The 144,179-nt window shown below is 32.6% G+C and overlaps 6 protein-coding genes across 8 annotated transcripts; 4 read left to right on the forward strand and 2 right to left on the reverse strand.

Annotated features, from left to right (window-relative positions):
• The first annotated feature begins 10,948 nt into the window (after positions 1–10,948).
• On the forward strand, positions 10,949–14,839 carry LOC134718512 (uncharacterized). Its single transcript, XM_063581083.1, has 3 exons — positions 10,949–11,352; positions 12,033–12,096; positions 13,471–14,839. Exons 2-3 carry the CDS (start codon positions 12,073–12,075, stop codon positions 14,710–14,712), a joined length of 1,266 nt encoding a protein of 421 aa, XP_063437153.1. The 5' UTR covers positions 10,949–11,352; positions 12,033–12,072; the 3' UTR covers positions 14,713–14,839.
• A 25,879-nt stretch (positions 14,840–40,718) lies between these two features.
• On the forward strand, positions 40,719–63,541 carry LOC134719404 (SE-cephalotoxin-like). The gene is made up of 2 exons (XM_063582402.1): positions 40,719–40,879; positions 62,039–63,541. The coding sequence occupies exons 1-2, from the start codon at positions 40,861–40,863 to the stop codon at positions 63,331–63,333; spliced, it is 1,314 nt and encodes a 437-aa protein (XP_063438472.1). The 5' UTR covers positions 40,719–40,860; the 3' UTR covers positions 63,334–63,541.
• Positions 63,542–73,129: 9,588 nt separating this feature from the next.
• Positions 73,130–75,266, forward strand: LOC134719406 (uncharacterized). Of its 2 annotated transcripts, XM_063582404.1 has the most exons (3): positions 73,130–73,448; positions 74,032–74,136; positions 74,491–75,266. In XM_063582404.1, the coding sequence occupies exons 1-3, from the start codon at positions 73,224–73,226 to the stop codon at positions 74,713–74,715; spliced, it is 555 nt and encodes a 184-aa protein (XP_063438474.1). In that variant the 5' UTR covers positions 73,130–73,223; the 3' UTR covers positions 74,716–75,266. The 2 variants fall into 2 exon arrangements, with proteins under 2 accessions (XP_063438474.1, XP_063438475.1); XM_063582405.1 differs by lacking the exon at positions 74,032–74,136 and having other exon boundaries at positions 73,133–73,448.
• On the reverse strand, positions 74,914–77,007 carry LOC134719405 (uncharacterized). The gene is made up of 3 exons (XM_063582403.1): positions 76,850–77,007; positions 76,529–76,690; positions 74,914–75,254 (listed from the first exon to the last, which is right to left on the reverse strand). Exons 1-3 carry the CDS (start codon positions 76,920–76,922, stop codon positions 74,914–74,916), a joined length of 576 nt encoding a protein of 191 aa, XP_063438473.1. The 5' UTR covers positions 76,923–77,007.
• A 2,200-nt stretch (positions 77,008–79,207) lies between these two features.
• LOC134719407 (uncharacterized) lies at positions 79,208–81,161 on the forward strand. The gene is made up of 3 exons (XM_063582406.1): positions 79,208–79,506; positions 79,666–79,827; positions 80,821–81,161. Exons 1-3 carry the CDS (start codon positions 79,227–79,229, stop codon positions 81,159–81,161), a joined length of 783 nt encoding a protein of 260 aa, XP_063438476.1. The 5' UTR covers positions 79,208–79,226.
• Positions 81,162–81,343: 182 nt separating this feature from the next.
• LOC134719409 (uncharacterized) lies at positions 81,344–83,434 on the reverse strand. 2 transcript variants are annotated; one of them, XM_063582407.1, is made up of 3 exons: positions 82,626–83,434; positions 81,939–82,043; positions 81,360–81,584 (listed from the first exon to the last, which is right to left on the reverse strand). In XM_063582407.1, exons 1-3 carry the CDS (start codon positions 82,848–82,850, stop codon positions 81,360–81,362), a joined length of 555 nt encoding a protein of 184 aa, XP_063438477.1. In that variant the 5' UTR covers positions 82,851–83,434. The 2 variants fall into 2 exon arrangements, with proteins under 2 accessions (XP_063438478.1, XP_063438477.1); XM_063582408.1 differs by lacking the exon at positions 81,939–82,043 and having other exon boundaries at positions 81,344–81,584.
• Positions 83,435–144,179: the final 60,745 nt, after the last annotated feature.

The raw sequence follows: 144,179 nt of genomic DNA on the forward strand, positions 1-144,179 counted from the left end.
AATAGTCAACATCAACTTTCCATACTAGGATATAATTTTTCACGAATCTTCATAGTCAAACTGTTAGAATAGTTTTAGCCGCAAATAGAGGTCCTATGGAAAATCAGCTAGATTTTTTTGCTTTTGGAAAGGATTTGATGTAACACTCGGAACATATGTTTACTCTCTTTGGCTTCTCATGTAACTGTAACAGGAAATTCGTAATAAATTTTATTGGATGTGATAAAAAGAAAGAAGTTGAACGCCATTTCAGAAAATATCTTCTGTATTATCAAATACAGTTTACGTATGATGAATTTGTTTTTGCAAACCATTATTTATCTATTTTAGCACCGGCAATATCATGTATTCAGATGGTTATTTGACGTCTTGATCGTATTGGTGTTAATAATGTATATAGAAAGAGATCCAAACAAGCCTATATTTTGATTTAGATTCTTATGACGTTCTATTACAGATCATGCTTAAGAGCCTTTTATTTCTTTGGAAGTAAACCTGAAGGCATATGTACATTCGGTAACATAATAAGTAATTGTAATATAAGGATATAGTTATAAAAAGATGTGGTATGAGCGCCAATGAGACAACTCTACATCCAAATAACAGTTTATATGTTTGATTCACTTTCTAATAACACTACAGACACCAGATAACGGAAACATATCCATCGTAATGCTGTTTTCTATCGATTTCACAGCAACTTAATACATATGGAAAAAGTCATTCCTCACTTCAGTTCAAGATGTCCCTATGAATGTTAGCATCCAAGGGACTGCATAAACCTTAATATAAACAAAACCCAAATAGATATACAAGTAATACGGCACAATCAGTTATTTTGTTTGGTTCTTTTTCTTCTCTAAAAAATAAAACAATATTCAATTCCATTGTATTCTTGATATACGTAATCAAATTCGTTCTTTAGAAATCAAAATATGACTAAAGTGACCGATTTACCTTTTGAGATCCTAATCTTAAGATAATACAGTCACAAGACAATAACAATCAAAACCAAGAAGTAAACTCATAAAACCAAAATTAACATCAACAGTTATAAATAATTATTAAGAAACAACACGAACTCCACTAAAAAACGTGAGTGAAACCAGGTGCTCCAGAAGGGTAAGCATTTCCTGCACCGTATACGGCAACCGTCGTGTTATTTCTTTTTTTCAGTTCGGTAATGATGGAAGGTTATTATGACTGAGGAAGAAAATCAGATATGATTTCTGACACACTTTTGTCATAATGGCCAATCAGCTCGTGATGGCGACCGTAAAATTTCTTGAGTTATGACCTTAATTTGATTGGTTCATAGCACTGTCTGAGCAACTTTTGAGAAGCAGTATTCCTCGTTCAACAAAATCAACGTACTTTGAGCTAGCTCTAGAGTAACGTATCAATTGAGACACATATACTCCATATGCTGTTGCCGCTGGGATGTTGCTACACAGAAATGGAAAGTTGACTATAGGAAAATTAAAATCATCGCCTTTTGGTAATCAGCCTACCATCAGTAGTCATTTCGAGAAACAGTTCTAAATATGAAGCAGATTTATCTGTGTCGGTAGTATCTTTAATTTCAAGTTCACTTGGATATATTAAATGTAAGTGACCACTGAATCTATTATTATTAAGAGACAGCACATCAGCAATATACCGAAAGGTGAAATTAAAAGACTGGGCTAGTTTCTTTTCTCCTCTCTGTACAAGTCTTTGGAAAAATTCTGCTTCATGGGAATATAAAATCAAATCTGGAAGTAGAAGACCGCAATTGGTACCCATTGGGATTTCAATAGTCTGTTGGAAGACCAAACCTCCAAATTCAACAAATATGTTGTCAATTAAAAAGTCCGGCATGGCAGTGATATCCTCGTCGGTATATTTTTTCCTTGACTCTGTATGATTTTTAACAAAGTAAGCTGAATTCCAGCCCAAAACTAGATATCTTAAACGTCTAGTGCCCTTTTTGTTAACGAAACATAAGCTGACGAGTTCTTTCAGTCGAGCTTTAAGTTTAGTATGCGGAATAGTGGTATAAAGAGTTGAAAAATTAAAGATTTTAGTGTTGGTACAATGGTTTTAATGATTGAGATTGTACATTCACCAATAACTCGTTTACATTTTTCAGTTTCCACGTCTGATTAACACCACGTCTTGAATATGCCGTTTCGGAATATTTCTGAAGTCTTTCTTTGACTGCAGTGAGTATAGCAGTAAGAACTTTAGAATGGGGGTTAGTGGAACACATGGAAGAACCTGCAATATACCTTTCCTAATAAGGATTCTTGTGAAGCTTAGGAATCCAATATAAGGATGGAAGATCATGTTCTTCATCCTTTGGATTAACACCAATAGAGATTAGAACCGATTTGTGGTTTTCCAGGATCTCCTGCTTCGTAAGCGTACTTAGTGTATCCGTAGGATTTCCAAGTGTTTTATTTATTCCTAGTTCCTTAATCAGGCAGTCAATGTAGTGTTTCTTGCAAACAAAAACAATCTTGTTTGAGGCTTTGTCAGCTCGAACGACAACATATTTGTCATGGAGGTAAAACAACTCCTCTATGACCTGAGCATGCTGAGGGTCTTTAAAGATGTAAGGAGCTTTGATGCTCATTGAGCCTTTACGCTTACTTAATCTTATCTGAATCAATGACCTCACTGATTTTTCCCACTCCGAAAGACTGTCAACCTCAACCTTTTCTCTTTTTGCCCAGTCTTTTGCATAACCCTCAACAGAATCCATGAGTATTTTAAAGTTCTGCTTCCAATTGATTGACTTTAGCTCTCTGTATTTCGGACCCTTGGACAAAAGTTGTCTTAACTTGTAGTTATTGACTATGTATAAGAATCCAGAAATAACATGGCCAGCAGGATTATACACGAAATGGGAATGTGAACAGGCACAATCAGGTGGTTTAGCTTTGAGGTCATCAATATTTAGATTCTGCAACACTTTTCTGTGATTAAATTTTTTAGATGCATCAGGGTTGGTATAAGAATACGATACTATAGGAGAAGATTGGTAAAGTAAGAAGGAATGTTGCTTTTTACTCTTTTATGGTGAAGAATATTACTTAGATTTATAGCATCAATACCCTTGTTTGTGAACTTCAAATTGAAGAATGAACGTTTTTGCAGTTCCTGCGAATGTTCAAAAACGGGTCTGAATAATCTATGGTTAGCAATATCCATCATCATGGCAACTATTTTATGCTTCGTAGATCGACTATCTGTAGTGTGGCATTCTTCACACGCTTTCAATAGAGAGTTCAGTCTAGAAAGCGGAAGTGAGTACAGTTTAGAGCAAATGAATTCCACGAGGTTTATTGATATGTTCGGCAAGGCCATCTATAGAAACATCATTCATATCAGATGGATTATAGCGACGATGCCCATGGCTCCTCGGCCGACAAAGAGACCTATTAAATAAATCCATCACATTCACTGAACTACAGATACAACTGTAGTGCTACTTAAGTTACCTACAGTATCTATTTTATCGTTACATCCATAAGGTGTTGCAGTACACAAAACATATTAAACCTAGGGTATCAAGATATATAATGGTCAATCAAATTATCAAATTTAGACCAATTTCAATTTTAACCAAAGATTAATGAACATGTCTTTCTCACCTATTCTGGTCAGCCAAGGTCACAAGAAACATAAATAAAGGCAACAGTAGTATACCGCTGTTCGAAATTCATAAATCGATAGAGAAATAACAAATCCGAGTTACACACTAAAACTGAGGGAAACGTATCAAATATAAGAGAACTACGATACAACAGAAACACAACATCAAAATGTAACACACACAGAAACGAACCAAATATAACAATTGGCGTCCTATAACGCTTTTGAACAAGGATTATAAAATTATTTCAAAAGTACTCGCGGAAAGGTTAAAAAATGTATTACCGCAAATAATTGATTTCGATCAAAAAGGGTTTGTCAAAGGGCGCAACATTTTTCAAGGCAATAGATTATTACAAGATGTTATAGATTTTTGTGAGTTAGAAGATGAGGAGGGTGCGATATTATTTTTAGATCAACAAAAAGCATTTGATAGGGCGGAATGGGAATGGATCGATTTTTGCTTATTAAAATTTGGGTTTGGGGAAAAATTCAGGAGTTGGGTAAAAATGCTTTTCATTAACGCTAAGACGTGCATTCATACGAATGGGTTTACGTCTAGATTCGTAGGCATAACCCGTTCAATTCGTCAAGGATGCCCAATAGCCCCAATGTTATATATCCTGCAAGCAGAACCACTTGCAGCATCAATTAGAAACAACCCTAATATAAAAGGAATAAAACTTCCTACTAGAACTGGGGACTTTATTGAAACAAAGCTAAATATGTTTGCTGACGATACTCAACTTTTTAATAAAAGCGAGGAGTCTATCGAAGAAACATTTAAAACTTTTTAAACTGTACGAAAATGCTTCGGGGGCTAAAATGAATATGGATAAGACAGTTGGCATGTACTTAGGCAAGTGGCGAAATAAAAAACCAAAATTTAACAAAATTAAATGGTATAAGCGTCCTGTGAAAGCACTAGGGGTACTACATGGATACGGGGTGGACTTAGATCAAATTTGGTTAGAAAAAATAAATAAAATAAAAAGCTGTATGGAAGTTTGGAAATCAAGAGATCTCACATTTACGGGAAAAGTTCTAATTATTAAATCCTTTGTACTGTCCGTCATTGGATACGAAATTGAAATGAGAGGTATCCCGGATATATACGAAAAACAAATAAATAATATTATATGGTCCTTTATATGGGATGGGAAAACAAACCAAATCGCGAACAGTGTGCTGTTTACCGAAAGAAAAAGGGGGGATAGGAATGATAAACTTAAGAGACTTTATTAAATCAAAACAATGAAAAGTATGTACAGTATTGTCAACTCAAAAACACAAAAATGGAATGCAATAGGAAAATACTGGTTAACGTCACTAGACGAAAAATATGATACAGATTTTTTTATATGTTCTTGTTCGGACACTACATGTTTTAGGCAAATAAAAATGTCCAAATATTATAAAGAACTCTTAATTTCCTGGACCGACTTACAGAAAATCCAAAAATCGGTCACGAAAGAGGACCTTTTAGAAGAAAATATTTTCGGCAATTGTAAATTTAAGTTCAAGGGACATGCATTATATTATGCAAACTTTGCCTCCATTGGAATAAAAAAAATTAAAGATATATGGGACTTAAACAATAAATCCTTTAAAACTTCTTTTGATATTTTTAAAAGTCTTAAAGATAAAAGGAATTGGATTGCACAATATAGTCGCATTAAATCTTCGTTAACACCTCAACAAATTGACGTTTTAAAAACAGATTCTAGCATACAAAGTCATTCTGATAGACCTATAAACATAATAAATTCTTGTCAATCTATAAAAAATGGAGTTGTCGTTGATGCCAAAAAACTATGCCTTAAAGATATTAGATACTTTTATGAGAATAAAACAGCTCCAAATAGTCAGTTGAAGTGGAATTTACATTTTGGGAAGGAACTACCATGGGATTACATTTGGGAAACTTTGAATAACAATTTAGCTAACAGGAAAATTAAACAATTTCAATGGAAGTTACTATATAGTATAATTTACACTGAAGAAAAATTACAAAAAATGAATCGCTCAAACGGGAAGTGTCACTTTTGCAATGAAAAAGAATCACTATTTCATCTTTTTATTTATTGTAAACTGGTGGAACACGTTTGGCGGGAAATTTTTGAGAAAATAAGGGAATTTTGTTCAAAATTAAATATCCAAAAATTACAAAAATCGGAAATAAGTATAATTTTTGGGGTCATTAATGCAGATGCATCCTATACCCAAATTTTAGATACGGTGCTTATAATCACGAAATGGGTTATCTGGAAAACTAGAAATATCGCAAAATATCAAAAGAAAGGGATAAGTAAAGCGATGATTTTAAATATGATAAAACATGAAATGCAGTTTTTGCACAAATATCTTAAAACGAATACGAAGATAGAAGCCTTTTCCACTATGTGTGACATTTTTTGTATATAAATATATATTTTGCGTGGTCAGGTCAGTGTAAATTAATGACCTCTTTGATACTGATTGAACAATAATATGTACACTGCTCTCAACTCCCTACATGTAATTTTTTCTGTTGTGTATGTATTCATGTATATCATCTAATTGTAACAAGACATGATGTATCATATTATAAACAAATATTTACTCACCATATCTTTGAAATTAATCCTTATTGGGAATCAAAATCATTTATCCATTTTATTTATGAATGAACTACACATGTATCCCTTTAACAAATCGCACGTGGTAAATGATCACTCGACCAGAAATTTAATGTAATTGAAATTAACATAACAAAAGACGTGATGTACGATAAAATTGAAACTGCTTAATAAATACAGGTAGCCTTTGTGAGAAATAAATAATGATAAAAACATACTTTATTCAAATAATTATATATGGTGAGAGGTATAGATATATAGATCGATAAGGACTACATGTACAGGTACATTTGTACAAGGATAGATAATATTTATAAAGGTGGATGTTAATAATTCATAGTGGGAGGTTTTTTTCTCATTTGCTTTTTCCCCGACAAATGAGTCTGTAAAAATGGGGCCCCCTTAGTTGTTCCCTGGGCAACTGAGGGTTGATGTAACAGGTGATTATTAATAAAATATGTTAAATATTAAAAAAAAAAAAAAAAAAAAAAAAAAAAAATATAACAATGGCCATTTGTTGCATGCCAATCCTCCCGCTTTAATGGCAATGTTAATTATAACATTAAAATGACAACATTACATGACAGGACTTCAATACAAATAAATGGGAGAAAATATAGGACAGAGAAACAAACGAATAAAAGTTTGATCAGCAATCAATATCCACTTCATCATGTTCATAATTAAAAGAACTGCCTAGTCTACAAGAATTAATGAAATCATAATGTACCTCGACAGTGCGACTAGCTAATATGAATATCATGCAAGAGGGAAAGAGATCACATAGAGTTGTTGGTGTGATAAATCTTGCAAAGTTTTACGACATTCGCTATATCTTGTTTTATTAAATTTTCTTGTCTTTTTGTCACCCTTTGGTCTTTGTCATGACGTCGTCAGTATCTGTTCGACTTTTTTAATACGGTTTATCGCTTTTATAAGATAAACCAATTTAATTAAAGAGAAATGATTATTGCCTCATTCGGATCCGGTTCTTGTTTCCCGCCAATCAACGTCACATGACTCGTCAGCATTACATTGCACTAGCCAATCTTGTAGATATGAAAAAGTTTCAAAAAATGCAATCGTAAAATATCTTTGACATCCGCATATCATATTCTAATATTTTGAAATGAAACTATCGTAGAGACAAGACAATTCTCCAAGAAAGGATTTTCATTTGCAAGGGTCAGCAAACGACGATATTAAAAGGTAAACCGAACTGTCACCACGTACACGATCCGATGCCATCAACACGAGGAACACATCCAGCTTCTTTCGACATGTTTATGTTTGTGAGATTATTAGAACAATTTAATAATGTAACTTCGCCATAAAAGTTATTTAATGCTCGAATGACAGGGACAGCTTCCAATTTGTCAGTGGCTCATTGACCGGTGATCAATTTAATGGCAGAACAAAATCTTCACACCAGGAGCCCCCGTTTAGAATTCCATACAGCACAAGATGCACTTGTAAGGAAAACACGATTTAAAAGAAGGAAAACCACTGATCCAAAGAATTCACTACCTGGTTTCAGCGGTTTGCAGATTTCGTCAAGCTTTAACCTCGGTATGTTGAATTTATATATAAAAAAAAAGTTGATGTTTTGTGGTGTATATAATTATTCTAATTGATATTTATCTCATTAGGAATAAGATAATCTGATGGTGATAAGATAAGATTACTGAAAGGATTATTTATTATTATAATTTGATGTCATATATTTAATTCGTGGCCTTTTTTACATGTTTGCTTTAATGTACATAAATTATATAGCCATGCAGTCGTTTTGAAGACTCACCTAGCGCTATTACACACAAGATACACACGAGGGCAATACGTGCAAATTCCTCATCTTTATTTACTTAATAGATTCTACCACTATTATACACAATTTTACACTATGTGTCAGATGGCCCAGCTGACGTGTAATAGATGAAATACACTTTATGAGAGTTAGAAGAGAAATTTTGTGGCGGATGACGCGATAGCTTTAGATTAAATCAATCAGAGTCGATGGCTTAGATTAAAATATTTACAAGTGGAAATCCTTTGAACATGTACATTCTTAAATATTTCCTAAACTGTTTGATACACTTAAATCGGCATTACTATATATATAAAAAAAGAAAAAAAATGTACATAAATTATGCCTACTGTTTTCTCGTTTGACTTGTTTAACATTTTTAAAGCAATTGCTTTCATGCCGTCGCGTATGGCCATCTTTGTGACCCAGATCAGAGACTCCGCCCAGATCAAGCCATAGTATTTTGTTAAACAGGCTCCTGCTCTGTCATTCTTAAACACCTATGTATGTTTTCTAATGCAATACATAGCTTGAAACTTTTGAAAAACGTTAGTGGATTTAAGAAAGTTCAGCATACGTTCTTGTAGATGTATTTTTGTATTTAGGGGGACAACCGTTTGACTATCAAAAAAACATAGACGTCCGAGTGAAAAAATGCATTTTTATACCTGCGATTCCGTTTTCCGTTCGTACGATGTTTCAACAAAATATGAAATCATTTCAGTTGTTGATTTAGTATTGAAAATTTGACTGAATTATCTTTTATAATATACGGTTTCATATGTTTAATTGGTGTTTTTTTAAGAAAGAGGTCATAAAATTGTCGTTCATTCATAAATTTATCGTAAAATCAAAATCACTAGACAGGTTATCAGGTTATACGACATACGTAGTGTCAAATGATTACCTGTAATCTAAAAATAGACAAAGTTAACTGACCTATTTTGTTGATTTGTTTGCGCAAATAATTTGGAGGAACGAAACCCTTGTTGAAACACATAACAATAAGTTTGTTTTCCTTTTTTGTAATAACTCCGTAAGATTTATCGATCACCTTACTAATGAAATGGACCCGTCCAAAAGTGATAGATGCCAAGTCCAGATGAAGAGATATTTACAATTTGGAATTTTCTAGTTTCAAAGATTAAAAAAAGTACATCCTTTTTGGATATCATATTCAAAACTGGGTATGCATGACAAATGATGAAACCATTATCCTTGTCTTTCCAATGGACGAGTCTACTACGTTTGTTGACCCTCGACGGTCCACCGTGTTTGCAATTTTATTTCACATGTTTTCGAAATATTGAAGATCATTTTCACAATGTTTCCTGAAAATTGGATAAATATCAAAGCAACTTAGAGCTGTTTGTTCTTGTTCGTATAATGACGATTTAATGTCATGTTTGTCTGTGATGGCCCGGCCCCTCTTTTCGGGATTGCATGAGTATTATAGTTATCTCGTACCGCATGAGGATGACACATATCAACTGAGCAATAATGTTTGGGACTTAGTTTTTAAGAAATGATGACAAAGTAACATTATGAAAATATTTTTAGTCAGCTGAAATATATATTTATTTTTTACATGTTTATGTCTTGTAAAATATTTTGTTTCTTTCCCGTTTTTCAACATTTGCGTCTAGAAAGTTGAAATGTTTTAACTGAAGTGTTAAATTTAAATTAATTATGAAAATTAAATCAATAAAGGAAATTATTGCCCAGTTACAAACACTACTAGGGGATAATCCACAATAATTTCTCTTGGAGTTTATATGTTTCAGCACATGTATATTTGACCCCAACTTTAGCCTGGTAAACGTGTTGTCTCCTTGTGAAATATAAAACATATTAAAAATGACTTTCTGCTAAAGTCTTTAATTGATATAAAGTTAAAACCTTCTTAATTCTCACTAGACAACACTCCTGTCATGTTTAATTCTTAAATATATGTGGATGAAAAAAAAGTCCCCAAAACATAAACATGGCAGCAATTGCTTTTACAGCCTTTCAGGCTTTGATTCTTTTTTGTTTTTAATTACTCTTTAATGCAGTATAATGGGCTCTGCTCATTGTTGAATGCAGTACAATGACTTCGTTTAATGCAGTATGGGCACTGCTCATTGTTGTAGGCAGAAAATTGACTACATGTTATTAATGCGACTTGGGCTCTGCTCATTGTTGACGGCAGTACACTGACTTATTGATATTAATGCAGTATGGGCCCTGCTCATAAATGAAGGCAGAAAAGTGGTTTATTATAGTTAATGTGGCATGGGCTCTGCTCATAAATGAAGGCAGAAAAGTGACTACTAATAATTATAGTTAATGTGGCATGGGCTCTGCTCATTGCTGAAGGCAGTAACATGACTTTTTGTTATTATTTTATTTGCCGTTTGTTCTACTGTGAAGAGTTGTCTAATTGAATCATACCAATTCTATTTACACGAGGGAGCTTCTCAGTTACATGTATATATTTATACTTTTCAATTTGCGTTTATTTTCTTGTTAGCTTGCTTGTTTTAATTTTTGCATGTTTGCCTAGCTATTTACATTATGTATGTGTTCCTGTTGTAAAATATGCTTATATTAAATTTGATATTTGATTTTGATATGAAATATCTCGTCAGTTGAACTTGTGAGAGATTTGCAGAGCTCATGTTTACGTTGTTGAATCCTACATACCAAGCCCGACCCTAAATTTATGACTTGCGTAAATATAGTTCATATAGTGTGTACAAGTGCAAATATAGTTATACAAGCAATAGTCTGTATAGTATGGAAGCGCATATGGTACACCCCTTGTAAAGTTATTTTGTTGCTAATAAGTCGGAATTATTAGTTAAGTTGTGTGTTAAAAGCTGGAATCTTATCATCAAGTTGAAGTCAAGTTGTCGGAATGATGTAGAAAAATTGTTTTACAATGTCGACTTGCTGATATAAATATAATGGCATAGTAATAAGAAGTCGACACGTTGAATTCAACTTGTTAATTGATTAAGTCGACAACTTGTTTATTTGATATTAAATCATCATATTGAAGTCAACTTGTCGGAATGATAAAGAAAAAGTTTTTGATTACGATGTCGACTTGTTAATATAAATGTAAATGACATAAAATAAGAAGTCGACTTGTTTATTAATTAAGTCAACTTGCTTATTTGATGTTAACTTTATTCGTTCTCACGGTCAGATTCCCACGGTCCGTATTTTACTTCCTGTGCTGACACATTAAAGATGGAGATCGACAGCAACAACATCAGCGGGAGCAGTGGAAACGAGTCATAAGTAAGTTTATATTTGTTTTCTTTGGAGACTTAGCGTTATATTTTAATATGAAGCAATACTGAACACAAAATGAAAAAGATCATAGGGAGAAAAAACGTTATTGTTTGAATGAAAGGGCATTGAAAAGTTACAGTTTAACGTGACCTGTGATAAGATCTAGAGTAAGACGTCTGCTATTATTAAAGATATATTCTACTTAAAGGGTTTCACCCCTCTCCCCAACATCCCATCACAAGTACACTACCCGCTCTGTACGACTGTCAATGAAAAATGGAAAAAAACTGAATGGTCCCTCTCTTTCGCCTTTCAGAGTCCTTTGTAGATCAATCTCCATGACTCATTTAATTCATAACAGCTAAGCAAAAAAAAATTAGTAATCTAAACAAATAATTTGATTCACAACTAGCAGGGTGGATCTTGTCATTTATAAGGGTTGGGTATGGGGATCCTAGCCCACGATAAAGGGGAGTTCCAACTATATGTCCCCATTCAATTGCATTGATCTTCCAAATAAATGTAAAAGAGGGTTCCAACCCCGGACCCCCTGCTTTCGCCACTAATGCCAGGTAGAAAAGCATGATGCGAAACGAAATATGTGTTCACTTTATTTTGATATTGACCGATTAGAAGATTTTGCTATTCATTAAACATTTCAATTGAAAGAATATCGTCTATTTCAGCTGCTTGGTCACCTGCCCGTCTAATAAATGGTCAAAGACTATGGAAGCAAGCAATATTTTAAAGGTAATGTTGAAAGTAAAACAAAGAAATATGTTGCTGACATCGAACATCAAATCAACACACTTTGGCTTAAAAACAAACAAAATTTGTCAAAACTTTCTTGTATGGTTTTTATAATGTTTTTCTTCATTTAGACTAATCAGCTCCATCTTCGTGGAAAGTATGAAAAAGGTTTAATACTGTATTATGATTTATTTTGTAAAAACTGCACCTTAAACGGCCAAAAATTACAAAAAATAAAGGATTACCAAAATAGGAAAAATGAGCACACATTTACACGGCTCTAGCGAAAAATATAGTGAACCATGATATAAAGTTTTCTTCATATTTTGTCTAGCATGCGCAGTAAAAGCGAGACATGTAGGTACGGTTTTACAGGCGACGGTGAATATATGGCGTTAACATTGCAACCAAGTTTGCTGCTCATGTCTTTATCTCGTGAAGCATAACGAGTAAGGTTCTTATATTTAGGATGCAGATTTCCTACATATTGTTCTTGCCAGTCAGTCATGCGCCATTTATCTTTGACCTATTTTAAATGCTTGAATGACCCTGAAGAAATTTAATAGTCAATTTTGCAACCGAGTTTACTGCTTAAGTCCATATCTCAAGAAATAGAAGTATAAGGTTGATAATATTTGGCATTAACGTCTCCAACTACAAGGGGATGATATATATAGTCTGAAGTGTAATTTTAGCTTTGACTTAGGTTGATGATATTAGACAAGGAGGTTCCCCACTACCAGGGGATGTCATTTTGATACCTGTAATTTGATCTTGGCCTTGTTTTTATGGTTGATTGACTTTGACAATATGCGACCAAATTTTATAAATTAGTCAATGATTGATAAAGAACTAGATATCATGTTTAAGGAGGCATGATGTTACAACAAATTTAGCAAAAATTGAAACATATTTTTTTCATAACAAATTTTATTCATTAGGTACACTATTCGTTGTTTCTTTAAGATATGGTACAAAAATCAACCAAACAAAATAAATTCGTTTAGGCATCAGATGACTTTTAAAATGTTTATTCGATTGCAATATGCTGGAAGAAGATATGTCCTCTTGTTTGAAAATGAAAACATGTTCAAATGTAAAAATATCATATGCTTATACCTGATACCTATAACGTGTAAATTTAAAAATGAAATATGTTATAAATATCGCCATGAAGATTTATTTTGGATTGTCAAAACTTACTGTGTATTTTTCCATTTCGTATTCCATTAAATGTGAAGGCGCAGCGCATTTCCTAGTAGTTTTATAGTAAGCTGATGACGTCACAGTGAACACCCTATTTAGATATCAAGCCAATCGGATTTTTCATTTTATCATTACATTATACGTGTAATTTCTATCTTTATGTTTCAGTTACTCTGTTGTCTCCTTTGTGTTGCTGATCATGACGTTACAGGAATACCTTACCCAGGCGATGATGCTTCTGTGCCTGAACTAGTCCAATACTATCATCAATTATGCTACACGTCCCTTCAAATATGTGGATTTCTTTTGTTTGTTCACGGAACATTCATGAGTTGTTCCATGTTAAAAAGACTTAAGAGAAGATTAAATATCAGACGGCGTAACAACCAGTCGCCATTACCTACAGTTGTAAGGACAATCCTGGCTTTACACCGTAATGGCCTGTCTAATGTTGGATACAGGTATATGTGGAGGACTCTGAACATAGGCTTTGGACTTTGCGTCACACAATCAAGAGCAAGGCTTTGCTTAAGAACAATAGACCAACAGGGTGTACTCAACAGATCGCGTCGAGTTCTTCGAAGGAGAGTGTACTACAATAGAGGACCAAACTATCTGATTCATGTCGATGGTTACGATAAATTAAAACCCTACGGCATAGCTATACATGGGGCAATCGATGGATACTCTCGTAAACTTTTATGGTTGATAGCAAGTCCCTCCAACAATAACCCCAGATATGTCGGTTACTGGTATCTTAATTGGACCAAACAAAGAAAGATGCTTCCAAGGGTTGTTCGATCGGATGCAGGAACAGAAAACGTCATAATGAGGGATTTACAAAGATCGTTGCGACATAATCAAAACGATGAAATGTCGGGACAAAATTCTTTTCTCGTCGGCAGATCTGTTGCAAATCAAAGAATAGAAAGGCTTTGGGGTACACTAAAAACGAGTTTCACCCAGTTTTGGAGAAACCGTTTCCAGGATTTCCAAGACACTGGACTTCTTAATGTATCGTGTCCAGTACATAAAGAATGTGTTCGATTTTGTTTCCTCTCCGTTATCCAACATCAATTGGACATGTTTGCTGAGAACTGGAACTCACATAGAATAAGAAGACAACGTGCTGAAGTTGTAACACCAAGTGGTATTCCAAATATGTTATACTATCAGCCAGAGATCTTTGGTGGAAGAGACTGTTCATTTCCTTTACCATGTAACTTACAAACAATTGACAATCTCATAGAGGAATATACAGAGAACTTTCCAGAGCATGGCTGCAGCAATGAATTTATTAACATTGTCGAGTTGCTTACTGGAAACAGACGAGATCAGTTTCCCATCATCACATCATACGATGACGCAGAGCTATTGTTTCGGACATTGATTGCTGCCTTACCGAATTGAACATTTGCTATACATTTTTTATACAATAATGATTTTTCAAACATATTTTTAGAAATTAATTAAATATATAATATAAGTAGGTTTGATATTTGGTTTTACCATACAAGAATTAAATCAAACAAAATTACTATGAGTTACTATATACTGTTTCTTGGTCCAGATTTTTTGTTGTTGATTATGGTAAATATAAAAGAAAATACTCTCTACGCCTAGTGCAGCATGATACGATCACATTTATCAAGGGAACAAACAGTAGGGCAAGTGTTGACACAAAGCTCATGCCTGATTTGTAACGCCTGGTCTCGGCACAAAAAAGTTTGCCAATGAGATATGATATTCATATGTTGATCGCATTCGTTTGAATGGTTTTGTTTCTACTTTCTTGTACTCAAGGATCTAGTTTAATGACAAACTTTTTGTGCCAATACTTTAGGATATGAAACAAAAGACTTTTAAGAGGCTGTATCGCTCACATCAACCGTGGCTACATAAGCCAGCCCAATTTAGACCCCGATATTATAGGTATGTTCCCCGTTATTGCCCATCAAGGATGGATATAGCACTGCTTGAAAAGTGTTCATACAAAAACAAATGTTATCAAGTTTGGTCTCAGTAGTTTTGTTTAAGATCTTTGATCCCCCTGGCCCTCAGCTCAGGGTCCAATGTTAAACTATGTTGTTAGTAATTCCTGCAATCTTGGGTTATAGTCTTGAACCTACCAGAAATAGTTTGCCTGTGCATTTTAAAAGATCATTGTGACCAAGTTTCATTGTAATTTGCACGGTACTTTTAGAAAATATCTTTCAATAAATTTCGCCATATGGTATAATCTCAACTACGTTCGTCACTGGCAATCAAGTTGGATTGTACCCTGTCCTGCCGAACACAATTTTGCTAGAAGGTCATCCAATGATAAGTTTTGCTTCAATTTGCTGAGTAGTTTCTAAGTAGAAGATCTTTCTATGCATTTCCAAATAAGATGCACTTACACTACGTTTTCCGCGGGCGGCCATCTACGATTGGAGACATACCTGACAGATATATTTATTGTAAGAATTTACTAGTAGTTTGTTTGCAATTAGTTCTATAAATTCTGTGTAAAAATGTGCTCCGTAGAGCGTAGCAAGTAACGACCGTATAAAGGGTACATTCGGGTAAGTGTTGACACAAAGTAAATGTAGACATATTAAATTGCTAGACTCCATCCAATTCAATCGCCCCGAAAGGGCCAATCACATCTCTAGACCCGATTTGGGCCTCTTGTTTGTTGGAAACGATAAACAAAAAACTTAAAAAATTAAGTAAAACACAATGTATGAAATCTACAAAATAAAAATATAAATCTATAAAGTATACACATGTCGAACAACATTTTTCGTTTCATCAAGTTGAAGCATTTTCAGTCTAGATCCTTTTTGGTACTCTTCTCAGTTTTCAAAACCGCCAACAAATTACATAATCCATTAAAATACCTTCATATGATTTCTGTTCCAAACATCTTCATCAAAATCGGACAAAATAAAATTGATTTCCAATTTGTTCTTGGTTCACCCCTTTTGGCCTTGTGTTTCTCAAAAACGGTAATTTCAACATCAAATATTTAAAACTATCTCCTACAGGGTCCAATGTGAAATCGTTGTTCCCCTCGGAGGCCTTGGATCAAACCAAAACCGGCCGGAAACAATTTGCAAAGGGAACTAGGTTTTGTTCCAATTGGTTGTTTTGAGCAACTGTTTAACTATGTTCCCGCTATGCCAGATCGTTTAAAAAGAATCAATACAAGAACCAATGTAAACAAGTTTGGTTCCTATAATTGTTAATGTTTGTGTCATTTTGGTCTTTTGTGGATAGTTGTCTCATTGGCAATCATACCACATCTTCTTTTTTATAAGTAAGTTCAGAGAAGATATTTGAATGCATTTCATACAAGTGTGGCAGTTAGGATTATTATTTCATCATTATTTCCCTTGTTTAAAACTATAAATTTCATATTTCTTTATTTGATAATTTAGATGAAGCTTATTCGCTATATATTTGTTAAATAGCATAGCTTTTGCTATTTGAATTCATTGGTAAAGGATATCTATTTATATTGTAAAGTTTAATATTTGCACCGTCGCAAAACCTTTGACAAACTTATATATTTTAAAGAACTCGTTAACCGGATTTTAGGGACAAAAATGTCGGTTATTGATTGGGGATGTACGGCGACAGGGCGGGCGGCAATCAAATGTTGTCCGTGCATTAACTCATGAACCGTTCAACCAAAGCTTTTTTTAAAAATACTGATAACTAAATGGGGGTCAAGTTCAATAATGGCGAATTTGACTTTTACCGTTCAGGAGTTATGGTTCTTAAATGATGGAAAAATGGAGTTTCCAGTCGTGTCCTTGCATTTACTCATGAACAGTTCAACCAAAGCTTTTAAAATTTTAATATGTTGTTACTGACAACTAAATGAAGGTCAAGTTCAATAATGGCGATTTTGACTTTTACTGTTCAGGAGTTATGGTTCTTGAAAGATACAATATTGAAGTTTCCAGTCGTGTCCATGCATTTACACATGAACTGTTCTACCAAATCTTCCCAAATTTTAATATGTTATTATTGATGACAAAATGAAGGTCAAGTTCAATAATGACGATTTTGACTTTTTCCGTTTAGGAGTTATGGTTCTTGAAAGAATGTGAAATGGCATTTCCATTCAAGTGGTTGCATTTACTCATGAACCATTCCATCTAAGCTTTTCAAATTTAAATATGTTGATACTGATGACAAAGTGAAGGTCAAATTTGATACTGACAATTTTCACTTTCACCGTCCATCAGTTATGGTTCTTCTGATATTGGCAGGACAAAAATAAATGATAATAAATCCGGTTTGCTGTCGTTGTGACAGCCAGCCTCTTGTTTTAGATTATTATCTTGAATTCTCTAAGGATTGATATTCAGTCCAACCAAGGAAAGCCAAGCTCTCAAAACAGAATTTAGGTTAGTGCATTTGCTACATGCCTCCATAGTACATTAGTGCATTTGCTACATGCCTCCATAGTACATTAGTGCATTTGCTACATGCTTTCTAAGTACGAGTTTGAAGATATTGAATGCTCCATTTCTGATTACCTTTGGCATGTGATAATAAAAGTTGTACTTTGTTAATTAAATTATATATTGTTTTCAGTTTTTGGTTTTCATTCACTTAGATATATTTTAGCGCATCACATTTGGCATCAGTCATTTCTATTACATCAGTTTACAAACTAGAACTAGTATCTCAATTGTTTGTAAAACAATTGAAAGGTCTTTCCTGTTAAAGTATGTTTTCGTAATGTACTTTGTACGACCTTTCGTTTGATATACGACAAGCATACCTTCTAAAACTTTTCGCTTATAACACTTAATGGTCTCATCCGCCTAATTGTTTTTAGATCGGAAGTATGATATATGTAACATAGAGTATATGAGCTTTCATTTGATATGCGACAACTCCATGTTCTAGAAAGTTTGATTTTTGCACTTAATAACCCTATTCAACTTATTTTTGGAGGTTGGGAATTTGATATTTCATATGTTCATATCATGACCTTTCATTTGATATACAACAACCCTATCTTTAAAGAAAATGTATTGTTTGCACTCAATAACCCCATTGGCCAAGTAATTTCAGAGGAAAAGATTCTTCAATGTTAAGGTCCTGTTATGTTTTGATATGTTACATGTATGTTGTCAACAATTTTTGTTTAGAAACGAACTTACTGGACTAACATTTTAAAGCAAGTGATCCAATGACCATTGTGGATTAGTTTCAGAAAAGATCTTTGAAGTATTTTTCCTTATTAAAGGTCCATTGTTAAACTAAGTTCCATGATATATGATATGTACTGGAACGGACGTTGACCTGTCGAACACAATTGTCAAAGGGTACCATTTAAGAGTCGTTGAGACCAAGTATGGTTCTAATTGACCATTTAGTTCCAGAGGGAAACAATTGTGAAAGTTTTACCATAGGTTTAAATGTTAAACTCTGTTAACAGCTGTTGGTCATCTTGGAAAATATCTTTGAATGTTTCCTATAGTGTCGAATGTTTTAATGTTTCCCTCTTGCGGTAATCTTGGATGGTACCATAAACTGCTGACATAATTTAATCAAAGCACTGTAAGCGCTGTAGGCAGTTAACCAAAAACCAAGCCAAACATAATTATAAAAACTGTGGCAATGTTGCTTCAATTTTTTTAAAGATTTTTTTAAAATGAACAAACATTAGACAGTCATATATTGTACATTTATGTTCATTTAATGAATTAATCATTAAGGCAAATAATTAATATTTTGTCAAAGTTTTAAAAGCATCGCATATATCAAGTATATTTTTTTCATGGTAATGAGTCTGCAGTGGTACAAGTTTGCAATGATTGTAGTTCTTCTAGTTGATAGTTAACGTTGGTATAAGTTGACTGTTAGTAGTTCAAGTTGCCTTCAGTAAGAGCTTGTAAAAGTAGGAATGGACTTGCTTCCCTGGAAAGAAAACTGAGTGTGTGTTCAACAGTACAAAAGTTATGAGACACAAATTAGACAAATGTTTACTACTACAAGGATCAAAGGTGAGGTCTGACTAACCTCTCCATAGTAAATGTTAATGTCCCCCACCTTCACCCCAAGTTTATGATGTCTGAGTTTGGAATAAAATGGCAGGTAATTATAAAAACAGTTGGTCAAACATTCTTGGGCTTGAAAGATATGTTTTCTTAATAATGAGCCATATGAAAATGCAAATTTTTATAGGACCAGTAATAATTCAAATTATAATTAAGGGAAATTCTTTAAACCTACTAATTATTTTCCATCAATAAAATTTTACAATTATCAAAAAAAATATTGTTACATAATGCTGTTATGAAGTCTTCCAAACAAAACTTCAATAATTATTCATTCCTATGGTCACCGAAAATTGGGCAAGATCTAGTACACGTTGGTTAGGTCTATCAAAGTGACATAGATATAGGACGATATGGTGTGACTGCTAATGAGACAACGCTCCATCCAAATAACAATTTCAGTATAGGTCAATGTACGGCCTTCAACACGGATCCTTGGCTCACACCAAACAACAAGCTATAAAGGGCCCCAAAATTACTAGTGTTAAACCATTCAAACGGGAAAACCAACGGTCTAACCTATAAAAAAAAAACGAGAAACGAGAAACACGTATGAATTACATAAACAAACGGCAACTACTGTACATCAGATTCCTGACTTAGGACAGGTGCAAACATTTGCAGCGGGAATAAACGTTTTAATGGATCCAAACCTTCTCCCTTTTTCAGAAACAATAGCATAACATCACAACATAGAAATACATGCATATGTGACGCCTATGAGATTGACATTGTATGTCATTCAATCTTTTTGAAATGACAAACAGGAATGAATATGATTTAGTTTAGGAGTTGGTTTTTCAATCTTTTACAAGTTCTCAAAACACACACAAGAGGGGATGGGGTGACCCTAGGGACTGCCCTTATATTTCATTTAATGTTTTTGTATCTTGTCCCATACATGCATATATATGGTTTGGGGTGGGGATCTCAATCGTTATCAAGTTTTCAAACAGGAGGGGTGGGATGATCCTAGTATATTTCATTTGATTTGTTATGTTGTCCAATACATGGATATATATGGTTGAGGAAGCATTATTTGAAACATCAGTGACTAGCAGACTTATAATCCACTCACACCACATCTTCCTATATCTATTATAATCCAGATGAAATAAAGTGGAAAATTTTGGATATAAATTTCTGTTTCTAAGTTATCAAACAGGAGTTTGTAGGGTGACCCTAAGGACTCTCCCTATATTTCATTTGATTAGTTCTCAATCATGAATATATATGGTTTAATTTAAAGGTGGGGATCTCGACTGTTTCGATTCGGGGGATAATAAACAACATAAGGAATCCTAATGTGCTCTACTTCCTATGTGCAACTTCAAAACTTTTGGGAAAATCGATCATTTAAGTTTTTTCTGGTCATATCTTTTGTAATTCAGAACGAAAAGTATGAAAAAACTATCCTTTAAGTTATAAATAGCATAGTTACCAGCTAGATAAGAACAATGGCAAGTATTTCAGCATTTATTGGGTAGAACACAAATCCAGGGTGCTTGCATAAAGCAGCTTAACTGCATAAAAAGGTTACATTCCAAGGACCACCATGATCAATTTTGATCCTTATTGGCCAAATACTTTCAGCTATCTTAGCTTGTGTTTCCCTTTTAAGTTCAAATGTTCAATTAAGATCTGTGGCATGTTGTTAACCATCTTGGATCGGACCCGAACCTTCTGGATACCCATTTTGACCATGTTTGGTTACAATTTGGCAAGTAGTTTCATAGACTTTCCTTATGGTCCAATGTTTAACTATGTTCCATGCTGGCAGTAATCTTATAGATTGAACCTACCAGACACAATTTTTAAAGGGCGCCATCCGTAAATAGTTGTGATAGAGTTTGGTTCTAATTGGCATAGGAAGGAACAGATCTCACAATTCATGCCATACCAATATGCAACCACAAAAACTGTTTGAGGCCATATAAAATGAAGTCCACGATAAAGAGGAAGTGAATGTTTAATTGCTCTCTGATTGCACCCAGGGTATGGCATTAATACATAATGAATTGTCCATCAGGATTCAAAGATGGGTAGTTGCTGAGAACAATGTGATCAATATTTGGTGAAGTCATCACTTTATTAATTCCACCCAAACTATGAATTTACCAAGTCAAACTGAACTGCCGCATCGTTAGCTAATAGCTGTTATTTACCAGTTCTTCATATTTTTGGCATTATTTTAGCTGTTCTTAGCATTCCATATAATACCAGTTTGAAAAAACTGCCTAATTTGACCATTTCTTAGCAGTCATGGTACCTTTTAGAGTGTTGTCAATTGGACAACAGTTATGACAGCAGTTCCATGGCAGTTAGATAGCTGATTGGATTTTAATCTTTGTTATAAAAATGCTTGGACCTGACTTGTGTTTTCAGCTTGAAAGTAAACCTTCATTTGAATGATCAAATGTGCATTTTTGGCTCCAAACTGTGTGTAAATTCTTGCTAGTGAAAAACTATTTTTGTCAATTATAAATTATAATTTAGGCTAAATGGAATGCATTCACAAACCCAAAGTACAGTAAGTTGAAGTTACAGTTAATGCATGTGTATATTCTGACATAAATTTGTAGGGGAAAACAGAAATCACACAGACAGCCCAAAAAGGGGGGATAGTGGTTTATTCAAATAGAATAGTTGATGTTGACAGGAATGTAATAAACTAATATCATATACTTGCAGTGCAAGATGTTATTTGAAAATGAAGATACGACTATTTTAATATGATTTTGTTAAAAAACAAAAATACATCATATTCATTATTCAAGACTTGAAAAACGGGGAGGGAGTATTAGGTAAACATAGGCTGCAAATAGCCGATTGGTTATGGTTAATATTGACCAAACAATCCATTTTATGAGTTTGACTGTCCTTCTGGTATCTTTCGTCCCTCTTTTAATGAAGTTGATGTATGTTACTGAAGTTTGTTTCCAAAATTGGAAACATAATTGTGGAAACATAATACAATGTTTTACATATTACATAACATTATTATTACGTGTATTAATTTTATTTTTTTTTAAATCCAAAAGAGAAAGAGAATTAATATAGTTTCACCACTGCAACAAGTGTGTTGCAATATTTCTCCACTGGAGATATTTTAAGTACTAGGCTTTCTTAGTTTTTTTTAAATTTTACTGTGGAGAATGGAGAAATATTGTAATACACGAGTTATTAGTGTTGATCATGAAATCTGTTTCTCTGATGTACAGCTTAGAAAATCAACTTAGCACTTTGTATGAATATGCATTATTGATAGCTGTTAGTATACCAGTTCTCATGAATATTCAGTGCTGACATCAGTTTTTTGGGGTACATGTATCTCATTTAAAATTTTCGTCACAAAAACCTGCTAATAATTGTGAAGGCTAAATAAACTGCTATGAAATGCCTATTATGCAAACTAGCCATTGCCTTGAATTTGTCAACTGTGAATGCTAATGAACTGCTGTCATTAGTTAGAACTGTGAATGCTAATAAACTGCTGTCCACTTTGACTTGAGTTATCAAAACATTCAAGTATTCATTTTAAAAAGTTGAATATACTTGACTTTATACTTCATCTGGGCACTGATTGAGTCAAAATTAACAATGAAACAGATGTTATTAGTATCTGTTATTCTTGTATCTTTCTTTGTAAACGCATTTTGAATGTTCAGTTATGTATTGGTTTATTAGGACCCAGCTACAAAATGTGGCTGATGCCTTATAGTGATCAGGTCGTCCAGACATAACACAGTGTCCAGGCTGTGCCTCTTTATATAATTGGCATTACAGTACTGCAACTGATCTCAAAAGAGACGCTTAGTTAAAAGTTTAATATTCATTTTTTTTTTACATAAATAAGGCCGTTAGTTTTCTCGTTTGAATTGTTTTACCGGTCTTATCGTGGCCTTTTATAGCTGACTATGCGGTATGGGCTTTGCTCATTGTTGAAGGCCGTACGATGACCTATAGTTGTTAATGTTTGGGTCATTTTTGTGGATATTTATAGTTGCCTCATTGGCAATCATACCACATCTTCTTTTTTATAATATAACAGTTCCGGAATAAAACACGGCTGCAAATTGTTTTAAATGATAGACTAGTATATAGATTTAAATTTCTTTCTGTTCATAAAAAGTTTTGTGGTCACATTTTTGTATTTTAGCACTTTTAATTGGGTATACACCTCAATTTACGGTGTTAGTAGTCACCTTTAAATCCCAAAACCAAAATCATTTTGTTATTTATTGACTCTTTTTATTGAAATTTTCGATGCACATATAATCAAGGATCATTGGACTGATGAAGACATAAATTTAATACCATCCTCGAGTAAAACTCTCAAACTTAAAGTTGGCAGTTTCTAAGATGGAAATTTAACGCATTTGTTTTTGGAAAACAAGAAAATATATGATTCAAAAGTAATATTTGACGTTTCAGAGGACAAATCATTATTATTGTGATACTGCATGCAAAATTTGTTGGGCAAGTTCCAAAGTTTTGTAAAAAAAATAAAAAAAAATAAAATAAATTAAAACATCATTTAAAGGGAAACCGGTACTACAATATATTACATTTCCCCAACATTAGGTTGGCCTTTTGTGTACCCAAGGCAGATGAAGGAAGTCAACTTAGAAACGCCGTGATTGGATGCAAGAGTACAATATATTTTTTTTACTGATCTATGAATATTAAACTGCAGTGTGTATATTTACAATTAAAATTTAAAAACCCATTGAAGATTTTCTAGAGAATATTCGAAAAGACTTCCAAAATTTCATAAATTTGGTGTAAAATGAGGGCGAGCATGGATAACACTCAGCAATGATGATCTAGTCTTAAAAAATTTTTCATCCTACTTTCCAGATATGCCAGACCTAAATCAGAAACTCGCTGCAAATGTTTGCACCTGTCCTAAGACAGGAATCTGATTTACAGTAGTTGTCGTTTGTTTATGTAATATATACGTGTTTCTCGTTTTGTTTATATAGATTAGACCGTTGGTTTTCCCGTTTGAATGGTTTTACACTAGTAATTTTGGGGCCCTTTATAGCTTGTGATTCGGTGAGCCAAGGCTCCGTGTTGAAGGCCGTACTTTAACCTATAATGGTTTACTTTTTAAATTGTTATTTGGATGGAGAGTTGTCTCATTGGCACACACACCACATCTTCCTATATCTATTGATGTCTTGGTACCTTAGACCATACTGTCTATTGATTACAGCTTATTTTTGGTGCAGCTTTATATAAAAAGTATGTATAGGCTGAACATTGGTCTCAAAATGGAAGCAAAACAAAACAGTACTATACATATGATATTAAATTTTATTGCAATCAAATTATTCCTGAGTAAAACAAAAAGTAAATATCACAGTACTGCCTGTACAAATCTTGTATTATAACTAAGTTACAGTGTTCAATGGGCATACAAAAACCCACACCTGTATCAAAACAAAGATACGTAAAATGCCTTTCTGAGGCTAGCGTACCAAAATCCACATCTGTATCAAAAACAACGATACTGAAAGGCCTTTCTGAGGCTAGCATAATCAAATTTGTATCTAGATAACATGTATAAACTTCAAAACCTTTCTTTTGGCTGTTTGCAATGAACAAGGCAACGGCCTGCCTATCGGTACATCCCCTTAAACAGAATTCAATAAAAAATAAAGTCAAAACAAGTGAGAACACTAAATGATTGACAGAAATGGTACAAATACAGAAAATGCATACTTCATGTACTTGATGGTCATGAAGTAGGTAAAATCCATTTAGCAAAAATCAATAGGTTTCCAATTCTCCACAAGGAAAGTACATATTTCATGATGTTTAAAGGAATGGAGAAAAAATACAGTTTATAAAGCGTTTATAAGAATTAAATCAGAATTATTAAGAAAATGTAAAATGATCTTGACCTAAACCAGAAGACAGATAAGGCATAAAGGCCTACATAAATTAATGAGTGTATGTACCATCTAAATTAAAAATCAAAACATTTCAGCAATCAGTCGTATAAAAGAACAATTCATCGAAAACTTTTCTTTAATGTGTAAGAGTTTATACATATGGAGAAAAAATAAACACACAATATACAATGCTAAAAATTAATCATGCAATTAAATTCTCCTGACAGGTAAAAATTAAACTAGATGTTTCAATGACATGAATGGCCCCTTCTTTAAAAGTTGTAAACTATGCAATTTCACACAAACATGATGGTAGTCTCACATATCAATTTTTTTTGTCTATGGTTACATCATGTTATTGTTTGTAGTATTGTAGATTTGTTTGTCTGTCAGTTGTATATAAATAGACAATCTTAAAAAAGCAAGGAAATTTCATGTATTTAGAGATATACAACAAAATATTTATATTCAATTGATATAAACAGTACAGCGAGTGGTCCATTTATTTTTTAAGATTGGCAATTTCTACATATATGTATCAAAACAAGCACTTTCAACTGAAAAAACCCCATTGTCACACTTCTATCAAACAAAGTTGAAGCCTGTTGTGGAACTAAATAGTTAAAGGTACACTGGCAATATCTTTTTTAATTCAGATTTACTTTAGATAAAAACTTACACTAATACACAGTGTAGATGCAATTTTTTCAATGAAGGTTTCTGACTGACAAAAAAAATCCTTTCTATCTACTAACATGACCTTTACATTTGGAAAGTGAAAGGGGTAGAAATCGCAGAAATTTCAGACGTGTTGTCAAATCCAAAACCCCATATTTATCTTCTGTCCAAAGAAAAGGTAAGTAGATTTAAATTTACTTGTATTTGCCAAATACAAAACATTTGGTAAGGGAGAGACCAACTTAAATATTTATGAATTGTAACAAAAGGGCAGGCCCTGGTATCATTTTCAATATATCTTTTTTGTGACAATGTAAATTATACAATAATAATTTTGATACGCCCGTCAAAAATTTTGATGGAAAGTATTATGGTATACAAATGTTTGCCCTGGCATCCGTCTGTCTGTCAGGCGTAAACATGTCACACCGTAACTTGAAAATTTCCAAATTTCATGAAACTTAATATAGTTGCTTTTTATGATGGTGAAACTATCAATATACTTTTTGGTGAAAATAAGATCACAACTTTTTGAGTTACAGGACATTGTAACTAAAACGGGAGTGTATTTTTATACAAATGCAAACATTTCAATTTTTTGGTCGTATATTGGTATCACGTTGGCGTCGTCGTCATCGTCTTAATACTTTTAGTTTTCGTACTCTAACTTTAGTAAAAGGGAATAGATATCTATGAAATTTTAACACAAGGTTTATGACCACAAAAGGAAGGTTGGGATTGATTTTGGGAGTTTTGGTCCCTGGACCCAACAGTTGAGGAATTAGGGGCCAAAAAGGGCCTAAATAAGCATTTTCTTGGTTTTCGCACTATAACTTTAGTTTCAGTAAATAGAAATCTATGAAATTTTGACACAAGGTTTTATGACTACAAAAGACAGGTTGGGATTGATTTTGGGAGTTAAGGTCTGAACAGTTTAGGAATAAGAGGCCCAAAGGGTCCAACATTAAACTTTGCTTGATTTCATAAAATTGAATAATTGGGGTTCTTTGATATGCCGAATCTAACTGTGTATGTAGATACTTAATTTTTGGTCCCATTTTGAAATTGGTCTACATTAAGGTTCAAAGGGTCCAAAATTAAACTTAGTTTGATTTTAACAAAAGTTGAATCCTTGGGTTTCTTTGATATGCCTAATCCAAAACTGTACTTTAGATTTTTTATTATTGGCCCAGTTTTCAAGTTGGTCCAAATCAGGGTCTAAAATTAAACTTTGTTTGATTTCATCAAAAATTGAATAATTCGGGTTCTTTGATATGCCAAATCTAAATGTGTATGAAGATTCTTAATTTTTGGTCCCGTTCAAATTGGTCTACATTAAAGTCCAAAGGGTCCAAAATTAAACTAAGTTTGATTTTAACAAAAATTGACTTCATCAAAAACTACCTTGACCAAAAACTTGAACCTGAACTTCACACTATCATTTTCTATGTTCAGTGGACCATAAAATTGGGGTCAAAACTATAATTTGGCATTAAAATCAGAAAGATCATATCATGGGGAACATGTGTACTAAGTTTCAAGTTGATTGGACTTCAACTTCTTTAAAAACTACCTTGACCAAAAACTTTAACCTGAAGCGAACGGACGCACAGAAGGAAAGACCAGAAAACATAATGCCCCTCTACTTTCGTAGGTGGGGCATAAAAATGCATTTTTAAGTAACATGTATGTTCTATTTTTATCCATCTCTGCCATGTGAGTTGGCAGGAAGGGTTATCAGACACTTGTTTTAAACTAGATACCCTCATGATCTGATGGTTGTGGCAAAGTTTTGTTAAATTTGGCACATTAGTTTTAGAGAAGATTTCTGTAAATTGCAAGTTAAGGATGATGACAGAGCCAATCGATGAGAAAAATTTATACAAACAAATGTCTGAGGGGCTCTAAATCATGTTAAAAACATCTCCATTTAGGTCACACTAGTGCAAATGGCCCTTTTTAGGATTATGAAAATGAAATCAGATAAGGAGTAATCATGAATTTAACCGAGATACATCAGCTGTCAAAAATAAATAAATAAAATGGAATGGCGAACCACCGACTCTATTTTTTAAAGTGAGGTAGCAGGAAACACATTTTTTTGGACATGCAACGATACAAAACATACAATATCAATTTTAATGAAAACGTGTATGACATCCTTTCATACAAGACAATCATTATTATTGTTACTCTTCACTGCTTACTAATGATGCCACCAAGTGAGCTTAAGACGATATCAATTCCTCATGAAAACATGTATGGCATCCTACCATACACAATCCTACAACAGTAAACTATCATCATTTTTACATGTCACTGCTTACTAGTGATCCCACATTTGTAATGTCAGTTCTGCATATTGGGCAGGGCTGTCCTGTAGTCTTGACTCTTGTGGCACAAGGAAAACAAAACTTATGAGCACAAGGAACTAAAAATGCATTTATGTCCATATCATAGCATACGCAACATTTATTCCTTGAATTTCAGCATACCTGAAAGTGGAAAAAATAGTGTCAATATACAATTTTTTTTTTTTTTAAGTATCTTCTTTTGTTTTAATGTCATGTTATTCAACACACAGAAATTTGGATGAGTTTGTTTACATTTTCTGATTGTTGATTTTTTTGGTGTAATAGTTGGATGTGAAAACCAACCTGGGCATGTTTCACTGGAAACTTTTTTGTGCTTTATTGTGAATTATGTGTTTGCATTAAGAAGTTGGGTGCTCATTGATATTGGCTTTGGTGCCGTTTCTATAGGACATCAAATTAGTACACATGTAAAGCAAAATATTGTCCTATGAAACAATAACGTTTTTTCTCCCTATGATCTTTTTCATTTTGTGTTCAGTATTGCTTCATATTAAAATATAACGCTAAGTCTCCAAAGAAAACAAATATAAACTTACTTATGACTCGTTTCCACTGCTCCCGCTGATGTTGTTGCTGTCGATCTCCATCTTTAATGTGTCAGCACAGGAAGTAAAATACGGACCGTGGGAATCTGACCGTGAGAACGAATAAAGTTAACATCAAATAAGCAAGTTGACTTAATTAATAAACAAGTCGACTTCTTATTTTATGTCATTTACATTTATATTAACAAGTCGACATCGTAATCAAAAACTTTTTCTTTATCATTCCGACAAGTTGACTTCAATATGATGATTTAATATCAAATAAACAAGTTGTCGACTTAATCAATTAACAAGTTGAATTCAACGTGTCGACTTCTTATTACTATGCCATTATATTTATATCAGCAAGTCGACATTGTAAAACAATTTTTCTACATCATTCCGACAACTTGACTTCAACTTGATGATAAGATTCCAGCTTATAACACACAACTTAACTAATAATTCCGACTTATTAGCAACAAAATAACTTTACAAGGGGTGTACCATATGCGCTTCCATAGTATAGGTTTCAAATAGCTTACTTATGATCATGGACAGGACAATTAGCTTACCAACAAGTCAACTTAGAGCAAATAAGAGATTTATTTGCACTATTCACACAATTATCAAATTACTTTATAACTCACGAAGCAGCAGACAGAGCATGGTACACAACATCCTCTATACTTTGAAGTGCGATAATGTTATTGTATATATACACATGATACATGTACATGTTTTGTTAAGATTATTTTTGAATGTCTTATCTAACTCAGATATGTGAACATTGATGTTTAAATACGTTTATATTTTACTATCATATTTGTTTTACATGTCGGCACGAACTATTGGCTTCCCCACATCTATTTTTAGAAACAAAACAAATATGCGGTATATAAGTTACTGTTAAGGACTTTTACAAACGAACACGCATATTATCCAGATGGGAAACTCGATGAATTTTTAAATTTATTTCAAATACTCTTGATCTATTTCCTTCTGTCAAAGGGAACATTTAGCATTCTTACCTAGAAGCTGATGGACACAATCTTTTTAATTCTAGTCGGAATAAATCAACTATCCATTACTTGAAGTAATACCATGGAATTTTACTCTAGCACCTCGTTCTTTTAGGTCACTAAATATATTCGACGCAAAACTATTCAAGATAGAACTTTCCAAAAACATGTATTCGAATTTTTAAGTACTACTAGGAATGCATGGGGTAGCCAATTTAGTACAGGAAACGCCTAGTTCTTTTAGGTCACAAAATATATTCGACGTAAAACTATTCAAGTTTGAACTTTCCAAAAAAGCGGCACATACTGCTTAGCTGTATCCGAATTTTAAGTACTACTAGGAATGCATGTGATTGCCAATTTAGTCATGTTAGTACAGGATATGTGGTACTTTCTATGTATTGATTGATATGATTTTTTTTGTGTACGTTCTACTCCCTTGGTTTTTAAAATATTGGTCACGTTACTTGTTTAAAATTAATATATAGATTAGCCTATACAAATGTACACGACTTTGAAGGAGTGCCTAGGATAGCACTTATTATATATACAGGTAATGTATTTTCGTAAACTTTGTAGAGGATAATAAAATTGAAAATGGAAAACTAATATTAGTGCATATTACAGATTAACAAAGCAATTGAGTAGATTCATGGCATACCACCATCTTGCATTGTACTTTTGCAGTGACCAATCAATCTAGTTATTACCCAAATCTCCGAATGTGTACACAGATGTTCAGTTTTATTAGGTCTTTCCACTTTTCTGTGGAAAGACCTATTGTTTTTCTTCTGATTATTTTTTTTTTTTTTTTTCTTCCGCCTAATTTTCTTCTTGCGATAAACATTTGTTTCGCAATATGTCGCTTAGATATTTGGTATGTGATATCGAACAGTTTATGCGCTTTTGAAATTTACCCTGCGTAAACGAATACTTTTCTTTGTAGGAGTTATCTCCCCAAACACTGTTTTCCTTGTTAGCGCATCTCCTTCGCAACTGTAAAATATTATGACAAATTTATTTTACAAAATTGCTCGTTATATCCTTCGCATGATTTGTCCTATTTTGACCGAAGTGATATGAACGCTCCATATGAGAGTTATTTCCCCTCATGCATTTGATATAAGTGATATGCATTTCTATCTTGAAAACCATAAGTGTTAGAGACCAAGGATCTTTTGATTTGAGGTCCTTGGTCCAAAAAAATAAAAATTAGGTCAAGGTCAAAGGTCAAGGTCATATTCTAATTTTTGAATTTGGCTTATTTCCACTAATTTCCAGAAACCGTATAGGATATCGACATATTATTTTTTCTAAATTGTTATTTGCGACATGTCGTAACACATAAATTTTGATTGCAAGAGTACGTTAAACGTAAAAGTGAGTTTTCTCCCCTCTTGTATCTAAAAATACGCGTTTGGTGATATAACTGATTAACCAAATATTATTAAGACCTATGGTCTTTTGATTTGAGGTCCTTGGTTTATGACCTTGAAATTGATCTCAAGGTCATAGATTAATTTGACGTTCTAGTTTTTGACCTTTGCTTTCAGCTCATATGTATACATGATATAGCCATGAGACTTTTGGCAAAAGGTATCAAACCATTTAACCTTGAAAAAAAATACCGGAAGTGACCTTGTGTAAACCGGAAGTAGCTATTTTTTGTACTTTATTAATAAAAAAAGTATATAGAACCAGATCATTTTGGAATCAGTGTCAATTAAATATTCAAATATTATCGGAAGTAACATTTTTCAAACCGGAAGTAACAAATTATCTCCCTTATTTAAAAAAATATTGTATAGAAACCATATATTTCTGGAATCAGCGTACAATAACCTATCAGTTGACGATTGAAATGACAATTTAAACTTAATTTTACAACTTTCATATTAAAATACATTGTTTTCAATGGAAAGACCTTCAATTGTTCTCTGAACAATTGGTTTTTAATTGATTATACTGTTTATTTTTATGAAGAAACTTCCTGATTTATCGCATTATATCTCTTAGAAATATTTAACAAGTTCCAAACATATGTGCTTTAGAATACATTTTGTTTAACTAAGCCGGTTAAGGCGAGATAACTCTTTTGGTAAACCCATTGGTAATTCATGATCGGTTTATCAGTGGATGTATTACTGCTAAAATAATGCGTTTAACATGTTTAATGATGATCTAAATATATATATATAACATGGATAATACAACGAAAGAAGTGATATCTTCAAAAACAGCACCTTTATAACAAAGCTATTACAAAAGGAAAAATATGATTGTCTAAGATTCAAACATATTAACAAAGAATAATGCCTTCTTAGCTAGTTCACCTAAATGGATCTTTAGGTTGTAGGTAAAAGGGGGGGGGGATTCTGGTGAGTGTGTATAGACACACTCAAGTGGCAAGATTAAGGGGTTATGATCGTTTCCCGTAATTGTACGTCGGATCATATTAGGTTTTTACTTTCCTGCGGTACCGCAGGAATATCTGTTGAGACCATCTCATGTCTACCCTGAGTGGCCGGTTCTGAATTGGTACCAGTTCGAGCTTGACTGTTAATGATACATAGTATGGCCTATGTATTCAGTGTTTTATAATATAAAAAATGTTAATCTTTACTCCCCTGAAACCAGGGGTTGATGCGAATAAGACCCGACGTATTTGGGGATCATAACCCTCGTTCTCTTTAGAATTTAACCTGGAGGAACTTGAGCATTGCTACCAATGGTGCACAGATTTGTCAGTTAAAACTAGCATGTCGGCATTCTGTAATCATGTCAGACCTCGTCATTCTAAGTGAACTGTGGCCGTTATTTCCACAATAGTTATTTGTTTGTAATGTTTTTTGCCTAAAAATGGATTCTGTGATTAATACGGTTTATCGCTTTTATAAGATAAACCAATTTAATTAAAGAGAAATGATTATTGCCTCATTCGGATCCGGTTCTTGTTTCCCGCCAATCAACGTCACATGACTCGTCAGCATTACATTGCACTAGCCAATCTTGTAGATATGTAAAAGTTTCAAAAACCCACCAACCTCCCCTTGCAATCTGCCATCTAATAACAATTCTTGTGTCTGCTGCTGTTTAATTTATCTTTTCAGAATGACCAGAACATGCCGGATTCATAACTTTTTGGACAAAACAGAGGAGACAATCAAGCCGATGGATTTGCTAGCTGAATCATACGTTCGAGATTTATAATTATTATGTCAATGCTAATTTTCATGAATGGCTACACCCTTTATCTAAATATTTAGACACATTCAGTGTAAAAATGAAATTACCAATACCTGGTATTAGTTCTTCGCCTAGATGCATTTAACTGTTGACTTTATTTGGATAAAAATCATGCAGCACTTATTTTAATTACTCGATTCTAATTGTTCATTGTTTTGTAATACAATCATTCGTCACAGTCAAAAAGGATGTCGGGATCTGGCAAGATTAAGGGGTTATGATCGTTTCCCGTAATTGTACGTCGGATCATATTAGGTTTTTACTTTCCTGCGGTACCGCAGGAAGTTCTGTTGAGACCATCTCATGTCTACCCTGAGTGGCCGGTTCTGAATTGGTACCAGTTCGAGCTTGACTGTTAATGATACATAGTATGGCCTATGTATTCAGTGTTTTATAATATAAAAAATGTTAATCTTTACTCCCCTGAAACCAGGGGGTGATGCGAATAAGACCCGACGTATTAGGGCATCATAACCCTCGTTCTCTTTAGAATTTAACCTGGAGGAACTTGAGCATCCATTGCTACCAATGGTGCACAGATTTGTCAGTTAAAACTAGCATGTCGGCATTCTGTAATCATGTCAGACCTCGTCATTCTAAGTGAACTGTGGCCGTTATTTCCACAATAGTTATTTGTTTGTAATGTTTTTGCCTAAAAATGGATTCTGTGATTAATGCCCCTCTGTATAATCCGCTTACTTTTCTTCTTCCTGTAAAAGTAATTTACAATACTTAAAGACACGGGGTCTATTTGCAATGTGTCATATTGTTTGGATTATTTTCGATTGTTAACGACTTTGTGCTCAAGTAACTATTTAATAAATTTATCACAGGCTCAAACTTAATTGCGACAGGCACCGTGTGTTGTCTGCAGAAGACGCATCAATAACGCTCAAATCAAAACCGGTAAAAAATGCAAAATAATTATCCTTTTCCGTCTTATACATTGTTGTGTTGCTGTCTCCTTGACGTTTATCCTCGTTTTCCTTTTAACATATCAAAATATCCGGATGTACATCCTAAAATAATGAGGCTCTAACGGGTTTAGGTCATTTCGATTTGTCCACCTACCTTAGAAATGTAGTCTTCTGTTACAAATAAATAATGCATAAAGAATGAAGGATTTGAAGAGGGAGTACATGTACAACAAACAACAAAGAAAAAACTAATAAAGAGCTGCACCATACGCTCATTTACCTAAATAAAATGCCATTTCTCATAAAGGTAAAAACTAATAAAGAGCTGCACCATACGCTCATATAAAGAGCTGCACCATACGCTCATTTTACTAAATAAAATGCCATTTCTCATAAAGGTAAAAACTAATAAAGAGCTGCACCATACGCTCATATAAAGAGCTGCACCATACGCTCATATAAAGAGCTGCACCATACGCTCATTTTCCAAAATAAAATGCCATTTCTCATAAAGGTAAAAACTAATAAAGAGCTGCACCATACGCTCATTTTCCTAAATAAAATGCCATTTCTCATAAAGGTAAAAACTAATAAAGAGCTGCACCATACGCTCATTTTCCTAAATAAAATGCCATTTCTCATAAAGGTAAAAACTAATAAAGAGCTGCACCATACGCTCATTTTCCTAAATAAAATGCCATTTCTCATAAAGGTAAAAACTAATAAAGAGCTGCACCATACGCTCATTTTCCTAAATAAAATGCCATTTCTCATAAAGGTAAAAACTAATAAAGAGCTGCACCATACGCTCATTTTCCTAAATAAAATGCCAGTTCTCATAAAGGTAAAAACTAAAATGTAAACAAATCAAAAAGTCAGAATACTTCAATAGATGTAAACAATACATGAACGTTTCATGTAATTTGGTAAACCCGTTTTTGAATTTTATCCCCACATGTTGCAATCGACGGCGGACATACGTACGGGCTTACGGAAAGACGGACATACCGACGCGTTCTCGTCAACCATCAATATAAATGTATTAAGTTTAATCAGTTAAGCAGAAAACGTGAGGTCCTGATAAAAAAACATTTTGCGTAACATACAATAATATAAATCTAACGGACAGGACAAGAACCCAACATCCAAATTCTAATAAGGTCATAATCATAATCATAATCATAAATTTACATACCACAAAACCCTGAAAGTTTTGAATAAGCTAATAGGGATACTTTAAACAGGGGAATGATAACTTAAGTTTCGGGTACTCAACGCTCTTTAAATTGATACTTTCTATGGTGTGTTTTTTCGAGCTTTTTGTAGATACATATGGCATGTGTGTCAAACCAATGTAAAGCAAGTTCAAATGTTCATATGATGGATTTCTTGGCCTGCATTGTAAAATGGGCGAAAAGAGTGATGTATTTTAGTTTTAGACAGTACTTTATATATGTCACAGAAAGAGTAGAGATGTATTTAGACAATAACAATCAAAACCCAGGAGTAAACAAAGACTCACAAAACCAAAAGACATTTACATCAACAGTTATAAATGATAAATAAGAAACAACACGAACTCCACTTAAAACCGGGAGTGATACATGTATCAGGTGCTCCGGAAGGCTATAAACACTGGATGTTATGTTTTTGTTTGTTTACAGATCAGCAAAGTGATCATGATGCCATTGAATGTGACGAAAGCATTCCTGTCGTTGAAGACTTACCTTAAGCTGATAAATACGATTTTTCGTTTTTAATTATGAGGGAAGAGGAAATACCAGCTGGATAGGCCAAACTACAACTAGAGAAGGACGGTGTGCCTTGTACATCTGAACACTGGCCTATCTTATGTAACATTGTCAGAAAGGGTATATTTAGAACAGATAGATTTGGACGAATAGTTTTATCTGAAACACCGATAGAAGACGGTTTCTTTTTATTTTCAAAGTTGAAGAATAAACCTGCGTTTAACTCTGTACGCGCTTGTTTTGAAATAAAAAAAATCGGAATGGAGAATATCTTTGTCTCTTCAGGAACGGAAATTAATGTTCAGTCTAACAAATGTCCAGCATAATTGTCACTTTGTTCTTCAAATGCTTAATCAAGATATAATAAAATTGGACTACATTACTTCATACCTTTGGAAGACATGTCTATTATATGTTATTTAAGGAATTAACACGAATATTGGGGAAAATACATGTATATAAGTCATGGTATCTATGATGAGTTTATTTAAATCTAGGTTTTGCCCGAACTATTTTATTCCTCGCGACAATTTGTTTGATGGAAAATAAATAAACTCATCATAGATACCAGGACTAAATTTTGTATATACGCCAGACGCGCGTTTTGTCTACAAAAGACTCGTCAGTGACGCTCGAATCCAAAAAAGTTAAAAGGCCAAATAAAGTACGAAGTTGAAGAGCATTGAGGACCAAAATTCCTAAAAGTTTTGCCAAATACAGCTAATGTAATCTATGCCTGAGGTAGAAAAGCCTTAGTATTTACAAAATTCAAAATTTTGTAAACAGTTAATTTATAAATATAACCATTTTAACGATAATTCATGTCAGCACAAAAGTGCTGACTACTGGGCTGGTGATACCTTCCGGGAAATAAATCTCCACCAGAAGTGGCATCGACCCAGTGGTTGTAAATAAACTCATCATAGATACCAGGACTAGATTTTGTATATACACCAGACGCGCGTTTCGTCTACAAAAGACTCCTCAGTGACGCTCGAATCCAAAAAGGTTATTAAACGATAATCGGAGCTTAATATTAGAAAAGGTATTACAGGAACTTTTTTATGTCGGATTTGAATGTTAATAAAACGTAATATCAGACAATATTTGTGACTTTATAAAATCACGGAAATCAAGAAAATGTTCTAAATGGCTCAAATCACAAAGTAACATTACATATAGTGAAGACCTATACAAAATAGACGTATTTGTTATCCAAAATACATGTTTTCATTTTAATCTCACAATACTTGAACATTATTATCACCTAGAGAATGCAAACACTTTTAGTTTCATTAATTTTTTGTGATTAACTTAAGATCAGCTGTCGTTTTTGCCATCTGAGCTTCTTATTATCCCGGATGCCATGAAGTATAAATTGTTAAGATATGTTGGTATTTGTACAACTAAGAACAAAAAGCTGAACGTATTTTGTCGCTGGCAGTACAGGGCTGTCGTTGCAATGTTTACTTTTTTTTTGCTCAAATATCTTATAAAAAAGAAACTCAAATGGGTCCACGATTCTGACGACGCTAAGTACAGCATTAATGACTTGCTGGTGAGAAAAAATATCAGGCATGGTGTGTGAAGTAGCTTGTAACGTGATAGCTTGGATGCTAAACTCATGTTTCTGACACATATTAAGCGCTAATATACGTGACATTGTCATTTAGGATAATGTATCATTTTAGAATTGAATGCTTCTTATTGTAACTTCATTAGTGTGTAAAAGCGTTGACCGAAGTACATTTTGTATTTCCGCGCTTCATTCTAAAAAAGGGCGCACGGTCAACGCTTTTACAACCCTATGCAATTACAAAAAGAAGCATTCAATATTTATAATTTCATTTTTAGCTTTGATCATGAAAACACGAATTTTATAATTGTTTTATTTAATTCACATGTGCACTTCATTGTGGGACCACGTGTTATCGTGAATGATAAGTTTTATTGAGTAATGCAATTGCTTAGGAATAACATGTGATGTGCAGTTAGCTAATCAGAATAAAGTATGATAATGAAACATACATCTTATATAATTATTCGGATTTACCTTTCACATTGTTAACAGATGAATTGACGCGGAAACGAAACAAATCCAATGCAGCAAAACTTCATGCATTAGTACTTTTATACAACACATGGTTTGTGAGAAAGCCGGCCATCGTACTTTTCTACTTCCAGTGCTTTTGTGATATTCAAAATGAATATATTTTATATATATAACAAGCAGAGCCCCTAGCCTGTGCAATAAGGGCAAAAAAAAAAGACATTCAAAGCATTATGTTGCCCGAGGAAGAAAATGGGGGGCTAATAGAAACCAAATTGAATATGTGTGCAGATGACTAGCAATTATTTAATAAAAATGAAAGACACAAAAAAAAAGAGAAAAAAAATTAACTTCAAACATGTAGCAGATGTAAAATACCTATTGTTCAAACCATTGTCAAAGAAAAGACGGGAAGCTTCACAAAGCAGTCTGTGAAATTGTTAGAAGCTATACGTCAACATAACATTTGAAAAAATATATGGAATGAAAATTATCAATAAACAAAAGTGCAATGAATTATCAGTACATCCAATATGATTCAGCGTATAATTATTATACACAAAGGATTCTTAACAATTACAACTAGCTTTTGGTCATACACAATTCTTCATAGATTTAGCGTGTATAGGCATTGTATTTCCTGAGGTTCTAAAGATGGCGAGAATTATATGTCTATACTAAAAAACATTAAAATATCTCTTAAAGTACACATGCTATATATAATCTAACACTTGTTCATCTTAGAATAGTAGTAACACATTTAACTTATCTACACTTTACACAAATATTCCCCTTTCCAAACTAAAAGACAAATTGAAAAATTGATATATGGTCTTGTTTTGTTTTATTAAAGTAATGGCCAACGTATATACAAGTATTCTATAATAGGGAATGTTAAGTCTTATTTTGAAAACTTGTAACCAATCACTCTCATTCATAAATATAAGGCTGGCCTCATACAGAAAGAAAAGAAGTAAGCAATGTTCTTTGCTTTCCGCATAATATATGCTCTTCTCTGACTGAATAGTTCAAAATTTGGTGACTTTGATAAACGCATCTATCCCATCGAACTGGACAAAAATGATAATACAGATACAGTTAAGTCTGTCTCATATCTTGACTTATCTCTAGAAATGGTCAATGAGGGTAAGTTGAAAGCAGAACTTAAAGACAAAAGGGATAATTGTAACTTCCCAGTCGCGCCATTTCTATAAAGCATTATCCACCAGTGAATAGGCGTTGCGGAACATATTGACTATATACATGTTGTTCCTCTCTGTTAAAATAAGCTTTCGAAGTTATAGTTATTGACCAAGCTAGTCGGTATATTGGATTTAATCTGCACGACTTGGTGACCCTGATTAACCCGAACGATGTAGGAGTTCGGGTTAAAGGGTCACACGAGCCGTGCAGATTAAATCCAATATACCGATTTGATTGGCCAATGACTGTTTTAACACATGACGCCATCAATTTACGTGAACGTTTTAGAAATAGGCAGACGATATTCTGCATGCAATCCACGGCTCCTAGGAAAAGTTCTTGTAGAGCAAAGAAAGGGGGAAATGAGCCTTTATGTAGTAAGAGGTTGGACTTTTTTTTTCTTTTCGATTCTTCACTTTTCTCTTTAACCCTCCACCTTTCCCCGGCCGAACCAAAATTTAAATTCGATACCCAATTAGTCCCTTTATAGGAATAAAAATGCCAAAAATCGTAATGATTTTCATTGAGTCTAAAACTTATTTATATCAGATTTTATTTATTTGAATATTCTTAAATACATGATTTCTGTTTTGAATCGTTATTATCTGTTCTTATTTAAAACACTGATTTAAGAATTATATTGTGTACACAAAATAAAATAAATATTTTATGTCCCAGTTTAGATAAGAAAAAAGGAAGAAGACACTTTTCTTTTTTATCAGAGACCTCGTTTGCCAAGACGTCTAAGTAGTTATTCTATTGTAATCACTTGACAGTCAACACTGAGGATTTTAGGATTAACTCCGCCCGTGTGGGTTTTTTCGACTCCAATATCAATTGATCAGGACTGCCAGTTTTCCTATCAAAGGTGTGTGGTTTTCTCCGGGCACTCTAGCTCCCTTTACAAATAAAAACTGGGCGCCACGAAATAGCCGAAATGTGGCGCTAATGACGTTATTAATAAAACACTAACAATCAATCCATCATCTTTTTTCCCCTTATTTTCAAACTACTATGTTTGTACTAAGTAATTTAATTAATCCACTTTTTGTAACTTCAAGTCAGAGGGCGGATTTGTTTGGGTTTTTTTGGGCGGGGGGGGGGGGGGGGGGGGGGGAGAGGGGGGGAGATTAATAGGTTGTTCATCCTTGAATCTGACAACGTTACGTTACAATCGTTAATATTTTTTAATTTTATAGAAACATGTAACACCCCTTTCAGAATCCAGGAAACAAGGGAACGCCCCTAAAGGTAAAAATATATTTGAACTGTGCAGTATATCTGAGGTACATGTAGTTAATGCACATTGTAGCTATGCATTATTCAGATTATAACACAGAAAGAACAAAGAGATGTTACCCATGTCATGTGTAAATGATGTATAACGTATGTCTATAATTAGGGGTTGAAGGGTAGCAGAATTCGATTCCATTATTCAAAATTGTCTATTTCTTAATTTTCACGCGAATTTTGGCATTTAGGTCCTCCGTAACACCTCTAATGGTCATTGCGGGACAATCTAATTTGGACGATAACCGTCAGCCAGTTTGTAAAATGAATTGTCTAGTACAAAACATGTGTTCATGCACGTGCATAATTTGTTTAAGTTTAACAATAAACATTAATCACCATTATTTCAAATTGAACCTTAAACTTAATATGCTAACTAATGAGTTTAAAGGTATCTTGCACGAGATTTAAAAGCGGGAAAATAGTTCTCTGTTTATTTATAATCAATTTTGATTTTGTTCGCACATATTTAAGGTTGTTTGGTATGTGGATGTGTCGTATTGACATTTATTAGTAGTGTAGCAAACAGGCAACAGAATGTTCAATATACTAGTGGGTAAGTAGAATTATCAAAGGATCATTTAACGACCATGTTACTTCAAAAGGGGGGGGGGGTACTTTTTTTTGTAGTATTGAATTTGACGAAAACAATATTTGATTGATAACGTCGAGAAACTAAAAAAAAATGCGCTTTGCAAATCGGACTACTAGAAGCATAAAAAGAACACGTTTGGTGTTGTGCTTTTGATCTTTGCTTCAAATTGCTATACTTCTATATCGGTATAGGATATTTTTCTTGTTAATTGTGATAGGACAACTTGTTTTATTAGGTTTTTGTGTGCCGGACACACCAATAGTCATACACAAAATAATTGAACAATATTTCAAATAATGAATTCCGAACTCCAAGTGAAGTTCAAAACGGAAAGTTCGTACTTTAAGAACCCTTGCAACAACTCTTTGAGGGATCCGTATGTGGCCAGTTGCAAGGCAACACTTCTTTCGCTATTCTCATTTTCCTGTAGCATTTCAAATTTCGCCGACCATCACCCCGGATGGCCTCTATTATTACTAGACATACTTATTGTATTTATTTTTAAATTGTTCTCGTCCTGAACATACATGAAATATTTGCCACTGAACGTTTAGCAATCAAACAATCAATCGTAGACAAACGGCAAACTGAAGAGCTCATCAAACACATACAACGAATGGACAACACAAACAAACATTATAGGTCAAAAATAAAAATGTACAAATTGAGTGTATAGCAGTCAACATTGTGTTATTATCTTATTCACTTTACCAATAAACAAATATGTAACAAAGCAATACAAAAAGGCATATAGACAAAGCACATGAACAAAATGAAAAACAAGAATAATGATCTATAATTCAAGATGAAAATCCCATTAGTTAAAACTAAGTATTCCGCCTGAAAGTCCTCAGAATAATAAGAACATATTCATAAGGAACTTGCAATATCATAATTTTGCTTAATGTCCAGTGGCAAATAGTACATGTATGTTCAAGACGAGAACAATTTAACAATTATTTTGAGAAAAATACTTCAGTTTAGTTTGTCTTTATTCAACACTGTTATTACTTATTGAAGATTGAATTGAACTCTTAAGACAGAGGTGAACCAAAATAAAGTTAAGTTTGATGCGATTTCTGTAAGGATTGGGACACGAGTTTACATCAGCAATGTGGTTGGTAAATAAGTAGAAATAATGACAACAGGTAAAATGTACATTCCTGTGACAGTGTCAATGTCAATACAAGTGGTGCTAGAGTTATTTGCATGACGCATCTTTGCTTCTGTTATCCAAAAGATAGCCGATAAGTTGTGTTTTTATACTTTTTAAAAGATGAAACATAGAACACAAATGAAAATAACTATTAAATAGATAAAGGATGATGTGGTACGAGTACAAATGAGACAACTCTCCATCCAAGTCACAATTTATAAAAGTAAACCATTATAGGTCAAGGTATGGTCTTCAACACGGAGCTTTTGCTCACAGCGAACAACAGTTAGCTTTAAAGGGCCCCCAAAAATTACTAGTGTAAAACCATTCAAACGGGTAAAACAACGGTCTAATCTATTTAAAAACAAGAAACAAGAAACACTTACGAACCAAGTAAACAAATGACAACTAATGAACATCTGATTCCAGAAACATGTATTAGCTTCTTATTATCATGCTTATTCTCTATTCTTTATTTCTTTTTAGCTCACCTGGCCCGAAGGGCCAAGTGAGCTTTTCCAATTACTTTGCGTCCGTCGTCGTCCGTCGTCGTTGTTAACTTTTACAAAAAGTTTTAATTATTAAATCCTTTGTACTGTCCGTCATTGGATACGAAATTGAAATGAGAGGTATCCCGGATATATACGAAAAACAAATAAATAATATTATATGGTCCTTTATATGGGATGGGAAAACAAACCAAATCGCTAGAACAGTGTGCTGTTTACCGAAAGAAAAAGGGGGGATAGGAATGATAAACTTAAAGAGACTTTATTAAATCAAAACAAGTGAAAAGTATGTACAGTATTGTCAACTCAAAAACACAAAAATGGAATGCAATAGGAACATACTGGTTAACGTCACTAGACGAAAAATATGATACAGATTTTTTTATATGTTCTTGTTCGGACACTACATGTTTAAGGCAAATACAGATATCCAAATATTATAAAGAACTCTTAATTTCCTGGACCGACTTACAGAAAATCCAAAAATCGGTCACGAAAGAGGACCTTTTAGAAGAAAATATTTTCGGCAATTGTAAATTTAAGTTCAAGGGACATGCATTATATTATGCAAACTTTGCCTCCAGTTGAATAAAAAAAATTAAAGATATATGGGATTTAAACAATAAATCCTTTAAAACTTCTTTTGATATTTTTAATATAGTCGCATTAAATCTTCGTTAACACCTCACCAAATTGACGTTTTAAAAACAGATTCTAGCATACAAAGTCATTCTGATAGACCGATAAAAATAATAAATTTTTGTCAATTTATAAAAAATGGAGTTGTCGTTGATGCCAAAAAAGTATGCCTTAAAGATATTAGATACTTTTATGAGAATAAAACAGCTCCAAATAGTCAGTTGAAGTGAAATTTACATTTTGGGAAGGAACTACCATGGGATTACATTTGGGAAACTTTGAATAACAATTTAGCTAACAGGAAAATTAAACAATTTCAATGGAAGTTACTACATAATATAATTTATACTGAAGAAAAATTACAAAAAATGAATCGCTCAAACGGGAAGTGTCACTTTTGCAATGAAAAAGAATCACTATTTCATCTTTTTATTTATTGTAAACTGGTGGAACACGTTTGGCTGGAAATTTTTGAGAAAATAAGCGAATTTTAAATTAAATATCCAAAAATTACAAAAATCGGAAATAAGTATAATTTTTGTGGTCATTAATGCAGATGCATCTTATACCCAAATTTTAGATACGGTGCTTATAATCACGAAATGGGTTATCTGGAAAACTAGAAATATCGCAAAATATCAAAAGAAAGGGATAAGTAAAGCGATGACTTTAAATATGATAAAACATGAAATGCAGTTTTTGCACAAATATCTTAAAACGAATACGAAGATAGAAGCCTTTTCCACTATGTGTGACATTTTTTGTATATAAATATATAGTTTGCGTGGTCAGGTCAGTGCAATGACCTCTTTGATACTGATTGAACAATAATATGTACACTGCTCTCAACTCCCTACATGTAATTTCTGTTGTGTATGTATTCATGTATATCATCTAATTGTAACAAGACATGATGTATTATATTATAAACAAATATTTACTCACCATATCTTTGAAATTAATCCTCATTGGGAATCAAAATCATTAATCCATTTTATTTATGAATGAACTACACATCCCTTTAACAAATCGCACATGGTAAATGATCACTCGACCAGAAATTTATTGTAATTGAAATTAACATAACAAAAGACGTGATGTACGATAAAATTGAAACTGCTTAATAAATACAGGTAGCCTTTGTGAAAAATAAATAATGATAAAAACATACTTTATTCAAATAATTATATATGGTGAGAGGTATAGATATATAGATCGATAAGGACTACATGTACAGGTACATTTGTACAAGGATAGATAATAACTTTAACAAAAATCTTCTCCTCTGAAACTACTGAGCCAAATTGAACCAAACTTGGCCACAATCATCATTGGGGTATCAAGTTTAAAAATGTGTCCGGTGACCCGGCCAACCGACCAAGATGGCCGCCATGGCTAAAAATAGAACATAGGGGTAAAATGCAGTTTTTGGCTTATAACTCAAAAACAAAGCATTTAGAGCAAATCTGACATGGGGTAAAATTGTTTATCAGGTCAAGATCTATCTGCCCTGAAATTTGCAGATGAATCGGACAACCCGTTGTTGGGTTGCTGCCCCTGAATCGGTAATTTTAAGGAATTTTGCAGTTTTGGGTTATTATCTTGAATATTATTATAGATAGAGATAAACTGTAAAAAGCTATAATGTTCAGCAAAGTAAGATTAACAAATAAGTCAACGTGACCGAAATGGTCAGTTGACCCCATTAGGAGTTATTGCCCTTTATAGTCAATTTTAAACCATTTTTCGTTAATCTTAGTTATCTTTTACAAAAATCTTCTCCTCTGACACTACTTGGCCAAATTAATCCAAACTTGGCCACAATCATCTTTAGGGTATTTAGTTTAAAAAATGTGTCCGGTGACCCGGCCATCAACTCAAGATGGCCGCCACGGCTAAAAATAGAACATAGGGGTAAACTGCAGTTTTTGGCTTATAACTCAAAAACCAAAGCATTTAGAGCAAATCTGACTAGGTTAAATTGTTCATCAGGTGAAGATCTATCTGCCCTGAAATTTTCAGTTGAATCAGACAACCCGTTGTTGGGTTGCTGCCCCTGAATTGGTAATTTTAAGGAAATTTTGCTGTTTTTGGTTATTATCTTGAATATTATTATAGATAGCTAGATAAACCGTAAACAGCAATAATGTTCAGCAAAGTAAGATTTACAAATAAGTCAAGTGACCGAAATGGTTAGTTGACCCCTTTAGGAGTTATTGCCCTTTATTGTCAATTTTTAACCATTTTTCGTAAATCTTGGTTATCATTTACAAAAATCTTCTCCTCTGAAACTACTGGGCCAAATTAATCCAAACTTGGCCACAATCATCTTTGCGATATCTTATTTAAAAAAATGTGTCCGGTGACCCAGCCATCACATCAAGATGGCCGCCACAGCTAAAAATAGAACATAAGGGTAAAATGCAGTTTTTGGCTTATAACTCAAAAACCAAAGCATTTAGAGCAAATCTGACATGGGGTTAATTTGATTATCAGGTCAAGATCTATCTGCCCTGAAATTTTCAGTTGAATCAGACAACCCGTTGTTGGGTTGCTGCCCCTGAATTGGTAATTTTAAGGAAATTTTGCTGTTTTTGGTTATTATCTTGAATATTATTATAGATAGCTAGATAAACCGTAAACAGCAATAATGTTCAGCAAAGTAAGATTTACAAATAAGTCAAGTGACCGAAATGGTTAGTTGACCCCTTTAGGAGTTATTGCCCTTTATTGTCAATTTTTAACCATTTTTCGTAAATCTTGGTTATCATTTACAAAAATCTTCTCCTCTGAAACTAATGGGCCAAATTAATCCAAACTTGGCCACAATCATCTTTAGGGTATTTAGTTTAAAAAATGTGTCCGGTGACCCGGCCATCAACTCAAGATGGCCGCCACGGCTAAAAATAGAACATAGGGGTAAACTGCAGTTTTTGGCTTATAACTCAAAAACCAAAGCATTTAGAGCAAATCTGACTAGGTTAAATTGTTCATCAGGTGAAGATCTATCTGCCCTGAAATTTTCAGTTGAATCAGACAACCCGTTGTTGGGTTGCTGCCCCTGAATTGGTAATTTTAAGGAAATTTTGCTGTTTTTGGTTATTATCTTGAATATTATTATAGATAGCTAGATAAACCGTAAACAGCAATAATGTTCAGCAAAGTAAGATTTACAAATAAGTCAAGTGACCGAAATGGTTAGTTGACCCCTTTAGGAGTTATTGCCCTTTATTGTCAATTTTTAACCATTTTTCGTAAATCTTGGTTATCATTTACAAAAATCTTCTCCTCTGAAACTACTGGGCCAAATTAATCCAAACTTGGCCACAATCATCTTTGCGATATCTTATTTAAAAAAATGTGTCCGGTGACCCAGCCATCACATCAAGATGGCCGCCACAGCTAAAAATAGAACATAAGGGTAAAATGCAGTTTTTGGCTTATAACTCAAAAACCAAAGCATTTAGAGCAAATCTGACATGGGGTTAATTTGATTATCAGGTCAAGATCTATCTGCCCTGAAATTTTCAGTTGAATCAGACAACCCGTTGTTGGGTTGCTGCCCCTGAATTGGTAATTTTAAGGAAATTTTGCTGTTTTTGGTTATTATCTTGAATATTATTATAGATAGCTAGATAAACCGTAAACAGCAATAATGTTCAGCAAAGTAAGATTTACAAATAAGTCAAGTGACCGAAATGGTTAGTTGACCCCTTTAGGAGTTATTGCCCTTTATTGTCAATTTTAAACCATTTTTCGTAAATCTTGGTTATCATTTACAAAAATCTTCTCCTCTGAAACTAATGGGCCAAATTAATCCAAACTTGGCCACAATCATCTTTGCGATATCTTATTTAAAAAAATGTGTCCGGTGACCCAGCCATCACATCAAGATGGCCGCCACAGCTAAAAATAGAACATAAGGGTAAAATGCAGTTTTTGGCTTATAACTCAAAAACCAAAGCATTTAGAGCAAATCTGACATGGGGTTAATTTGATTATCAGGTCAAGATCTATCTGCCCTGAAATTTTCAGATGAATCAGACAACTTGTTGTTGGGTTGCTGCCCCTGAATCGGTAATTTTAAGGAAATTTTGCTATTTTTGGTTATTATCTTGAATATTATTATAGATAGAGATAAACTGTAAACAGCAAATTGTTCAGTCAGCAAATTAAGATTTACAAATAAGTCAACATGACCGAAATGGTCAATTGACCCCCTAAGGAGTTATTGTCCTTTATAGTCAATTTTTAACAATTTTCATAAAATTTGTAAATTTTTATAAACATTTTCCACTGAAACTACTGGGCCAAGTTCATTATAGATAGAGATAATTGTAAGCAGCAAGACTGTTTAGTAAAGTAAGATGTACAAACACATCACCATCACCAAAAACACAATTTTGTCATGAATCCATCTGCTTCCTTTGTTTAATATTCACATAGACCAAGGTGAGCGACACAGGCTCTTTAGAGCCTCTAGTTTCATTTTCTCTAATCTTTATATTTTTCCGAATATTTTCTGTTTTGTAAACCCCCATCCATACTCTCAAAAAGTAGACTTTCTATGTCGACAGTTTTTAGGCTCAGTGAAGAAATTGGGGCGTCGGATGCAATAATTTTATTTTTATGAAATGCACATTTATACCCCTGGGGGTTGAAGGCATATACAAACAATACAATACAATATACACAATGGAAAAATTAACATATTAAACATCATATATAAAGTGGTAAAACAGTAATATTTATGCAGGCGTTGTGTCCACTCCCCTCAGTGCAAATGACTTTTTAATGAACGGAACAGTAAGCTGCATAATATCAAATGAAGATAGAAATAATTGTAATCTATCTGTTTCAGACAATTTAAAGTATTCTGGACATATATTATTTATATCTTTTTCAAGCTGATTACGTAAAGATTTATTAATTTTACATTTTAAGAAAAAGTGGGTGTCATCTTCAACCGCATTTATATTACAATGTTTACATATTCTATTTTCTCTTTGAATTCTTTTATATCTACCCCTCTCTATTTCCAAGAAATGGTCACTTACTCGCATTTTACATAATAATTTTCTATTTTCAAAACTTTTTTTTAGAAATGTACAATGTATTTGTCTATTTCATATTTTGTTTTAATTTTACTGCACAAGAATATTTTACTGGTTTCATTACTTAATTTTAATTTTTCAAAGAAAATATTTTCAAAGCTATCTTTTAGTTCTTTTTTAATATTTTTTGAGAATGAACTCTTCTCGTGTTTATAGTTTACATCCTGTATTTTATTTATGTCTAATTTATTTACATTGGCTATATTTTCTACATATGAGAACCATGAAAATATACCGTTAGTGCTAAGCCATTTAGATAAACAGAAAGCATCATATAATGAAGGGTTATTTTCATCACTAGAAATTCCTGCTAAGTACTTCAACGATTGTACTTTAATAAAGACATCTATGGGATACTGAGCTAGTTCTGCTCTTGCAGCTATATTGACAGATTGTTTACTAAGCCCCAGTATATATTTGCAAAATTTTAAATGTGTCTTCTCTACTTGGCTACTATCAATCATTGCTAGAATATCAAATTTACTCTTCTCTTTAATTTGTGCTAGTCTTTCAGCTCTTATTATTTTTTCATAAAAATCTATATACCAAATTTCAGAGTTATACATGAGAATAGGTTTAACTAGTGATTCGAACAATTTTTTGTATAGTTTTATAGACACATTTTCTAAAGGAGAAAGATACTTAAAAATAGAAAACAAAACTTTAGTACCTTTCTTAGCCAATTCAGTGTCTGATGAAGTCAATTTTCCAGATGCTTCAATTATATTTTCAAGATATTTATATTTTAAAACTTTTCTAGTTTGTCACCATTTAACAGGTTGGGAACTCTAGATTTTCTGACGTCAGAATATATTTGCATAGTAATTTCCAAAATACAAGACCAATACGGCCTTGAAAAACTGACCAATCGACTCAATGAACTACAATGCATTGTGGGCTACTACGAGTAAACTACTACTTAAAACACCAATCTCCCATGCAGAGTTGTCGGTCCTTGCTCTCTCTCTCTTGCATGGGAGATTGGAGAAAACAGTCAACTTATATATTGTCTGGGACTCTCATTACCAAAGTTTTTATTCTGCAAATATATTTAAAGTAAAATATATAACGTAATCTTCAATTTGCATGCTCAGATTAAAAAAATATTGTTTATTGGCTTCACGATTCGACTTTCTTTTTGCCTTGCAAAAGTAGTTGAACCGGTTTTGTGCATTGTTATGAATTGAACCTGCATTAATTTCACGACATGACACAGTGAAATATCCAATGAAGTGACCACTGTCTGTCCAGTAAGAAAATCATTTGAGCTCTTTTAAACCTGTTTAATGTCATTCCAAAATCATTTCTGCCTAGAAAAACACGATAACTTTCATTGAAAGACTTCTTTCTGTACTGAATGTGTATTTTTTTTTATCAGCACCTGAACTAATAGTAAGAACATCATAATATTCAGTATGCTAAAAATAAGTGTTATGAAAGCGACAGGGGCGGATCCAGCCATTTTAAAAAAAGGGGGTCCTAACCCTGAACAAAAATGGGAGGGGGTTCCAACTACATGTCCCTATACAAATGCACTGATCGTCCAAATCGCCCCCACCCCACCCTGGGTCCGCCACTGAGTGGGTACGGTATATAGCTCAATACATTTTTTTATAGTTTCATCCATCGATAATATCCGTTTGTTGCTAATTTTATCACAAAATATACCTCAGAGGTTTTTTTATCTTTCGGCTGCTGTCCTGTTGACATGTAAGATATCTCCAATATTAAAAGTCTCTGGATCATAGTGCGTGCCATATTACCTTTTTTCTTTCTTTCTAAAACGTGCTTTGTATGTAGAAATAAGAAGATGAGGTATGAGTGCCAAATGAGACATCTTTCCAGCAAAGACATAATTTAGTAAAGTAAGCAGTCATAGGTTCAATGCTGAAAAGTAAGGTATTAATGACCCAAAAATTACTTGTGTAAAGTAATAAAAAAAAAAAACCCGGCCCAATTAGATATATAAAAGGACAAGAAATCTATCCCATAAAAAAAATATATTCAATAGGAGCCTGTATATCAGTGGTTGTTGTTTGTTTATGTGTTATATATTTGTTTTTCGTTCATTTTCTTTTTATTAGTTAAGGCCATTATTTTTCTCGTTTGAATTGTTTACATTGTCATATCGAGGCCTTTTATAGCTGACTATGCGGTATGGGCTCTGCTCATTGTTGAAGGCCGTACAGTGACCTGTAGTCGTACGGTGGTCTATAAATGTTGATTTCAGTGTCATTTTGGTCACTTGTGGACAGCTGTCTCATTGGCAATGAAACCACGTCTTTTTTTATTATAGATCCAACGCTGCAATTTTCACAAAACATATCAAATTTTCCACCTTGTCGCACATACATATGGATAAAATCATTACAGCATATTTTCTAATGCATGTAGAGCAAAACTGTGGTTAGCTTGCTTGCTTTGTTTATATATTGTACAAAATTTGAAATATACAACTTAAACTATGCCTCATATGATAGATATATAGATATATTGTTTAAAGATGTCAATTTTGTTTTCAAAGCTTGTATAAACAACTATACAAACAAAGCAAGCAAGCCAACCAAAGTTTTACTGTGCAGGTATAAGAAATGTAATGATTTTATCCATTTTGGCAAATGTCCGATCCCGTTAAAAAACGACCAAATTAAACTGAAACTACAGTTGCTGACCTTGCTACCTTCAAAAAAGAGGGAACAGTTTGGAAGTCCCATATACTGAAATGTGAATAAAAAAATACTTATAGATTTTGTTAACCCTGCCATGTATGTGAATATTTCTTCGCCTTTTTTACGAACACAAAATTCAAGGATCCCACATTATCTATACGACCATTGATGTACTCGTGAATATCAGCACCGGCTGTCATCGACGGCTTACTTTACACTAGTTAGTTTGTCTCATGGGTAATTGTGTTTTTTCGCTGTTGTTTCGTTGCTGTCTGGTGGACAAATACATGAAATCTCTGTGCCATCATCAAACATGTTAATGGCTTTATATCGAGTAATTCAAACCCATTTTTCTTCGCATAGAAACAAATCTTCGTTAATCTGAGCATGGAAGTAATACTTTATATCGCGAACTATAAATAAGGCTACACAAAATGAAAAACTAAGCGAAATTGTGAATCCCGCATTGCACGAAAAAATGTGTTATATTTCAGTAAATAACACGTGTTCTTGGTTGATTGTAAACACGTAGTAGTCCATCATGCATTGTGACTCATTTAGTGGATTGGTCAAAAACCTAGGTAAAAATAAATAGACCACTTTCGAGTTCATCCGTCACCGGCAAAAACTCGTCAATTATACACGCCTTTATGACGTCATTTTCCAGATAGAGGGGCTCGCCTGTTTCCCTGCACTATTTACGTTCATCAAGCGTCTTAGTGATCGTCTTTGTGCAGGATAAACTAGAAATAATGGTTGCTCTGTAGGTACTTACTGACATTTCCCTAATGACAGCAGTGTTGATTGTCAATTTTGAGAATTCAATTTGCCGAATAATTCGTACAATATAGAATTATAGTTTTCCAACCACTCGCTCAACATTGGAAGGAAGTGACGACGCCCCTAAACGCACAAATGACGATGATAAAGGCGCGTACAATTGACGAGTTTTTTCCGGTGACGGATGAACTCGAAAGTGGTCTATTGCGTCACATGTAAATAAACAATTACATGTGCGAGAACATAAGTATGTTAATTTATGCATTTCCATATAAGGTAGTGGTCCTGACCTGTTTAAGTAAAAATCATATTTATTATATAAAATATTTTTCTGTTGAAAGACCATATAATTTATATATTTATTAAACAGAGTCTTTACAATAAAGACACCATCTGAAGTCATACTATTCTTCTTAAAGCCTAGTTGATGGTGACATATATATTATTTTCAAATAAAGTAAGTAACCTACAATTTATAACCATATTAAATGATTTACTCAGACAGCTCATCAGAGAAATTCCTCTGTAGTTTGAAGGATTAAGATGATCCCCACTTTTAAATAAAGGAATTATAAATGATTTATTCCAATTTTCAGGATATAGAGAGGTAGATAATATAAGGTTAAAATATTTAGCTATGGCTGTTAACATTACGCAATGATTTTTATTTTCTATTAAAAAAATAAGGTTGTTTTATGGCTTATAATTTACTGACCCCAGATTTTTTTGTTTGTTGTATTACGTCACTAGCACACTATGTAACCAATAATAGATCTATATTCAGTTTGACTTTGTATTCAAGTTCTTATGTTCTAAAACTGAAACAACTTTTAACAAAGAAATTAAATGAAAATTACAATATATTTGGATAACGGTTTGTAAAGATTATTCCACTAATTGATAATAAATAAAAACTTTCCTAAAGTTCAACTAAATTTCTAAGAGTACAAAATGTATCAGCGTCATATATTTTTTTTTTTTTATTTCTTCCTATGTTTGCGTTAAACGCAAACCTTTGAGAAATAACGCGAACCTTCACTGTGCTTAAACGGCTGTGGGTAACTTAACAGCCCAAGATGGCGGACTCTAAACTTGTTGAGATGATAGTTGATACGAAATCTACTTTTTGCAACGTTTTTCATGATCTATGTAAATATTGATAGGACATTTGAACAAAGAAATCACTTACCATCACTTCGAATTTGTTAATTTTGACTTCATTTTAGCGCAAGGCCAACTTTTGAAAAATGCATAAGATGTCCGTAACTTATAAGTAAAAAATAATCAGACTGTCCGTAACTTTATTTTCGGATGTGGGTAACTTTTTTTCAAAGTTGTAAAAAATAACAATTTCAACACTTAAAGGACAATAAACACTATCAAACCCCTTATATTATTAAATATATTTATACAATAACAATATGCTTCAAACTAAACAAGAGAAAAAGCAAACCAGAGTGTCGCGGATTTTCCATTAAATTAAAAAAAAAATATTCCCGGGATAAAACGGGATCTTACGGTACGGCGAAATTTATCTAACATTCTTCTAGCTTTATAGATTGTTCACTGATGAGTCCTTGGTCGGTATAGCCTCGGAAAAATTGATATCCTTTCCTTTAAATAATTTCTGAATTGTTGGCCAAAAAAGTATGATCTCTTCACTATATATTGTGTGATGTGTTGTTGATTGTGAGAAAAAGAGTGCCAATATCTAGGAATAGATGGAAAGCTATATTGTTGAACAGGATTCAGTTTATTATAGCAATAAAAGTAGATTTAAAATATTCGGAAAGTTGCATTGACCTCAGGGATTTAATAAGATCGGGTATCAAATCATACACATATTCTTGAGAGGTTTGGACTGATTCATATATGTATTTCTGCTAAGGATTGACCTCCAAACTTGTTCTCCGAAGGTCATTTTCGTATGTTCACTATTAATGTAATTTCTACAGTTGGAAATGGTGAGATTTATAACCTGCATGTCATGATTTATCATCTAAAACTTAAGCAGTTAACAATCTATAAAGCCAGTAGAATGTAAGATGCATTAATTTTGCCGTACAATTTTCTACATAAGAAAATGCCTGTACCAAGTCAGGAAAATGGCAGTTGTTATCCATTCGGTTGAGCTTTGCATTTTTCCATTTTATAAGGGACCTTATCGCTAATTCCGGCTGACCCTGCCGCTTGAACTTTTGACGTCAACAACAATCACTTTTCCATTGTGGCGTCAGATATTTTGTTTTATGACGTCAACATTTTACGGGAACCTGTGTGAAATCCAGCAATGGCGGATAAATAGCGATAAGGTGTATGCCTGTACCAAGGAAGGAATATGACCGTTGTTTTCCATTCGTTTGGTGTGTTAACTTGAGCTTTTGGCTTTGCCATTCTATAAAGGACTTCCCGTTTGAATATTCCTAGGAGTTCAATATTTTTTTTATTAATTATTTCTTTTTTTTATAATTACATCTACGAATAAAGATTCTTTGAAAGTTACCGACATCATGCTAAAGTTACGGACATCCCTATTGGTACAAGGAAAAAAGTTACGGACAAGTTGTTTTGAAGTTACGGACATCATTAGTGTTTTGGAAAATCTTGCTGTAATCGTTTATTTTGTAGTAACAAACCAAGTTTTACATTGCAAAGTTTCCCTTAAAGATTTATATAACTTTTTAATTACTGAAGATTTCTTTTGTATGCATGGTATTGTAATTATGTAGGAGCAAACTTCCTAACCGAAGCCAGGCGGCTCCATCTTGGGCTGTGGGTAACTTAAGTTACCCACGGCCGTTTAAGCACAGTGAACCTTTGCGTTGTAACGCAAACATTTGTATTATTTTATTTCTTATTTAAGGATGTACTTAGGTGAGGTTTTGGAATTTGTGTCAAATTTTCGGACTCCTTGGTATTTTTCCATACAAAACAAGGTAAAATATTTTGCCCCATAACACCCATTTTTTTTTTTATATATAAGACTAAATAGCTCATGAAAGGTCATTTACCAAAATTTTAGAAGATTGTTAATTTTCTTTCTTTTGTTTTGGAACACAAATAATACCAATGCAAATATAGGGTAAACGTCCGAGTCAGCCTTTTCCCGACATATTTAAAATCTCAAATATCTCGAAAAGGAAGTTCATGACCTGTCAAATTTTTTAGGTTATTTTGATCCTTAAAGAATGCTCTACCAGCTTATAGTATCAATTTTAAATTCTTGATTTATTAATTTTCAGCTAACTTCACCTAAGTACATCCTTAAGATGTAAAGGTAGCAGCAGTAATTATTTGAGGAGAACGCACAAATTAAAAATTAAGACCTTTGTACTCATTGCAAAGTAAAATGCTTGAATATTTAGAACATAGTATCATTGACTTATTATGAGCAGGATAATAGTTTTAAAATGTTGTACAAGTGCCAATAAGAAAACTTATCTAAATCACAATTCGTAAAGTAAACCATTATTGGTCAAAGTACGGTCTTCAACACGGAGCTCTGGTTCACACCTTACAACAAACTATAAAGGCCCCCAAAAATGATATCAATAATAATACAGGTATATTATATATCACAAAGAAAATTTAGTAAATTGAAGTTATACCGAAGAAAATAAAAAAAATCCACCCTGGTAATATAGCTATAGCCGAATATAAATATACTTCCAAAGTAAGCTCTCGTTTGAGGACTAAGGTTGGTTAGATATAAATAAGTTACTCTTTGATAATAACTATATAGAATGAAGATGTTTTGTTAATAAAATTATATTATATCTATTCAAATGGCTACCCAAGCATCTTAATGTAGTCTCACTAGATTGAAATGAAAATTTTGAAATGAAAATTTCATGATTTTTTATCAAAGAATCTTTATCATTTTCTGAGATTTAAAAAAAAAGATTTCTTACAACAAAATTTAAAAAAATGTTTTTTCTTAATATTTCATTTTACAGCTGAAAGATCCCCCTGACTTTTTGACTTGACAGTTTCAGAATTGTATGACATATTTTTGCTCTTATCTACTACATCAAAAAATTTCAAAATGTTGGCCTTTACAGCTCTTCTATAAAAGCATGCAAAGCAAACCATCGATCAACTTGCTTGCTATGTTTGTTTGGATGTTTGTAAACAACAGGAAGGTACAAATGTAGTTTGTTTACTATAAACTCGAATTTGATTGGACAATAAACACTAACTTCAATTCATGTCTAATTAAATCCCAGTATATATTGAAACTCCGCCTACCTATTGTTTGTAAACATCCAAGCAAACATAGCAAGCAAGTCGACCAAAGTTTTGTTTTGTATGCTTTTATAGAAGAGTTGTAAAATAAAAGTTCATCATATTCTTTTCTGACCCCTAGCTACTATGCATATTTATTATAATGTTTTTGCCTTGTATTTTATGGTTCTTTTCTAAACTTAATCACGACCGCAATTTAAGGACAGCAGTACCACAGTGTAGATACTATTCTGTACGCTTTCCGGAAGTCGCGATTTTCGAAGCGAGAACTTTTTGGATCACATTTTAAATTTGTTGGATATACTATATTAAACGGTAAGATGTTCATCTGTACATTGCTTAATGATTAATTCAGCTGACATCGATATTCACAAATGGTTTATAATTAAATTTAGCACATTCATTATTCGTATCTTTGCTTTAATCAAGAGATTTTCAAGTGCATCACTAAGGAAAAGCAGTCGGTGAACCTAAAAACAATCTTTTTGCACCCTTACTGTACAAATTAACGTAAAATCCAGACTTAATTTACTAAATAAAGTATATTCTAAGTGGTGGTAAAAGTTTCAGCCAGATCTTTGAAGCCAGAAATAAGAAAATTACACTTGTTTGGATTTATCACTGTACGATCAGTCTCGCTTGTATATTTTGAAACTGTATGATCAGTCTTTATTTCACTGTATTCTAGTAGTGATTTCAAATTATTTACGATACATTAGAAAATGGCATTTTTCTAAAGAACACACATGTATTTTAATAAATTCACATCCTGTAAACTTTTCAAACATTTTTTAGCTTGATAGGGTGTACTCGACATACTACATTAAGTATAATGATGTTTGAATGTGACTGATATAGAAGAAGGTTTGTTTTTTTATAGAAGTTTCAGAAATGTCATCCGTTATACTTACAATTGTACAAACACACTGATTTAATTGTTATATAAAAATGCACGAATTTACAAACATTCGAGGCCGAACTGTAGCCTATAATTGATCACAGTTCCTTCACTTTGTTTTGGATGTAGATCTGCCTCTTTCACACTCAATTGTACACCACTTTGTAAAGCGATGGTTTATAGTGATAATGAAGTCCGTCTTTCCGTTCGTCCGTTGGACCGGTACAACATGTTTCGCCGGTTTTGCAAGCGCATCTTCTCATAAACCACTTAATATACATAGGGGTTTCCAGACATTTTTAAATGGAGAGGGGGTCCAATCCAGGAGAAAAGAGGATTCCAAATATATGTTCCCATACAAATGCATTGAAAGTTAAAAAAGAGTTTCAAACCGCCGGATCCCAATTTTCCTGAATCCGTCACTGGTATAACTATTAATTATTTTTTCTCGGATTCCGTATCATAAATTATAATATAAAAAAGAAGATGTGGTATGATTGCCAATGAGACAACTGTCCACAAGAGATCAAAATAACACAGACATTAACAAATATAGGTCACCGTATGGCCTTCAACAATAAGCAAAGCCAATATCACAAAGTAAGCTATAAAATGCCCCGAAATGACAATGTAAAACAATTCAAACGAAAAAATTAGCGGCCTTATTTATATAAAAAAGGAATGTTTTTCGAATTTTATCAAAAATCTTTTATGGGGTTTCTTTATATAAGATATGGACTTGAACATTGCATTAAATGGGGGCACCCATCAGGTTTTTCCAACTGTGACTTCCAAAACCAATTGTTAAACTTTTCTAAAATTGCTCCATTTTTACTCTATTAATGTATTATGGACCTTCTATTTCGAATTTTTGGTGAGAATATTTTTGATGTTTCTATATCTAAAATACGGACTTTGTCATAACCTTATATTGGGCGTACCTATTTTATATCCACAACTTCCTTCAGACACTTGTCATAACTCAATGAATCTTTTTCAGATTCCTGATCATTCAATTCAATTGTGTACCTCTTATTTTGGTTTTTCGAAAAATCATCATTTTTTTATTTCCATGATAAGGACTTTTCCATTACCTTATTGGGTGGTACCCGTTTACTATATGCAACTTTCAAAAACTTACCATATACTAGTATTTATAAAACTTCATCATATTCGTTATTAAATGATGCCATTGTGCACCTATGATTTAGTTTTTCTGGTGGTTTATTTTTTTCCAAAACATGGACTATAAAAGTGGCGGGGTATAATTTCGTTAATTCTTTCCTCAATACCTTAATTTTTAAAGCAAAGCTTTCTCTGTCTATTTTTTGTCATTTTAAAAGAGACAGGCTTGATGTATGTTATCACTAATTGGTCAACGGCAGATGGTGTAAATAGTCTTTAAAAATGTTATAGTTAAACAGATAGCTGCAACGACACTCTAATACAAAGTCCCCAAGCGGATCATGTATTGCTTTTTAGGCATTTGATTTTAAGTAAGACTGACGGAACAAAAATATAATTATTTTGCCGTCTATTAAAATCATCAGAAATATATTTGTATTGTCTGATGAAAGAAATCACACGTTATAGTTCCATGGACACAATCATAATATCACATAGACACGTATATACCTTCAAATTGCCTTTGTTTTTCAGTCAAGGTCGTTAAAAACTTCCATTTATTGTTGTTTTTTTCTTCAAAATCACGACTGATCCTACAGTCAAAAAATCTGAAATCTCTACTAGAATACAGTCAGTTTTAGACTGATCGTACAGTAATTTATTTTGGGATCCTCAAGGAAAACATATTTTTTATTTGAAATACGAACATTCTACTTAAATACGGTAGGAATACTGAAACAGTATATATTTTACTGTTAACTGATGCAAATATTTGCAATAAAAGATTATTTGCTTTTTACTACGAGAGCAAAATTGTCAATCGATTTCACTTTTTTCTACGAAGTTGGTGTGATGCACACGTATATTTTATATTCTACTGCATGTTTTTGTTACAGTTACTCATATTTATGATGTTATACATACATTTAAGATGTGCAAAGCACTTTATAGATATAGGAGTAAAAAGATTATGAGAAAAGGCACCAAAACCGTTCTGTTGACCAGTTTGAAATCCTCGCTTCGAAAATCGCGACTTCCGGATAGCGTACAGAATAGTATCTACACTGTGAGTACATGTATGGACATATACATACAAAAACTTAATGTCAATTTAAATCCAGATGTTTGCGTTATAACGCAAAGATTGGACGAACAAATTAAAAAAAAAAAATGTGTTGCGCTAATCCGCCTCCGTAGAACGGAAATAACCCTAAAATTTGAAAAGTAGTTATATTGAATATAATTGAAAATGTTGACAAGTATCAGCATGGTAGTAATTGAACTTGATCGATATGGAAAACAGAGTGTCCCCTATTTAATATAGAGGTATTGATCCATGCTTTGTGATTCAATGAGAAATAAAAACAACCATAATAATGTATTGTTCTCGTGAGAAATACTAATGGCAAAAGCGATATATCTTATTGTAGAAATGAAACATCATTTACAATTATGTATGAAATATGTATTTTACAACCATTATAGATGTAAACTGATAGTTTACGAGAAAACTCTTCAGCAGAGAACAAATGACATATATATACAGTCCGACAAAAGTTAAGCACCACCTATTTTTATTGCATCATTTTTTTTCAAATTTAAAAAATCAATTATTCCTCGAAAAAAGAAAACAATCATAACGCAATTTTTTATGTAAACCATAAACAAACCACAAGTATAATTTTGGTTACTTATGAAGGTTATATGCATGTAGGTTTTTCGTTCATAGAAATAGTGCAAATGACACAGAAATTAATTCAGAAACGGAATTTAAGTTTCACTATGATTTTATTTTTAACAACAATTTATCACAATGAGGGAATACAATGTTTTAAGGAAACAAACCTCTGTCTGTCTGTCCGTTTATGTTAACATGCAGAATATGCATACCCAGATTATAACGGTATTAAAAGCAACCCCGTACTGGAACGCCACCAGCACGGAATGCAGTCCTTGTGCAAACATTTTTTGGTCATAGTCCGTTTTTTTTCCCCGCGAAATTCGTATTATGGCGTCTTCTGGCAGTAAAACAAACTGACTCCCATCTGATCAATGAGTGTTTTGTCAGCTTCTTATGTTCAAGCATAGATAGTCATTATCCCATTGAAACCTGACGGTAGAGTGCCTGTAAGTACAGGTCTCTATACACCACGACTTGCTTTGCGGTTGCATCTATGAAGTCGACGGACCAATCTACGAACCCGAACACGACCACCTGGAGAAACAGTGTATTTGTAAACGCGCGCAGATAACCCTTGATAAAAGGTTGCTTGACTGCCTTATCGGAGTCCAATCTTTTTGGTCATAATGAATTTTCTTAGTGTATGTTAAAGGTAATTCATAACACCAAACATTAATATTTTTTTCGCAATAGTTAAAAAAATATTGCCAGTTGTATTTCGGTGGTGCTTAACTTTTGGCGGACTGTATACATCAACCGTGAAATGAGCTGAACCGGGTAGAAATCGACATGATGCAAGTGCATGTATACATGAACACGTGACCAACGCACTGTGGACCAACGAGGCTTTGGTTGATTTTTGTAACATTTAAAACACGAAATAAAAGATCAATTTTGGTCTGTTTTGTAGGAGTCTAGAGTCAACTTAAATTTCAAACTGTTAAATATTTTGCATAGCGATTATTTAAACAACACGAACATTTAATATACGTTTAACTCGAACAATTTCAAATCAAATAATAAAGGAACAACATAACAGTGTGAACAGACTTCACTCACACCTTCATATATAATTTTTTTTACCTAAAAGCTTCCCCGTCAAATTACCAGACGAATTTCAGTCGAGTATCAACTGGTTTTTGTCGAGCCTGCAACTTTTGTTGCAGAGAGCTCGATATAGGGATAGCGTTCCGGCCGGCGGCGGCGTTAACTTATTTCTTAAAAGCTTTATATTCTAGAAGGTGGAAGACCTGGATGCTTCATACGTATACTTTGTATATAGATGTCCATGTTACCAAGTTTCCGTCAGTCACATGTCCAATGTCCTTGACCTCATTTTCATGGTTCAGTGACTACTTGAAAAAAAGTTAAGAGTTTTTGTAATGTGAAATTCTCTCTTATTATAAGTAATATGATAACTATATTTGATATGTGCGTACCTTGCAAGGTCCTCATGTCCGTCATATAGTGTTCACTTGACCTCGACCTCATTTCATGGATCAGTGCACAAGGTTAAGTTTTGGTGGTCAAGTCCCATGTCTTAGATACTATAAGCAATAGGTCTAGTATATTCGGTGTACGGAAGGACTATAAGGTGTACATGTCCAACTGGAAGGTGTCATCTGACCTTGACCTCATTTTCATGGTTCAGTGGTTATAGTTGAGTTTTTGTGGTTTTTTTCTGTTTTTCATATTATACTATATGCAATAGGTTTGCATATTTGGTGAATGGAATGATTGTAAGGTGTTCATGTCTAGCTCAGCTGCTGGTGTGTGTCATCTGACCTTGACCTTATTTTCATGGTTCAGCGGTCAAAGTTAAGTTTTTGAGTTTTGGTCTTTTTATCTTGTACTATATACAATAAGTCAACTATATTTGGTGTATGAAAATATTTTATGATCTATATGTCAGTCGATCAGATTGAATTTGACCTTGACCTCATTTTCATGGTGCATTGCTCAGTGTTTAAATTTTGTGTTTTGGTCCGGTTTTTTTTAAACTTGAAGCAATAGGTCAACTATATTTGTTGAATGGAAGAATTGTTAGCTGTTCATTTGTGTCTGGCATGGTTCATCTCACCTTGACCTCATTTTTATGGTTCAGCGGTCATTTTTTTTGTTTTCTGGGTTAATATTAAGTTTAAAACTTAATGTTTAAATTGTAATAAAGCTTTATATTTAGGACTATCAACATCATACCAATGATTAGTAAAGAAGTAGAGACAATTCGGCGTGTTCACTCTTGATTTATTATAAATAAAACAAACCTTTTAGTGATCCTTTAACTTTTAATTATCATTACAGGGTTGACATCAAAATGGTCCTTCATGGTGATACTATTGTTGATGGTTTTATCCCTTGATAGCAGCAGGTGTCAGGATGACGAAGAAGTTGTAAGTGCTGGCCTTGAATTAGGAAAGGAGATCACGGAACTGCTAGGAAAGAAAGAATTTACAACGACTTTATCACGGATCGCAAAAAATATTGGTCCTTTTCTTGGTGCATTAGGTCCATTCGTAGGATTCGTTTTGGCGTTCTTTCCATCCGAATCCATTGAATCTGAAGAGTTGGCTTACATGAAAAATATGATGAAGATTATCGACCAACGTTTGGATAATATCGATAATCGATTTAACGATATCGAACGATTGATTCAATGGAATGTTGTACAGGTGAACTTTGGCCAACTAGAACAAAGGATAAGGGCAGTTTCACTAGAGTTTGAATATATTTATGACGTTCCAGAGCCTGCTGTGCAAAACAGGAAGGAGTTATTTATATCGAGTTATGATAATGATTATCAGAATAGTGGAAATAAATTGTATCAAGCGATTGTCCAACGACAAGGTGTTTTTCAAGAAGATCTTGGTACTTCCGTCTTGCGTTATACCGGATATGACCGCAAAATGACGCAGCTGTTTCTTCTAGGAGTTATGCAACTTCTTTTGCAAGCTGTAAAAGTAGAATTAGGTTACCTTCTAGTTAATCAATATAATCACAATGCAGATTATATGAAGTTGAAGTGGGAACAAAGAATAAAAGAAGTGAGTAACAAATTCGAACAAATTGACGATCAGTGCGTACAAAATTATCACAAATATTCAGGAAAGGATATTGACGATTTTTCTTCTAAAAATAATGGTATAGACAGAAATTTTTCCGATAAACTTTACGAATTGTTACAAAAGAAATACTATTGGAGAACCTGGATTGTTGTCTCAATGGACCCAATTGGCGGTGACAAATTTTGGGTTGAGGTTAGTGGAGGACACATCAGATTTAAGAAAAATGGGAGGAACATAGCTGTGGCGAGTTATGACGAGAACAACCAAATCCTAGATTATAAAAGAGCTATTCGAGACATGAAAAATGTACAATTGACAACTCGTGTTGGAAGTTGGTGGACAGGATATAAGAACGTCCCTCGTCCGGCACGAAATATCGGTCGTGATTTATATAAAACAAGTGCCTCATTGGTTATGGTTGTAAGTTGTTACTCATATTATTCTGTCAACTTCGTTTACCAATATCGCAATTGGAGAGGCAAGGTCGACAGATGCCCCTATTATGATTTCTTGATGTGGGGTAGGATGGAGTAAAAGTTCGTACACAGAGCGGTTTTGTTACTCGTATGATCAAATGAAATTGTACAATATAAACAATTCAATGTACAAAATGTATGTGTCATTATCATACCATTTTGTTTAAAGAACATACTATGTTTTTGACGCTTTCATATGGTAAATTTACTGTTGAAAAATATTTTGTATGATAGCATTATTTATATAAATATTCATTACTTATCGATACACCGTTTTCAAATTATTATTGGGAAAAAAAAAATATCGGTTTAGGGTGAAGAGTGACGCCTCTTTAAACGTTTAAACCCGCTGCATGGTATGCATCTGTTATAAGCCTGTTGTATAGTGGTTATCGTTTGTTAGTGTGGTTCACATGATTGTGTTTCTCGTTTTTGGTATAGATTATAGTCGCCGTCAGCTGAAATTCGTAGCGGTTATCGGTAAAAATAATCTAAACTATCAACCACGTTCACACGTGATATAGTTTTTCACTATCCATTCAAAAATCGCAAAAAGAAAAACCACTACTGACCTACCTTTTAACAGGTCGGGACCACTACCTTATATGGAAATGCATAAATTAGCATACTTATGTTCTCGCACATGAAATTGTTTATTTACGCAATTTATTTTTTCCTAGGTTTTTGACCAATCCACTCAATGAGTAACAATGCATGATGGACTACTACGTGTTTACAATCAACCGAGAACACGTGTTATTTACTGAAATACAACACATTTGTTCGTGCAATGCGGGATTCACAATTTCGCTTAGTTTTTCATTTTGTGTATCCTCATTTATAGTTCGTGATACAAAGTATTCCTTCCATGCTCAGATTAACGAAGAGTTGTTTCTATGCGAAGAAAAAAGGGTTTGAATTACCCGATATATAGCCGTTAATGTGTTTGATGATGGCACGAAGATTTCATGTATTCGTCCACCAGACAGCAACGAAACGACAGCGAAAAACACAATTACCCATAAGACAATCTTACTTGTGTAAAGTAAGCCGTCGATAACAGCCGGTGCTAATATTCACGAGTACAGCAATAATTTCCGTATAGATAATTAAAGACAAATGTGTTATCCTTGAATTTTGTGTTCGTAAAAAAGGCGAAGAAATATTTACATACATGGCAGTGTTAACAAAATCTATAAGTAGAAATGTATTTATCTTTGTCACATTTAAGTATATGAGACTTCCAAACTGTTCCCTTTGTTTTGAAGGTAGTGAAGTCAGCAACTGTAGTTTCATTTTGTTTTCGTTTTTAAAGGGCTCGGAAATTTGCCAAACTGAATGAAATCATTACAGCTGATTTCCTAATGCTTGCAAAGTAAAACTTTGGTTGGCTTGCTTGCTTTGTGTTTATAGTTGTTTATTCAAGCTTTAAAAATAAGATTGACATCTTTAAACAATATATATAGGCATAGTTTAACTTGTATATTTTATATTTGAATTTAATTGGTTGTTATCCTAATATTATTGTACAATATACATACAAATAAGCAAGCTAACCAAAGCTTTGCTCTACAAGCAGTAGGAAATAAGCTGTAATGATGTTATCAATATATATGTTTTGTGAAAATTGCAGCGTTGGATCTAATATAAAAAAGATGTGGTATGATTGCCAATGGGACAACTGTCCACAAGAGACCATAATGACACAGAAATTAACATTTATAGGTAACCGTACGGCCTTCAACAATGAGCAAAGCCCATACCGCATAGTCAGCTATAAAAGGCCCCGATATGACAATGTAAAATAATTCAAACGAGAAAACTAAGTACTAACGGCCTCAATTATATGAAAAAATAAACGAAAAACGAATATGTAACACAAAAACAAACGACAACCACTGAAATACAGGCTCCTATATATACAAACCGATATACGTTTTTATTTATTAGACAGATTTCTTCTCCTTATACATGTTATAAATATATTATATTGGGCCGTTGTTTTTTTTTTGTGTTTTTTTTTGGATTGTTTTACACAAGTAATTTTTGGGTCATTTATAGCGTACTTTTCGGCATTGAATCTATGATTGCTTACTAAATAATGTCTTTTTTTGAAAGATGTCTCATTTGGCACTCGTACCTCATATCTTCTTATTTCTACATACAAAGCACGTTTTAGAATAAAAATAATAGGTAATATGGCACCTACTGTGATCTAGAGGCTATAAATATTTGAGATATTTCACTTACGTCAATATGACAGAAGCCGAACGATAAAAAAACCTCTGAGGTATATTTTGTGATAAAGTTAGCAAGAAACGGACTCTATCGACGAATGAAGCTATATATACCGTACCCGCTCAGTGGCGGATCCAAGGGGGTGTTCCGGGGGTTGGACCCCCCTTTTTTGATCGATCAATTCATTTGAATGAGGACATGTAGTTGGGAGCCCCACCCCCTTTGTTGTCCTGGGTTAGCCCCCCCCCCCCCCCCCCTTTTAAAATGGCTGGATCCGCCCTGCCGCTTTCATAACACTTATTTTTTAGCATTCTGAATATTATGATGTTCTTACTTTCAGTTTAGGTCCTGATAGAAATTTTACACATCCAGTACAGAAAGAAGTGTTGCAATGAAAGTTTTCGTGTTTTTCTAGGCAGAAATGAGTTTGGAATGACATTATACAGGTTTAATAAAATCAACGGTACCAATTTTGTTGCAGCAGATGCGCATTTCGACAATACATGTCTCTTCAGTGATGCTCGTAGCCAAAATATTTGAAATCCAAAGCATATATAAAAGATGAAGAGTTAAAAGAGCTCAAATTTTTTTATAGTGGACAATGATCATTTCATCTGAAATCAGGTCTTAAAATTATTGCACAGGTACAACGCCTAACAATGGAAAAAAAAAACTTTAACAAGGCGAAAAAGAAAGTCAAATAGTGAAGCCCGTAAACAATACTTTTTTAATCTGAGCATGCAAATTGAAGATTTATATATTTAACAATAATCACATTCGCAGATCAAAAACATATATTTTGAGAATCCCAGACACTATATTAGTTGACAGTTCTTCCACTAATTCCACGTGTTTTCCGGTTGAAGTAAACTCGTAGTAGCCCACAATGCATTGTAGCTCATTGAGTCGATTGGTCAGTTTTTCAAGGCCGTATTGGTCTTGTGTTTGGGAAATTACTATGCAAATATATTCTGAAGTGAAGAAATCTAGAGTTCTCGACCTGTTTAAGTGATTGCACTGTGATAATCCTGACCTTCACATTTTCCAAGACGATTTTGAATGGTGGAATCCGCCATTGTTTTTACCGGAAAACTTTATCACCTCAATGAAAACAACAATACAGGAAACTCCGAAAGTGACGAGTGTCATTATGTAAACAAATGATCCTCATAGAAACAAAGATGGCGGAATTACAATGGAAAACATTCTGGAAAATGTGAAGGTCATGATTATTACAGTGCGATCACTTAAAAGGTAGGTCAGAAGTGGTTTTTCGTTTCACGATTTATGAATGGAATGTGTAAAACTAAATCTCGAGTGAACGCGATTGATAGTTGAGATTATTTTTACCGATAACCGCTACGAATTGCAGCTGACGGCGACTAGACCTTTGGTCTTACTGTAAAATTGTTTACAGTTATTGTTTACAGTAGTTATTTTGAGATATTTTATAGCTTGTTATTCTGTGTGAGCCTCGGATCGGTATTGAATGCAGCACTTTGACCTATATATTTATTTATTTTTTTACTTTTTACATACTAGTATTGCACTGGTATTAAAGAGATAATCGTAACTGGAATTACGATTATCACAATATGGCGACGGCAAATATAGGTAAAATCTTTAGTCATTTTTCTCAAATGTAGCATGTTTTTTTCAATTATAGTTACTCAGCTGCAAGGGTTTTCTATACCATTACATCATACTTGAAGCGTAACTGTGCACTGGAATTGTCTAAGCGCTTTGAAAATGTCCGTTGAAAAATTCGGAATGATAATCGTAACTCGGAAAAAAGATGATCGTAATTATGGTATTAAAAAATGAAAAGATAATCGTAGCTGGATAGTGTTTTATTGATATTGAAACTAAAAACGTATATCTGATAGCATATGATGATATTATGGCGATGAATTAATTACGAAACGTTCCAACATCTTATGACATTTCTTTTTATGCATATATTATTAGTAGTTCTAATAAAAACAGCTACATACTAGTTATCACAAATTTGGAAGGGTGAATAATCTTCAAGAAATTTGGAAATGGGGAAAACATGAGCTATGTTAATATTCAGAAATTTCCAAGAACTATGAATGTAACAAAATGTGGGAATGAGTGAAGAGGCAATTTTAAAAGAAGGTTATGATATATGGCAATAATTGTCTGGCGAAACGCATGTGTCATCCTACATCAGATTTCTGATTAAAGGGGCTCGCGGGTTTAATATTTTTTTTTCTAATATTGCAGTGGATTTCGCTATATTTTTTTTCATAAATAAACTTTGCATATACTTAATAGAAAAATGAAATAAAACAATTTTAAATTTTTTTAGTTTATATACACCTTATTTGAAAACAATAATAAAAAATATAGGTTACCGATGACTTTAAAAAGATACTTCAATTTCTCAGAAAATAACTATTAACAACACCAAATTAATTTTGCAGTATAATAATATGACATCCTTAAAACATTTAATGCTATATAAGACTAGAGAGAGGTTGGGATGCTTTGTTATGAAGTTAAGCACATTTTAACGTGGAGTTCATTGGCAAACATGAATTTGTGTTCTTTTATAGTTTGGCCAAAAGCCCGAAAATCAAGAAATAAAATTGATGTGGCTTTAAATTTTCTGACAAGAAATACTTATTCAAAGAATGACTGCAACTTTGAGAAAAAAAAATAACGCATATTCCGCCATATTAGAAACAAACTAAATAAAAAATTCATAAATACTTGGTATATGAATGAAAAGTATACTGCATACATCATTGTACATATGCATGGAAGATATTGTAGAGAAAAATAATTGTTTGTGGACGGCTATATTAATTATTGAAATATAAGGAAAAGGGAAATATGAGCACTCGTATCTACCGAAATAAAAATCAACTGTTAAATCTAGAAGCCGATAAGGGCCATTCAAAAAAAATATTTTATGTCGTTATTACGACAAAGCATGTCGTAATTTCGACATAAAATGTCTTTATTACGACATCGCTTTGTTGTAATTTCGACATAACATGACGTTAAAACGACATCGCTATGTCGTAATAACGACATCACTATGTCGTTGTAACGACATCGCTTATGTCGTAATAACGACATCGCTATGTCGTAATAACGACATCGCTATATATAAAAGAATATGTATTATGATTGCCAAGAGACTAAATGACACAGATATTAACAACTATACGTCATCATAATGCCCCCAAGCATTAGAAAAAAACCCGCATAGTCAGCTATAAAAGAGGGAGGAAAGATACCAGAGGGAGAGTCCCTCAAATGCTGTGTTGCAGACCGTGTTATTATTCAATTATTAGCTCCCTTGGTAAAACTCCAAATTTCATATTTAATGCATTTTATTGTTAAATAATTTACATGAAGCTTAATAAGTATATATTTGTTAATTGCATAGCTTTTGCTATTTGAATTCATTGGTTAAAGATATTTATTTATATCGTAAAGTTTAATATTTGCATCGTCGCAAAATCTTTGGATACCTTCTTTGAACACCTTCAGTGAGAAACTTATATATTTAAAAACAAATAATTGAGGTCAATAAAGTAATTTTAGACAAAAGGCTATACCGACAGATTAGGTAGATAACACTATGTGAATGTGCGAGCCCAACCTGCCAGCTAAGCATTCCATCTCTCTGAAAATAAGCGCATACTACATGGCTTCTTGTTATAATGGTGAATTATAGTTTCAATTGCTCTAATGCTACTTTCAAACTTCGGGCACGATATTCCTACAACACGTTACACTTAAAATGCGACGTCGAAGAGGGTCTTTGACTTCGATTAATTTTTGCAAGTTTTATTCGGTTTTTTATATTGTTGGTTGATTCTGGTTCTGTTCGTTTTGTGATGTCATTTTATCAAAAAATTACCTCGAGTTGTGGAAATCGATATAATAATGTTTACCCTTTAAATTATTTCAACTTAAAATGCAGTACTGTCGCAAGTAATGTAGGAAGGAAAGATGGGACGGAAGTACATGTATATACGGTTTTCATATTTTTTTTTTATCATAGGATGTTTAACTTTCAAGTTGCATATCATCTGTCATTGTAAAATTTCTATATCTTAATTCATCCCCGATACAAATATATCTGACACTCTGCAAGTATATCGAACATGTTTACCCTTGGTTAAATTTGAATAGAATTGTATTTTCCCTGACACATAAGTTGTCGAATTACACCCCTTCAATTACTTGAACCTCGGTTTGAGAATTATTTCCCAAGTCATCTTCAGATATATACATTTTAAAATATAGTAATCTACTCCTGGGTTGTCCGCGAAAACGGCAAATAAAAATATAATCCCTTTTTTTTTAATTCGATGAAACGGTTTTCGTTGCTGTTTGGGATTCGTCTTTCAATTACCTCCATTTCATGCACAAGTTTATATTGACGAAAAGTTCAGGCTGCGCTAATACAGGAATTACTTTCATCACGAAATAGCAGAGTAGTAGTATAATAGGGATAAGAAAACAGTAGAGCAGGTAGAGCAGGTAAAGCAAAGTAAACATTGTGCTAGTGATGGTGGAATGTTTGGTCCACGTATCATACTTTTGACCAAAGTAAAGCAACATTGGTTGGTAACCAGGGTATGTTTGTCGTCCATTTTGTTTTTCCACGTTTCAAGGTAAAGCAACATTGGTGGGTAACCAGGGATATGTTTGTCGTCCATTTTGTTTTCCACGTTGTAAGGTAAAGCAACATTGGTTGGTAACCAGGGTACGTGTGTCACCCATGTTGTCCACATTGCAGAATTTTGTGTTGTTTTTTGCTTGTCTAAATTTTTATTTGCTTGGAGTTAACCAATATGTGAGAGAGATGGTTGTTAACAAGGGGTTGGCATCCATTTTCTTTCCACAGCACACAAACTAAAGAATCTTGAGAAGAGATAAAACAAAGATTGAAGAAAATAAATTATTTTTATTATCAAAAACTTATATACATTATGTATACATCACATTTGGTGTAGATAACCATTATTGCAAACACTGATTGAGTATTTTTAGTATAAAAAAAATAACAATATATGTATAGTATATAAAAACTTACATTAAAACCGATATTTGAGCATACAACCCTGAGTTTGTTTCTAATATATATAAAATTTTATAAAGCTTCTAAAACAAATGGTTTTTTGAACAAGAATGGATTTCTAAAAAGAGACATGTAAGGGATTACATATAGTAATATGATTAACTAGATGATCTTAGTTTTTAAAAAAATGACTACAATATAAAAATTAACTTGATGGAATGTGATAGAAGATAAATTATGTTATAAAATAAAAATATAACCCACATGGTTTCCATGTTTAAAATGAAATCATGCATGAAGCAAACATTAAAAGATGGAATGTTGCACTAAAGTAACAAAATATAGATAAAATATATACAGGTATCATGGTTTGATTAACAACCGTAAATGCTTATCTTTTCAATATAAGAATACACAGCACCAAAACTATAGTATAAGCACTACTCTCTTTATAAAACTTATCTTTATAGAGGAATCTGACAGAATGCATAGCACCAAAACTATAGTATAAGCACTACTCTCTTTATAAAACTTATCTTTATAGGGAAATCTGACAGAATGCATAGCACCATAAGAATACACAGCACCAAAACTATAGTATAAGCACTACTCTCTTTATAAAACTTGTCTTTATAGAGTATATTTTCCTCTCTTAAACTATCATGAATAAATTAAATATATATATATAACAACATGTTATCAGGAGTACAACTATCATGATTTGAAATATGAACTTTAATGATTATCACAATTATTTAGCACCAACTTTAAAACAATTAACATTTAATAAATTATCACAACTATATTGCTTAATAACAAGAAAAAGCAAAGACTATATACATGTTTTATATTACAGTATAAACATTTCATATACTACTAAGGTCTGTCTAATGTTCCCCATCAACCTCTATAGCATTTTTGATATTTTTAAGACCAAATAAACATTATCTTTTAATCTGATAGATCATATCAGATAATCCCTCTGATGTAAAGCTTCATAAATATTTTGATTTTCTTCCTTTAGAAGTTATTATACTGTGTAATTACTAAATATTTTTAATTACAACCAAGCCTCAAGCTACATAACTGTTGATAGATAAACATGTATAACAATCTTTAGATGTAGAGTATAGGAAATTGTCTTAATTGCAATTAAGTTTCAAAGCTGATTAACTGTTAATGGAGAACATCAGACAGATAAACATATATTACTTCAAATTTGAGTTAAACTTCTTCTTAACATAACAAAACAGACTTGTGTAAACATATACAAAACTTCTTGATATGTATAATATAAACAACACCCTTTGAAGTGACATCATTTCAAAAATCTGACTTATTCCCTATTTTCATCATAAAAAAAAAATTAAAAAGAGAAATTCAGCAAAAAATGTATCAATTTATCCATAATTTATATTCATGTCAAACACAGGATGTTGAGTCTTTCTTATGTATAGAAAATTATCACTCTCCTTTGTTTACACCTTCAATAATAAAAAAAAAGCCCCCCCCTCAATAAACTTCTAATAAGATAATATAGCATAGACATGCTAATATCTCCTTTGTCATTACAATGGATGCTTAGTCATATATAAATTAATCCTAATCTTCTCAGTTAAGTCTAATTGAATTAAATTTATCAACCCAACTTTATTTAATGTATCTTATCATAACCTAGAGAGAAGAATAAGTCCTTAAATATTTAGGAAAAATGTTATAATTTCATTCTAATAGTATTTAGAAAACTTTATGATGGATCATCGTGCTTCAATCAGTAACTTTCTTTCTCAATTGACTATCTCAACATATACCAGTAGTTGGAATTCATTTTCCCCATGTTATAAGCGTTCAATACAACCTGAGTTGTTTGAAGAAATAAAGAATTGGTAGACACTGCAGCTCCACTACCTCATAGCTTTCATCAACCACACTTCTGCATTTCCTTATATTAAGGTCATGCACTAAACTAAACAACAACAAACACTTAGCGGGCACCATTTTTGATTTTTCAGTTTTTTCTCTGTGAATCGTCTGCACATGTGCACATAATCAACCGTTTAATTAAAAATAAAAAGGCGGGAAATTATGATTGTGTCAAAAAGAAGAACAATACGAAAAAGAATAAATATGAAAGAATTGAGATGTTGCTATATGATCTTCAACAATAGTATAACTCGAAAAAAGGGGGAACGGAAACACATATAATAAGAAAATATTAGGTACGAGACAATGACGCTCATTAAAAAATTTCAGAAAAAAAATCGAACGTTTTGGGTTTTATTTTACAATGTAGCTGCTTTGGATAAAGATTTTAAGTTAAGAAACCCAAAAATAAAGCAGATGACATATTATCACAGTATAGTTTCTAGAGATTCATCAACACGTTGTTTTGTTGTTAAGCGCATTTTTGTTTGCGCACCACATAAACCATTTGGTATAGAGTTGTTATGTGAAACCTAAGAATGGGGTGGTTATCCCTCCATTAGTTCCACCCCATACTTCAAAGTGTAGCATTATTGGTTAAGATAATAGTAGCTAGAACAATGAAATAAGTATAAAAGTGCGTATTTTTCGTTTTCAAGTCAATACTTCTAACCTTTGTCTAGAAATATATTTACGATTAAGTGTTATAATGGCAGCCGAAAATGTGCAATTTAGTCAAATTAATACTTCTACTGGTAGGACGGAACACAAAACTCAATATCAGGAGAGGGAAAGTGCTTTCCTTTAAAAAGTCCGCTAGAGAAATCTTTTATTTAGACTTGATTGCATCAAATGGATATATGAAGCTGAAATTAGAAATGAACGAGCTGGATGATCTGTTTACACTGAGGGGGCACCTAGAGTCCCAAACGGCATACTTTCCACAGGTAAGACTATTTTCTTTCCTTTTGTTTTTACACGAGGTTCGCATGTAAGAGTTTTCTTTAAAAACCGAGGAAATTAAAGATTTTACCCTTTGAGGTGTTTTTTTTTTCTCTCTGTTTGTATGCGCTTACCTTAAACAACAGGAACGTTTTTAGTAGTGTCTACTACCGTTTATCTTTCTGTTTATCTATCTACCTCGCTTTTATTAGGGGAGATATTGGTGTTCACATTTGCCTTTCTTTTTAACTAATTTAATGCAACAATTGAATAACATAAAACGAAGATGTGGTATGATTGTTAATAGGATAACTCTTCACAAGAGACCAAATGATACAGAAATTGTCAACTTTTGATCACCTTGCGACCATCAACAATAAGCAAAACCCATACCTCATAGTCAGCTATAATAGCTTCAAAATGATGAATGTAAAACAAACATCTGAGAGAGAAAAAAGATAACAACCTAATTTATACACAAAAGAATGAGTGAAAAACAATATGTACACCATCAACACCTCTCGCAAGTATATAAAACTTTCTTCATAACATTTGAGTTTGAGTTTTATTTTATTTTTCTTGTTTTAGCCGCTCCCCCAGCCACAGGAGCAGGTTATTCTGAAAGAAAATGTAGTGCCGGTTTATACACCACCACCACCACCACCAGCAGCACCAGCACCACCAGCACCTTCCGTAAGTATACATTTATTAATGTAGAGTTTAAATATGTTCAAGAATCATGATTGATTGTTGGTTGTTTAACGTCCAGTGGCAAATATTTCATACATGTTCAGGGTGAGAACAAGTTAACAATACATACAATAGGTAAGTCTTGCAATAGAGGGTGGTGGTTTTTTTTTTGTTCTTCTCAAGAATCACCATGTATTCTTAACTTGATACAATGCAAACAAAACAATACTTGTTTTTTAAGTATAGAATTGAACTTGTAAACAACCTTTTTGTTCTTAAAAAAAAGATAAGCAACACTGAAAGTATTTCATTTCTCTCTGGTTTATTTATTTAAACATTTCATTTTTATTATTGCAGGCACCTCTAACATTGATATATGGAAACGAGGCCACTCCACTTCAAACAGACCCGATGTGGAATAAGGGAAGTACAATTCCGGTGAGGGTGGCCACCAAGAGGCGAGAAGAATCACTCCCGCAGTGGGTCAACAAGACTGCAAAGTATGAGCAGGTGTCTCCTGTGAAAAACAATCTGTACAATCTATCAGAGGAGGAGATGGGAGCATTTTTCCAGGCGATGTGATGTGACTAGTGAGGCGTTTAAAGGAATAACATTTTCAAAATTTCATTGGAGATGGGAGCATTTTTCCAGACGATACAAATACGATGTGGTGTGACTAGTGAGGCGTTTAAAGGAATAACATTTTCAAAATTCATTACGGACATAATACAAACAAACTGAGACGGTTAGTTTTTTAAGAATATTTAATAAATACTATCACTAATATGTGTCTATCTTATAATGTCCATAGGCATAGCTTTCAATTGGGTTCTTCCAGTAACGTTTATCATCAAAACTACACAGTCCTTTTTTCACAACGGTATCCATGAACAGTTCATGATTTTTACTTCTAATGCATGTCATTGAATTGGTGGTCGTAGTTTCTTCATTTAAACATTTCTTATACATTTCATGTCGGAGAGTCTGTTTTATTTCAGTTTTTGAAATGCCTTTCGCCACTTTTTTTTCCTTTTCGCATGTGATACCTTCTGTAGAGGTCTGGTTATACAAAAGGCTGTACATTTTAGGTCTCAAGCCAACGAATTCTTTTAAAGGAACACCTGAAAAGATGTTTTGAGACACATGAGAAAAAGCAAAATTGAACAGAAAATTCTAAAGAAAAAGTAAAATTTAACAGAAAATTCTAAAGAAAAAGTAAATTTTACAGAAAATTCTAAAGAAAAAGTAAAATTTAACAGAAAATTCTAAAGAAAAAGTAAAATTTAACAGAAAATTCTAAAGAAAAAGCAAAATTTAACAGAAAATTCTAAAGAAAAAGCAAAATTTGAAAGAAAATTCTAAAGAAAAAGTAAAATTTGAAAAAAAATTCTAAAGAAAAAGCAAAATTTAACAGAAAATTCTAAAGAAAAAGTAAAATTTAACAGAAAATTCTAAAGAAAAAGTAAAATTTGAAAGAAAATTCTAAAGAAAAAGTAAAATTTAACAGAAAATTCTAAAGAAAAAGTAAAATTTAACAGAAAATTCTAAAGAAAAAGTAAAATTTAACAGAAAATTCTAAAGAAAAAGTAAAATTAAACAGAAAATTCTGAAGGAAAAGCAAAATTGAACAAAACATTTTAATGAAAAAGCAAAATTGAACAAAACATTTTAATGGAAAAGCAAAATTGAATAAAACATTTTAATGAAAAAGCAAAATTTAACAGAAAATTCTAAAGAAAAAGCAAAATTTAACAGAAAATTCTAAAGAAAAAGCAAAATTTAACAGAAAATTCTAAAGAAAAAGTAAAATTTAACAGAAAATTCTAAAGAAAAAGTAAAATTTAACAGAAAATTCTAAAGAAAAAAAGTAAAATTTAACAGAAAATTCTAAAGAAAAAGTAAAATTTAACAGAAAATTCTAAAGAAAAAGTAAAATTTAACAGAAAATTCTAAAGAAAAAGTAAAATTTAACAGAAAATTCTAAAGAAAAAGTAAAATTTAACAGAAAATTCTAAAGAAAAAGCAAAATTGAACAGAAAATTCTAAAGAAAAAGTAAAATTTAACAGAAAATTCTAAAGAAAAAGTAAAATTTAACAGAAAATTCTAAAGAAAAAGTAAAATTTAACAGAAAATTCTAAAGAAAAAGTAAAATTTAACAGAAAATTCTAAAGAAAAAGCAAAATTGAACAGAAAATTTTAAAGAAAAAGTAAAATTTAACAGAAAATTCTAAAGAAAAAGTAAAATTTAACAGAAAATTCTAAAGAAAAAGCAAAATTGAACAAAACATTTTAATGAAAAAGCAAAATTGAACAAAACATTCTGAAGAAAAAGCAAAATTGAACAGAAAGTTTATGTTAAACTTTAGAGAGAGATGTTTGTTTGAAAGAACTCACCACCAAGCTCATCTTTAAATTTCCCAACGACTTTCTTATATTTGCTGGAAAAGAGATGTTTCGTTTTGTTGAATGAGCCGTAGTTGGAGGTATCGAATAGGTCTTTGATAGGTTTCATGTCTTCATATACATCATCAGTCAGAATCTCATAACACAACGAATCTAAAATGAATTCAGAAATGTTAGCACAATACCAAAGAGGAATCACTTCCTTTATTCTACTTATACAAAGGAGAAAACAATGAGAAATATTAGAAATTTAAAAGAAACAATGGCTTTTACTGTAACAAACAAACAAACAAACAAACAAAAATATCATACCTGTATCTGTAAACAGCAAGTTGATCTTGTCACCGTACTGAGGCTTCATCACCTTGTAATGAAATTCATACATCAGTCTCTTTGAAAGGTCTAAAATAGCTTGTCCGGCATAGATGGGTTTGTTGAGAGTTAGGTTGATCTGTTGGTTGTGTACTCCAACGAGGTCTTCATTGAAAATTTGACAGCATAGAAACGACTTTGAATAGATTTCTTTTAGGCTGGTGTGTAACAGTGTCTGGCAAATGCATGGAAAATTTACAGGCAAAAATGAACTTAAAGCTGATTAAATCAGGGGACAAACTAAAACAAGTTGGTCGCTAAACCGTCCTTTATTCGCTGCCAAATTTCTAAGGACTAAGTTTGAGTACATATCCAACAGATCAAGCTTACTCTCAACAAACCAATATATGCAGGACAAGTAATTTTAGACCTATCAAAGGTTTTGATATATGAATTCTACCACAAGGTCATGAAGCAAAAGTAGGGTGACAAGATCAGCTTGTTGTTTACTGACACAGGTGTGCGATATACATTTATTATATTTATACAATTATTCAGTAAAGTCGAAAAAGGGTTTCTCATAAATGCATCAACTTCAGAGAAAAGTTATTGACAAATCACAGAAAATCAAGCCTTCAAATTCATTTGTTGCTCAATATAAAAAAAACTTTGACTTGAGTGCTTTGAATTTGTTAAACTTACATATATCATCAAAATATTCTTGAAATTTCATAGTATTTGTTTTTCGTTCATTTTTGTATATAAATAAGGCCGTTAGTTTTCTCGTTTGAATTGTTTTACATTGTCATATCGGGACCTTGTATAGCTGACTATGCGGTATGGACTTCGTTCATTGTTGAAGGCCGTACGGTGACCAATAGTTGTTAATGTCTGTGTCGTTTTGGTCTCTTGTAGACAGTTGTCTCATTGGCAATCATACCACATCTTCTTTTTAATATGAAAACTATCAAAGATATACTTGACACTTCAACTTATGGCGCCTTCAACAAAACCAATATCTCTTTTCTAACAAATATAGGTAAGTCGTTAAAAAAAGTTAACATGTATACCAATCAATATGGAGAAATATGTGTCCTTTTCTGTTGGACAACTGAGGTTTTTAGACACATACCAGTGCATGAGTAGCTCTTTGGAAACGTTAATTGCTAATTTAGCGGCAGACGGTTCTAAAAATTTAAAACAATTTCAAAAAGCTTTCCCTAATGACGAACACGTTAAACTTTTGCTACAGAAAAACGAATACTGTGATGATTATGTAAATTGTTCTGAAAGATTTGAAGAGACAGCTCTCCCTCCAAAAGCGGCTTTTTATAATTCCTTAACCAAAGAAGCTATTTCTGATGAAAAGTATGAACACGCTCAAAAGGTCTGGAACACGCTCAAAATGAAAACCTTAGGGGATTTTCACAATTTGTATGTATTAACAGATACACTACTCTTAGCAGATGTTTTCGAACGATTCCGTGACATGACCCTTGAATATTACAAGTTGGATACTAGTCACTTTTTCACGAGTCCAGGTTTAGCATGGCAAGCAGCATTGAAAATGAGTGGTGTCTGCCTGGACTTAATTACTGATCCCCTCATGTACAACATGATAGAGCTTGGAACACGAGGTGGGGTCAGTATGGTTACCAAAAAATACAGTCGAGCTATTCATCAATATGTTGAGGACTTTAATGAATCAGATGTGAAAAAACACATCATGTATCTAGATGCTAACAATTTGTACGGTTGGGCAATGTCTCAACCATTGAATTAATTCCAACTCTGAAGAAAAAGACAAACTATGTGGTGCATTATCAAAATTTACAACTTTATACAGAACTTGGAATGAAAATAACTAAAATACATAGAGTATTAGGATTTCAACAAAAGGCATGGCTTAAAACCTACATAGAATTCAACACCAACATGAGAAAACAGGCAAACAACGACTTTGAGAAGGACTTTTTCAAACTGATGTGTAATAGGTATGTTCTTGTTGGTTTTTTTTATATATAGATTAGACCGTCGTTTGAATGGTTTTACACTTTTAAGGCTCTTTATAGCTTGTTGTTTAGTGTGAGCCAATGCTCCGTGTTGAAGGCCGTACATTGACCTATTATGGTTTACTTTTTTTTTTAATTGTTATTTGAATGGAGAGTTGTCTCATTGGCACTCACACCACATCTTCCTATATCTGTGTTATTTTTAAATGTGTAAGATTTTAAAGTGTTGTCAAGATCTCGAGTTTGCTTGTTGTCTCATTGTTGCATTACCCACATTGATTTAATTATGTTTTGTGGTTTTTGTGTCGGCTTCTATAGTACTTATCTAAAAGTATTCCTACTTTTTCAGTGTTTTTGGTAAATGTATGGAAAATTTGCGTGCTCGGATGAATCTAAGACTAATCAATTCAGCCTCGGAAGAAAAACTAAAAAAGTTAGTAGCTCAGCCGTCGTTTCTATGCTGTCAAATTTTCAATGAAGACCTCGTTGGAGTACACAACCAACAGATCAACCTAACTCTCAACAAACCCATCTATGCCGGACAAGCTATTTTAGACCTTTCAAAGAGACTGATGTATGAATTTCATTACAAGGTGATGAAGCCTCAGTACGGTGACAAGATCAACTTGCTGTTTACAGATACAGGTATGATATTTTTGTTTGTTTGTTTGTTTGTTTGTTACAGTAAAAGCCATTGTTTCTTTTAAATTTCTAATATTTCTCATTGTTTTCTCCTTTGTATAAGTAGAATAAAGGAAGTGATTCCTCTTTGGTATTGTGCTAACATTTCTGAATTCATTTTAGATTCGTTGTGTTATGAGATTCTGACTGATGATGTATATGAAGACATGAAACCTATCAAAGACCTATTCGATACCTCCAACTACGGCTCATTCAACAAAACGAAACATCTCTTTTCCAGCAAATATAAGAAAGTCGTTGGGAAATTTAAAGATGAGCTTGGTGGTGAGTTCTTTCAAACAAACATCTCTCTCTAAAGTTTAACATAAACTTTCTGTTCAATTTTGCTTTTTCTTCAGAATGTTTTGTTCAATTTTGCTTTTTCATTAAAATGTTTTGTTCAATTTTGCTTTTTCTTTAGAATTTTCTGTTAAATTTTACTTTTTCTTTAGAATTTTCTGTTAAATTTTACTTTTTCTTTAAAATTTTCTGTTCAATTTTGCTTTTTCTTTAGAATTTTCTGTTAAATTTTACTTTTTCTTTAGAATTTTCTGTTAAATTTTACTTTTTCTTTAGAATTTTCTGTTAAATTTTACTTTTTCTTTAGAATTTTCTGTTAAATTTTACTTTTTCTTTAGAATTTTCTGTTAAATTTTACTTTTTCTTTAGAATTTTCTGTTAAATTTTGCTTTTTCTTTAGAATTTTCTGTTAAATTTTGCTTTTTCTTTAGAATTTTCTGTTAAATTTTGCTTTTTCATTAAAATGTTTTATTCAATTTTGCTTTTCCATTAAAATGTTTTGTTCAATTTTGCTTTTTCATTAAAATGTTTTGTTCAATTTTGCTTTTCCTTTAGAATTTTCTGTTAAATTTTACTTTTTCTTTAGAATTTTCTGTTAAATTTTACTTTTTCTTTAGAATTTTCTGTTAAATTTTACTTTTTCTTTAGAATTTTCTGTTAAATTTTACTTTTTCTTTAGAATTTTCTTTCAAATTTTACTTTTTCTTTAGAATTTTCTGTTAAATTTTACTTTTTCTTTAGAATTTTCTTTCAAATTTTACTTTTTCTTTAGAATTTTCTTTCAAATTTTGCTTTTTCTTTAGAATTTTCTGTTAAATTTTGCTTTTTCTTTAGAATTTTCTGTTAAATTTTACTTTTTCTTTAGAATTTTCTGTAAAATTTACTTTTTCTTTAGAATTTTCTGTTAAATTTTACTTTTTCTTTAGAATTTTCTGTTCAATTTTGCTTTTTCTCATGTGTCTCAAAACATCTTTTCAGGTGTTCCTTTAAAAGAATTCGTTGGCTTGAGACCTAAAATGTACAGCCTTTTGTATAACCAGACCTCTACAGAAGGTATCACATGCGAAAAGGAAAAAAAAGTGGCGAAAGGCATTTCAAAAACTGAAATAAAACAGACTCTCCGACATGAAATGTATAAGAAATGTTTAAATGAAGAAACTACGACCACCAATTCAATGACATGCATTAGAAGTAAAAATCATGAACTGTTCATGGATACCGTTGTGAAAAAAGGACTGTGTAGTTTTGATGATAAACGTTACTGGAAGAACCCAATTGAAAGCTATGCCTATGGACATTATAAGATAGACACATATTAGTGATAGTATTTATTAAATATTCTTAAAAAACTAACCGTCTCAGTTTGTTTGTATTATGTCCGTAATGAATTTTGAAAATGTTATTCCTTTAAACGCCTCACTAGTCACACCACATCGTATTTGTATCGTCTGGAAAAATGCTCCCATCTCCAATGAAATTTTGAAAATGTTATTCCTTTAAACGCCTCACTAGTCACATCACATCGCCTGGAAAAATGCTCCCATCTCCTCCTCTGATAGATTGTACAGATTGTTTTTCACAGGAGACACCTGCTCATACTTTGCAGTCTTGTTGACCCACTGCGGGAGTGATTCTTCTCGCCTCTTGGTGGCCACCCTCACCGGAATTGTACTTCCCTTATTCCACATCGGGTCTGTTTGAAGTGGAGTGGCCTCGTTTCCATATATCAATGTTAGAGGTGCCTGCAATAATAAAAATGAAATGTTTAAATAAATAAACCAGAGAGAAATGAAATACTTTCAGTGTTGCTTATCTTTTTTTTTAAGAACAAAAAGGTTGTTTACAAGTTCAATTCTATACTTAAAAAACAAGTATTGTTTTGTTTGCATTGTATCAAGTTAAGAATACATGGTGATTCTTGAGAAGAACAAAAAAAAACCACCACCCTCTATTGCAAGACTTACCTATTGTATGTATTGTTAACTTGTTCTCACCCTGAACATGTATGAAATATTTGCCACTGGACGTTAAACAACCAACAATCAATCATGATTCTTGAACATATTTAAACTCTACATTAATAAATGTATACTTACGGAAGGTGCTGGTGGTGCTGGTGCTGCTGGTGGTGGTGGTGGTGGTGTATAAACCGGCACTACATTTTCTTTCAGAATAACCTGCTCCTGTGGCTGGGGGAGCGGCTAAAACAAGAAAAATAAAATAAAACTCAAACTCAAATGTTATGAAGAAAGTTTTATATACTTGCGAGAGGTGTTGATGGTGTACATATTGTTTTTCACTCATTCTTTTGTGTATAAATTAGGTTGTTATCTTTTTTCTCTCTCAGATGTTTGTTTTACATTCATCATTTTGAAGCTATTTATAGCTGACTATGAGGTATGGGTTTTGCTTATTGTTGATGGTCGCAAGGTGATCAAAAGTTGACAATTTCTGTATCATTTGGTCTCTTGTGAAGAGTTATCCTATTAACAATCATACCACATCTTCGTTTTATGTTATTCAATTGTTGCATTAAATTAGTTAAAAAGAAAGGCAAATGTGAACACCAATATCTCCCCTAATAAAAGCGAGGTAGATAGATAAACAGAAAGATAAACGGTAGTAGACACTACTTAAAACGTTCCTGTTGTTTCCGGTAAGCGCATACAAACAGAGAGAAAAAAAACACCTCAAAGGGTAAAATCTTTAATTTCCTCGGTTTTTAAAGAAAACTCTTACATGCGAACCTCGTGTAAAAACAAAAGGAAAGAAAATAGTCTTACCTGTGGAAAGTATGCCGTTTGGGACTCTAGGTGCCCCCTCAGTGTAAACAGATCATCCAGCTCGTTCATTTCTAATTTCAGCTTCATATATCCATTTGATGCAATCAAGTCTAAATAAAAGATTTCTCTAGCGGACTTTTTAAAGGAAAGCACTTTCCCTCTCCTGATATTGAGTTTTGTGTTCCGTCCTACCAGTAGAAGTATTAATTTGACTAAATTGCACATTTTCGGCTGCCATTATAACACTTAATCGTAAATATATTTCTAGACAAAGGTTAGAAGTATTGACTTGAAAACGAAAAATACGCACTTTTATACTTATTTCATTGTTCTAGCTACTATTATCTTAACCAATAATGCTACACTTTGAAGTATGGGGTGGAACTAATGGAGGGATAACCACCCCATTCTTAGGTTTCACATAACAACTCTATACCAAATTGTTTATGTGGTGCGCAAACAAAAATGCGCTTAACAACAAAACAACGTGTTGATGAATCTCTAGAAACTATACTGTGATAATATGTCATCTGCTTTATTTTTGGGTTTCTTAACTTAAAATCTTTATCCAAAGCAGCTACATTGTAAAATAAAACCCAAAACGTTCGATTTTTTTTCTGAAATTTTTTTATGAGCGTCATTGTCTCGTACCTAATATATTCTTATTATATGTGTTTCCGTTCCCCCTTTTTTCGAGTTATACTATTGTTGAAGATCATATAGCAACATCTCAATTCTTTCATATTTATTCTTTTTCGTATTGTTCTTCTTTTTGACACAATCATAATTTCCCGCCTTTTTATTTTTAATTAAACGGTTGATTATGTGCACATGTGCAGACGATTCACAGAGAAAAAAACTGAAAAATCAAAAATGGTGCCCGCTAAGTGTTTGTTGTTGTTTAGTTTAGTGCATGACCTTAATATAAGGAAATGCAGAAGTGTGGTTGATGAAAGCTATGAGGTAGTGGAGCTGCAGTGTCTACCAATTCTTTATTTCTTCAAACAACTCAGGTTGTATTGAACGCTTATAACATGGGGAAAATGAATTCCAACTACTGGTATATGTTGAGATAGTCAATTGAGAAAGAAAGTTACTGATTGAAGCACGATGATCCATCATAAAGTTTTCTAAATACTATTAGAATGAAATTATAACATTTTTCCTAAATATTTAAGGACTTATTCTTCTCTCTAGGTTATGATAAGATACATTAAATAAAGTTGGGTTGATAAATTTAATTCAATTAGACTTAACTGAGAAGATTAGGATTAATTTATATATGACTAAGCATCCATTGTAATGACAAAGGAGATATTAGCATGTCTATGCTATATTATCTTATTAGAAGTTTATTGAGGGGGGGGGGGGCTTTTTTTTTATTATTGAAGGTGTAAACAAAGGAGAGTGATAATTTTCTATACATAAGAAAGACTCAACATCCTGTGTTTGACATGAATATAAATTATGGATAAATTGATACATTTTTTGCTGAATTTCTCTTTTTAATTTTTTTTTTATGATGAAAATAGGGAATAAGTCAGATTTTTGAAATGATGTCACTTCAAAGGGTGTTGTTTATATTATACATATCAAGAAGTTTTGTATATGTTTACACAAGTCTGTTTTGTTATGTTAAGAAGAAGTTTAACTCAAATTTGAAGTAATATATGTTTATCTGTCTGATGTTCTCCATTAACAGTTAATCAGCTTTGAAACTTAATTGCAATTAAGACAATTTCCTATACTCTACATCTAAAGATTGTTATACATGTTTATCTATCAACAGTTATTTAGCTTGAGGCTTGGTTGTAATTAAAAATATTTAGTAATTACACAGTATAATAACTTCTAAAGGAAGAAAATCAAAATATTTATGAAGCTTTACATCAGAGGGATTATCTGATATGATCTATCAGATTAAAAGATAATATTTATTTGGTCTTAAAAATATCAAAAATGCTATAGAGGTTGATGGGGAACATTAGACAGACCTTAGTAGTATATGAAATGTTTATACTGTAATATAAAACATGTATATAGTCTTTGCTTTTTCTTGTTATTAAGCAATATAGTTGTGATAATTTATTAAATGTTAATTGTTTTAAAGTTGGTGCTAAATAATTGTGATAATCATTAAAGTTCATATTTCAAATCATGATAGTTGTACTCCTGATAACATGTTGTTATATATATATATTTAATTTATTCATGATAGTTTAAGAGAGGAAAATATACTCTATAAAGACAAGTTTTATAAAGAGAGTAGTGCTTATACTATAGTTTTGGTGCTGTGTATTCTTATGGTGCTATGCATTCTGTCAGATTTCCCTATAAAGATAAGTTTTATAAAGAGAGTAGTGCTTATACTATAGTTTTGGTGCTATGCATTCTGTCAGATTCCTCTATAAAGATAAGTTTTATAAAGAGAGTAGTGCTTATACTATAGTTTTGGTGCTGTGTATTCTTATATTGAAAAGATAAGCATTTACGGTTGTTAATCAAACCATGATACCTGTATATATTTTATCTATATTTTGTTACTTTAGTGCAACATTCCATCTTTTAATGTTTGCTTCATGCATGATTTCATTTTAAACATGGAAACCATGTGGGTTATATTTTTATTTTATAACATAATTTATCTTCTATCACATTCCATCAAGTTAATTTTTATATTGTAGTCATTTTTTAAAAACTAAGATCATCTAGTTAATCATATTACTATATGTAATCCCTTACATGTCTCTTTTTAGAAATCCATTCTTGTTCAAAAAACCATTTGTTTTAGAAGCTTTATAAAATTTTATATATATTAGAAACAAACTCAGGGTTGTATGCTCAAATATTGGTTTTAATGTAAGTTTTTATATACTATACATATATTGTTATTTTTTTTATACTAAAAATACTCAATCAGTGTTTGCAATAATGGTTATCTACACCAAATGTGATGTATACATAATGTATATAAGTTTTTGATAATAAAAATAATTTATTTTCTTCAATCTTTGTTTTATCTCTTCTCAAGATTCTTTAGTTTGTGTGCTTTGGAAAGAAAATGGATGCCAACCCCTTGTTAACAACCATCTCTCTCACATATTGGTTAACTCCAAGCAAATAAAAATTTAGACAAGCAAAAAACAACACAAAATTCTGCAATGTGGACAACATGGGTGACACACGTACCCTGGTTACCAACCAATGTTGCTTTACCTTACAACGTGGAAAACAAAATGGACGACAAACATATCCCTGGTTACCCACCAATGTTGCTTTACCTTGAAACGTGGAAAAACAAAATGGACGACAAACATACCCTGGTTACCAACCAATGTTGCTTTACCTTGGTCAAAAGTATGATACGTGGACCAAACATTCCACCATCACTAGCACAATGTTTACTTTGCTCTACCTGCTCTACCTGCTCTACTGTTTTCTTATCCCTATTATACTACTACTTAGAAGGACAAATCGCGAAGTAAAACATTCCGTGAACTGGTATTAAGTGTTTTGATATTGGTGATTGCACCTCACTGAAGTGACGACTTTAAATGATCTATTTCGGAGTACTTCCATAACATAAATTTCATTTTTTTTTTATAAAATGGGATTGTTCCCCCATTTCCAAATTCTTTTAAATAAAGCGTTAAATGCTATACAATTAATAAAAATTGCCAAATTTGAACTGTGTCGAACCCCGGGTAGAGTCTTTAGCAACATGCACTATTTTTTTTCCGGCATCAATTATTAACATCTTTCTCTAAATTTCATAACACGATTTGTTTTAATTATCATAAACATTTAATTGAAACTTTAGCACATTTAACGTCGGAAATTAGCGTCTTTAGGATTTTAGACGTTTGCAGACGTTTTGAAAAATTGGCTACCGTTTTGTAATGTATTGAAGCATTTTATTCCTTTAAGACTGTGTAGAGACGATTTTATTGTATCAGCAATATTTGAACTCACATGAGGCAAATATTTGTACTTTTGTGAGATATTATTATTGTCTTACTATTTTTATTCATTTTCTACTATAATATGCAGTCGAGTCAAATGAAATTTGGTAAAATAACGGCTTTAACGCCACAAAGAACCGACACATGTCGTTGTGAATGTTCCTGTCAAGAATCAAGAAGATCAGAGAATAAGAAATAGGATCACTATACATAAGAGTTAAAACAGTTTTTCATAAATGTAACGTTGGATGGGGACATCCGTTTTTTTCACATAGCTTTCTTTTTTTAATCCTCAAATATACTAGATATTACTTAAGAGATGATCAAGAGCTGTAAAAACATAATTCAAAACATATATTGAATTTGTTTTAATATTGGTTCGTGTTTTCTAACATTTTTATTTTGGTTTGCGGATGAAATTTCGAAGATTCTGTTTTAAATTCTATGGGTTGTAGGAACATAACGCGTGCCCAACGTTTGAAAGTAGAATTAGAGCTATCAATACTTCAATACACCCTTATACAAAGAAGCCATGTAGTTTGCGCTTATTTAAAGGGAGATGGAAAGCTTGGCTTGACTTCAATGTACAGTTTCATTCTTCCAACATGTGTGACTGTATAGATATTGTACGACCGGTAACTTGTTAATCTAAACAACTTTGTCAAATTGTACAGCTCTAGCGCTATGGCCCATGTTAATCTAAAGTGGTACCTATAACATATATAAGTTTCTCACTGAAGGTAACCAAAGATTTTGCGACGATGCAAATATTAAACTTTACAATAAAAATAAATATCTTTAACCAATGAATTCAAATAGAAAAAGCTATGCAATTAACAAATATATACTTATTAAGCTTCATGTAATTTATTTAACAATAGAATACATTAAATATGAATTTTGGAGTTTTACCAAGGGAGCTAATAATTGAATAATAACACTGTCTGCCACACTGCATTTCGGGGACTCTCCCTCTGGTAGCTTTCTTCCCTCTTTTATAGCTGACCATGCGGGGGCTTTTATAATTATCGGGGACATTATGATGACGTATAATTGTGAATTTCTTTGTCATTTAGTCTCTTGCCAATCATAATACATATTCTTTTAAATATAGCGATGTCGTTATTACGGCATAGCTATGTCGTTAAAACGACATAGTGATGTCGTCATTACGACATGATATGTCGAAATTACGACATAGCGATGTCGTTATAACGACATGTTATGTCGAAATTACGACATGCTTCCGTAAGATATAGAGAAACTATATCAAAATAAAAAAGGCTCGGCAGAATAAAATGTACAAATAAGTTGGTAAGGAGGATTTATCTGTTGATTCCTGACAGGACTTATTGTTGTTTACCAATTATTTGTTCTTTTCCCTCTTTTTAGCTCACCTGGCCCAAAGGGCCAAGTGAGATTTTCTCATCACTTGGCGTCCGTTGTCCGTCGTCGTTGTCGTCGTCAACTTTTACAAAAATCTTCTCCAACCAAAACTACTGGGCCAAATTAAATCAAACTTGAACACAATCATCATTGGGGTATCTAGTTTGAGAAATGTGTGGCGTGACCCGTCAAACCAACCAAGATGGCCGCCATGGCTAAAAATATATGGGTAAAATGCAGTTTTTGGCTTATAACTCAAAAACCAAAGCATTTATAGCAAACCTGATGGAGAACAATTGTTTATCAGGTCAAAATCTATTTGCCCTGAAATTTTCAGATGAATCAGACAACCCGTTGTTGGGTTTCTGCCCCTGAATTGGTAAATTTAGGTAAATTTTGATGTTTTTGGTTATTATCTTTAATATTATTATAGATAGAGATAAACTGTAAACAGCAATAATGTTCAGCAAAGTAAGATCTACAAATAAGTCAACATAACCAAAATGGTCAGTTGACCCCTTTAGGAGTTATTGCCCTTTATAGTCAATTTTAACAATTTTCATGAAATTTGTAAATTTTAACTAACATTTTCCACTGAAACTACTGGGCCAAGTTCAATATAGATAGAAATAATTGTAAGCAGCAAAAATTTTCAGTAAAGTAAGATGTACAAACAATTTACCATCAGAAAAACATAATTTTGTCATGAATCCATCTGCGTCCTTTGTTTTATATTCACATACACCAAGGTGAGCGACACAGGCTCTTTAGAGCCTCTAGTTCTATATATTCCCGTTTGAATGGTTTTACGGTAGTCATTTTTGGGGTCCTTTATAGCTTGCTGTTCAGTGAGAGCCAAGGCTCCGTGTTGAAGACCGTACTTTGACCTACAATGTTTTAATTTTATAAATTGTGACTCTGAGGGAGAGTTGTCTGATTTGCACTGTGACATCTTCTTATATCTTATTCTATATGCATTTGAAATTCAAGAATAATTCATTTATTGACTTAGTCACTATTTCATTATTGATTGAACTTCTTATACAACTTGTATGTTTACCTACATTTCTAGGGGAAGGTTAATTTGCTCCCGGTGAACATGTTCGACACCATTCTGTATGATCATGGGCCTAGTCATCAGACTGTACTTGTGTTTTTTGTTGTTGTATATATTTCTATCATTTAGTTAATTGTGGGTATATAAATCAACTTAATGGTTAAAATTGTTTTCAATGTCGGGACCTAGTTTTCATAGCTAACAATGCGGTATTGGTTTTGTTCATTGGTAAAGGCTCTACGATGAGCTATAGCTATTCAAACTACATGTATAACAATCTAAGTCAACTAGTATGAGAGTTGAACGCACCTGCCATCGACTCCAATCTTAATTGACCAGGATCGCAAGTTTGAAATCTCACTCACTATCATACTTTGTTTCAAATAATAATAAAGATTTGAAATAATGTTAAATATAAGAATGATATTCAATAATTTTCATGTTCATTTGACGACTAACACACAGGGATAATCCTATATATAATAGTTGTAGTATATAGGGCAGTTGTTAACAACTAGTATATACTATATATAGCTAGTGCAATAAAGAATTTGTTGCTGTTAAAAATAAAAATGAAAAATATGGAAAAAACAATAATTTTGTACGTATATTTATGGCGTGTATACAGTTGAAGTTTTTATGATCAAATCATATATCAGGTTTCCGCGGAAGCATTAGGTAAGTATATTATTATTTGGACTGTTTTTTTTTTCATGTAGAATACTTGTAAGTATGTACGTATATATACAGATTTGTAGTTCACGTATTGGTGTACGTATATAAACAAGTATGGTAAATACATTTGAGAATAGAAATGGGGAATGTCTCAAAGAGACAACAACCCGACAACAGAGCAGATAACAGCCGATGTATTGATGTACGCAAACAAAGATTGATATAAAAACATACGTCAATGACATCAACATATATTAACACACATGACACATGGTAATTACGAAAATACATGACAAATTGAAATACGTAAAGCTATGACACATTGGAAATATACAGAAATACTTAAAGCATCTGGACGTGTTCAACATCTAAAAATGTCTACCATGTGACAATATTTCAATATTTCAAGTTTTAAGTCGTTCGAGTAGACAAGTGTCTATACCACATGTCAAAGTCTTTAAAACCGCTCTCAAATTGTTTTAAACTGTTAAATCAATATAACTTTTTCATAAGTATGTACGCACAAACTTAACAATTTAAGAATACAACTACATAATTCGAATTGAAATAACTTTGGTTTAACCGTATTGTTTGCATCTAACTTATAAAATAGTGATAAAATATAAACGGTCATGAATGAAGATTTGAATTCGGGTGTTTATATATATAACGCCACTTTTAAGCACCGCATTTAGGATATATCGTGGCGGCCAGTTTCTATTGGTGGAGGAAGTCAGAGTTACCGGAGAAAACAATGACCTTCGATAAGAAATCTAACAATCCTGGTCAATAAGATTGGAATCGAGTGCTCGCGCCCGAGCGGGGCTCGAACTGATAACATCAGTGTTGACTGGCTAGTGATTACAGTAGTAACTTCTTAGACCACTAGGCCATCGATGTCATTGCCAAACAGTCCATGACTGAAGTAAAAAAAATAGACGCATTTTATTAAAATTTCCGACATTTGCAAGATAAATCAATGTATATCAAATATACTTATAAATATAAGGCATGTAGCAAACCCGTCGAATACAATCTACTATACGCGATTGAGAAAAAATCCAGACATGGTCTAATTGAATTAATGTATATTTTAATATAATTATATTTATAGGTCGCCAACAGAATGTGTGTAGGTTGCCAGCAAGTTCCGGTCCTTGTTATGCATACTTGGAAAAATATCTCTTTAACACGAGATCTGGGAAATGTGAAACGTTTGTTTATGGTGGTTGCCTAGGAAACGCCAATAACTTTGAAACTTTAATGAAAGAAAATGTATAGGTATGTGCCATGTGTTTTATTTCACGAGATATCCAATGCTACGCTGTATTTTTATGCACATGTCTGTTGTTCAGTGGTTTGTTTTTTTAAATTATATTATACTTTTGTTTTCCTGTTTGAATTGTTTTTTGCTTGTCATTTTGGGGCCTTTTATAGATTGCTGTTCAATAAAAACAAAGACTACGTTGTTTTGAAGACCGTCCTTTGACCCGTAATTTTTGACTTTATGTATACACTGTGACTTGTATGGCGAGTTGTCTCATTGGCACACATATAAATAGATAAACAGTACATAGTCTATAATATGTATAGGTATATATAATTTATTATTACCATTGCATCAGTTATTGAATTCTAAATATAACAGTAACTAAGAGGAAGGTTCGGCGCTAACTAGTTCAACATCGCTACATTCTGTATGTGCCTGTCCCAAGCCAGGAGTCTGTTTTGTCAGGGTTGTCGTTTGGTACTGTGTAACCCAGTGGCGGATTTACCGGGGGGCACAAGGGGCACGTGCCCCCCCCCCCCCCCCCCCCCAGTTCAGGTCACCAAAAAAAATTCTAACATGATTTTATTACTACTGAAACTTCTTATCTGGTGCGGAAATTGTCACAGCTTGATTTTACTTCTTAAACTGGCCGTTAATTAATACCAGCGTCCACATGCGTGATTTATGACAACTTATCGGCGGGTGTGTTAATATCGACACCCGTGTGTAATGTCTCTATGCAAAAGCTTTTATGTAAAATACATTTACATGTTGATTGGAATAGTACACATTTGAATTGGTTTATAATTAAATACAATACCGATTAAGATCGATGATAATGTGAAACTTCTGATCTGTGTTTTGGAGAATAGGTATAAATAATAATTATATTTTTAATGTCGATAAAGCTGGTATTCTTCATTCCAAAATACAGTATTCAAAATAACATTTCCCGTGAATGTACGGTTTTTTTTTCTTTCAAAACTGTCTTTTTGTGAATTTATTCAGCAACTAATTAAACTATTTTTTTTGGGACAACTTTCAAGATATGTTTTTTAATCGGAATGTCATCATTTTCAAGGGAAATCAACAATTTGCTCCCCTTTCCCCCGGTCCAGGAAAAATGAATTGACATTTCCTAATGAATAATTATTGATAACCTGAATGCTATTTGATTTTTGTTAAAATTTACGTTGTAACAGAATTTCTCTAAAAGCCTAAGCATGCAGTTGTTTTTACTTTTCTTGTTTCAATAAACATGTATTGTACATGTATGAGGCTATGCAAAAGGTCACCATCTATAAGGATATGAAGGTGTTTTACAGATATTAGAATAATGTGCAAAAAGGTAAGTATGGAAGCGAGGCAAAAAAAATTAATAGAAATAGAGGTGATGAAATATAAAGAAAACATTCACATTGTTTATGCAGTGTGCCTGTCCCAAGTCAGGAGCCTGTAATTCAGTGGTTGTCGTTTGTTTATGTGTTTCATATTTGTTTTTTTCTTTCATTTTTTTACATGAATAAGGCCGAAAGTTTTTTCTCGTTTGAATTGTTTTACATTGTTTTATCGGGGCCTTTTATAGCCGACTATGTGGTATGGACTTTGCTCATTGTTGAAGGCTGTACGGTGACATGTAGTTGTTAATGTCTGTGTCATTTTGGTCTTTTGTGGATAGATGTCTCATTGGCAACCATACCACATCTTCTTTTTAATATTGATTGTTGCATGGTTGTTAAACGTCCAGTAACAAATATTTGATGCATGTTTAGGTTATATAATACAGATAAATTGACAGGAATATAAAGTGAAAAATAAAATAAATGTGTAGAAATATAAAAACGATGACCTGACCCCCCCCCCCCCAACAAAACAGCCAAACAAACAAAAAACAAACAAACAAAAATAACAAAAATAACACCCTCTCACACTTGCATATATTTAAAAAACATTCATTAATTTAATTGTACATACATGTATTAGGCTGTTAGATAAGACAAGATAAGAAATTTTATTTCAAGTCGGGTTACATTAAATACAAACATAAGCTCTGTAGAGCTTTTTGCCGACATATTGGACATTGGACGGCATTGGTCTCTTGTTGAGAGTTTTTTTTTCATTTGCAATCATATCATCTTCATTGTTTCATATTTCAACATCATTGTGTAAAGCATCACTGGTAGATTGTGGCGAGATTTTTCTCTTTAACATTCCTCCCTCCCCACCCCGAAAAAAGATTAAAAATTACCAAAAAAGAAAAAAAAAATTTAAGAAAAAAAACAATTATTTTAAAAATCACTTTTTGTAAACTTACTATTGTATAATTTTAAGTATGCATGCATTGTGTATTGTAAACAGCTCGCTCTGCTAAATGACTTAGGAATACCAATGTGTTAATTATATTTTGTAGGTAATGTATTTAGTAAACGCGATCTGCGCGAAATTCTTAAGCGCAATGTACCACAACAAGTTCGTCAGTGATATCTTCGCAAGACCTGGAACGACCAATCCTAGACTCGATAATATAATACTAATAGCACTATAAAGTTGACTTGGATATCGACTCCTTACACGGCTGCTAAACTGAATGGAAAGAGGCCACTGACTTGATTTTGTAAATAAAATATTAATCAAAATAATGATTTGTATTTTATTTAATATGATGTTATGTTTTTAGTGATGTTGATATTTTCTAAACATTTGGTATCAACATAAAGCAAGGACAAAGTGGCTGTTCGTCTCGTTTATCTACAGACCTACAAATTGGTTTATCATTTAGCATAATGAAGTTATACAAATAGCTAAAGTCAACTTATACACCGGCACATTTAACTTGTACAGATACAATTTTTTTCTGGGACAAGTTTGTGAGTGGATGATAAGATAATGACATGGAATTCATCCTCACCGTAATGATTATTATATTGTAGTGATACAAATCAGTATACTATGGTTTATTGTTATATATCATATCAAACTTGAGATATTCTCCCGCTTGCGTGTGCATAGATATTCAGGATTTTTCTACTTATATGTATATACATATAACAAAACATTTTAATATTATAAATTCATCTTTTTTAAAAGTATTTGATGAGTATTCATTGAAGAAATTAATTTATAACAAGCGATAAGGAATGCTAGTTTGCACTTGATAATGTCTACGTATTCATCATGTTTGCAGATCGGTTAAAACACCAAAACGAATATTTTGTAATGGAAATCTAGGCGAAAGCTGTACACCGGAATGCCCTCACGTCCATCCGATGTAGAAATTACAACTCAACCTTGACCCCATTTTTTTCTGCTGACCAAAGACCTAAAACAAAAATATTCTTTCCTTCTATCTTGCACTTACTTTTTAATGATTTCGCTAGATTTAAAATTCATTAATGTAAGTAAGAATATATTCAAAACATACGATAAGTAAGCCATCAAGCAAATAGAAAACCAATAAAATTGAGAATGGAAATGGGGAATGTGTCAAAGAGACATTCACAACAACCCGACCAAATAAAAAACAACAGCAGAAGGTCACCAACAGGTCTTCAATGTAGCGAGAAATTCCCGCACCCGGAGGCGTCCTTCAGCTGGCCTCTAAACAAATATATACTAGTTCAGTGATAATGAACGCCATACTAATTTCCAACTTGTACACAAGAAACTAAAATTAAAATAATACAAGACTAACAAAGGCCAGAGGCTCCTGACTTGGGACAGGGGCAAAAATGCGGCGGGGTTAAACATGTTTGTGATATCTGAACCATCCCCCTATACCTCTAACTAATGTAGAAAAGTAAACGCATAACAATACGCACATTAAAATTCAGTTCAAGAGAAGTCCGAGTCTGATGTCAGAAGATGTAACCAAAGAAAATAAACAAAATGACAATAATACATAAATAACAACAGACTACTAGCAGTTAACGGACATGCCAGCTCCAGACTTCAATTAAACTGACTGAAGGATTATGATTTCATCATATGAACATCAGGCACAATCCTTCCCGATAGGGGTTTAGTATCATACCATCATAACATATAAGAGAAGAACATAACCCGTGTCATGCCAACAACTGTTTTTAGAATAAATGTGTTTAGTTCTGACGCAAAGACCTTATCAGTGACTCAATATAAACGCCAAAATATGCAATCTTTAATGACTTGACAACAGTATCGAAATCATATCCCTTCTTAATAAGTCTTTTCAAAGGTTTTGTAAGTTTCTGAGGTGAATACTGATACCTTTGTGCTTTATAAAGAATATTTCCATAAAAACTTGGATGTGAAATACCTGAACGTATAAGAAGTTTGCATGTTGAGCTATAATTACGAATGATGTCTTTATACCGATGATAAAATTTAGTAAATGTTTTGAAAAATTTGCAATACAATATTCGTGTTATCGATGCCCCCTATCGAGTTCAATGCGTTTTGTTAGACCCACCTATAGTAAATCCAACAGCTTTGAGACCCCAAAGACAGCTTTTTACATGTCAATTTCAATACATGTACGCGCAGATCTTTCAGCAATGAAAATTCGGTATCATAAAATATATAGCACGTAGCTGAAGTTGAAAAGTGTTGATCATATGCACATCGCTTCGACATTTTCTTACAAAACTGGGGTGGTGTTCTCGAAAGTATCTTAAGATTCGTCCTAAGTCATAGATAAGACTAATTTTAGGACGGACTTAAGGATGTTCGCTGCTCAGTTTCAAAATAAATAACTTTTCATGAAACTAGTATATATTGATAAGGGATCATTTGAGGTTTCAAAAAAGCAAAAAAAATATAGGGGTCAATGTGCTCGTTTTCGAGATATTAGCCGTTGGAATTATGGCGGGAAAGTGTGCTCTCTTGTTTTTCATATCTTTATCATTAAGCAGTCAAAGTCCTCAAATACTATGAAAAAATAAATAAGATTTTATGAGACTATTACAAATGGCTTATAATTATACATGTAAAAGATTTATAAAAAGAAAAATTGGAGTTCATGTGCAAAATGTTTTAAGGCATTCCAATGAATAAAACCAGAGGATTCCGAAAATCTGACAAAAATTCTAAAACATGACATGCAGACATCCTTAAGATCAACTTAGGACACTCTTAAGTTGTGTCTCGAAGCTATCTCAGACGAATCTTATGTTAGGACGTCCTAAACATATCCTAAGTCGAAATTTTAAATCGTTAAAGATATTTGTTGATAAAACATTTATTAATGACGAAAATATTTGATAAAATTGTTTACGAATTTTATAATAAAATGAACAAAATAAATTGCATAATTACCAGTGTAATTTTATAAAAAAGATTGTTATTTAAACTGGAAAACAATTTGTTTTGAAAAGAGAATTAATTTTTTATTATAATCGTATCGTGAAACACGAAGTTCAAAGTTTAAAATCATGCACCTTTTCTTTATATACGAGTTAATAACCGATGGTGCGTTTCATTTCATGTTAATTTTCACGTAAAATAATGAGCAAAAAGCGAAATCCAACCTTTATTACACTAGGATGAAGATAGGATGCTCTTAAGACACCTTGTTGGGTGTCCTAAAGTTAGGACGAAAAATGAGATATATCATAAGTTAAGAGAGCTTCGAGAACACGACTTAGGACAAATACTTGTCATAAGATAGACTTAGGACACGTTCTTATCCAAAGATAGCTTCGAGAACACCACCCCTGATTCGGTCACCACTTGTATACTGTTAAAAATGACAAAATATTATCAACATTCAATTGGATCTGATTTTGATCACCCGATTTTCATTGATCAAAAGTTATTTGAATTATCGGGGCTCTCTTTGCACCCTCGCAATGTAGTTATTCATAAGTAATATATTCAGTGACTGTAAGCTAAAAAAGTGTCCCATGAAATTGTGTCCTCTAGAACATTATTTCACAGTTGATCTGTGAAATTTTGTTCATGGGACAGAATATCACATTTGTAAACTATAAAATAGTGTCTCCCTTAGTGAAAAATTGTCCCTAGTACTTGCACATAATTTCATGGATGTTGTATAAAAATATGTCACAAAGGACAATATTTCATAGTATAGCTATTTTTTTCTAAAGAAGGGAAATAATTTAGATATCATTGAAATGTTTTAATCAATTAGTTAAATCGTAATTGAAATTTAAATAAAGACAACACAGATGTGAACAAAAATGACTCTAAGACTGAAACGTATGCAGAAGAAACGGCAATCAAGCATTTATGAATATTATTCCTGACGTTATTGGTCTTGTTAAAGAGGACAATTCAAAGATGTTTTAAAACAATTCTTAGATTCCTATTGTATATTTGAAAACAAATGTCAATTTTGTCTTATTATTATTTTTTGTTGAATAAATTTTTTGGTTTTAGACAAGACTTATGCAATATGGACATGATTTCACTATGAAAAAATGTCCAACGAAGGTCACAATAGAATCTTTGGTCAAGGGACACTTTTACAAAGAAGTGGACAATATTTTATAATAAGATTATGTCCTGGACCAAATTTCATAGGTCATACCTGTGCAATTTTGTCAATGGGACATCATTTCATGGAGGACACTATTTAATCCTCCCAGACGACCGCAATATGCCGAATAACAACTGTTGTCGAAATATATTACCTGAACTTTCGATCACGTGACATACAATTAGACAGAAGTAGATAATTGGTAAACCGCTTTAAAAAAAATCTCTCATAGATACAAATATTTATTCTGTGAGAAGAGATCCATGACCCTCTCACTTTTGTTACGAAAAAGGGACGAATTTTCGTCCCCTTTTGTTAATTTTCCCTTTATGGATAGAGATGTTCCTTTGGAGCCATCTGAAGGTGTTTGTATTCACATTTTATTCGCTTTGCCCATGTCTGTTGTGACGTTTTCGATTTTAACGAAAGTGATCTATTTCCTGGTAAATTACTAAGCCAGGCATTTCGTTACCACAAATTACTTAAACACCTTCTTTGAATTATCTCCAACATTGTGGAGAAGAATATAATTCATGACAAATAATATTTTTTTAGTATTGATCTAGTATTGCTGATAACTTTTTTCTGTTAACAGTTTCTCCCTATCTTCTTCAGAAAAGGGGTAAAACAAATTACCATGTAAGAGCAATCACAACTTAAATAACCATTTATTAACGATTGAGGCCTTCTTTGACTTATCTGTAGTTGTTGTCTTGCCAGTAACTTTTCTATTTACAGTGTCTATCTCATCTATTACTTAATGTTGTTTTTTTCAAGATGTGTAAACACGTTTTAGTATTGGTAAAACTTACATTATCAACAGTGATATTCAAACTCGTACGTCGAAGACATGTTAAATTTCAACTGATTTCATTGTTTATATATAGTTTTGTTTTCTCTTGTGCATGTTGTTCTAATGCACAAATGTTTGGAGAAGGGTTAGCGTCTTCAAAATTTTGTTAAACAACGCCACGCTATGTCTGTGTATGTCCAAAGTCAGGAGCCTGTAGCTCAGTGGTTGTCGTTGGTTCATGTCTTATATTTGTTTCCTGTAAACCGTTTTGTTATGAAGAAGGCGTTGGGTTTCTCAATTGCTTCATACATTTTCATGTTAGGGACTTTTAAAGAGTGATAGCCGATATAGAGTCTTCTCATTGTTGAAGTACGTATACTGTGTCTTTTATATGCCTACTTTGATTAAACTTTGGTGAATAGTTGTCTTAATTGCATCGTCCCACATATCCTTATTTTCTAACAATACCATGGCAAAAAACAAATCAACCAAAACACAACCAAACACTACGAAAAGAATAAAAACAGCTGTCTACAAAACTAAAGACCCAACCAAACGCTGGGAACACATTAAGTGTTCCGGAAAGTCAACAGATCTAGATCCTTATTATGTACACGATCAATATATGGGTCTTCAAAAAACAAAAGATGTGGTGTATTGCCAATCAGACAATTCACCTGAACAGACCAAATGACACAGAAATGAACAACTATAGGCCGCACCGTTCTGCCTTCAACAATTAGCAAAGCCCATACCGCTCAGTCAGCTGTAAAAATAAGATATGATATGATTGCCAATGAGACAACTCTCCTCAAGAGAACAAATGACACAGACATTAACAACTATAGGTCACCGTACGGCCTTCAACAATGTTTGGTTTCTTATGTTTTATGTCAATAAAATAAAACTTAAATAAAATTCATTTTTATTTCTTCGAAATTTTTATCCAAGCTGAAACCTTTCATTCATCTTCTAAATCAAGAAGAAAGTCGGATAACAGGGCTCTACCAGGCTTGCATTTGCCCTTGCATTTTCCGTCTTCCTTATAACATTTATCTACACACTTCTGCCTCTTTTTGACATCATTATGTTTGTGTTTACACTCCTTCTTACACACTGTTGTTTTGTTTTCACACCGTGTTCTACAGCTCTGGGCATCCACTGATATCAGGAACACAACCAACACAGCAACTGTCAACAATACTTTAGTCTGGAATAGACAATTATGATACATGTACTTTTGATAAGAAAAAAAGCGTCAGCAAATGAACTAACTACAAGTATAAATGGAAATAAACTCATCATAGATACCAGAGTTGCGTTCAATATCTGAGCGGCTACGTAGTGAAACGTAAACTTACTGAGGACTTGAACGAGCAGCTAGGCTAGCTACACATAAAACTGTCATACATCTACGTAGCCCTATGTAGCCGCTACGATATTGAACGTAACTCTTGAATGAAATTTTATATTTACGTCATACGTGCGTTTCGTCTACAAAAAGACTCATCAGCGATATTATAAAAATGCTAATAAGGCCAAATAAAGTAACTATATGTTTTACATCATCCCTTCGTAAATTTTACGGACGCCATCACGAGTTGGTTGACCGTTATGGAATAACCGTTTCACAAATGATATCGGATATGTTCCTTACGTCGTAACTACAATCCCCTTCCCTTTCATGAATTTGACCTACCGAATTAGACTATTTACCGGATTTGTAATCACATAAGCAACACGACGGCTGCCGCATGTGGAGCAGGATCTGCTTAACCTTCCGGAGCACCTGAGATCACCCCTAGTTTTTGGTGGGGTTCGTGTTGTTTATTCTTTAGTGTTCTATGTTGTGTCATGTGTACTATTGTTTTTCTGTTTGTCTTTTTCATTTTTAGCCATGGCGTTGTCAGTTTGTTTTAGATTTACGAGTTTGAATGTCCCTTTGGTATCTTTCGTCCCACTTTTATATTGATGTTGGTATTCAAACTCAGATAGTTTGAAACGAACAACAACGAGATCAGTTTTTTATTTTAATTTATATACTATTAAAATGGGCGTGACGTTCCGCACGATGTTGCAATTAGTGACCGTTCCCTAAAATAAGACGATTTTGTTTAAAAAAATAGTTCATGCCTATATTTGAAAAATTTGAAGTAGTTTTTTTTACAGAAACTGAAAATTATCCTTTCGCCAGCAGTTTATTCCCAAATAAATACACGTTATTTTAATTTTGAATTTTAAAAGGAATTTATCTTTGCTGTAACTTTTGTTATTTATTTACATTTATTTCAGTTTCCTATGATTCCTATGTTTAATTGCATGATGATTTCCTTGTCACATGCATAAGATCAAGGCAGGCCTAGTCAAATATTTGGGACTTATGTTATTTTACATTTCCGTTTTTTGTGGTATTACGCATGTACTTTAGTATGATGTAATTTGGTAAAGATATATTACCGTATTTTTTTATTTCAATTTTTCTATAGGGGCTAGTGGTGTTTAACGATTATATTTTCTTTTGACGATTTGAAACTGATAATAGAAAGACAATATTCTCTAAATCAAAAATGTACTAAAAACAACTATCCCGATATTTCTTTTTAAGAATCTCTTTTGATTAACATTCGAATTGTAACTTTTCACTTATATTATTTTATCATTATATTTTTTTTTACTTAATTATATTATAATTTAACTGGAAAAAAAATACTTATCATATAGATTTTATATTAGACGTTGTGACAAAAGACTATACTTCTTGATACGATATTTATTTTAGTTTAAAATAAAAATTGAAATAAATAAATTTGATAAATATCAAATAAAGAAAAGAAAAGAATTTGAAACAGATTTTTGTTTATAGTAAACCAAAGAGAATGATAGTCAACAAATAAAAAACATACACGCAAAAAATCACTTACCTGCATCTTTCGTTTAGTTTTGAAATTGAATTGGTAGATTCATCATCAGATCATTATATATCATGTTACTGGGCTCGAGGCCGTTCACATGTGTGCACCGTTTATCTTCATATGATTAACCAGGTTTGACCAGCACTAAATTAAAAGACCACAGGACAAAATTATCAATTTTAACGGTGAACATATGCCATATGCTACGAACATATTTAATTTTATTATTTATTACAATACGATAGCCCTACGATATATGATCCAACACAAAGATAATTAAAATTATAGTAAATTTTAAAATGTTCATGTTTTGGTTATCTAACTGTTTGATAATTTTTAAATGTTACAAGGCTCGGTCTTAAATTTTCAAATTACATATTAGGTAATTTTATTTTATTTGTAGATTATGCGATTTGTTATGGATTCAATAATAAATTTGGTTTAAACAACTGTTACATTTTATTTTCAAAAGTGTACAAAATACTGTCATAGGGTAAATGGTCAGTTAGTCTTTATAACTTTATAAATAGGGCGTTAAATATTGTTACGAATATAAAGTTGCAAACCATTCTTTTGTTCATATAAAAATCCTTCTCCCTTAATAAATTTGGAACAACTGTATATAAAAGATCATAGAAGACTAGTTTGTTTCCAAAACATTTCTTAATTTCTTAACAATATGATTTAAAAAACTAAATTGATATCTATAAGAGGCAGAAGTGTTTAGATAAATGTTGGAACGAAGACGGAAACTAAATTGATCAACTGGGGCCGTGTCAATGAAAGTATCCTAGGATATGTCCTAAGATAGGTCTTAGGACATTATTTAGGATGGTCTTATGACGTGTCTGAGACATGTCTTATGATGTAAAACAAAGCTGTCTTAGGACTGTCCTTACTACGATGGTCATATGACCATCTAGGACCCTCCTAACACATTTATTTAATTGAAAATACATGTAGAGATTTGTATGACAAAGATTGAATTGTATTTTAGAACCTATATGTAAAGAGAGGGAGGATGACTCTTATATAGAAAACAATTAACGCAAAATAAAAGTATTATTTTTTTTACGGAATACTAATAAATACGTTATTAAATATGATAAAAGATATAAATGAATTCAATACGAAAACAAAAGTAAATGGTCACAAAACTTTGTGATATTCGTGCTGCAATTTTAGTACATAAACTAGTTTTGTCCTTAGGTCCACTCGATTTCATTACATGTATCGAATCAGGATTAGGTAAAAAAAAAAGAAGTAAACTTTTGCCATATTTGAATGATTTAAAATATGTTGCTTATGATGATAGTATTGTTTAGGTTTCAAAAAAGGCAGCAATAAATAATTTAATACATGTATACCATAATTAAATCTTTAACAACATTAAAACAATATTTTTTTCTTTATTAACTTTATCTAATGATAGTTTAATTTTTAGTATTGAGTTTATGCCATATTTGTTGTTTTTATTACGTTTTAGGACGATGTTACCTTTAGGACTATCATAAGACACCTAATGGTTTATCCTACCTTTAGGACCAAATTTAGGACATATCTTATTTTAGGAGACTTTCGTTAACCCGACTTAGGACTAAGACGTGTCCTAAGACCATTATAAGTCATGTCTTAGTCCTAGGACAGCTTCGTTGACACGGCCCCTGATTTACACAATAACATCAAGATTTATACAACTGAATAGGTTTCTGAAACACCTTACAATAATCATTTGTTAATAAAAGCATGATATATGACTATCTGGACAAAGACTTGTTTCTTCAATCTTAGTAATAACTATTTTTGTTCTTTAAAAATATATATTAAGGGTGCTTTGGTAGGATTGTTTTTCTGTTGTTTTATGGATTGCTTTTGGTGCTGTATTTGAAAAGAAAAGATTGCATTTTGTACAACTTTGGCCGATTATAGTCTTCTCGTTTGAATTGTTTTACATTGTCTTTATAGTTGACTATGCGGTATGGGCTTTGCTCATTGTTGAAGGCCGTACGGTGACCAATAGTTGTTAATGTGTGTGTTATTTTGGTATTTTGTGGATAGTTGTCTCATTGGCAATCATTATCCACAAAATGTTAGTAAAAGAGGGACGAAAGATACCAAAGGGACAGCCAAACTCATAAATCCAAAACAAACTGACAACGCCATGGCTAAAAATGAAAAAGACAAACAGAAAAACAGAAAAACAATAGTACCCGTGACACAACATAGAAAACTAAAGAATAAACAACACGAACCACACCAAAAACTAGGGGTGATCTCAGGTGCTCCGGAAGGGTAAGCAGATCCTGCTCCACATGCGACACCCGTCGTGTTGCTTATGTGATTACAAATCCGGTAAATTGTCCAATTCGGTAGGTCAAATTCATGAAAGGGAAGGGGATTGTAGTTACGACGTAAGGAACATATCCGATATCATTTGTGAAACGGTTATTCCATAACGGTCAACCAACTCGTGATGGCGTCCGTAAAATTTACGAAGGGATGATTTCAACTTCACCGTTTGGAACTCTTGGTTTAATAGCTTCCTTGTGGGCAGTAACCCTCTATCAAGAAAATCATGATAGGAAATACAAGCACGGGAATATCGTATCAATTGGGAGATATATACCCCGTATTCAGGTGCTGCTGGAATATTGCTACTTAGAAATGAAAAAATCCCAATTGGAAAGCTGAAATCATCTCTTTTGTTGTAAAGTTTTGTCTTTAACATACCATGTCAATTTCTAGATGTAAGTCAAGATATGAAGCCGACTTAACTGTATCTGTAGTATCCTTTATCTCCAATTCGATGGGATAGATGCGATCCACATAGTCACCAAATTTTGAATTGTTTAGTGAAAAAAGGTCATCTAAATAGCGGAAAGTAGATTTAAAGGATATTGCTAACTTCTTATCTTTCTTCCTTAGAAGTTCCTGCATGAAGTCAGCCTCATTATAATAAAGAAACAAGCAAGCAAGTAGAGGGGCACAGTTTGTTCCCATTGGGATGCCGACAGTCTGTTGAAAAACACGTCCTCCGAACGTAACAAATATGTTGTCAATCAAGAAATCAAGCATCTTGATAATATCGGTTTCAGAGAATTTTTTGTTTGAATCAGAGTGATTCTTTACAAAGTAGGTTTTATCCCTCCCCAAGACAAGATACTTGTATCTACGTTGGCCATTCTTTTTTATGAAGCTAAGTAATACCAACTCTTTTAATTTGTCTTTTAGTTTGGAATGTGGAGTACTTGTGTAAAGAGTAGAAAAGTCAAATGTTTTAATACTGTTACAAGATGAAAGAGAGTTAGATTGTATGTACTCTAAAAGATCTTTGAAATTTTTAAGTATCCACATCTGATTCACGCCACCTCTAGAACAGGCAGTTTCACATTACCTTTGAAGCCCGTTTTTGATTGCTGATAAAATAGGTGTTAATAATTTAGAAAGGGGTTTCGTGGAGCACTTGGAAGACCCAGCAATATACCGTTGTTTGTAAGGACACTTATGTTGTTTAGGTATCCAATACAGTGATGGAAGATCCAGTTCTTCATCTTTGGTTGAAATACCAAAGGAACAAAGAACAGACCTATGATTATTCAGGATTTCCTCTTTGGTAAGTGTCGTGAGGGTATATGTTGAGTTTCCAAGTGAATTGTCTATACCTAATTCGTTTATCAAGCAATTAAAGTAATTACTTTTACAGACAAAAACGATGTTATTTGGGGCTTTGTCTGCGGGGACAACAACATATTTATGTGGAGGTCGGATAGGTTTTTAGCAACATTTGGGTCTTTGAAGATTGACGTAGCATGGGCATTGATGGACCCATTCAGTTTCTTAATTCTGATTTGTATTAACGACCTCACTGCCTTAATCCATTCGGATAGAGTGTCTACGTCTTCCTTCTCGCGCTAACCCATTGCCTGGCATAATCCGCGACTGAATCCATCAAAATTTTAAAGTTGTATTTCCAATTGATGGATGTAGCCTCAAGATATTTCGGACCTTTTGATAACACGTTTCGTAGAGAAGTGTTATTAACAATGTTAAGGTCACCGGCAATAACGTGGCCAGCAGGATTATATGTGAATTGGGAACTAGCACAAGTGCAATCAGGAGGTTTAGACTTGAAGTCGTCAATATCGAGATCCTGCAAAACGCGAGGGTAATAATTTTTTTTAGTTGCAATAGGTTTGGTATAGGTATAAGAAATAATTGATACAGACTGGTCTTTGAAATAAGGAGGTGTTTTCGATTTAGCTAATTTATGATGAAGGATATTGCCGAGGTTGACGCCATCGAGACCTTTGTTGGCAAAGGAAAGATTTAGAAAAGATCTTTTCTCTTTTTCATCTTTTCCAATGCGAACTGGCTTGAAAAATCTGTGACTTGCAATATCCGAAATTATAGCTTGTAGTTTGTATTGGTTTGAATGAGGGTTTGTAACAGTGGATTCCAAACATACATTGAACAGAGTATGAAGTTTTGAAAGGGGTAATGAATAAAGTTTCGTGCGAATGCCTAACGGTTTTTGTATGCATGGCAGCAAGTCATTACTAGAGACTTCATGCAGAGAGGGTGATGTATAATGACGATGACCATGACTACGTCTACTTCGAGGAGTCGAGTTGAAAATATTCATCACATTCACCGAGTTACACGAAGGACTAGATAGAATACCTATACCATCAATTTTGTCATTGCAGCCAGACGGTGTTGCAGTTCCCAATTGTTTAATCCAGTAGTCTTCTTTTTGTCTACGGAGAGTCGTTGAAAGATTAGGATTGTTAGAGCTATGGTATATCTGTCATAGAAACGATGGAATGATCGGGCTGATTGAAATGCTGGTATAGAATGTCGTTAGCATTGAGGTTAATTTCTGATCTATGACCGCACATACTTTTGTTTAGCCTTCCATTCGTTTCACCGACGTATACCAATCCGCAACGGTTGCACTCTAATCCGTAGACGACATTTATCGATTTACAATTCAGATCATCGTAACTTCTGGTAAAATATGACTTCTTGGTCAAATTGCTAGTGAATTCAGCATCTGTAATTAAAATAGCACAAGTTTTGCAGCCTTTGGTCTCACATTTTGAAATGCGACAGTGTTGTACTGTGTCAGCAACAACCAAAATGTCTTTAAGGAGAACTGAACATGGCTGTATATGTGTAATATTGCTGTTGTCACTAGGACCATGATCTGAATGAGTCGTGAGTAGTAATTTATGAAGATAAAAATTGCAAAAACGTTATTTGTCAATGACTAGGAGATATCTTATAATTATAGGCGGAAGACGACAAACAATTGATTCAAGGTATTTATATACTTGTCCGCGTTGGAAAGTATCTGAGGACGCGAAGTCAAGTGAACTTATGAAAATGACTCAAACGAACATTCATATTGACACTGAAGAGTTGTTCGATTCATAACATATACACTTCTGTTTTATATTAAATTTCCTATGATATTTTTAAAAGAATAAATTGTTCATTGAGTAATTATGTATCAAGATTTCATAGTGAGATCCTTTAGACAGTTTTCACTATTATTAACAAAATACAAGAGAATGTTTATGTTTTATACTTTAGATGAATATATTATTCTATTATGACATACTTTAGATGAATATATTCTAATACCTAACAGTATGAAACTGGAATTTAAGGAGCCCAAAACATGACTTATTATACGTATTACCTTATCCTGTGCATTTGTTTTGTTTGTGAATAGCCACATTCTAACATTAAGCGAAAACTTGTGTTATATATTATAAAACGAATTGATACTGCCATGGTGAAAATCCGAAATGACAGATAGTCTTCAAAACACAACATAACAATCAACTAGAAACTGAGCAACCGAACCATTGAGATCAGAAAGGGTAATCAGATCCTTCTCCTCATATGGTTGAATGGACAGTGCTTTTAATCAGCATCATATCAAGACCATTGTAAGGACATAAACTCAAAGTCGAGTATGATCTTTATCATAAGTTATAGGAAGATGTAGAAATGAGACATCTCTCCATCCAAGTCACAATTTGTATTAGTAAACCATTTTAGGTCAAGGTACGGTCTTCAACACGGAGCCTTGGCTCACACCATACAGCAAGCCCAATGTGTAAAACAATTCAAACGGGAAAACCAACAATCTAATTTATATTAAAAACAAAACGAGAGACGAGAACCTCTTATTACCCACACCAACAAACGACAACTACTGAACATAAGATTTCCTGACTTAGGACAGGTGCAAACAAAATACCCATATAAAATGATAAACAATTCAGAAAAATACATCAACTATGAAAACAATAACGCCACTTGCAACTTCTTCTGCCTGTATAACCTTCCGTTTTGGAACACCAAGGAATTTCTTTATCATTGACTCACACGAACACCAAACATGATAAAAACATTGATAGGACATGCACCTCAAACAGATTGAAATCAAGTGCTGGCATAATAGGACTCTTAACCGGATATAAGATCTCGATAATTCTATATCGATCGAAATTATATCTAAATCGTCGGATTCTTTGCTTTTGAATTAATGCCAATTCCCGTGAAATGAACTCATTCTTCAATGCCTTAAGAGATTATACGATTAAAATCATATAAATAAGATTCAGCCAATAAAATAAAAAAAAATGAACAGAGTGTCAATTTTACATCATCGCCGAAAACACATTTAAGAATTGGACTATGACAACATTTTCTACTAAGCTTTTACTAAGTAATTCCGTCCAATTACTTTAAATCCTTCAATCCTTAATGGTGGATATTTAAAACATACATAGATAAAATACATAAGTTAGAAAGCAATGAATGATGTTGCTAAATTTTATATATGCCTTTTTTATGTTTTTGTGATTCTTTATAAAACATTTGTGTGTTTTCATTGTGATTATGATATATCGATTATAACACAATGTCGACTGCTATACCCATAATTTTGACAATTTTACCCATTAAAATAAATAAGAAATGGAAATAGGGTTCCATTGCAGCGAGAAACTTCCGCACCCGGAGGCATCTTTCAGCTGGCCCTAAACAAATATGTTTACTAGTTCAGTGATCATGTCTTTTTTGTTATGATCATGTATCGTTGTCAATATGCTGTGGATTCATTATTATTCGTTGGAAACCAATTTTCGTGGATTTTGTGGGCAGAGTCAGATAGTTAAACAACGAAATTTTTCTTAAGGCTTGTATAAAGAATTCGTGAAAATCGTGAAATTCAATGTCCATGAACACGCAAGTTTTCTTTCATCCACGAAAATTGGTACCAACGACAATAAATGAATTCTCAGTAATGGCATTTTATGTAAATGTCACACGAGTAAGAGATTTAGCGCTATAAAACAAGGTTTAATCTACCCGTACCAAGTCAGGTATATAACAGTTGTTATCCATTCATTTGAATGTTTGATGTTTTTGAGCTTTTGATTTTGCCATTTGATTACGGATTTTCCGTTTTGAATAATCCTCGGTGTTTAGTATTTTTGTGATTTTACTTTTTATACACACAATCTAGTTTCAAAGATGTTTTATACTCATTATAGACTTTAAATTTAGATATTTATTCCTCAAAATTATAATTATATAACAATACATAAAATCATGAAAACGTCGGTCAAAGAATGAGGTGAAAAAGAAGACAGATCACATTCGTTGTAAAATTCGCATCAATCCTCTATGAACTTTGCTGGAACATACTTGGTAACTCTTCTGCTGAAAGGATCCTTTGTCACTTAACCAACAACATTTGTTGCTGAAACGAAAAGACACCAAATAATTTATAAAAAACATATTAAATGTATTGGTACACAACCAGACGGAACTGAAGGTTAAACAAATCATGTTTTGTACCCATATTATGATATTTGGCAGCTAAACTAACAATATTGGTTAATAGCGATCAGAAACCGTCAAGACAGCGGTTCACCTACAATTATTACTTCTATATTATTAGTTTAAATCGATGGTAGTTATGTCGTTTCATATTTCATATATGTTTTGAAATCCTATACTTATTTCGCTGGTAATAAAACATACATGGTTCAACAATGATATTCGCAGATGCTGAATCTGTACCAAACTCGTTTGTCGCTGTACATGATAGTAAACCAGATTCCTGTATATTGACCAACTGCAACACAGTACCATTGTCAAACTTAACATGGCGTGGTAAACTCGATGATTGATGAAAAAACTACAAAAACAAAAGTATATAAGCAGTATAGGTTTTTTTATAATGTAGATGATTGTGTTTAAGGACAAAAGTCCACGCTAAAGACACAATAAGCTTTGTTCAAAACGAAAACTTGATTTGCTAGTAAATTTACCTGTTTCGGTTTTGTTTTAAGTAAAATCTAAATTTGTTTATTTTTTGAATTTGATATTGTTGAACATTTTGTTATAGTCTCTGTTGAATCCATCTGACTACATCTTTTTTAAGTGACATAGAGCTTGACATTTTGTTCTTGTCTGAGGACTGCGTGTTGACCTCTAGATTTCTACTGATCTTCAGATTGAAACGCATTATAAGCATGCTGTTATCTGAATTTTATATATACATTGATGTTGATTACATAATCATAGTTAAACAGACGGATTCGTTATTTTGCTTACATTCGATGTATAAATGAATAAAAATATTAATCGAAAATGAAAATAAAAAATAAATAAAATGAAAATGTTATATACTATAAAATCAGTTGAAAAAGCTTCAACTTATCAGATCGACACAAAGCACAAAAAAGAGTAACAAAATTACAGAGTGGACGTGGCATGGTACTTAAGCATACCGACACCACAAAGGACATATCTGAGAGTATTTGCACTGTTACTGACAGCTAGTTCAAAGATAGTAACTTAAAAAACACTTTTAAGACTTAATTTATCTGACCTACTATAAATTTCTAGTAATATGATTGGTTAAAAGCAACTGCGTGGAGACAGTGTATATTTTATAATAGCGAGTAGGTGGTGCTTATTTATTACAAGGTTAGGAGGTTCGTCCCTTTTAAAAGATTACGGTGTTGAAGAAAAATCCAACAGGTTTCAACTGACGAAAAAATTGATGATAAACGACTGAAATAAATTCATAAAACACATTTTAAAGTATTTTACATAAAATAAATTTACTAACCCAATATATATCGTGTAAGGTCACAAGCACACTATGCAACACAAAATATCAATTAAAAATCATAGCAATTATGTTTGCTTATACTTAAAAGTGGTTTATGTTTTAAATGCCAGATAACTACAAATCCGATTACAAAAACATACATGATTGTATAGCCATTTTACGTCAGGTTTTGGATATCCTGTTACGTTGCAAACTAATTTAGCTTCTGTATAATAAAACTTTTCCACCTCCGAAGGAGCTGTAATAACTGGAGATACATGCAAGATGTGTTTTGCTGAAAAATATATGAAAAGAAGTACAAATAAATTCCTAATTAATATATCGATGACGGACTGAGCTGACACGAAAACAAGTACACACTACACTTGAAACCTATAGAAATCCCATTTAGGATTTTGCACAAACTAATTTTTAAAGAAATTAGCTTGATTATGACAATTGTCCGAAAACTTTTTTTTTTTAAAATCCAAGTCCTATGATTACATTAACGAAATATTCTCCCCCTGCACCTGAACAACCGTGATGATGATTTCTATTTAAATCTAGTGTTTTAGTTATCAAAGGTAGTATCTAAAAAGAAAACGTACACAATGTGGTTACTACTTGTAACACATTCAACTGTAAATAAAGCTAGTAGGTTGTGTTTATCTATTCACATTCAAGTCCAACCACGTTACATAAATAAGGAAAGATGTCATAACATGTGTCTAGTGTATAAAGTAATTTAAAAGAAAACAGAGCACTTATATTTTCTAAAGTATTGAATTTCAAAGTTATTTGCTATAGTATAACCAACTGTTGATATCCAATTGTCCCCAAATCACACTGTATCATCAATTAATTAGTCTAATAAGTGATCTTGATATTGAAATTGTATTGAAAATACGAAACTTCGTTTGAGACAATTTATCGAATCAAAATGTTTTAAAAGCATTGAATTATAAATGAAGCAATATGCAAACTTATAATTTGAGCCTTAAAAATTCAAAAAATATTATATATTTTCACGAGAACCTAAAGGTACAAGAATTTTTTTTTAATGTGGACGAGAGAACAGTATGAAAGTTGAAACAGGCGTATTGTTATGCTTTTACTTTTCTACATTGGCTAGAGCTATAGGGGGAGGGTTGAGATCTCATAAACATGTGTAACCCCGCCGCAATTTTGCGCCTGTCTTAAGTCAGGAGCCTCTGGCCTTTGTTAGTCTTGTATGGTTTTAAATTTTAGTTTCTTGTGTATTATTCGGAGTTTAGTATGACCTTCATTATCACTGTACTATTATGAATATTTTTAAGGGCCAGCTGAAGGACATCTACGGGTACGGGAATTCTCGCTACATTCAAGACCCATTGGTTGCCTTCGGCTGTTGTCTGCTCTATGTTCGGGTAGTTGTCGCTTTGACATATTCACCATTTCCTTTCTCAATTTTATTAATGGGGTTTAAAAGTAAATAATATGATATACCAATGACATGTATATGTAGTGTTTTATATCAGTCCCTGCTCTGTTGGTTGCTATACACATATAATATCCACCATCATCTATCGTGACATTGTTAAGTACTAAATAATGGGCTATCTGTTTTGTATTATTCTGCAAGTTCGTCTAAAACGATTTGAGAAGCAATTTGACAACAAATAGGCAGCGAAAAAAAGAATACATCGAAAATAAAGGTGACATAAAAGACCAAAAAGAATACAAAATGGCGAACATATTGACAAAAAAAACATTAAACGCAACATACAAGTATGAATACTGATATACCCGCCTTAGTGTTAAAAATCCCAGTAAAAACAAAATTACCGTGAATCTTCTTAACAATTAGTTGATCGGCTTTTTACTGAAACACAAAGGACGATGTTTAACGACCGATTACCGAGACCCTATATATGTAAATACAATTTCAAATAAAGGCTTTACTAAAAAAAAAATATCTTAACAAGTTTTGTTACAAAATATTAGGATCGATTTAAATTAAACGTACGTTTACGGCTCTCCATTTTATTTCAGGCGGAGGAATGCCTTCGGCAAAACAAGGTATTTCCGATAGAGGTGTTCCTTCGTTCAATGTCCTGTCTAATGGTATGATGATAGTTGGAGGAACTGATACTCGAGATCCTTGAAAGAAAAATTTGACGAAAATACAAAAACATATGAGAATATAAAAAGACCCAAATTACAATGGTTCGATTATTGGACAGACTTTAAATAGTCACAAATATTGTGGCTTCATTTAGACATATATCTCAACATGATCAAGCAAAATATATCTTTCTGATTACATTGTACCAAGTCCTAATACTATTTTAATCTTTGAATACATCGTTATGGAATCGTTTTTCATTTGATGATCGTTATCTACCACTCATTTGACTTTGGTTTTGATGGGAAAAAAATATAAAAAAAATAATTTATATATCAGCTTAAATAATATTTATTTCTTTCGCAAGGACTGCAAGCAAACGATTGTTCTTTGTTGTCCAATATATTTTCTTAGAATAAGAACTTACGTTTTTGACAGAATGTTCCTGAATCCCCCATCTGACACTGACATATGTATCCGTTGAATTGATTGACACATGTTCCTTTATTTTGACATGGGTTACTAACACATTCGTCTTGTTCTGAATGAATAAAACATATCAAACTGCGCATCTCTTAAATGAATACTTTTGTCTTCTGTTGAAAGAAAAAAACCAAAACAGAACGCATACATAAAGTTTTGACGTGTAAAAACTTCATCTGATTAAATATGCAAAATACGGTTCACACCTACCTGTATTGTTAAGTGATATGTGCTATTTGGCTAAATAATATCAAGTTGGTGCTGGTGAAATCGTTTCAAAAGGCAACGTGTAAAACGGACGACGAATCAAGATCCCAATGTGGCGGTATAGTTTAGCCAACAGCCGACGCCCTAATCGGTTGAAAGAATACTGCCCCATTGGCAGTGCGTTGTTTGTCATGCATTTCTGTTTTGTTTTTAAGTACTCATTTCAAATTAGGTAAACACATCATTTATATATAGAGCGGGTTATAAAAGCACGATTATGAATCCCTGAGGTACTATCGACTGTAGTATCAGTCGTTGAAACGAGACTGGTCAATATTCTGTGGACAAAAAGATATAAGTATTTCATTTTTTTTTTTAGAAAAGGAAAACATATTGAGGTATAGTTGAACAAATTTCTTACCTAATGACTTGTATACATAAATAAATAAATCTATTTATTTCTTAGTGCAATTGCATGACAATATTGTTTCAATGAACAGCGATTATACACTATATAATCTTTATTCGCGAGGTTTATTTCACCTCCTATTTGATCCGTTTGCCTTTTTATTTACCTTACCGCCAGAGAAACCAATAATCCACTTTGATGTGATCGGTAAAATAGACACAATTCCTATCACATTTGTGCAGAAAAATATATTGATGATGATATATAAGTCAGATAATGCTCATATTATGGCTTTGCACCGTTGGGTGTCAGAATTGCTCAAAACATGATCTCCCTGCGCCCTGTCGTTTTTTCACAATCCTGGAAAACATCTGTGTACTCGTTATATGATAAGGAAAACAATAAGTATGCATTATGTAGATCTATAGTATCTTTTATAGTTTGTGTTGTTGTGGCAGTGCAAATGATTTATTCCAAACCACTCTCACAATTTATTCCAGTGAATCCGGACGGACAAGCACACGTGTAACCGTTTATTTCATCAAGACACACTCCGCCATATTGACATGGGATGCTTGCACATCCGTCTATATCTATTAACAGAAAAATAATTATCTTATAGAGTAAAATTTGTGAATCGTAAAATGTGTCAGGCCTTTAACAGCTATCTTAAGAGAAAAGTTATGTTTGTTATTGACAGCAATACGGTACCCTATGTGGTTGTACATTCGTACATGAGCGCCAGTTGGTCTCTGTTATAGAGTTATCATATTAGAAATCTTATCACATCTCCTTATTGGTGTTATATTAATCGTAATATATAAGCTTCATAAAATGTTTCAAGAGAATATCTTTTGGAGTTAAACAAATATACATATTTATTAGAGTATATATTACATATTGTGTGTAAATATTCAATTAAAACAAACAAATTGTCTTTTATTTTGTGGATCTGCTTCCTTGTATTCAAACTTAACAAACATAATATTGTCAAAAGATAAGATGAATCCTTTTAATAAATATTTTTATTTTCTCTAATTTTTATAGCCATTATTTCTACGGCAAGAACAAAAAGTAACGAAGAAAGCGGACAGCCTTGTTTAATACCACGGAATGCTTTAAAACGACTTGAAACCCAGCCATTATTAGTTATACATCCCTTAATATCTGAATACATTAGTTGAATCCATTTTAAAAAACTTTCTTTAAAACCAAACTTTTTTAGTGTTTCAAACATAAAGATCCACTCAAGAGAGTCAAAAGCTTTGCTAAAATCTAGAAATATGACAGCTCCGTCTATTTTGAGATTTTCTGAATAGTCAATAGCATCTTGTATCTGTCTAATGTTGAAACCAATGTACCTATTTTTTATATATCCTTTTTGATCAGAATGTACCAGTTTATGAAGTAGGGGTTTAAGTCTTTGTGCCAAGGCATATGCTAGAAGTTTAACATCATAATTCAAAAGTGTTATAGGTCGATAATTATCAAGTGACAATGGGTCATTTTTTTTATAAATAAGTGATATAACGCCAATTTTTTTGTGTGTTGGACAATTGTCCTTTAGAATAGCAATAGTTAAATGTTGACACTATTAAAGTTTTTAATTCTACCCAAAACTTTCTGTAAAATTCAACATTTAGTCCATCTAATCCTGGGGCACGGTTTAATGTCATTTTAAATATAGCTTCTGTGCATTCTTTTTCAGTTATTTCTCCTTCGCAAGTATCACTTTCACTTTCAGTTAATTTTTTATGTTTTTTAATATCATTTAAATAATTTTGTGTTTCTTGTAAATTTGGATTTGTTGACGTGTATACATCTATATAATATTTTACTTCAAGGTTTCATATTTTTTCATGATCCCTAGTTATCTCCCCTTTTTCATCATATAGTTGTGTTATGGTTTTTTTGCTTTGCCTAGATTTCTCAAGACCTAGAAAATAAGCTGAATTTCTTTCACCCTCTTCCACCCATTTTGCTCTAGCTCTAATTTGGTTACCCTTTATTTTTTCATAGTAAAGCTTTCCTAATTTTTCTTCTGTATATTCTATCGTTTGTAATAAACTTGTTTTGGTTGTATTATTGTTTTCAGTATCTGCTAGGATATTAAGTCTTTGTAAGTCTTTTTCTAAAATATTTATCTTATCCCTTTTTTCCTTAGCTTTAGATTTGCAAAAATTGATTGAAATATCTCTTACCTCAGTTTTAAAGTTATCCCATAGTAGGTCGAGATCGGGATAATTTATACTTTTGTTTTTATAATTAGTTATCAAATTAGAAATTGTATTCACATAATCCTCATTCTCTAATATACTGCTATTCAGTTTCCAGTATCCTCTGCCTTTAGGACCTCTATTTAAATCTATTTTTAGTGAGACACAATTATGATCTGTATGTTGCAGAACTATAGGTCTTATATCACATGAAATGGAGTTTTTGTACACTTCAGATCCTATTAAAAAATAGTCAATTCTTGTTGCTTCAGATCTATCTTTTCTACACCAAGTGAACTGTGTTTTATGTTTGTTTTTCTCTCTCCAAATATCTATAACTTTTAATGATTTGATTAACTTGTTAAGATTACAAACTGGTTTTTTATTTTTTATTTGTTTAGATTTATTTTTTGAATCTATTTGAGCTAATATATCATTAAAATCACCTCCCATGATTATTTGTCCTATGCTATGTTTATCCACCAATAATTTAATGTTTTAAAAAAGTTATTTCTAGTGTATTGGTTATTAGGTGCATATAAATTAACTAAAGTTAATATATTGTCATTAACTTCCATATTTACAAGTAGAAATCTACCTTCTTCATCTTCGAAACTGTCAATTAATTTCAAATTTAGTGGGTTTTTTATCCAAATTGCAACACCTCGTGAATTGCTTGTTCCGTTACTTAATATAATTTGTCCTTCAAATTCATTTTTTAATTGGGTTGACATATTATTAACAAAGTGAGTTTCTTGCATTAATATGATATCACATTTTTGTTGCTTTGACCATTCTATTAATCTTTTTCTTTTTTCAGCTTTTTGTAGTCCTTTGCAATTAATAGAGCAAATGTGAAGATTATTCCAAATTTTCATACGATTGGTAAGTTTGTTTTATATTATTTTCGGAAAGTTGGGGAATTTCCATTCTATTTTTATAGACAGGTATCATGAACTGTTTCTGACCTAAATCGAAATCGATCACGTGGTATATATGTGTATAGTTTACAACGTGGATGTCGGATATATTCTTGTTTAAGTTTATGAAAGTGGTAGGTCTTTTACAGATCAGTTCGTTATTTAAGCGTTCGTGTACATGACATTCATTTAATAAAGAGTACTTAAACAATTCAATAATTGCACAACATTCTCTAATGGTACAAAAAAATATACACATTATTTCATGTGTCAATATATGGGTCATCATGGTGACTTTGTTTACAAACTTTGACATGCAATACAATGTGCACTTACATCCAAAGTTTGAACAATAAAATTTACAGTAAAAACAGTTTAAAAAGATAGAAATGTACAAAGGCGAAAAGTTGTGTAGAATAAATATACAGGTATATACAATAACATAAGTTAGCTGTTTAATTGAAAATAAATTCTGTACTATATTACAGTAGTGAATAATACTTGTTTTCCTATTTATTGTAATAATGATCTGACAATAAATGACAAAAAGATAGTAAATTCTGTACCTGTCAAGAAAATTATGAACATAGTCAGATTGGATTTGTTTTGCTTTTAAGCTTTGTTTGAAGTAGAATTTTTCTCTCTCTTTTAGGTGGCACGGTAGTATTTCCTGGTCATAAGGGATAATGATAGCCTTTTTAGAATTTGCACCACTTTCTAACACTGCAAAAAATTCTACATTCACAGTTAACTGAAGTATTTTCATTTTACCATTCAAAAATGAATTTGGATATGTACCATGACCGTTTACTTTTTTGGCTATTTTTAAAATCCTAAGGCCACTAGTACTTTTAGGTCTTTTATGGTGCAGTGAATGCAAAATTTAAAAAAATTCTCAAAAATTCATTTTCATCTGTATATAAAATTATTTCATATTTTTCTACACCTGATTCATCACTCAGTTTGGGAAAGTATGTTCAGTTGATACTGTATTTGTTGTCCAATCACACTGTTTAGATACATTTACCTAAGTAGGGTACACAAAAGAGCAACCTAAATTCTGGAAAGCAAATACTACCGTGCCACCTTAACCAAGACATAACAAACTTGAAACCAGTCATGACACCTATGATGCATAGACTTCTTATTTTGGAACATATTACAATAAAGAATACTTGTCTGCACTCATTTCATACCCAAAAAAAATGAAACATTACATCCCTACCCCATCTGGCAGATTTTCACTTTTTTTTCATCTTAACATTTTTACTTAAGGAGTGAACAAAACCCAAATATATGATGTTTCAAATCAACACAGAAGTCAAACATGATGATTCAGGAGGAATTAGTGGATTGCCAACTCTGTTTATGGTTAATCTGACTGAAAGAAACAGTTTTAGCACCAAATCATGAAAACTGGTATTAAAGTCCATTCCACATTTTACAGCATGCCTTATATTACTTTAAACATTCTCAGATTATGAGAATAGTACAACAAGAGTCTATAGATTGCAGTTAACTATTATTCCAAAATCTGTTTGACAATACATGTACTAGAACACATCTCTAAGTTGACTGTTTGTCTATTTCTCATGTATGCATTAAGTTAAATTATGTCCCCTTACATAATCAATTTGCCTTTATTGTGATTTTTACTGTCAGAAAATCTTAACAACTAATGGTATTTGCATGTAAAATGAATAAACCATTGAATCTTGCTGATATAACATCATAAATACATTCTTTGTCAAAAATAAGGTCTATTCAATGTAAAGAAACCCCTATTTCTATCTCTATTTCATACCAATATGAGAGCTTAATGAATAAGTAAGGACCCCTGAACCACTTACTAGTTCCCCAAAAGCTCCAACTGGTGTCATGTTACATCAGAACTACAAATTAAACCTCAAGAAAACTAGTATAGCTGTAATTGTGTTGAAAAAAATAAGAAATTATGCAATTTATTTATTTCGGTGAAAATAATAGGATGTACATGCAACCGAAGAATGTCGCGTCTCAAATTTCAGTGGTTGCACATGTGTCAGACACTGGGAAAAGTCAAAGCGAGCATTTATACTTAAAAATGTAGTGCAAGTTACATAAAAATAATGAATTTCTACTTTCTAGGTAAATTTTTACATTATTACCTACAGATCAGGCAAAATTTGCTGAATCAGCAATTTTTACTGTCAGGGGTGGAATTTAAGGCTTGTTTTTATCATAGTTGCCCTTAATCAACTTTGTATTGATAAACTTACAAATTACATAGGTAAAAAAAGTTCCTTTATTGATTTAGTGTAAAAATAATTATCCCCCTTAAGGTGGCACGGTAGTATTTCCTGGCCATAAGGGATAATGATAGCCTTTTTAGAATTTGCACCACTTTCTAACACTGCAAAAAATTCTACATTCACAGTTAACTGAAGTATTTTCATTTTACCATTCAAAAATGAATTTGGATATGTACCATGACCGTTTACTTTTTTTGCTATTTTTAAAATCCTAAGGCCACTAGTACTTTTAGGTCTTTTATGGTGCAGTGAATGCAAAATTTAAAAAAATTCTCAAAAATTCATTTTCATCTGTATATAAAATTATTTCATATTTTTCTACACCTGATTCATCACTCAGTTTGGGAAAGTATGTTCAGTTGATACTGTATTTTTTGTCCAATCACACTGTTTAGATACATTTACCTAAGTAGGGTACACAAAAGAGCAACCTAAATTCTGGAAAGTAAATACTACCGTGCCACCTTTAGGTTTGATATTATTTGATGATGAATGGTGTGACCATTCCAGTGACAAATAGTTGAATGACTTTGAGTATTTATCTTTATGGAAGATAACAAACAGTATGAGAAGATGCTGTCCAAATTTACATATAAACTTATGAAAAAACTAAAAATAGATATGTACAAATTGTAATTCATACGTAAAACTTGTTGACTGTCAAATATGATATTTCCCTTTTTAGAAAGTAACCATCCATCGTTAAAATTTAGTTGTCTCGGGATTTGATTTTACTCATTTGAGTATCCATGATGGATTAGTGTGTCTGTTTTCTTTTTCTTGTTTCATGCCATTCTGTTTTTATTTGGATTTTTTTTGTTTAGTTATCCATTTTTCTATCATGTAATGTACTCTTATGCTTGATTTTGAGATATTCAAGTACCAGAATCAAGTTCACTCTTCGTTTGTGTACAATGTATTTCTTTTTGTATCAACCTGCAATTGTATTGTATATAATATAATATTTTCTCCGATTGAAGGACCTGTACTAGGCGTTTGATGTAAAATGGAGGTAAACAAAACATACATTAACCAGGAAGAAAGTTGCCATTGTATTCAGATTAAAACCTCTTTCCCTTAAACTATTTCTGATATAGTATCAAAGTGTTTGAAATCGCAATCACATGGCATGATTTGTGTATATTTTAAATCGGGGAAAACAAATAAAATTAATCTTGGAAAATAAAAAGGATGTGATTAAAACATATATTGTCAACCAAACAAAATGCATATCGACAAAATATATTATAGAGACAAAAGACATTCAATGATGAGTAAACTAGTCAATTCCTTTGGACAATATAAATTTAATCACATATTTTAACCCCTTAACAATTAACACCGGCAGCGTAAACATAGGAAAAGACCCATATATACTAGTCTGGTATGCATGATTATTTTCAATTTGATTCATTCTTATATACAAAGAAGATGCGGTATGATTGCCAATGAGACAATGCTCAACAAGGTACCAACTGACACAGATATTATAAACTTTTACAGCATATTATGTTTTAAGTATTTTCAAACAAGCAATACTTCCGAAAATTATAATGGCAATGAAAAGAAATATAGAAATTTATATAATTTATTTTTTTAGCCATGGTATTGTCTTGACTTATCCTATCACTGCAGTTGCTGTAAAAGAAGAATAATGATTATTTCGTTTGTTTTTTCATGTGGGTTTTTATCATTTTTAATGACTTTATATCATTAGTGATTTATTTTAATTTTAACAATACTTATTCTCCAAAGCGTCCTTATCATGAATAAAGGCAACAGTAGTATACCGCTGTTCAAATCTCATAAATCCATGGACAAAAAACAAAATCGGGGCAACAAACCAAAACTGAGGGAAACGCATTAAATATAAGAGGAGAACAACGACACAACACCGAAACGCAACAGCACACAGAAACGGACCAAGCAACAGACAAAACACCACAAGAATAACAAATATAACATGAACTACTTGCAGCTGGACGCTAAGCACCAAACAGTCAATCGAACGTTTTTATTTATCATACTAATTGCATTATCATCATCGTTATCATATTTGAATTATTCTCACATCTATATTATACTAGTGAACCATTTTTTTATCCAAAACTTTCGGTTCGGTATAAATATACTGAAAATTTCTTTACAGACTGTAAAATAAATTGATATGATATTTTCAATATACATGATATATACGTCAACTTTCGAAGTTGTCAACCACGGTTAATTCAACACTGTTTTGACATTTTGCTTGCAACCAATTACGATCTTTCAAACTATGTCAAGACCATTGCTGTTTTTAACCAACCCACATAAAAACAAAAAGAATTGCATAAATAGCTAACGAAAGACCTAAAAACTGTGCATGGCTTTTACAATTAGTTATTTAGACTTTTGAGATGTTGTTCAGACACAGATTCATTTAAGTGATCATCGTGTATGATTTTAGTATTTTATAATCCAAAGTTACTGTGTCGCATATAAGGCAGTAACATAGTCGTATTCCAATGAAAAATACAAATAAAAACATACCTACTTATTGAACACACTCAATTTAATGAACTTTTACCCTTTAAACAAGTGACCAACGATTCATTATTGTTGTTTTTCTCTTCTAAATTAAAACTTACAATGTTTAACAATAACATTGGCTGATTTTGTGTCTGATCCAAACTCATTTACTGCCGTGCAGGTCAATTGACCAGAATCCTGCATATTTAATAGTTTTAATACAGCTCCATTATCAAAGGTTACATGTCGTGGTAAGCCAGTGTGAAGACCAGAAAACTTTCAAAAAATTAAGAATAAAATGAGTTTAAGTCTAATTGTGAGTATATTTTCTTTTAGATATGTCTTAAACTTAAATATCTTGAAATGACAATTTTTTTTAATTTTTTTATTTTCCGATTTTAGATTATCATATGTTAATGATGCTTACCAAAACGTGTATACATTTACACAAAAACAATGTATAATGTTGTACCAGTTGTACTCATAACAATTGAACATATCCAATGTATATATCAGAAGTTTAATCGACTGTAGGTAACTTCAAACTAGCTATTATTATGGTAAATCAGCTCGTATGTATCGTCATTGAAATAAAAGGTAAAAAATCTGAACCCAGAAAATAAAATTTAAAAAGGTAATAGACACTTAATATCGTGTATTTTGAAACATTATTCAAATAAAAGTTGCCTTCTCCGGTTGCTCTCAATTTAATTATTGTATATACTATACATAATACCGAATCAAAAGTCCATGAAATAACTGGAACAGGATGACGGTAGATCTGCATGTAAAATTGTGAGATTCTCCAGCTGTATTTATTGTTGTTAAAGGAGGACTTATTATCTTAGGAGGATCTAAATTGAGAAAACTTTACAATTCTTGTACACAAGCGGTTAAATAAATATTGTTTGATTTTCATGGCATTTACTAAAAAAATTAAAAGCAAGTACCTAGGAATTGTTACACAGACATACCCCATATGCAAACGAAACTAAAGGTCAGCTTATGACAGTTGCATCAAACTCCATTATATTTACAACGATGAGTTAACAAAACAGACATAATAGGTACAATTGTCAAACAAGGGGTCCTCACCATGTCATAATCTAAATCAGAATAAAACCAAACACATATTTTGCAAAGAAGCATAAACACATAAAGGATTGAAGTATTTGAAGTAATGAGACTAAATGGCTAAGTGTATTTTCGTTGTTTCACATCTACTATGGTGTAGAATCGCGTGTTTGAAATATATAATAATTTTGTCGTGCATATTATTATCAAGAGTATAGGTGAACAGTAACATAATGACATTATATTAGAAACATACCATAATAGCGGGATGTTTAAAAGTACAGAGTAACTTCGTATCTACCAAAAATACACAATAAGTACAAAGCACACCAGGATAAATGAAATATAATACTAACAACACATTGACGGGATGCATAAGTACATAGCCACGTGAAATGGATATCACTAACACAGACCAAATAGTAAAAGTAATTTAAATCATAGAACAAAAACAAATTGAAGAACAATATAACACGTTATTAAGAAGATAAACAACGCCAGTACGCAGAATCTGAACACAAAGACCATCATGTATTATTTGTAAAGTTGATACGGAATATTTATCAACAAGGTTTGTACCTTCCGATGAAAAAAGGACAAGACGTTCTTTTGCATACCCCTATTTTGTAAACTTTCTGCTTAGAAACTTGTGACGTTTTACAAAGTCTGAGTAGGAGATACAGACTCTTGAATATCGAAATAAGTTAAGAAATGTCTATTCCATATGCAGGTGTAAGGAGTAGGTTCAGTAAGACCAATGTTTTGCACCAGAATATAGCAGTTTTACAAAATTGTGAAAATGTAATCTTTTAGCTATTTACTGGAAAGTAAATACTCTTGCTACATGAATATGGGCTGTTTTCGACAAAGCAATGCACATATATCGTGTACTAACATCATAAAGTCATGCTAAATTACTGAAATCTATACAATTTTAGTAAAACTTTAGACGGTTTCCGTCTTAAATGAAAGTGGCTGCATTCGTATCCATTCATAATATTGAAATTTAAGTTGCATTTGAAGATACTCAATAACATATATAAAGGTTGAGGATATTCACGGATGTAACCACTTTCATTTTTGACAAAAACAATCAGACAAATAACGTTTTTTTTGCATATTCGATAGATTTTTCATATATAAGCTTAAATCTGAGTGTTTTAAATGACAAAATCAGTTAAAATCTTTCAAATTAACTAATTAAATCAATTGAAAAAGTTACTTTCGAGTTTAAAAAGTGTCCAAAATCTTTTCTTAGATGAACCTAAAATTTGAGGCCAAAATCGGCCCTTACCGGACCTTCTCTTTTGTATATTGCTACTAAGGTGGGGGAAATTGATAACCTCCAAATCAAAATCGTCTCGATTGTCATAGATTCTGGTACTGAGATGACTGTGTATGTAAAATTCATAGTTATGTAAAAGTATAAAAATGAGGCGGAAGAAGCTGTGTATGTTGTTTCTCGATAACAGCTCTTATATATTCCCTAAATGCAGTTGACAATTTCTAATATTGATGCAAAAGACAATTAAGAACACGAGTTCTCCAATATTTTGAACACTGAATCAATGGCTGGAGTTAATAAAGATAGTCCAAGTTTGATTTAAAGTGTACTTAATAAACTCATCATAGATAAAAGGTATAAATTAAATTTAGATTACTTACGTGCTTCACAATTCTGCCCCGAGTCCCCACTAAGACAAAAACAGGTATACCCATTATGTTGATCCACACATGTACCATTATTCTGACATGGTTGACTTGCACAGTCGTCAACGCCTACAAATATTTTGTTTAAATAAGCTGTTTAAATGAATGTAACAGTAGTATACCGCTATACGAAATTAATAAATCGATTGAGACAAAAATTCGGGTTGCAAACTAAAATTGAGGGAAGCGCATCAGATATAAGAGGTGAACTAGGACACAACAGAAACAAAACATTAAAAAGTAACACACAAAGAAACGAATTATAATATAATAATGGCCATCTTCCTGACTTGATACAGGACATTTTAAGAAAAAAACCTGGTGTTATGTCAAACATCCCGCTTTTATGGCAATGTTACATATAACATCTTAATAACAAACATTACATGACAGGACTACAATTCAAATAAATTGGAGACCACATTAAACAGGAAAACACAAGAATAATAGATAAAAGGTACCAGGTTTAAAATTTAATACGCCAGACGTGCGCTTCGTTCACATAATACTTACCAGTGACGCCCAGATAAGAAAAATTCGAAAGCCAAGGTAAAATAGATATACATGATACAACCGAAAAACAACTACAGAAAAAAAACGGAACCATTACATAAATAACCTAAACCAGGACATGAAAATACACAATTGAGTTAGCCAAGCGAGCAACGCACTAAGTGACGTCACATTTGAATTTCTGAAAAGATTTTCCAAAAATTAGAAAGAATTAGGATAGAATTTAGTTATTATATAATTAATTGTATTATCTAGCTATGTCAGTGTTTTTTCTGAATCAAACTGTAAACCAAATATATCGTATAAATTTCATTGATCCAAATTAAAATCTTTTAAATGAACTGGATGATTAATTATCTTTATCATAACACACGAATACAACAGAAAAAAAGATTTACAACTACAATCCTTAAGACATTTGACAAAATCCGATGAGAATAAAACATATAACATCAAAACTAAATATACGAATTTGGGATAGAAAAGTATCGTGACACGTCATTTATCAATGTGAATTCACACTGAGCAAAAAAGTCATAATTTAGAATAATTCATGTTCGGTAATTAAAAGATCAGACAACGTAATAACAAACCACAATCTAACACGTGGTAAAAATGTCCTAAGTTAGTGTGAACAAAGACACATTTTATGAATCAAACAATTCGTGATGGTGTCCGTAAAATTTACGGAGTGTCATTTTTAATATATTCATTCCAATGTTTGTTTTGAAACATGCAAATAATAGTTTTTACATATGTAGACAATATTATTGAAGACTTTATCTGCTGAAACAACGATACATTTGTCATGCAAAGAGAATAACGCAGCCACATGTTGGATGTATATTAAGAACTGAACTGATCTTGTCAACAAACAATATATGCATGTATATGGTAATTTACTTTTAAATGGTATTATGCAGTATTACATTTTCTACTCGATAAAGATTTCATTGCAGTTTACAAATAATACATGAGCCGCGTCGGATAGAAATCGACCTTATGCAAAAAAATCTCAATTTGAGTTTTGTTCATATTTATTTTCCTGATAGTCATACAATTTGAATACAAAAAAAAGTTTAACTCTAACTTTCTTTTTTAAAAAGTTTCGCCATTTCAAAGTTTGGACGGATAATTATATTTAACATCAGATCTCAAGACAACGTGGTGAAATTAACGTTATCGTGCATTGATTTTATTCTGTATCGGTCCTTTTCTCGCAGTAAAGAGAGACATGAAATCATACATTGGTTTACAATATGTAATTTAATTTATAAGATTGTTACAATGAAGCAATAAATGAGTTTTCAATCCAACTTTAACCAGTATATGTAAAATGTTACTCCTCTGAAACATGAGGACAAAATTCGTATTAATATTCGCTGTTTCTTTTATAAAACCAAACAAAGTAAATTTTTTATTGTTTTATATTTCTAGCCTCATCCTGCGTTGACAGATGCATTCAACCTTCTGTAAAACAGGCACATTACACAGTATTGATGTGTTGTTTTGCCAACAATACTAACAGTGATATTAATATATGTGATAAATGTGGCAAACTTTTTACCGACTCGTGTAATTACGCAATTTCGTCGTGTGACTATTTAACCGACATTCCGGTTGGATTCTGGTGCGTGTTACTATGCAAAAACCCAATTACTTGTAATGCTGGTCTTGATTCCTTATCTGATGAAGATTTCAGTTAAATTGCAATGTCATATGAAACCAAAATCGAACAAGACTGTGAGTAGAACAAAATTAATTCGTCACATATGTTTAAAAATTCTGCAAAACATTTTATCATTCCTAATGCACAATATGAATTAAGTTTAAAAGTTTTTCTCATTCCTAATTAACAATGTAAATTGGGTTCAAAGTACTTTCCATTTCTCTTATATTGTGTTTATCTGTCCAAATGTGTGTGTATTGTGCTATGCATTAATATTGTTAAGTACAAGTGTGCTCCTCTTGTTTTTTTACGGATATTTGGAACCCTCTAACTTTTACCGGGTACTTCTTTTTATCGACGAAAAAACATACAATAAATGGCAGTAATATGCACATGGAAAAATTTTGCAACACCAAATTGAAATTGAAATTAAAAAAAACACTTTTATTTTTTTGGTGATATAATTAGGTAAAATAGAACTACTTAACATTATTGAAGTATTACCTGAGTTTAATCAATAAATATCGACTCGATAAGTTTTTATCTGCACATGCAGCTACTCTACCCGTAAACAGCAAAACAGATGTTTAAATCTTCATTGTTTTCAACACTTTAATTAACCAAGTGTCTAAAGGTATGTGATTGACACCTTGTAATGGGTCCTCGACAACTCTAAACTGCAGCACGATGGCAGATTATCAGCATGGGAGAAGCAGGGATGTCGCTGTAACAACTGCACGTATTGTTGGTCATCACTATTCCACTATCAGTCGTTTTGAGAATAAAAATAAGGCACTAAACTATGTTAAAGACCTTCCGAGATAAAGAAGATCCCTTATACCATTTGCTAGGGAAAATCAAGCATAATGAAGGTTGGTCAAAAGGAAACCAATTGCACACAATACAATCCTAAAACGAAAGTGGTGGCCATACAGGAGCCTTTTAACAAGAACTTTTCGAGATCGACTCATCGCTACTGGTTATCTTGCGACAAGACCATTTCGGAGACCTTTGCCTACGAACAGACACACAGTTTTCCGTATTCAATGTAATGCAGAGCTCGCTAAAATTGAAAACTAGCATCGTGGAGGAAGATCCATTGTTCCAATGGAATTCGGTTTATCTTCCTTTGACGGATCGTAGCCCAGATTTGAACCATATCAAGCATATATGGGACACTTTTGGGCAAAAGTGCGCGAAAGGACACACAGGTTCATTTTATTTCAAACATTTTTTGTTCATTTTGATGCCAATGTTATCATAAATTATGTTTCAATAATATTATACAAATATTTTATTATATTTCATCCAAGAAAAGAGGCTGATTTTTCAAGATTAAAAAAATCAAGGTGTTGCAATTCTTTTTTCCATGTGTATATATTAACTATCGTAATACTGAAGATTCATTAATGTTCGTTGAATGCCAATTTTCGTAATTTCGTGGGTACAGGTTAACTACGAATTTAAATTTACAAATTTTCCATATGCTTGTTTGCAGACTTTGGCTGAACCACGAATTTAAATGAACCACAGTATAAAAAGCATAAACCCAACCATAACGTTTACTTCATTAATGTTCTGAAATGCACTGATGTCAACTATAGATACAATAGGTAAATGCGACGTCGTTACTCCCACTGTATTTTCAAAATCTCCCAATCCCATAGTTGCATTGGAAACTCTGTGAAATATTATGATGCTTTGCGGTAAAATAGTTTAATTGAGGTTCAATAGTTGGAAACTATTGATCGCTCAAATGGTTCAACGCTTGCAATATGGAAAACATTCAAAATATTGTGTACTTATTTTATATAGAAAATCATAACTGAGGTATTATGAATTCAAATACATACCTTTTGTACAATTTGTTCCCATAAAACCAGAATAACACGAACATGAATAACCATTTACAAGTTCCGTATTGACATGGGTTACTAGCACACTCGTCAAGGTCTGTACAAACAAAGCAAGTATTAAATAAAATGTTCTTTTATCATAATTGAAATTTAGCATTGTTTTGTCTTTTTTCTGTGTTTTATTTGTTTTTAAACAGAATAAAGGCAATCAATTTTCGGATACCGGCTTTATCAGCTCGAATATCAGCTCGCTCCTATTTATGATGATGGTCACGATGAGATCAGATGGTTTGACGCTGAGGTGCGTTTTAATCACGCTGAGATACAACTGTTTGACGCTGAAGGACGTGTTTGATCACGCTGATCTGGATGGTGGTATTGTGACGCTATATGTTGATAGCTACGCCGAAGTGCGATGGTCTTCACAATCAATATTTTCAAACCGCTGCAGGTCGATGAAGATGTAAATTTGTATGTTTAAAAAAGTTTTTCTTGTATAACATGAAGGAGAAACGGGGATAAGTGGTGGATAGGGGAAAGTTAACCTTCTGTTGCAATTTTCTGTTTTTTAAATGTACAATATGTTTCGTTTACCAACGACGGAGCGTGACATACGTCAAATACACACAGGTCCACAGACAGACTCTCTTTATTGGTAAATGAAGGAACTTATGAGAGGAAAAAAGTATTAAGATAAGAAAAATTGGAATTGTATTCTCGACCACATGCAGACATGGAATCAAAGAAGACATCTTGCATTTAGTAAGCAACTGAAATCAAGGACAGACAACAATGATGAATGTTTTTGTCTTTACTTACTATTCAAAAATCTTCTTCTGAAAATGAATGCACATCTGTAGATTTAAACCTAGGACAAGTGACAAATAGAGAATCACAACTCAGCGGACGAATCATTGCACTTTGGAATAGATCATCGCATTTCAGCGTGACCATTGCACCTCCGGTTCCTCATCGCACCTCCGAATCTTACACATATCTTCAATAAATTCTATTTTGAACCGTTTATAAAATAAATGTTGTGCCTAGTTGAAAGTCATAAAATCAGAATTAACTCATTGTAATACTTAGATTGTTTTTTTAATTATGTCCATTTTTTTGTGATTGAAACTGTACGAGAAAAAAAATGTTATCAAACAAAATATATACGAACTATGAATAAATATACCTTGCGAACAACGAGTGCCCGTATAACCAGCATAACACGAACATGAATAACCATTTTCTTTATCTGTACATGCTCCATTTTGGCATGGGTTACTAGCACACTCATCAATGTCTGTACAACATAACAAGAACCAAATGAAATGTTCTCTTATTATAGTTGACATTTTTGTTTTTATTTATATCATTCATATTCTATAGTTCCATTATTATAACTAAGCTATTTTATCATTTTCTAAATTGAAAATACATTTTTACAAATGTTAACATTGATGTCGTTTTCCATTCCACGGTTTAGTGATATTGTATTTTTTGATACTGTTTATAATTTATAATGACAAACTATTATTCAATTAATCACCAACTGTTCATATGATAAAGAAATCTAAAGCAAAGTATTACAATTAAATAACTGTATTGTAAAAATGGTACCGAAATAATTTGGCATACGTCTTCAATAAGTTTTGACTTTATTATATTTAATTACATTCTGTTGTCAAATTATCGAGAAATGTTAAAACAAAGTATATTTCATTTTAACCAATCTTCAGTCGTCACATTTTTATCACTTAGTGAAGATAAATGTAAACACCGGCGTTGAATGTAAAAATTTTTTTTCGGGGATTGGATTCCTGCTGTAAACTTGTAATGCTTTAGAAATCTACAAATTATATGAATGTTCAGTTAAAATAGTTAAAGCCAAAGATCAATGTCACATTAATTTTGATATTTGCCTACTCTCACTTCTTTTTTATTAACCGTACCAGTAACCAAGAGCATGTTATTATTAATTTTATAATTGGCGACATGTCGTAACTTATCAATTTTGGTTGAAAGGGAGCGAAGACATGTTAATGGGAGTTTTCGCCAAACTTTAATAACGAATTGTGCTTAAAGTGATACAACTCCTTAATCATGCATATAAACAAACCTAGGATGATTCAATTTAAGGAACAAAACTAGAATTTCATTATCAAAATATACATATTTGAAGGTATGTAAGTTATAAAAAATACGGAATATTACAAAATATCTCATTACATACAATACATTACTGCAAATAATAGTATTTATTAACAATAAATGATTGTTTGTTGCTGAACATCCAGGACGAGAAAAAGTTATAAATACATTCAATTAAATAGGTCTTATCATAGACATGATAGAGGTCGTCCAGTATGAATGTCGTAGAAAATTTCACCTGCCACTAGAAAACGATGATTTATTTAATAGATACAGGCAACATATGCAGCTAGCAAAGAGTTGTTGCAAAAGATCTTGACGTACTGTACTAAGAGCATGACCCACCCCTTGTTTGCGGAATTAACAAGGAGTTGGCTTAGGAGTTGTACATTCTGATATATTTAAATGAGGAGTTATGATTTCTCTCTTTGGTATGTCCGTCTGTATGTTTGAAATATTCTTACCATTGCAGTGTCTGTTTCTCCATTTGTTGTTTATCTTTGTTATGTTATTTATTGGTCCTTCCTGCATTTACAAGGAATTTGCGAACAAGTTAATTAATCTTACCTGTCAAACAACATGCACCAGTGTATCCTGGTCTGCAATCACAAAAATAACAAGACTACCCGTATAATGCGACATCGACACAGGTTCCATGTCTATTACATCCTGTTGAATTCTGGTTTGCACACACTAGTAATCATTAACGAAATTATTCATGTTGTTTAGACAACATAATCTGTAAAGACTACCGATTGTCAACGTCACCAATATTGCATCGTATTTGTAAGGATTTGATACAATTTGTGAACACCTTGCGTGGTAATTAATTTATTTTCTCGTAAGTATGATTAATTTAATATTAAAATTTACATAAATAGTTTAACAGAAGATATCTTAAATTGTTGCTATCGTCGGGAAAAGCATTTAAAGTATTGCATAAGAAAGGGGATGGACCGGGATATGTTATATGTTATTTATCCATTCGAATAACTGCATGTAGCATATATATGAGGAGTTACATTATTCACCCGTTAAGTTTTATGGATAATCTCTCCAAACAATAAGTCTCGATTAAATGACAGTAAACTGGTATCATTAACTAAAACAATAAAAAACCATGGAGTAGCATTTCTAGAATGAATTATTTTTTTATTGCGTTTGGAGTATACATTTATAAACTCGTACAATATTCAGATGCTTATCGGATTGTGTTTAAAGTCAATAGTGTTTTAGCACAAAAATGAAATTAGGCCCATTAAAGAAAACATCGTCCTTTTTTGCAAACAAGCCCTACTCATTTAACATTAAGTGTCTAGTTTACAAATCATACAGGATGATCTTAAATTATGTGTCCTGATGTTATTTATTAATTTCTATTTTACTTTTTTCTCACGATATCCCTGTGTTTAAATACTCTTTTTGTAATACTACTAGTATGTCTTTGAAACGGCTTGGTATTTGTGTGTAATGCTTTCGATAATTTAACTTCGGGTTCCCTTAAGCCGTTAAGTCTAAATATATTACTCGATTTTTAGTTTTGTTGTTTGCTTAATAAACACTTGTTCATATATTTTAGAATCGAAATAATTCATGGGGGCTTATATATCTCTCAGGGTAAAATATTTGTCATAAAGGGCCAACCCGTGGTAAAATCACGATATATTCAAGCCCCCATGAATTATTTCTTAAATAATCTCTCTTGTGAGTGCTATATTATACTTACTCTGTGTATCTCCTGTAAATTGAAGCAAACATAACATTTATAACTGAGAAAAATTCAGTAAACACACGTTTGAATGACATGCTATTTTATTGATTGTAATTTCTTTGGTTAAATAATCACAAAATATCTAATGATACTGCTAATACTCAGATATTAGTATCAATATCTGCTCTTTTCTAGATTCATATATGTCAGTGATCAATCAGAAATAAAGGCATCAGTAGTATGCCTATGCTCAATCAGCATGTATAGACTGAGACAAAACAAATACGGATTACAAACCAAAAAAGAGGGAAACACATTAATTATTAGAGAAAACAAGTTTTAGCTCTTCCCTAATTTAAGAAAATATGTGTGCATGTGTTTGTTAATTAGTATTGGAAATATGGTAATTTTAGATATTGATTGATAAAAATTATAAATTGAATGTACTTTAAGAGTGTGCATGTTACACTCATGCTTTCAAACAATCTAAATTTCTTGTTAAAAATTAAAACAATTATAAGAAGACGTGACTCTTGATGTGTGCCTTTCTGGATGTGTGCTTAGATTGTCAGGAGTTAAATACTTCAGATTATGCTGTTTTGTAAACATTGTATATGAACATTGTTTGGCAAAGAAAATCGTGCAAATTGCAGAGTAACAAAGCCAATAAATACGTATCAATAATGGATATTTCAATATTGATTTTATCTGTGAAATGTGTGCATAATAAATCGAATATGAATTAATAATAGGTGATCGGAACTAAAAATATATAGTACATTTTCCGGCATTTGATGTCTTATCTTGTCTGAGATATGTCTTCTGTAATTCTTTATCTCATTTAAGCCAATAGCTGTTGCTGTATCTCAGCAGCATCCAATCAGAATATATACGTTATAAGTAATTTATTCAAGACAGCGTGTATGTCAACTGAAGCTAATAGCTCTGCACCGTGATGCAAAGCAAACAGGAACACCGAGGTGCAAAAGAAAAACAAACACACACAAGAACATTCATAACAGAGAAACGTTTAAACATAAAATATAATAGCCAGCACAACATGAAAACCGCTGAGCAACAACACACATATTATATCAACGGCAAACACTGCTGAATTTTAAAACCAGCAACTAACATGCAATCTCAATCTTTATTCATTTTTGCAATATTTTTCTTGACAATTTTCATGAACATGATGGCATTGAAAGACAATTTTATATTTTTTGGACTACCAGCGATATTTGGACATAACATATATTATCCAACCAAAACTACAATAGAAACATCAAAATAAATCCATATATTGGATATTGGATGTACAGCAATGCAAAATCATATTCAGTATAACAGTCACATTCGGAAATACGACAATGAGGATATTGAAAGGCAGTTTTATGATTATTTGGATATACGAAATAACACATAATTGAACCAAAACTATAACAAAAGCACCCAAAAGTAAATACAGAAATGTTGTTTGTACAAAATAGCAAGACATGTCGTAAAGCAATGTAAATGAAATCTCGGTATATCAGTTATATTAGGGAATATGTAACGTTCAGTTTTTAGCCTACAGATGACATAGATGTTAAACCACAATATAAGACGTGGTAGAATAATCATTATATAGTTTAAACACAGACACAGCGTATATATCTGCCCCTTCGTGATGGTGTCCATAAAATTCACGGAGTGTCATTTTTAATCTTTTCTCCCTTTTAACTCTGTTGGAGCTGTTTCTTCGTAAGGAACACACTTCTAAATAAACAAAATGATTTGGTAGTTTTGCTCCTGATTTAATACAGGCACATGCAAAACACTGCGGCATAAAACATGTTTCGGTGACCCAACCGTCCATCTACTTGGTACAATAATGAAACAGCACAACATGATGACAAATTATAAAAAATAGTATACACAATTCATCTGATCGATACTATTTTTTCAAAAACAATTACCAAAAACGCATAAGAGAAAACGTATATTCAACAATGCTCTTCAACTTCGTACTTTATTTGGCCTTTTAAACTGTTTTGGATTCGAGCGGCACTGATGAGTCTTTTGTAGACGAAACGCGCGTCTGGCGTATATACAAAATTTAGTCCTGGTATCTATGATAAGTTTAATCATTTCATGATATATCGTCTTTAACAGTCTTAGACAAACGATGCCAACATATAGGTATCGACAGATTGTATAATCGTGCATGTAGAAAACAATTTAGTCGTATTTATCCACCATTTTCTACATTTGAAAATGCCTGTACCAAGTCAGGAATATGACAGTTCTTGTCCATTCGTTTTTGATGCGTTTTGTTTTTTGATTTTGCCATGTGATTATGGACTTTCCAAATTGATTTTCCTCTGAGTTCAGTATTTTTGTGATTTTACTTTTTACATTCAATAACAACATATGTTTTATAAACAATATGTTATAATATAACAGTGTTAAATCGTATATCATTCTGAATAACGCTACTCAAATGATCAATGAGTTAACGAGGATCCTATCTCAATTTTTGAGTACGGATCGCACGTCAGTGTAACTATGTAGAATTTAGAAACGGTTTTGAGTTATGTTTGGTTCCGAAATTGTTCACTAACTTATTTACTGATGATACCTTGATTAAATACATTGTAAACATATCGTTATACAGACACGAACATCAGATGATTAGGAATATATAATCATTAGAATATTGGACAAAAACAAGTTCTGTCAAAATGTTTTTTCTCATATAAAACTGAGGATTATTTAACAATTTACCATCATTTTTATTGTTTAATTTGTGGTATCAAAATACTGGGTAAATTTCCGATCATAACAAATGCATTTCAATAGAAGCTCACACGTACTTCTAAATGATGTGAGATCGTGAATTATAAGACAAAAAATATCAAATACCAAATCATATATACCTTTAGTGCATATAACTGTGAATGTGAGAAGAAAGGATCCTCCTAAAAGAGCATCAGTTTGATACAATTACATATGATCTTGTTTTTGTGGTATAAATTGAACATGCAAAATAAAAAAAAAACGAGTATCTATCGTCATATTATTTGACCGCAAACAAAGATATATTACATATGGTAGATATAATATATATATATATATAAAAACACCTATGTGATATTAACAACTTACGTAAACTCCTTTATATTTACCAATAGAAATGGTAAAATATTGATGTCTGCGATTACAAAATCTGGATTGACATATATAATCTGCTTTTCGTTTAATATGTTCGTTTAGCTATTCGAGAAGATAGAATTCTGCTATTTTCACTCTTACTATTTAAATGTTGATTAAAGGAAGGTATATTCTTTACTACTTATATAAGTTTTACGATAAGATAAAACGTGTTATAACAGATGTAAAGTCATTATATATATTTCTTTGTTTCATAGTGTTCGAATAGACTGTCGACGAATTTGGTCTTGTACCATTGAAATTAAAGTTTGGAATAATTTTCCTTATTTTGATCATTGGAAAATTAAGTTGGCCTTAAGATAGAGACAAAGGATACAAAAGTTGTTTACAATACACTTACCTAATAAAATCATTTTTTCTATTACATGAACGAGTTTTCTCTATATATTGGTCAAACTGACGAGATAAGATTAAGTTGTGTATACTACATATGGTGTGAGATAAGAATGCAATATAGCCACACTTGTTATACATTGTCTCACAGTTGGGTGCAGACGAAGCATTACATGTAGACAGGTGGAATACAGTTAACGTGGAATCTATTCGCGTGTACTTCCTGCAAATCCGTGTAAACCCTGTGTTAATTCTGATGTTTCAATAGACAAAACAAGGTAACAGGCGTTAAGTTTTGCGTTTAGCAATTCCCTCTGCCTTAACGCGAAAACGGTGCGTCTTCTACTTTAGAGTAAAAGGGCGGTTACTTTCGGGTTTACTTCCACGTTAGCGTGAAATAAAACGCGTCTTCAATTTTGTATGTATTTAATGCGCGTTAACACAGATTGACCAATAATATAATTTAAGATGCAAAGTCGCGATAATGTGCTATGTCATAGAACCTGTTTGTGAACACTGTGTTATGAATTATATGTCTTTAAGCATACATGTAACCTGAATGGTTATTCCGTAAAAAAAATTAAACCACTTTTGATACTGTTTTCAACATGTACTCATAGTTGGTTGTTATTATCTGAAAGTACAGCCTAAACACTGGTTCTTTATTACAGGCATTTTCATACCAATGTTGGTCACTTTAATTTGCAATTCACATGAATAAAAAACAACTTGTATATTATTTTAAATTTATTACTAAATGTTTATAAAGCCTATATCTTTTTTCACGTCAACTCTATCGACGTTTGTATACGTTTACTAGTATTTAACATTTTAACATTGTTGACAATTACGACAAACAAAACTTAGCAACCTAAGAAAATATGGTTAGTGTTTTATTTATTATATAATACTTTATTGGTATTAGCTACCTCGTTATTTGTTTATTTCTTTAAAACGGAAATTTATATATCAATAGCAGATACTAAAAAAAAGAAGAATCAAATGATTTGAAACTGCAGATTAAATGAATTGAAATTAAATTGACGAAATTTACAAATCACATACTGTTTTCAATTTCCAGTCATAGTTGTACTATAAAAATATAAATATATATAATTATGCAGTAAACTTTCACGGATTTTACGCTTGTCAACAAGTAAAACTTTTGTAACTTATTCTGTATCTAATTATATCCTCAATAAACCTCTTACTCGTAAAAAGGTGTCTTTTTGTTGTCGCGATATAGAAGAACCAAGTCATGAGTTAGATGTACCTGTATGTGTATCATATGAGTAAAACCTTTTTCGATGGAAGGGTTTGGATTTTGCTTGCATGTTTAACCCCTCATTATTCTGCATGTATGTGCCTGTCTCAAGTAATTAGCCTGTAATTCAGTGTTTGTCGTTTGTTGATGTAAATAAGAAAGAAGATGATTTATGATTTCCAATTAGACAAACATTACTTACTATTATTGGTGTCTATATAAAATATAAAATGTGGTATTATTCCCTGTTAGACCACACTACACAAGAGACCAACATGACACAGAAATTAACAACAGTATAAGAAATAGAAAATTAAGCACGATAATGGAATAGAAAAACAGCTCTCTCACAAACAAAAGTGTAACATATTTGCTTTTCGTCAATTTTTCTCGTTTGAATTGCTTAACATTTGTAAATTCGAGTCCTTTTAAAGCTGACCATGGGCTTTGATTATGCCTGCGTCACACTGTCCCGATTTTTACGCCGATCGCCACGCGATTATGGATCCAGATCGGGCTATTCGTAGTGCCATCTTTAACTATCGGCCACTTTTTTAAAGCATTCGGGGACAACTTTGGGAAGGGTTTTAATTTTTTTAACATGTTAAAAAATCCCAAAAGGTGCGTCCGATGTTCAGGGTTCGCATTGAGTACGTATCACCATCCTCACCATCGTAATGTCAACGGAAATGTATTTTTGAACATCGTATTGCAGTCGTCCTTACATCGATTCCATCGGGCAGTTTTTACATTACGATGTCTACACGAATGAATCACGAATCTACCCGAAGGTCTTGCGATTGCAACACGACTTCGTGAAGACCTCGTAACCCAGTCGTGTTGCCATCGAATAAAAGTACGAAGGCGACAAGATGGAACTACGATGGCTATAACTCCAGCTAAATGTAAGTAAATTTTTGCGCTGAAATACCTTCAATTGCCATGCGCGATATACACTGGTCAGTCTAAGATGACAGTTAAGAAAGACGTACACAAGACATGGAGCTCATATCATATGAATCGATGAGAACAAGAAAGGCGACAGCGTTGTTTCTATCAATTTAATGGAACAAGAAGAGCGGCTAGTACAGGCTCAGGATTTACTTTTACAAGTAAAATATTATTTTTTGTCAATTTTTTTTATATCAAGCAACATAATGAAAATCATAAACGCGCCTCGTTCACCAACCCTGCAGGTACACGTATATAGGGAAACCAATGTTTTCTTCATTATTCTGATTTTTTATGTATCGTCTGAGTTGTTGTCACACGAATGTTTACTCCAAAACCATTTTGTTTTCTATATGTCATATTTTGCCGCATTTGTTGCTTTCCCCATATCCTTCCTTTTGTCTATATTATTATGATATTCTCCTGGAAAGAGCTCTTTTTGAATAACCTTACCTTTAAGATAGACCAGTAAATATGGGCATAATTATGGGTGATTATTCCTACTAGTGCACACATTTAACAGTTCAAACAAGGCAAAGCCGAACGTGGCATCCCCTCGTATGTAACATATTGGGGACAAATATGGACACTATATTTGTATATGACACATGCAGAAACGATAAATCGAATATGCATATTCGATACATAAACCATTTTTTATAATCAACCAAACCAGTCAGTAACTGGAAATACCTTTGATATTGTCCTTAGAACCAGCAGGTAATAAAATGAGCAACCAATTTACTGTGTATTATGCTATTTCAAGGAGAAAAAAAAGTCCATCTGCATGACCGTGACCTTTGGCCTTGAATGTAAAAAATGTCAGATCATTACACTATGGGTATCCGATTCCAAACTGTCCACTTCTATATCTATTTTTCTTTTGGTCTTGTACTTTCCTGATAGACTCATACCCCTACCCTTTCCTCTTTCTCTCCCTCTCCCTGATTTTGGTGGCATTATATGCAGAGACTCAGAGTCAAGTTTTACCCTTCAAGCCCACGGTCTTCCATCTTATGATTAAACCAGAAATTGAATGTACTATAACATAAATATTCAATATTGATCAAACAGTTAAAACGCGTGATGCCTTCGGCATTTAAATGCATCGTAAGCTGTACATGACACCGTATGGCCATCGCGCCATCATCACAATCCATCTTGTAACCTTCGTAATCCATCGTGTAGCCTTCGTGATCCGTCGTGTAGGCTTCGGCTAAGATATGAAGCTTAAATATCCGTCTTCGGTTAGCCTTCGTATGTCCATCTTTTGCTATCGTATATAATTTCGGCACCATCGTATAGACTTCGTTATTGATCGTACTTGCTTCGATCACTTTTTGGTATTTTAAAGAGATCGGAAACCAACTTCGTACGGACTTACAATTTTCGCATTCGTGTGTCCATCGTATATAAAAATCGGGACAGTATGACGAAAATAGATCCCCTCTTAATGTATTAATACTATTATTCTGCATTGACAATAATATCTTGTTATGAATTATGTATATAAATTTTAGGCTAACGCCCAAAAAGGTGTTACTTACTATACTATTGCATTCCTTGAATCAAAGTAGACATAAGCCCTTGGTTAAATGTTCACGGACTTTTCAGAGCTCCGAAAAAAGTAAACTGATTTCATAGAAGAAGTATTTGATAAGTAATCTACATAACAGTATTTATGGTGAAAATGAGTAACGAAGAGTCCTTTAATGAAAACTCGAAAAGTGATCAAACAACGAAAAATGGCGTCGTATGCGGATGCCTCAAAAACTAAAAATGATAAAAGTAAAGCTCAAAACAGTGACCAAGGGTTTTCTGCAGCCAAACCCTTATATATATTAGAGATTGATCTCTTCGGAACTCAAAAACCAAACCCCGTAGACTTTTTTAAATCATGCAGAGTTGTACAGTGATATTGGCCATGTAGTTGAAGAAAGCCATTTGAAAGGTCTGCAAAGAGTTAATGGAATGTGGCGAATTTATCTTAATAGTGAGTACGATAGGGAACATTTGATAGCTAATGGTCTCACTATCAGGAAAAAACACATCCATGAACATGATAGGAACCCAAAATTTGTAGTTAAAGAACACATCAACTACTTACGCATCCGGATAAAAAGTGTATTCTTATCTGCAGACGATAACCAAATTGGTAAATATCTTGAGACCGAACATAATCTCATAATTCACAACTTCAATCGTGAAAGACTACGTATCAACGGATTTCTTCCAAACTGCCAAACTGAATACCGGTTATTCATGGTAAGCCCAGTTCCTGGTATACAGCTACCTAGATTCATCAGTAAAGGAAAATACAAAGCACTTCTCATCCACAAAAAAAATTGTAGTAAATCCTTATGCTAAATATAACAAGTGTTTACAGACACTTTTGATTGAGTTAAGTCTGCCAATTGATATTTTATTGTATGTTTTTCTATGTTGTGATGTTATGCTATTGTTTCAGAAAAAAGGAGAAGGTTTTGATTCATTAAAACGTTTAATCCCGCTGCAAATGTTTGCACCTGTCCTAAGTCAGGAATCTGATGTACAGTAGTTGTCGTTTGTTTATGTAATATATACGTGTTTCTCGTTTCTCGTTTTGTTTATATAGATTAGACCGTTGCTTTTCCCGTTTGAATGGTTTTACACAAGTAATTTTGGGGCCCTTTAAAGCTTGTTGTTCGGTGTGAGCCAAGGCTCCGTGTTGAAGGCCGTACTTTTACCTATACTGGTTTACTTTTTAAATTGTTATTTAGATTGAGAGTTGTCTCATTGGCACTCACACCACATCTTCCTATGTCTAGGACACAAACAGGACACCCGTGACAATGACTGGATGTGCAACTCCTGTGGCAAATCTGGTCATAAAGCAAACGATCCAACAGCAGATCAAGATCAGAATGGTGATGTCAATGTTCCTGATAGTGTACCCGAAGCTGCTAACGTTGATAACGCTGAAGATTAAACTTAAAATAAGCAACCTTCAAGTAAAAGTAGTGATGATTTAAATGATGATAGCGAAGTTGATGAACAACAATTAGAAGTCTCAAATGAAAGTAAGCAAATTACTGCAAACAAGGACCAGACAAACAAAAAAGAAAAAAAGACAAATAAAAAATAATCGAACAAAAATTAATCAAACAAACAAAATCTGCCCAAGTCAGCTTCTGGACCAATGGATCACTTTCAACGTTAAAGATCCGAAAACTCAAAGCCAATCAACTGGGAAAAGGCAAGCAACAACATCGACCGATGAATTACATAAACGAGTAGTCGAGCCGACAAAACAGTAGACAAATCCCTTACTAGTGTCCTAGTTAACTTTAATGTACAGTAGTGTGATTTTCAATGCAAAGTTTTTGTGCTTGAGTATATATGTTAGTTATATTTTTCATCCTATCTGAAAAAATGAGAAAAAAATAAATCATTGTGTAGATAGTTCTGTTACTATGTACAATTCAAGTGATTTCGAAAAATTACTCATTATAAACCTCTTCGCCCGCCCTTTTCATATTTAGGTATGTGTTAATCATGCATGTCAATTGAAAGTAACACATATCGATAGTATTCACACATTTACAAGGGTGGAATTATTGAAACAACACATATGGTCTGTGGTCTAGCTTTCAACTTTGATAAACACTTCATTTTCTTTATTATATATATATTCTGATAAAATGAATATTAATTGCTTACTGAAATTTATGCAAACAATCTATACAGTTTACCGGCTTCATTTCAAAGATGTGGTTTTTTTTTAAATTCGTTGAAATCAGTTAAATTTGGATGCTGGAAGAATGGACTTGATCAAACAATTTAATAAAACAAATAATCCACATTCATATATATAAAAAAAGAAGATGTCGTATGATTAACAATGAGACAACTCTCCACAAGAAACCAAAATGACATATTGAGAAATCAACAATTTTAGGTCATCGTGCACCCTTCAACAATAAACAAACCCAATACTGCATAGTCGGCTATAGAAGGCCCTGAAATGACAAGGTAAAACAATTCAAACGAGAAAACTAACGGCCTTGTTTATGTACAAAAAATTAACGAAAAACAAATGTGTAACACATAAAAAACGCACTCCAAGGGTGACTAGGGAAACGAAATATGGTCACTTGGTTTATTCCCGTCAAGCAGTAAAACGATTGCCAAAGTGGGTCTTCCGTTGGCTGTGTGGGATGTATCAAGTTCGCAGTCACGTCCGGTCTGAATGGGGGCGTTAAATCCGATGCCTCGTATAAATAGAGTGCCACGCTCTTTGTATGTTAATTATCCTTGCAACAACACTTTCAGTGGTCCGTAGGTGGCCTGTTGCATGGGAAAATGTCTGTCCCTATCCAAAACCCCTTGTTTTCCAGTGGTAGTCCAAATTTACAGCATCCAATGGTTTTAAAATTAGGACGTCATAAACAGTCAGCGAAAATTATTCGGTTGCATGTGCAATTCAAAGATACAGGTATCGACAGATTGTAGATGCATTAATGCGTATATGTATATTACATACTAGTAATATTTAGTTTGCTTTTAATTTACTGATAACAAAATCAATATCTATACCAATAACAATGATATTCAATGACATTATTACAAGGTTGGATTGATAACCTTTTAGAATAAGTGTATTTAAAGAAACAATAGGTTTACCAGGATCATTTCTAAATTACGGGCACGGTTAACAACATAACATTTCCGTAAACATGAAGATGTTCTATGCCGTTCAAATAAGTTTTTGTACAGGTACAACCAAACTTCAAAACAGAATCTTTTAAAAACAGTAAAGTTATTCGAGATTGATCACTCCATATATTGCACGACTAAAATACAGTTGATAAATTATATGAAATACAAGATTATCATATACTTAGACTAAATAAAATATGATTTTTACCGTATGATAATAGCATTAAATTGAAGGTTTTTTTTCCATATTTTTCGAATTGGTGCTTAGCGGGCTGATATGAAAAGTTTATCACATGCTTCGATTGTTATCACATGCCTTTCCATAACGTTATCACATGGCATTCCGGTGATACTCGGCAAATTTCGGGAAAAAACCTCAGTGCTACGTTTTCAGTGAAAAACATAACAAAGTAGTGTACTAAACAATTATTTGAATACTGGAAAGTATATTGTGTAAAATAAATAAAATGAATTAAAAAAAAAAATTAAATATAAATAAATGCATTTTTTAAGTTTTTTCTTAAACATAATGTAGAAAGTTACTTTAAAAAAGTTGACTTTACCAAACAATGTTCATTATGTATATTGTTGAAATATTTTTTTTACTCGATTCGTCCATATAAAAATGTGGGTTTTTTTCTCTGTTGAGGAATATGATAGAAATATTTCATACTGAATGTATCAAATTTTGGGTCCGACGTGCGTGATTTTTTTTACTCTTTCAACTTCTTTTCGGGAACCATGCACGTAAAATGATCAATATATATGAATCTGTTATTTTTCTGTACTGTTGAAGCATATGATAAAAAGATCATAATATGTCATTTTTCATATCGCATGTATTATCAGCCCTCGGTCAATATCAGCCCTCGAGCCATGCGGCTCTTGGGCTGATATTAAACCTAGGGCTGATAATACATGCGATATGAAAAATGCCATGTAATAATATGATAGTATTACATAGTGAGTTTTGTATCGCCGTGATAATACCTCAGGTCGTTTCACTGCATTGTTTTATCGGTGAAGTTATTAACAAAACATGGAGTATGCAAGTTATACCATCTAACTAAATATGTCATTATAAAAAGATCTATTTGTTGCGTTTATTGGTCATTTGCTCTCGTCTTAATCATTCATATATGTGCTATGTGATGCTAAACAATCTACGATCAACAAATGTATGCATGCCATGCACGTTTGTTCTTTGAAACAATTATAAGTTTGTTGTGCAAATGAAAACCACAATGAAAGTACGTGCCATAGAAAGTAATATTTTTTAACATGCCATCATGTTAAATATTATTTCCAATCACACATACATTTAATGATAATAAATAAACCGTACGTATTCCAAAACAAATAAAAAAAATGTATATTGATGTCTTAGATAAAGTTATTAAATATTACATTTATTAAAAAAAACAAGGACACTCTAAAGATAATCTGTGGATGGTTAAACGATGTTAATACGTACTGTAGTATTAATTATGAAAAAGAAATCTATATCGAACATGTACACATGAGGACGTAAAAGTGTTATTTCCGTTCTAATATAATCTTTGGCAATATACTTTCAAACAATGTTATATAGACAGATACACAAC

This window comes from Mytilus trossulus, chromosome 5 (genome assembly GCF_036588685.1).
Source record: "Mytilus trossulus isolate FHL-02 chromosome 5, PNRI_Mtr1.1.1.hap1, whole genome shotgun sequence".
Classification (NCBI taxonomy): domain Eukaryota; kingdom Metazoa; phylum Mollusca; class Bivalvia; order Mytilida; family Mytilidae; genus Mytilus; species Mytilus trossulus.

What these genes read in the sequence shown, in the direction of transcription:
- LOC134718512 (XM_063581083.1), top strand. Translation starts at nt 12,073, where the DNA reads ATGGAAGCAAGCAATATTTTAAAG. An exon ending in AAGCAAGCAATATTTTAAAG is followed by an intron (nt 12,097 to 13,470) that starts GTAATGTTGAAA and finishes TTTATGTTTCAG; the next exon opens with TTACTCTGTTGTCTCCTTTG.
- LOC134719406 (XM_063582404.1), top strand. Translation starts at nt 73,224, where the DNA reads ATGTGCAATTTAGTCAAATTAATACTTCTACTGGTAGGACGGAACACA. An exon ending in AAACGGCATACTTTCCACAG is followed by an intron (nt 73,449 to 74,031) that starts GTAAGACTATTT and finishes TTCTTGTTTTAG; the next exon opens with CCGCTCCCCCAGCCACAGGA. An exon ending in CAGCACCACCAGCACCTTCC is followed by an intron (nt 74,137 to 74,490) that starts GTAAGTATACAT and finishes TTATTATTGCAG; the next exon opens with GCACCTCTAACATTGATATA.
- LOC134719405 (XM_063582403.1), bottom strand. Translation starts at nt 76,922, where the DNA reads ATGTATGAATTTCATTACAAGGTGATGAAGCCTCAGTACGGTGACAAG. An exon ending in CTTGCTGTTTACAGATACAG is followed by an intron (nt 76,691 to 76,849) that starts GTATGATATTTT and finishes AATTCATTTTAG; the next exon opens with ATTCGTTGTGTTATGAGATT. An exon ending in ATTTAAAGATGAGCTTGGTG is followed by an intron (nt 75,255 to 76,528) that starts GTGAGTTCTTTC and finishes ACATCTTTTCAG; the next exon opens with GTGTTCCTTTAAAAGAATTC.
- LOC134719407 (XM_063582406.1), top strand. Translation starts at nt 79,227, where the DNA reads ATGGAAAATTTGCGTGCTCGGATGAATCTAAGACTAATCAATTCAGCC. An exon ending in CTTGCTGTTTACAGATACAG is followed by an intron (nt 79,507 to 79,665) that starts GTATGATATTTT and finishes AATTCATTTTAG; the next exon opens with ATTCGTTGTGTTATGAGATT. An exon ending in ATTTAAAGATGAGCTTGGTG is followed by an intron (nt 79,828 to 80,820) that starts GTGAGTTCTTTC and finishes ACATCTTTTCAG; the next exon opens with GTGTTCCTTTAAAAGAATTC.
- LOC134719409 (XM_063582407.1), bottom strand. Translation starts at nt 82,850, where the DNA reads ATGTGCAATTTAGTCAAATTAATACTTCTACTGGTAGGACGGAACACA. An exon ending in AAACGGCATACTTTCCACAG is followed by an intron (nt 82,044 to 82,625) that starts GTAAGACTATTT and finishes TTCTTGTTTTAG; the next exon opens with CCGCTCCCCCAGCCACAGGA. An exon ending in CAGCACCACCAGCACCTTCC is followed by an intron (nt 81,585 to 81,938) that starts GTAAGTATACAT and finishes TTATTATTGCAG; the next exon opens with GCACCTCTAACATTGATATA.